The sequence below is a fragment of the Macadamia integrifolia genome, chromosome 13, assembly GCF_013358625.1.
Source record: "Macadamia integrifolia cultivar HAES 741 chromosome 13, SCU_Mint_v3, whole genome shotgun sequence".
NCBI classification, from domain to species: Eukaryota; Viridiplantae; Streptophyta; class Magnoliopsida; order Proteales; family Proteaceae; genus Macadamia; species Macadamia integrifolia.
In genome coordinates this window covers 26,550,821-26,669,063 of record NC_056569.1, presented here as the reverse complement: position 1 = coordinate 26,669,063, position 118,243 = coordinate 26,550,821, and the positions used below count along the sequence as shown (strand labels likewise).

At 38.5% G+C, this 118,243-nt stretch overlaps 10 protein-coding genes and 1 long non-coding RNA gene across 15 annotated transcripts; 7 read left to right on the top strand and 4 right to left on the bottom strand.

Annotated features, from left to right (window-relative positions):
- The first annotated feature begins 2,041 nt into the window (after window positions 1-2,041).
- On the top strand, window positions 2,042-6,414 carry LOC122059142 (disease resistance protein RUN1-like). The gene is made up of 4 exons (XM_042621830.1): window positions 2,042-2,541; window positions 3,452-4,500; window positions 4,864-5,153; window positions 5,248-6,414. The coding sequence occupies exons 1-4, from the start codon at window positions 2,042-2,044 to the stop codon at window positions 6,406-6,408; spliced, it is 3,000 nt and encodes a 999-aa protein (XP_042477764.1). The 3' UTR covers window positions 6,409-6,414.
- Window positions 6,415-33,006: 26,592 nt separating this feature from the next.
- On the top strand, window positions 33,007-35,106 carry LOC122058787 (cytochrome b561 and DOMON domain-containing protein At5g47530-like). Its single transcript, XM_042621472.1, has 3 exons — window positions 33,007-34,003; window positions 34,179-34,433; window positions 34,519-35,106. The coding sequence occupies exons 1-3, from the start codon at window positions 33,395-33,397 to the stop codon at window positions 34,831-34,833; spliced, it is 1,179 nt and encodes a 392-aa protein (XP_042477406.1). The 5' UTR covers window positions 33,007-33,394; the 3' UTR covers window positions 34,834-35,106.
- A 3,408-nt stretch (window positions 35,107-38,514) lies between these two features.
- LOC122060147 (putative MO25-like protein At5g47540) lies at window positions 38,515-48,140 on the bottom strand. Its single transcript, XM_042623329.1, has 8 exons — window positions 48,120-48,140; window positions 47,441-47,534; window positions 46,163-46,222; window positions 44,698-44,766; window positions 44,196-44,294; window positions 39,114-39,158; window positions 38,834-38,936; window positions 38,515-38,719 (listed from the first exon to the last, which is right to left on the bottom strand). Exons 2-8 carry the CDS (start codon window positions 47,510-47,512, stop codon window positions 38,643-38,645), a joined length of 525 nt encoding a protein of 174 aa, XP_042479263.1. The 5' UTR covers window positions 47,513-47,534; window positions 48,120-48,140; the 3' UTR covers window positions 38,515-38,642.
- A 6,626-nt stretch (window positions 48,141-54,766) lies between these two features.
- On the top strand, window positions 54,767-61,027 carry LOC122060166 (F-box/LRR-repeat protein 15-like). The gene is made up of 7 exons (XM_042623360.1): window positions 54,767-55,131; window positions 55,426-55,586; window positions 55,670-55,868; window positions 59,166-59,632; window positions 59,744-59,807; window positions 60,487-60,573; window positions 60,664-61,027. Exons 1-7 carry the CDS (start codon window positions 55,045-55,047, stop codon window positions 60,742-60,744), a joined length of 1,146 nt encoding a protein of 381 aa, XP_042479294.1. The 5' UTR covers window positions 54,767-55,044; the 3' UTR covers window positions 60,745-61,027.
- A 2,879-nt stretch (window positions 61,028-63,906) lies between these two features.
- LOC122059199 (auxin-binding protein ABP19a-like) lies at window positions 63,907-64,852 on the top strand. Its single transcript, XM_042621884.1, has one exon. The coding sequence runs from the start codon at window positions 63,974-63,976 to the stop codon at window positions 64,607-64,609; it is 636 nt and encodes a 211-aa protein (XP_042477818.1). The 5' UTR covers window positions 63,907-63,973; the 3' UTR covers window positions 64,610-64,852.
- A 789-nt stretch (window positions 64,853-65,641) lies between these two features.
- LOC122059141 (auxin-binding protein ABP19a-like) lies at window positions 65,642-66,937 on the top strand. Its single transcript, XM_042621829.1, has 2 exons — window positions 65,642-65,668; window positions 65,951-66,937. The coding sequence occupies exons 1-2, from the start codon at window positions 65,642-65,644 to the stop codon at window positions 66,701-66,703; spliced, it is 780 nt and encodes a 259-aa protein (XP_042477763.1). The 3' UTR covers window positions 66,704-66,937.
- A 3,339-nt stretch (window positions 66,938-70,276) lies between these two features.
- Window positions 70,277-77,864, bottom strand: LOC122059886 (protein WEAK CHLOROPLAST MOVEMENT UNDER BLUE LIGHT 1-like). Of its 2 annotated transcripts, none has more exons than XM_042622934.1 (5): window positions 77,604-77,864; window positions 75,982-76,034; window positions 73,869-74,362; window positions 73,361-73,767; window positions 70,277-72,541 (listed from the first exon to the last, which is right to left on the bottom strand). In XM_042622934.1, exons 3-5 carry the CDS (start codon window positions 74,326-74,328, stop codon window positions 70,661-70,663), a joined length of 2,748 nt encoding a protein of 915 aa, XP_042478868.1. In that variant the 5' UTR covers window positions 74,329-74,362; window positions 75,982-76,034; window positions 77,604-77,864; the 3' UTR covers window positions 70,277-70,660. The 2 variants fall into 2 exon arrangements, with proteins under 2 accessions (XP_042478868.1, XP_042478867.1); XM_042622933.1 differs by having other exon boundaries at window positions 77,540-77,862.
- Window positions 77,865-79,909: 2,045 nt separating this feature from the next.
- LOC122058878 (MOB kinase activator-like 1A) lies at window positions 79,910-87,418 on the top strand. The gene is made up of 7 exons (XM_042621577.1): window positions 79,910-80,282; window positions 82,017-82,065; window positions 82,319-82,427; window positions 82,823-82,916; window positions 83,577-83,710; window positions 83,795-83,958; window positions 87,167-87,418. The coding sequence occupies exons 1-7, from the start codon at window positions 80,257-80,259 to the stop codon at window positions 87,236-87,238; spliced, it is 648 nt and encodes a 215-aa protein (XP_042477511.1). The 5' UTR covers window positions 79,910-80,256; the 3' UTR covers window positions 87,239-87,418.
- Window positions 87,419-90,026: 2,608 nt separating this feature from the next.
- LOC122059744 (O-fucosyltransferase 35-like) lies at window positions 90,027-98,683 on the bottom strand. 4 transcript variants are annotated; one of them, XM_042622771.1, is made up of 11 exons: window positions 98,580-98,594; window positions 98,394-98,501; window positions 97,717-98,306; window positions 95,179-95,307; window positions 95,011-95,083; window positions 94,836-94,906; window positions 94,653-94,741; window positions 93,949-94,081; window positions 93,330-93,562; window positions 91,667-92,143; window positions 90,027-90,716 (listed from the first exon to the last, which is right to left on the bottom strand). In XM_042622771.1, exons 3-11 carry the CDS (start codon window positions 98,197-98,199, stop codon window positions 90,506-90,508), a joined length of 1,899 nt encoding a protein of 632 aa, XP_042478705.1. In that variant the 5' UTR covers window positions 98,200-98,306; window positions 98,394-98,501; window positions 98,580-98,594; the 3' UTR covers window positions 90,027-90,505. The 4 variants fall into 4 exon arrangements, with proteins under 4 accessions (XP_042478705.1, XP_042478704.1, XP_042478702.1 ...); XM_042622770.1 differs by having other exon boundaries at window positions 98,394-98,683; XM_042622768.1 differs by having other exon boundaries at window positions 97,717-98,501.
- Window positions 98,684-110,083: 11,400 nt separating this feature from the next.
- Window positions 110,084-111,096, bottom strand: LOC122058782. The gene is made up of 2 exons (XR_006133928.1): window positions 110,779-111,096; window positions 110,084-110,587 (listed from the first exon to the last, which is right to left on the bottom strand). It is a non-coding gene; the product is annotated as an uncharacterized LOC122058782 (long non-coding RNA).
- Window positions 111,097-113,583: 2,487 nt separating this feature from the next.
- LOC122058743 lies at window positions 113,584-118,177 on the top strand. The gene is made up of 2 exons (XM_042621409.1): window positions 113,584-113,764; window positions 117,438-118,177. The coding sequence occupies exons 1-2, from the start codon at window positions 113,692-113,694 to the stop codon at window positions 118,022-118,024; spliced, it is 660 nt and encodes a 219-aa protein (XP_042477343.1). The 5' UTR covers window positions 113,584-113,691; the 3' UTR covers window positions 118,025-118,177.
- Window positions 118,178-118,243: the final 66 nt, after the last annotated feature.

Here is a 118,243-nt window from a genome sequence, read left to right as displayed (position 1 = left end):
GATCAAAAGACATTTGTGGGGTTGAGGACTTGAGATGGCAGAAAAAAAGCTTGTTCTGTCTGCATATATTTATAATTACTGATAGATAATACTTACCAAGAAAAAGAAGGGAGGGATAGAAAGGGAGGGGGGTGATTAAAAAACAGAAAATTTTGGGTGGGGATGTGATGATGTTCATGAAAGAATGCCCAATTAATCCTGTGCGCACAACTTAACCCAACAAGTATCTTCCTCTTCAGTGGTGGATTCAAACTGAAACAAAGAAGGAGAACAACAGTGCCCTGCTCGGATTCATCGAATCTCCAGAATGTACAGTTCAATTGAAGAACATCATCAACATGAAAAGTTATTACAAGCAGGAAGCAACTCTTTTTATGTTTTCTTTATAAGCACTGCAAGTATATTGAATTAATACAAAAAGGGATAGCGTATTCAACCTTCTCTGTAGTTTCAAAACTGTCTTTTGTTGCTGAAGTTATATGGAACACCCCAAGGGGTAGTGGAGTTAACAAGAGACCTTCGCCACAAGAAGCGTGTGGTTTTGAGTTTGACTCCTCTTACCTCCTTAGGGCCATTCATACGGGGGCATTTAGTGTTCTTCACTGCTTTTGGTGAAAGTTGAATAGTTCTCATTCAACCCTGGTATGATCGGGTCTATGCAATTGTGGGGTTAGTATGGGCCTGCGGGATTAATCAGGCCAAAGAATATGTAGTAGTGGCAGTATTTCTCATGTTCATACTGTTTCCTTCTCTTTTCTGCAGTTAATCTGTTTCACCATCACTACGCAATCCTCATGTGCATAAGATTCCATGATTCCTTCCACTATATAAAGCTATCCAAACCATTTCAAACTTACTTTGGAAAAGTGGAAGAAAAATTTTCAATATTCCTTTAAAAAAGGAAAGAAGAAACATTATCAATGGTATTGGTAACCGTAATTCAAAAAACACAGCTGGCAAGATACTTTCCTCTTGGAATGAGTTCGGACACCCAGAGAGCTCTTCCATTAGTCTACTGGGTAAGCACATTTAAGCAGGATATATAAGAAGAAAAGCTTCATAGTGGAATTGGCCATGGCATCCTCCTCTGCCTCTTCAATCTGGTTCTTTCAATTTTGATGTGTTTCTTAACTTTAGGGGTGAAGACACTCGCAATAACTTCACTGGTTTCCTACACCAATCTCTGAAAAACAGTGGAATCAATGACTTTATTGATAGTGAAAAATTGTGGGTCGGAGAAGCGTTTCCGTCTCTGGTGCCATTAGATTAAGTTTTATTAGGGGTTGAGCGTTTCCCTACCTATAAGACCAATACAAGTGGATTTTTCTTTTTGGTTTTTTCTGTAAGTTTTTAAAGCTTCAGAAGAATCAAACTCAGAACCATACGCTTCCTAAGGCGAAGGTCCCTTGCTAACTTTGCAACCCGTTGGAGTTATTAAGGCTCTTTTTCATTTCCTTTATGATGTTGAGTTTTCTATACTCCAAACAGATGAATCCTTCCCAGTCCAGCACTCACAACTTCAATTTTTAAAAGAGCAAATCACCTACCAAATAAACTAAACAATCCTTCCCAGTCCAGCACTCACGACTTCAATTTTTAAAAGAGCAAATCACCTACCAAATAAAATAAACAATCTTAAAAAGAAAAAACTGCCACAAAATTCTTCCTTGCTTACGGGTCTTTAGTGTGAAGAGGAAGATTCCATTCCACATCAAATGTTTCAAAAGCAACTTCTCACCAATTTAAAAAAGATTTCAACCTTTGAACAAAAGTGTTATGATATCAATTATCAAAAGGTTAGTTGGTTGATAGTTGTATTACCCATTGTCCTACCCTGGGTGGTAACCAGATAATGATTGACCATTTCCATGGTGGAACCCACTTGCTTTGACAATCTCTACTTCTTGGGAGCAGTTTCTGATTATTTCCAATTGAAATCAATTTGGAAACCAAGAGAAGAGAGCTCCTCCAGTCTAGTGGCTTAGCACATTCAAGCAGGATACAAAAGAAAGTTTTTTCTAACCATTGCAACTGCAGCTTCATGGCTGAACTGAATGAGGCGTCCTCCTCTGCCTCTGCATCTGTATCTTCCAATTTTGATGTGTTCCTTAATTTCAGAGGTGAAGACACTCGCAAAAACTTCACTGGGTTCCTTCACAAAGCTTTGAAAAACAGTGGAATCAATGTCTTTTTTGACAGTGAAAAATTGTGGGTTGGAGAAGCCATTGGCCCAGCCCTCCTCAGAGCCATAGAGGGATCCAAAATCTCAATCCCTGTCTTCTCCAAAGGTTATGCCTCTAGCAAATGGTGCCTACTGGAACTTTCTCAGATACACCATTTCCACACAACCAATGGTCAAATGGTCCTTCCCATATTCTTTGATGTTGAGCCATCCCATGTTCGAAATCAGACTGGAAGTTTTGAAGGACCCGTTCAAGAACATGAAAAGAATTTTAAACCCCATATTGTAGAGAGTTGGAGGGAAGCTTTAAGAATGGTAGGGAATCTCAAGGGATGGGTTCTCAAGGAAGACGCAAATGGGTGAGTCTCAATCCCACAACTCTGTTCTGAAAGCCAATCTTATTATCATATCTTAAAATTTTTATGAAAAAAAGAATGCTTCATTACTAGCCCATTCCACTTCCATTCTATGCCACTTTCCCTTCGCTTCCACCCCCAAAAAAAAAAAAAATTTATAGATGATTCTTAAGTTCTCTTACCTTATCAAAGATCAAATATTGTCAAAATATATAGTTTGTTTATATCCATAAAAGGTATAAACATTAGGTTTTTTTTTTGTATAATTTCCTATTGTAATATCAACTATTTACAAGAACAAACTCTGGAGTGTAAAGAACAAATAATTGCAAGAAAGAAATATGACTACTTGTTGGGAAGGTATGGAAAATTTGGTGGAGCATTGGATTATGGGTATCCTGTTGACCAACCATTGGTCAACATATTCATAGTTTGGCATATTGTTTTAAACCCTTCCTCTTTATCTCAAGTGGTTTAAGATTTTTCAAGAAATACGACATTTCAAACCCATTTGACATGCTATATAGGATCTAAATCAATTTTCCTAAAGTGGTTAGGTTAAATAAGAGAGATTCAATTTTCCTCTTATTAAGTAGAATATTTGATAGTTCTAAATCATTGATTATCAAGAATATACTAGTAACGTAGATTGTCCTGATGCTTTGCCATTTACTCCAACGATATTTGTGTTTATATTAAAGGGGCAAACACCTATAACATAAATTGAAAGCCATGACACCCATACTTTGTATGCAAGGCTGAATGTTTTCAATATTTTACTGTACTAAATTCTCAATAGTGTTTAATTTTGTCTCTTTCCCATTGTATACAAAACTATAATTTTTTTTTTTTTTAACTAGGTATTTTCATCTCATTAATTGTTGCTATGATTTTACTTATGGAATGCATACAGAGATCAAGCAGATCTAGTTGAATTAGTTGTCAAAAGAGTTTGGGGTGCATTGATCAGCAGCACCTTTTTGGCTGAATGTAAATACCCTATTGGAATAGATTCATGTGTGAATGAACTGTTACCTTTATTAAATATTGGTTCCAATGATGTTCAGTCCTTGGGAATCTGTGGTTTCGGTGGAATTGGAAAGACAACTATTGCCAAAGCTCTCTACAATCGCATCCATCCAAACTTCAATAGACATAGTTTTCTTTCAGATGTTAGAGAGCAAGCAACGCAACGCAGGGGTTTAGCAACTTTGCAGAAGCGTCTTCTTAAAGATATCTTCAAAGTAGACATTGACATAGCCGATTATCACAGAGGAAAAACAATGATAAAAGAAAGACTTTGTAAAGAAAATGTTCTTCTTGTTCTTGATGATGTGGACAACCAAGAACAGTTAAGTGCTTTGGCTAGTGAATTGAATTGGTCTGGTCAAGAAAGCAGGGTCATAATAACAACCAGGGACGAACATATTCTGAATATGGCTAAAGTTGATGGTGATAAATTATATTGGCCTCAAGTTCTGGATCATAATCAATCTCTTCAACTATTTAGTTTTCATGCCTTTTCAAGGGGCCAACCTCCTGAAGATTACATGCAACTTTCACAAGATGTAGTCTGCTATTCGGGAGGGTTGCCTTTAACTCTAGAGGTGTTGGGGTCTTACCTATCAGAAATAAGCAACAAAGATATTTGGGAAAGTACATTGCAAAAATTGAAAGATATTCCTCATGAAAAAGTCCAGAGAAGGTTGAAGATAAGCTATGATAATCTAGAAGATGATTATCAGAAAGCCATATTTCTTGATGTTGCATGCTTTTTCATTGGATGGGAGAAACAAACAGTAATTTTTATATGGGAAGCTTGTGGCTATCATCCTAAATCATCAATATACATACTATTTAAAAGGTCCCTTCTAAAATTTCAAGGCAATTTCTTAAGAATGCATGATCAAATTCGAGATATGGGAAGGAAAATTGTATTGGAAGAAAGCCTTATGGAGCCAGGTAAACGTAGTAGGTTGTGGTCTCATGACACAATCTTGGAAGTATTAGAAGGATACAAGGTAAGTCCTAAACCTCTCTCTCTCTCTCTCTCTCTCTCTCTGTGTGTGTGTGTATGTGTGTGTGTTTTAACTTAGAGACTATACAAAAATTACAAGGGTTTCAAGCATGCATTGCATAACGCTCTACGTTTTAAATTTCTTTTGGAAAGTGAATAGGATGAATTCCACTTCCTTTGCTATGACACTCTAAATGGCATGGATGCGTCCTTGTCACTTCCTATTCTTTTTTCTTCTCTCTCTCTCTCTCATTTTTTTTTCTAGTGCCAACTGCTTTCCATTTACTTGTGTTATTTTCTATTGTAAGGAACTGATATGATAAAAGGCATAATGCTTCCCTATGCATTTGTGCCTATTAATTTAGATAGTGAACAATTTGAGATGATGCACAATCTACGATATCTCGACATTAGTCTAGCAAACTTCACGGGAGACTTTTCACTCCTTCCTTCTGGGTTGATATGGTTCAAGTGGATTGGTCGCCATTGGGGTACTATTCTACCAACCAATTTTTATCACAGGAGACTAGTTAATCTCGACCTATCAGATAGCATGATTAAACAAGCCTGGAATATGGAGCCTCAAGATGAAAATAAGGTATATCATTTGTTTTTTATTCTCTCATTTGAATAGTAAATTTTATGGATAGCATTGTAAATATTTACATATGTGTTTTCTCTTTGTTTGACAGCGGTTCCAAAAGTTGAAACTTCTCAATCTTAGGCGATGTCGTTATCTATCTAAGTCCCCAAAATTTTCATGGTTTCCTTACTTGGAGAGATTAGATCTTGAGTGTTGCGATTCCTTGGATAAGTTAGATGAGTCCATTGGGCAATTGACTCAGCTTAAAAGTCTTATTCTATGCATGTGCCAACAAATAAAGGAGTTGCCTAAGTCTATTGGTAATCTAAAATCTCTAGTCAAGCTTGACTTGTCATGGATAGAGAAAATGGAAGAACTCCCACATAGCATTTCCCGACTGAGTTCTCTCAAAGAGCTTAATCTCCAATCATGCGTTTCACTCAAGAAGTTGCCCGAGAAAATTGGTGATCTAAAATCTCTAGTCAAGCTTGATTTGAGCAGGACAAAAAAAATTGAAGAACTCCCAGACAACATTTCTTGGCTGAGTTCTCTCAAAGAGCTCAATATGCAATCTTGTGTCTCACTCAATAAGTTGCCCGAATCCATTGGTGATCTAAAATCTCTAGTCATGCTTGACTTGTCATGGATAGAAAAAATTGAAGAACTCCCACATAACATTTCTAGGTTGAGTTCTCTCAAAGAGCTTAATCTACAATCTTGTGTCTCACTCAATAAGCTGCCCGAGTCCATTGGTGATCTAAGATCTCTAGCCAAGCTTGACTTGTTGTGGACAGAAGCAATGAAAGAACTCCTAGACAACATTTCCAGATTGAGCTCTCTCAAAGAGCTTAATCTCCGATCGTGCCTCTCACTTAAGAAGTTGCCCGAGTCTCTGGGTGATCTAAAATCTCTAGTGAAGCTTGACTTGTTTTCAACAAAGATTGAAGAACTCCCAAACAATATTTCTATGCTGAGTTCTCTCAAGGATCTTGATCTCGAAAGCTGCGACTCACTCAAGAAATTGCCCAATGGTGTTGGTCTATTAGAAAAGCTTGAGGTATTAAATGCTATGGATTTCGGGAAACTAGTGCAACTACCGAGATCAATGGGGAGAATGAAGTGTTTGCGTAGCATTGACCTGAGGGGAACCCAAATTTCCAAATTACCTGATGATATTTCATTGCTGTCAAGTTTAGAGGTGTTGACAGGGAACGCGAGGCTCAAAACCCTCCCAATAGATCTATTAGCAACCTTCAAAAACTTGGAGTAAGTGAATGCAAAATGTTTGAATACCTCCTAGACACATATAATCATCAAGTCACCATTTCAAAGGCCTTTACTGGTTTTGGGATTCCGTTAAAAGGAAAAGATGCTATTGAAGATTTGTATATGCATGTCGCCTTGTGGAGATTACTATCCATTTAGATTCTATTCTATAGACAAATTGTGGGAGGTCAGGGAACATTTGATTGCCATGATGGTGGTGTACCTTCTCTTAGCCTGAGCTTAACATCATTTTTAGAAGAGGAGGGGGAAGAGGGGGTGTTGATGAGGCCTAGTAACTACGACGGACATAGTCTTGATGTTGGGGGAGAGGAAGAGATGCTAAAGCCGAGGATGAGAACTCATCTGCATGACAACAATGTTGAGGCATCAGCTGCTTCTCCTGACATTCAACTGTAGATAGTGCCCTTTTTTCTTTTGGGTGGGAGGGGGTGGGGGTGGGGGTGGTGAATATATAATTCCACATTCCCTTCTGTTGCTGATGCTTCCAGGGAGCTCCCTATTCTCCCAGTTTAAAAAAGGGGCGTATGGGGTGGGCGTAGAGGTGGGGGTGGGGGAGGGGAGAACTTTTAAACTTGTAAAGCAATTGGCTTCCTTTGTGCAGAAAATTCATTAGATTTTCACTGCTAGAACTTAGGACCAAAGGTTGCACTTGGGCTGGGTTAAGGTATGACGAGTACTGGTCGGGGACCTAGTGAGCAAAGCCTATAAGCCCCTTGGCAACTTAATGGAGAGTGGAGATAGAACTGAAGCAGTAAGATGAGACTGCAAATGAGAAACCTGGGACTGTAGAAGATAGTGGTATATATATATATATATATATATTCCCAAAGTTTTGGCCCCAAAAGAACTGGGCTTCCCTCCTTGTGTTCCAGGAAACTAGAGATAAAGTCCTTTTTGGACTAATTTTTTAGCCTATAAAAGGCCTAGAAAATTGAGGTGCAGCAATTGAAGGCCATCCTATCAATCGGCCAACCTTTGCTTGCTTCTGCTAATCATATAGAAATGAAAGTCACAGGCAAAACGCTGTTAGAGAGAGCGTGACCCTTATAAAGCACGGACCAATGAGAACATATAAAAAAACATCAATGGAAATAATATTTACAGCTTTCAGGGTGCAAAGTAATCATTTCGCCCGCTCTGTGTCTGGATGTAGAAGTCATACTACTCATAGGGCTCTAGTGGAATTTGCAGCTCTAATTGTAGGGTTTATGGCGGCCAAGGAACATGGTATCCAGAAATTATCGATTGAATACGATTCATTGGCGGTGATTCCTTTTGTTAATGGCTGCAAGATTCCTTGGTTTGTGATGCAAAGATGGATGTTTCTCCAGCATTTCTATTTTAGGGAGGTTAATTCATTAGCGGATTAGCAAAATGGGCGACTTCTTCTTCAGTGATCACCCGACCTTCACATGTGTAAGAGGAGTTTAGCGTCGACTCTCAACGTAGGCCTAGGTTCCGGTTTGACAAGTCCTGAAATTTGATGATTCTGTGTTGGTTGGGTAGGCTTCCCTGTTGATGGCAATGCCGAAGGTGGGTGGATGCTTCTCAATCATTGTTGGTGTTTCCGATTCAATCAACTTGTATATATTCTTTATTTATTTATTTTTAATATAAATGATCTTTTAGTGAATAAAAAAATGAAACATTAACTAAATCATAAACTGCAAAATGGGATGAAAGGATCAAAGAAGAAGAAGAAAGAGTGGGTAGAAAGGGAGATGGGTGATCAGGAAACAGAAATATTTAGGTGGGGATGTGATTATATTCTTCAAAGACTCGTTCAAGAAAACCCAAAACTCTGCATTAGAGGTTAGAAGTCAATGAAGACTTAGTAAGTACAGAACCAAGTTCTAATGCTCAATAAATTCAGTTTTAAGGATCTTGAATTAAGTAAAGGGAGATAGTTTGGGAGATTACATTTCTGCATCTTCAAGTCTCCAAGTCAATTTGCATTATCATTCACGCAAGATTATTAGAAGAGGAAGAAAAACAAATGCCTTCCACACGTCTAGGCCAGAAGGGTTCTGTTTCTTTCCAAAGGACATGAGAGAAGTGGTCATTAACTCCTCATGTGAGCTTTACAATAACACAATCTATTATCTTTGTCTCGAATTTTTTACCCATTTTGAAATGACCCGCTCTGATATATTCTGGTGGCAATCTAAATGGGATTTCTTCTTCTGAGATCTATAACGATAACAGTGGGTTTGGGCCCAATGGATTGACACGTGACTTGGAGGAGTATATAATGCACTATAGTCTTGTTGAGCAAGAATTGTAATTTAAGGGGTTATTCGTGTTAGGGTTTCTGGGTGAGTTTTCCTGTCTCTGTTGGGTGTTCTTGAGCGATCTCCCTTGTAACCTCTTGTTACTGCCAAAAATCCGTATGAGCTGACTCTGCACAAGCACAGAAGGCAGAGGCTCGGAGGTATCTCCAGGATTAGTCCTCTGATGCCCAAGTTAGTCATCTGCAGAACAGTGTTTTTACAGGAGTAATGGTGGGTGTCGGCGTACCTCTTCTAGGTTCCTTTTCGGTTCCCTCTTATGGGGTTTCTCGGCCTAGGGTTTCGGGAACCCCGCCTTGGGAATCTTCTCCTCACGTGGTTAGAAGCCTTGCTGCCTCTATCGGATGTGAGACACGTGTCCCTCCCTCGGATGCCACGTGTCCTCGCTTTATTGGGTGACAAATTCTGTCATATTAGCAGCCCCTTTACTTCCACTACGAGGCTCCTTAGTGGGAGTAACTACCTATTTCTCTTTCGAGTGCCCCTTCAACCTTTGGCTTCGACGTTCATCTTGAAAACACGACCTCCGATTAGTTATGCTAGGTCCTGTCCTGAGACACCAACCGAGGTTTTGACTTCAATCAGGTTCACTCGGCCTTTTCCTGAGTCCCCTACCGAGGTTGTGACCTTCCGTCAGGTTCACTCGACCTTTGACTGAGTGCCCTACTGAGGTCGTGACCTTCGGTCAGGTCCACTTGGCCTTTGCCTGAGCCCCTTACCGAGGTTGTGACCTTCAGACAGGTCCACTCGAATTTTGCCTAAGTTCCCTATTGAGATTGTGACCTTCAGTCAGGTCCACTCGACCTTGGCCTGAGTCCCCTATAGAGGTTGTGACCTTCAGTCAGGTCCACTCGGCCTTGGAGTGAGTCCCCTACCAAGATTGTGACATTCGATCAGGTTTGTCCGGCCTTTGCCTGATCCCCCTACCGAGATTGTGACCTTTGGTAAGGTCCACTCGACTTTGGCCTGAGTCCCCTACCGAGATTGTGACCTTCGGTCAGGTCTGCCCAGCCTTTGCTTGAGCCCCCTACCGAGGTTGTGACCTTCGGTTAAGTCCACTCGACTTTGGTCTGAGTCCCCTACTAAGATTGTGACCTTCGATCAGGTCTTCCCGGCCTTTGCCTGAGCCCCCTACCGAGGTTGTGACCTTTGGTTAGGTTCACTCGGCCATGGCCTAAGTCCCCTACCGAGGTTGTGACCTTCGGTTAGGTTTGCTCAGCCTTGGCCTGAGTTCCCTACCTAGGTTGTGATCTTCGGTCAGGTCTGCTCGAATCCATGTGCGGTGATACGCTTGTGCGCTTTGCTTGAGTGTACTTAGGGAACCCTGCGTAGATGACGTGTACTGCATTTAATAAGGCTGGGGAGTCATATCGACGCACTATTGCCTACAAATAGTGTCACTTTCACTCATTTTGTCATCTTCTACTCAATTCTCTGACCCTTGGTCCTTCGTCCTTAACTTTCCTCTGATCTTCGGTTTGGCCAGTCATTCAGAAGTAAGTTATGTGTAGCTCTTTACGTAGTGGCCCCTCGTCATCCGAAGGCACGGTTTCTAGGCGTCGGAGTCCGGTCAGGTTCGAGGGATGTCCCCGGACTCGTCCTCTCCATCCACATCTTCGGATGTCTCCTCGTCCTCTACCGCCAGTGACATGAGTGGTGGAGGTGTTAGGGAGGGGCTTCTCAACTCCAGGGCCCAGGCAAACGAGTCCCTGGAGGTCAAAGCCAGGAATATAGTTTCGACCATGACCTAGGAGGAGCTAATGGAGCTCCGCACGTCATGTAGTATCCCGAATGAGTTTGTCCTTTGGATACCGAGGCCCAAAGATAGAGCAAGCTACCGAAATCCTGAAGAGCTTTGCTTCTATCAGGATGCCTTCAAGGCCGGGCTTTGGCTTCCCCTTCACCTGTTCTTCAACCAGGTGTTTCGATACTATAGCATCTCTCCAGCCCAGCTGACCCCGAACGGGTGGTGACAAGTCCTCAGTTTCATCATCTTCTTCTCTCGGATGGGGAGACCTCTTTCCCTTCCTCTCTTCCTCAACTATATGTCTCTCATTTTCAGTAAGGGTCAGGGTGGTAGTATTTCTGCCCTAGGAAAAACCATTGATTCCTGAATCGATACCCAACCTCGATACACGGTTGGAAGTTGAAGTTCTTTTTTGTGAGGGTGTCAGAAGGGTTACCCTTCGGTAATACTTGAGACATCCTAGACTTGAAGGACGTGAACTCTGCGCCTACTCTCTTCGGGACAGATGCAGAGTCACTGTCGATGGCTAAGGACAAGACCCTCTGTCGGCCTATCGAGTCCAGTAGCCTCCAGTCGGATGCCTTCCTATTCCTGTTCGGGCTTAGCCCAGGTGAGTCCTAGGTTTGCACATGTTTTTGCTTCAGATTTAGTATTCTCATACTGATCTTGACCCTCTTTGTCGTAGTACAAATTTCAAGAGCAGAAGCCAGAGCTGTCGCAGCTGAGAGACAGGCCTAGCTAAAAGAGGCTAGGGCTCAAGACGCCCAGCAGAGGTAGCTAAAGAAAGGTAAGAAAAGAAGGGCTTTGACTTCCAACACCCTCCCAAAGAAGAAGCCTAGACCCGAAGACCCTACCGTCGAGGCCATTCAGGCGCTGGAGGCCCCAAGCCACGACGCATCCCCTCCGAGAGCCTTCTCCCCTAGTGTTGACTTTCGAAACCTGAGAGGCAGTCATTCTTGGGCCAAAGTCGGGTTCGTTCCTCGGTGGTCCATCAAGGAGGGCAAGACACTTTCCAATTGGCGGGTTGTCCGAGAGCTCGTCTAGAAGGGGAGCCTGCCAGGAGACGCGGCCAAGGCCTAAAGCCAAGGGACCAAGGCCATGATTACAAGCACTTGCATGTTTATGGCAGTGGTAATCTTCGGCCTTCGGCCTTTAGTAATTTTTTCCTTTTTTTTCATTTTTTTCTAACTGTTGATCTCTTTCAGGCTCAGAACCAAGTCGGCCAACTGACTATCTAGGCCGAAGCCCTGGCTAGGGACCTCGAGGTGTTCGAGCTTGAAAAGTCGACACTCGACAAGGAACGTACAGTCCTCCTTGAGAAAGTGGAACATCTAGAGGCCAACCTCCTCTGCACGCAGCAGGAGAGCGATCGGAAGCTCAGAGAACTGGAGGCGCAGATGGTTGCGAAGCTGAGGGGGCTAAAGCCTGAGCCGTCGAGAGATACAAGTCCTCTGAGGACTTTCGAGAGGTGGTAAAGCAAGTGATTGCCCCCAGATTCATCATAGGTGCCACCGATGTTCGAAATTGGGTCCTCAAACATCATCCCGAGGTATCCTTCGAGGGGAGTGGCCTCATCTTCGAGGAGAACGCCGATGCAGCTCCTACCGCCACCGAGGTCGTAGATGGCGAGGATAGGGACAGTGAGGGAGAGGGGGTCCAGGTTTCTCGTGAGGTCCCTCTTACTCCTGTGAGAGGAGACTCCGATATAGACACTACTAACTGTGCCAGGGATGAGGCCATCCCTCCCGCAGACGCTCCATAAGGCTTCTCTTTGTAACTTAGCCTTTTTTTTTGTAATTTTGGCCTTCGAGCATCTTCATGTAATTTTGGCCTTTGGACATCTCTATGAATGAAATGCTTTTTGTTCAGATTTGTCTTACCATTTCGCCTTTTGCCCTTTTTTTTTTTTTACAATCCCAAAGACCAATTCTGAATCCAAAGGTATTTTCCAGATCTTCGGCCTACAGGTGGGGTATGAAGGCCGAAGCTCTCATTCAAGTGGTGGGAGCCCTTTAGCACAAGGTTCAGTCCAGTTGAGTCATTGGTTTGACGGTGGGAGAATAAAGGCCGAGGCTCTCTCACACCTCAGGGTGTCTTCATTTAGCCCCCACCGCAGGTGCTTCCTTCCTAACCCCTACCTGTTGTCGGCTCTCAACTAAGGTCCTATCTAAGGTTCTTGGTCAGGTCTGCTCTGCATTGGTCTGAGCTCCCAACCAAGGCTATTCTTTCGATCATGTTTTCTCGGCTTTAGCCCCAGCGCCCGACCGAAGGAAGTGCCTTATATTAGAAACTATCATGAAGCGACTGCCGTAAGCCAACTCATATATTTATGAAATGAAAATCCTTCGGAATGTTTGGGATGGAGAGCTACATCTTGGAAGTGCTTAGGAAAAAAAATTACGAAATGTAAATGTAGGTGTGCATGCTACTTCTATTGGTAGAATTTCCTCAAGTTCTTCGAGTTCCATGATTAGAGTACCTTTTCTCCCCCCGTAGTCTCTAGGAGATAGGGCCCTGGTTCTATTATCCTCGAGACTCTGTAAGGACCTTCCCAATTTGGAGCTAACTTTCCTTGATGCCTCGGGTCTGATATCTTTGCCCTTCTGAGGATGAGGTCACCCATTCTGAACTCGTTTCTTCGAACTTTGGAGTTGTAATGCCTCACAATATTTTCCTGGTAGGTGGCAATCCTTTCTTGCGAGGTGCCTCTGACTTCAGTCAAGAGGTCTAAATTAGCTCGGAGTCCTTTATCATTTTCTTCTTCGTTGTAATACTAGATCCGATGGGTTATGGCTCCTACCTCCATCGGGAGTACATCTTCGATGCCATAGGTTAAAATGAAGGGTGTTTCTCCGGTGGCTGATCTCTCAGTCGTGCGGTAAGCCCAAAGGATATTGTATTACTCTTCTGACCATAATCCTTTGGCATCATCCAGTCTCTTATTTATTCCTTGGAGCAGGGTACGATTGGTTACCTCTGTCAATCCATTGGCCGACAGGTAACTGACAGATGTTTTCCTGTGGTCAAAACCAAGGGCATCACAAAACAAGTTAAAAGTTGGGTTGGCGAACTGAGTTCCATTGTCCATTACCACCACCCGAGGGATTCCGAATCGATAGACTATGGTCCTCTCGAAGAAGTCCCTTACATTCTTTTCGAATATCGTAGCCAATGCTTTAACTTTTGTTCACTTCGTGAAGTAGTCTACCGCCACCACTACAAACTTTTTTTGCCTCGTGGCTAGGGGGAATGGGCCCAGGATGTCCATTCCCCACATGACAAATGGTATTGGGCTTGACAAGGAGGAAAGCTCAGTAGAGTGCTGTTGTGGGACGGGGGTGAACATTTGATACTTAACACACTTCTTGACGAACGACGTCGCGTCCTTCCTCATGGTCGGCCAGAACAGGCCCTACCTCAGTACTTTATGGGCCAAGGCCCGAGCTCCCAGGTGTTGGCTGCATATCCCTTCATGTACTTCTCGGAGTGCATACTCACCATTGGCAGGGTTCAGGCACTTGAGGTACGGTGTGGTGAACCCTATTTTGTATAGCGTCTCGTCCTTCAATGGGAAGCATACTGACCGCATTCGTACCTTCCTTACCTTGTCCCTGTCCTTGGGAAATGTTCCTTCATTTAGGTATTCAATTATGGCATCCATCCAGCTAGGGCCGTACTCATCAACGGGTAATACCTCCCAGGGTTCTTTGGTGCTTGGTTGGGGTAATACTTCAAAATACACCGATCATTCAAGGTCTGTGAAGTCAGAGTTGGTCAATTGTGACAACGCGGCTACACTAGCATTCTCTGCCCGCAGCACCTGCCTTACCTCGAGCTGCTTGAAGGTTGTTACTTTCTCTCGTACCATCTTCTAGTACTCGGTCATTCTTTGTTCCTTAGCTTCATAGTCTCTATTCACCTGTCGCATCACGAGCTGTGAGTCACTGTGAACTACTAACTCCTATACCATTAAGGCCCGTGCCAGATTTATTCTGGCTATTAGGGCTTCGTACTCAGCTTCATTATTGGAGGCGTCGAAGTCGAACCATATTGCATACTCGATTTTGAATCGTTCAGGGTTAACAAGTATGATCTCAGCACTGCTTCCTGCACTGTTGGATGCACCATCCACATACAGTGTCCAAGTCCTTTCTGCCCGAGACTCAACAGACTCCTGAAGTTCATCTATTAGCGTTGTCTCGGCTATGAAGTCCGCTAGAGCCTGTGTTTTTATTGCAGTTCTCGGCTTGTACTAGATGTCGAATTCTCCCAATTCTATGGCCTAGTTTACTAGGCGACCGGACATATCCGGCCTCTGTAGTATCTTCTTCAGAGGTTGGTCTGTGAGCACACACACAGTATGCGACTGGAAATGGGGCCTCAGCTTTCTTTCCGCTATAACCAGGGCGTATGTTACTTTATCTACCTTTCTGTATCTCGTTTCTATGTCCAAAAGGGTTCGGCCAACGTAATATATTGGTCGTTGTTGTCTTTCGTCTTCCTTTGTCAGTACCGTGCTCACTGCCACTGCTGATATAGCTAGGTATAACTATAAGGTATCCCCCGTATTTGGCTTCATCAGTAGTCGGGGCGTCACTAGGTACTCTTTTAATAGTTCAAAGGACTTTTCGCACTCTTCTGTCTACTCAAAATTTTTTGACCCTTTCAAGGTTTTGAAGAAAGGAAGGCACTTATTAGATGACCGAGACATGAATCGTCCTAGGGCGGCGACTCTACCTGTGAGCTCCTGGACTTGCTTCACATTCTATGGTGACCTCATATCTTGAATGGCTTGTATCTTCACCAGATTGGCTTTGATTCTCCTCTCCGAAATGATGAAGCCGAGAAACTTTCCTGATGCTACTCCGAACGTGCACTTTGTTGGATTCAGCTTCATGTCGTATTGTCTTAATACTTGGAATGCCTTTTCTAGGTCTCAAATATGGTGTTCCGCCTTCAAGCTTTTCACTAGCATGTCATCCACGTACACCTCCGTAGTCTTTCTGATCATCCCCTTGAAGATCTTGTTTACTAACCTTTGATAAGTGGCCCCCAAATTTTTTAGTCCGAAGGGCATTACTTCGTAGTAGTAAAGTCCTCCCTCGGTCACAAAGGATGTCTTTGGGACATCTTCCTTACACATCTTGATCTGATTGTATCCTAAGTACGCGTCCATGAAGCTCAGCGCCTTATGTCCCGAAGTGGTGTCGATGAGAAGGTCTATCTTTGATAAGGGGTAGCTGCCTTTTGGGTAGGCCTTGTTTAAATCCATGAAGTCGATGCAGATCCACCAATTCCCGTTTGCCTTTGGGACCGAAACCACGTTGGATATCCATTTGGGGTATTGGATTTCGTGGATGAACTTTGCTTCTAGTAACTTCTCTATCTCCTCATCTATCTTCTGCTGCCTCTCGGGGGCGAAGGTCCTCTTCTTCTGTTGTACCGGCTTTTTAGTCAGGCCAATGCTCAGACGATGCTCTATTACTTCTCGGTCTATCCCAGGCATTTCTGAGGCCGACCAGGCGAAGACGTCAGAATTGCTTCGAAGGAATGAGATGAGTTTTTCTCATTGTTGTCTTGGCATTGTAGCCCCAACTTGGAATTGGCGAGTACTATCCCCTTCTTCGGCTTCAACTTATATCAGCTCCTCAGTCGGTTCTCCTCTCTGATAATTTGTATCATCGCGTAGATCTTCTATCGGGAGTGCTTCGCCCGCCTTTCCCTTTACCCAAAGGTGGTGGCGTAGCACTTCCGAGACGCCTCCTAATCGCCTCGACACTCCCCAACCCCATTCTTAGTTGGGAACTTCATCTTGAGGTGTGGCATGGAGACGACAACATTTAATAAGTTTAAGCCAACTCTCCCTAGTATGGCGTTGTATGATGAAGTGATGTCTACTACTAGGAAGTTGATCATAACTATTACCTGGCGGTCTCTGGTGCTTGCCCTTATCGGCAGCTCAACCGACCCTTCTACTTTGACTGGGGCACCCGAGAACTCTTGCAACGAGTGTTCGACCTTCTTCAGCTTTCCTTTATCTAGACCCATTTTCTTGAAGGCTTCGAGGAATAGGATATCAACTGAGTTGCCATTATTCACCAAGATCCTTTTTACTCTGCAATCAGCTACGATCATGGTGATTACCAGGGCATTGTCATGTGGCGTCTGCACCCCTTCCAGGTCGTCATTTTAGAAGGAGATAATCGTCCCCATCCTTGCCTTCTTGTTTGACCATTCGGCCACATGCACGCTTCTCGTATAGGCTTTTGCTTTTCTGGCCGAGATGGAACTATCTACAGTGGTTAGGCCTCCACTGATAGTTGCTATAACCCTAGTTAGGCTTTTATGGTCGTCACGGGGGCAATGGTTAGCTTCTTCGGGCTTCCGGTCCCTTTGTCGTTCCTGATTGCCCCTGCGGGCTGGCCCCCTTCTTTCACGGTGACCTCTACCCTCTCTTTGGCGGTTGTCCCTGCGGTTATTACGTCTTGGGCATCTTCCTTTTCGTGGTCTACGAACTGACCTAGGTATCCTCTTCGGATCATTCCTTCGATCTCTCCTTTCAGGTGCCAACAATCTTCGGTGTCATGGCTGTGGTCTCTATGGAAGTGGCAATACTTGTCCATGTTGCATCTCTTAGGATGTCGTCCCATCTTCCCAGGCCACTTTATGACTCTGGCATATGCGGTTTCTTTTATTTGCATTAGCACGTCCGTCCATCTCCGATTTAGTAGTGCATATCTCTCGAACTTCTTCGGTAGACTGGGCGCCCGATCAAGTTCAGACTTTCGTCTCTTGCCCTCGGAAGGTTTGTCATCATCTCTTGAGGCCCTTTTACTCCCCGTCTTCGCATCAGCTTCCTCATCATCTTGGAGGGTTTCTTCCATCTGAATATATTTATCACATCGAGCCCTCAACTCAGCTAGGTTCTTCGGTGTATGTTTCGCCAAAGACCTTTTTAGCTCTTTATCTTTGACGCCTCCCAACAAAGCAGTGAACTTTTCTTTTAGGTCCAAACCTCTAATCGTGATCTTCTCCTGCTAGAAGCGCTTCATGTTGCTTTGCAGTGACTCTCCTTCATGTTGTTTGACGTTGGTCAGGTTTAATGTGGTCTTCTAAAGGGGTTGGCTACTGGAGAATCCCCTCACGAAGAAGTAACTCAAATCGTTGAAGCTGTGAATCAATTTCGTTGTACCATAACCTTGCCGCTCCTCTGAATGTTAAAGGCAAGACACGACACATGATGTTTTTCGAGACTCGGTAAAACTGTATCGCAACCTTGAAGCCTTCCAGATGATCGACGGGGTCTCCAGACCCGTCGTAGGTGTCATATTTGGGTAGATGAAAACCGACCGGGAGGGGGTCCCTCATGACCTCATCGGCTAGAGCCGTGTCATTAGTGAGGTCCAGCTCGCGAGCTCCCGTATGGTTTTCTGCGACCTTCTGGATCTCATCTTTCAGGTCTAGGATCATCTGCTTCAACCTCGAGTCCTCACATCTCTGTCCATCTCCTTGGCGTGGTCCCTCATGCCTGGCCCTGGTGGCCCACCGCGTCCTTTCTTTGGGTGCGGGACTTTCCCCCATGGCTTGGTTTCGAGGATTTCGACTAGACCTTATCATCCTGAACTACTCTGGTCCTCGTCTTGGGCTCGCTCTGGCTGGACATGGGAGCCTCGCGGTGCTCCGCCAGTCCTCTGAGAGATAGTCTTGGAGACCTCCTTCATTGTCTCGACCATTCGGTCATACTTCTCCTGAAGGGCATCGAACTGCTCCATTGTCATATATTCCTACGCCCTAGGAGGGGGTGGAAGATTACAATCTCCGTGTACCGAATATCTGGCCGAGCGTTGGTCCCTCGCGGAACCTTCCCGATCATTGTTTCCCCGTTCTTCGCCAATTTTCGTCGAGGGGGGGAGCCCTCCTGAAGCTTCCCCTTCATCCATGTTTATACTCGGCGCTACTCTGGTTTTCTTACGATTGTAGGTTTTTTCCACCATTACTGTCGTTCCCATAGGCGGCACCAATCTGTTACTGCTGAAAATCCATATAAGCCGACCCTGCACAAGCACAGAAGGCAGAGGCCCGGAGGTATCTCCGGGATTATTCCTCCGATGCCCAAGTTAGTGACCGGCAGAATAGTTTTTTTACAGGAGTAATGGTGGGTGTTGGCATACCTCCTCTAGGTTTCTTTTCGGTTCCCTCTTATAGGGTTTCTCGGCCTAGGGTTTCGGGAACCCCTCCTTGGGAATCTTCTCCTCACGTGGTTCGAAGCCTTGTGGCCTCTATCAGATGGATGACACATGTCCCTCCCTTGGATGTCACGTGTCCTCGCTTTATTAGGTGATAAATTCTATCGTATCACCTCTCTTCTATCTTCTTCACCCAAGGACATAGCACACCACATCGGTGTGTGAACCTCATTAAATATCTGGATTATATGAATCTATTCTCATTTTTCTTCTTACTTGTTGGTGTTTACTCTAACACAATCTAATAGACTGATGACACCCTTTTACAAAGATCATAAACACAGATCTCCCCAATAAAATCTGGAATTTGATCAATATTATAAAACCTTCCCTCTGCTTTAAGTATTCTAAACACATTGTCAATTTTGAGTATCTTATTGAGCAAATCTTTGACTTACTGGCTTGAGATACAGTAACAGATCTATATCACATAGAATGCATCATTCTAATGGAAACCCTGATCACACCTAGGAGAATTAGGTATTTACCTTCACAATAAACCATATATTTTGATCTGTCATCTTCTTCCTTTCATTTTCATGATTTCATATAGTTAGAAGACAAGTCAGGATGTAATGCTGATATCATCCAATTGGGTATATTTAAACCTAAAATATCTTCAACACAGTTAAACTACCAGGGCGAATCAGATGTTGAGTCAACCAATTTCCATCAACCAGAGCAGACCATAAGGCTAAGATCATGACATGATCTGATATACTTAAAAGATGAGTTTTCAGGCAGGCTTCTTGTTGCATAGGAGCCATGTACGAACCTTGAAATATAATAGAAATTTTTAAGCTACTTCAATAATGTATTTTGACAAAAGTGGTTGAATTATAGGAATGGATTGACTAAAGTTGTTGGAATTAGTGTGGGATTTGTTGAATTTGGGTTGAAGCCACCTATATATATATATATATATATATATATATATAGAGAGAGAGAGAGAGAGAGAGAGAGAGAGAGAGAGAGAGAGAGAGAGAGAGAGAGAGAGAGAGAGAGAGAGAAAGAGAGAGAGAGAACTTAGGAGCCGTATGTCTTTTGTCTTCTTACTCCCCGTTCCCACCTTGGCTTGTCTCCCTTCTACTTCATATTTTTAGACCTTTTCTTATTTCTTTATTTGTAGTTTTATAGGTGTTGGATCTTGGAATGCAAAAGCCTTCTTAAACAAATACCCATCTAATGGAGTTGTCTCTAATTAAATCTCCATAACCTTTTGTATTATATTTGCAACTTTCTTCTTTCTTAATTTGATTCTAGTATTTTAGAGGATAGGATTCTCCAAAACAGTAATATGGAAGGAATCTCTCATGCCATATCAATGGTGGCGCTCATCAAGATAGTAAGGAGAAAATAATAATAATAATAATAATAAAATATTTTTATGGGTTTTCTCCACTTTGGTGCTGTTGTTTGTGCTCATTTGCGTCATTCCATTTTTAGTGACAAAAGTTTATACTTTATAAATGCGAAATTAACGGAAAATATTTATCCGTATGTGGTGTATATATATATATATATATTCTTTGTGCATGACACTTTATAGGTGCGGAATTACTGGAAAATATAAAAACTTGTCCATTTGTGTTTGTGCGTGTGCTTTTTTTTGGTATTTAACCTTAGATTTTCTTGTGCTAATGTTCAATGCACAAGCATAATGTTTCAACTACAATGCAATTCTTTGTTTTGCCTAGTCTCTTTGTCTTTTTCTAATCCCATAGAGGGGCATAATAGAAGCGAAAATACTTCTAGGGGTAAATAATCAAACTATTTCAGAAAAGCATTGTATAGAATATATACATATTATTTGTTTTATTTATGTGGGAAGATAGGGCTCAACAGCCAATCTTTTTAGGGTCTTGAAGAAAAATGAAATAATATGTGAATAAATAGAAAGGAAGATGGTTGAAAATCCAAATCTAAAATTTGACATGTGACTAATTTAGATCATTTTTTAAAAATTCATACAATCAAGATTGACATGTCTCCTTTTAAAACTTGATGTCGAATTACAAACACTTTGTCAGAAAAATATTTCCTTATAGTAAATATTGATGCCTAGCCAAGGTTGACAAACCCAAAGATATTGCATCGTTGACCTCCAATTACAATTATAGAATAACATTCCCATTAATATTGCCAAAACTCGCAAGAAGTGATAAAATATATTTGCGTAGAATTATTGTTTTCATTCCAATTGGTTGAATTATTGCTTTCATTCCAAATGGCTCAGCCAATAAAACATGGTCCAATTGTTAAAGACTTGGGGAATAAGTAAAATCAAAATGTCAAAGAGATACAATAGGGCTTATTCATATCAAAAATCAATTGACTTTAAGATGGAACTAAGCTAGGATAGTTATTGGTGTAATAGATGCATGTGATGTTTTCAGAAGTCACATAATAGATCCGAATTGCCCATTTTTTTGGTATGTCAATATATGAGAATATTTGATTAAATTAGACTATAACATTTGTCGCAGGGATGATCTAGATAAGGGTGTGAATTTTGAACCAAAATCGATAAGCCAACTATTAATCAGTTCTATTTTGGATTAATAATTGAAACAAAATAGTTATCTGTTCAATTTAGTATGAATTGTTTAAATAGTTGATTCTAAATTGTTTACAACTGATGAACCCTGTTACTTACTACCTTTGAGAGAGTTTGAGGATTTTTCTCAGACAAAAGAGAGAGGGAAGGAGCCTGGAAGGTGGAGGATCCTGTCGCCACAATAATTAAGGCCGACTTTGCTATCAGCACCAATGCATTTAGGGCTCCGTTTGATTTTGTTTTTAGAAACATGTTTTTCGTTTTTTTGTGCTCAGAAATGGAAAAACACCCCAAAAACCCTTTGATTTATCTATCTCGTTTCACTTGTTTTTCGAAATAGAAATAGAAATTTATGCCTCTTTCTGTGTTTAGAAATAGAAATAGAGAAACAAGTTAGACTTATTTTTCTGTTTCTAGAAACAAGTGGGAGAGACAAAAAATATGAAATCCCTGATACTTCACTCAACCTACACAACCCCAACCCATTGTTGTAATTTCTCGCTATCCAGAAGCGGTGACTCCAACCTAGGTATGCAAAGCTCATAGTTCCGGACTGCCTTCATCCATCTGAAGTTCATCTCCACGATGCATATCTATAATTCCAACTCTGCGCCTTCACTCGTGAATTTCATACTTGTAACGTCATGTCTTCACTCTTGTCTTGAGTCCAGCTACACTATTGAAAACGTTTCGAAAACAAAAAAATCAAATATCTTTTTGTTGTTGAAGCAAAAAGAACAAGAAACAAAATTAAACGGCCCTTAGTGTCCCCAATGCCTCTGATTGCCGAGGCCATTCCATTTTCTCTTTTACCCATTACTCTCTCTCTCTCTCTCTCTCTCTCTCTCTCTCAAAATATTGTCACAAGAAGTGGTACATGAGGCTTTGACAAAGTAAAGGAAACTGATTCGTAATCAATTTGGTTTTGATTCAAGTCCATTACTTCTGAAATTGAATTGAAGCCAATAAATTAATTAACACCCTTAATTCTAGGCTATGTCCTCACTGTCACTATCAGACTCTATCCAATAGACGGAACTAGATACATCATCCATCCACCTACACGATTGAATATAGATATTGATGATGTCTGAAAAATTATGAGGCAACTTCTGATAATAATATTTCGCCAACTCTATAAAATTAAAATCTAAAATTTTATTAGAAGAGATTGATGCAAGGATGATGTTTTAACTACGTCATACATATCCATGCTTGGTGGGGTTATGAGTAATCTTGGATTTGGTTAGAGCTTTGAGCACTTCATTTGGAACCTTCCTGTTGCTCAACGCGTCAACCGTTGTTGATAAGGGCTTGGATCAGGTTTGTCACTAAGATTGTGAAGTGAAAAAAAAAAAAAGTATTAAAAAAAGGTTTAAAGTTCCCATGATGTCACGTTGGTATTGGTTTTGTCATTCAAAACACTGACTCTGAATTTGTTGCTCATATGGTCACCTGAACATATATGTGAGTAGGGGTGTCAATTCCTAAACCGAACCGGTAAAACCGGCCGGACCGAACCGATAACAACCCGGACCGAACCGAACCGAAGCCTTATTGGTTCGGTTCGGTTTCAAGTATTGTAACCCCAAAACCAAACCGAACCGCACCGAAAACCAGATGAACCCGAAACCAAACCGAAATCGGCTCAAAACCCGGACCGAAACCGAAACCAAACCGGTAAGAAACCGAAACACTCCAAAATTCATTAAAAAAATTAAAATTTGAATAGTTTTGTATACATTTGTATGGAAAATCGAATTCAAACTAGACCAAAAATCAAAACCAACCCGGTTACAAATCGATTTAAGAAATCGAAGTTCAACAATTCATCATTTGGTTGTTTCCTAATGGCTTCATACCGGTTTAAAAAACCGATCCAAACCGAAATGAACCTAATAAATCAAACCGGTACCAACCCGAACCCAAACCGCACCGAAACCGACACCGGACCGAAACCGATAAATCCTTATTGGGTCGGTTTCGGTCACTTCCAAACTCACACCGAAACCGGTGGAACCGGACCGAAACCGCACCGACCCGGACCGTTGACACCCCTATATGTGAGTATTTAATAGATAGAGTATATTTGGAAGGAAAAAGGGATAGACTGTACCTGTTTTGAAGATTGACCTGCTCCGACATATTTTGATGGCAATTCAAATGAGAAGTTTTTCTGAGATCTATGATAGAAATAGAAGGGTTTGAGCCCAACACTGATCTCGTATGGAGGTGCGGGGGAATAGCCATCGCGATATGATTCGACCACGACCCGATGGGTCGACCTGCAACTTAGAGTATATAATGTACTATCGTCTTGTTGAGCAAGTCATTGTAATTTAAGGGTTTTTTTGAGCTAGGGTTTCAGGGCGAGTTTTCTCGCCACTGCTTGGATGTATTCTCTCTTCTGCATAGTGAAACATCTTTTTCTTCACCTGAGGACATAACACACCACATCGATGTGTGAACCTCGTTAAATCTCTGTGTTATTTAGATCTGTTTTGATTTATTTTTCGTATTTCTTGCTATTTGCTCAAACATGTTGGATGCTCACAAGCAGCAGATTGAAATTCCTCAAAACATTGTAGTACCCCCTTAAGATGTCCTACATTACCCTTTATATAATGGGTTTCTTTTAATATCCCTTCACCGCCCAAATTTTCCTCATGAAAAAAAAAAAAGGAATAAGTTTCCCACAATGCTAGTATGTATGAGTTGAAGTATCAATGTCGACCACAGACCAATACAAGCATCTATATCTGTATTATCGAAGGCCGATATTTTCTTTGACATTAATACCTATATCTACAACTTTGTTAGCGTGAAAAGGATCTTTCATGCCGCACCAATAATGTTATGGAAAATGATATCATCTATATGGGGTTACATGGTCAGGGACTCTGAATATGTGAGAGGGCAATTATAGTAAACTAGCATAATTGGAAATTCGGAAATTTTTTAACATTCAAAAATTGGGAGAGAAAACTGAGCCAGTCCAACGTGAGTATCAACGGCAGGGACTGCTGGGCCCAATCCCCACCGTTATGCTTTTGGTTTAGGGCTCTCCCCAAAAAACTTTTCTTGTTTATCATTATTAATTTTTGTCTCAAATAAAGTCCTATGATTAATTACAATGACTAGGTGGGATTATTCGGGATTGTTAACGTAGCGATCAACACATAAAAATGTGAAAGTCGGAGGGAAGTTCCGGCTTGGAGACTCTGATGCCTAAGTTAATTTTGAGATGAAAAAAAAAAAAAAAAAAAAGAGTAGAGCAGTGAGAGTTTTAAATCCATGGCACATGGTAAATAATGATTAGAGTATTTTTGATCCATCATTCTTGATGCTAGAGTTATTCTTAAGAAGTTGTTACACTTTGCTGAAGTATATAAAGGAACTCATATTAAACCGTTAGTCCTTCGATGCATGATTTGGGTTTCTTAGAATCTTCCTCCAGATAATTACATCAAAGATAATGTCGATGATTCATGTATTGGTAATCCAAGTCCCACTAGAATTAGAGGGGGTTTTCATGATTCTCAGGACAAAAATTTCTTTCATATTTTGCTAACTTTGTTAGTATCTTGTCGTTGAGTCGTTTGCAATCAAACAAGCTCTCTATATTGTTGTTTCAAGAGGATATAATAAGTTGATTGTTGAAAGTGATTACCTTGGAGTCATTTTTATGTTGAATGTTTCTCCGGAGAATCCACCTTGATGCATTACTTCAATTCTTGAAGATTGCAAGCTTCTTGCTTCCTCTATGGTAGAAGTAACGTTTATTCACATTTTTAGGCGAATCAATCAAGTTGTTGAAGCTCTTGCCTCTTTCGGAGCATCTAACTGACTTTTTATACGTCCTTTGGGATTATCTCCCACCACCAATTATCTCTAATCTTTCATTTATTCGCTCGGTTAATATTTCTTCTATTAGATAAATAAAATGTGCATGAACACTGATGAAGTGCTTACGAGTAAATGAATCTATTTAATTGAATTAAACTATAAAATATGAGACATAGAATCGAGGGACACGTAAATGAATTATTTTAAATTATGTTGACAATATCATCTATTCACATGACAAAATAGATGCCGTGTGATGTTGGGAAAGTAACGTATGGTTATATAACTTATAACAATCATATTTCTCAACAAAAACTAGAAAGTTGAAATTTATTAGAAAGTTGAAATTTGTTAGAAAGATATCTGACGCAACAATGAGGCATTGATTACGTCATAAACGCTAGGTGGGGCTGCTGGGCTCCATGATCTTGGATTTTGTTGACCTTGGACCCCCAACATTTAAACCTCTCGGTTTCTCAACGCGTCTATTTGGGTGGGGCCGGGCCTTGAACCTGTGTGGATGGTATAGAGTCCGGACTTTGGGACCATACCATAGATTGGTAGTGTTTGTTTTTTAGCCAGATCTTCTCCAGCTCTCCAGTGTGCCTAATGCATATCCAACTGTTGGGAGTATGTGTTCAGACACTGCTAATCGTCTGGTACATACTGAATGTCTTGGAGAGATTCTAAATTCAATTTTCTTTATCATATTTCATTCATTTTGTACTTTTATAGCTCAATACACAATCAAGGTTTTAAAATCCGGAACTCGGATCTTAACTGATTTTGGAATCAGACAAAATTTAGGTGGAAATTGACCAAAAACCACTTAAATCTTAGTTTTTTTACAAGATTAATTCAATTCAGATTGATAGAAATTGAGATTGATCATGACTGATTCCAATTTGGATCTATCTGAATCAAACAATCTGATCTGATTTTTCAAACCCAATATAATATAAAAATTTTTGAAAAACATTTTACCTATAAAAATGAATGGTGTTTAATTTCTATCCAAAAGTGTCGCCTCACTTATAGAAATGCAATTTTAAATCGATGTAGAATAGTAATGAAAAAATAAGAACAAATAATCACACAGTGTAAACAGATTTACGAGATTTGATAAGATTGTCTATTTGCTTATTGAGATGAGATCCTACTTCCTTATCAGTGGAAAATAGGATTACAATGTTTACCTTTACACTTCTCTCTCTCTCTCAGTTTTTTTTTTTTTCCTAATTAAAGAAAAAGGATATTCATTAAGATTGGGGGAGAAAGATGTGACAGGGCTCCTATTATAGGCCATACTTTCGGCAGAAAACATTTTCTTAAAAATAAAATAAATAAAGTTCCACACACGCCCAAAGAAGCTCGCACCACTCCGTCCTCCCCGCATGAAGTATCCTTGAAATGAATACAATATGAGACCTCCTATTCAGAAGATCCAAGTCCACGCCACCACGTGTTTTTTGGGCAAGTTAAATTATAAAGTCCTGGCGCATTTTTTCCACATTGGTCCCACCTACTAGTTGCTAATGGACTCAAAAAGTTAAATTATAATGTGAATGCATCGACGAGAACTGCGGGTAAAGGGACACGGAACTCCCGTGAAGCCGAGAGCGGACCAGATTTCCAGAATCTAAGGGTCGTCATCAAATATTATTATTATAGAAATTTGTAATTTTATTTCAATTGCTTTCTCTCCTATTATAATAGCTATAATAATTAGATGAGAATGAGATTATTAGGAGAGATACATCACTCATAGCGTGAAATAGGGGAAACCGTAGAACATAAGTACCTCAAACAGAAGTGAGAAGTGGGCATTGCAGCGAAGACCCACTTGAAAGATCAACGATACAAACCCCCCCAAGGTAAAAGATTGTTTCAAAATTCTATTATTGTTTTTTTACCCTTTACCCGTATCAGTGGATTGATTTCAACCAAAATCGATTTGATTTAGATAACTTTTATATTTGATCCAAGTTTTAAAACCATGATCTTCATGGATCTCGAATTTTAGAATCCTTCAAGGTGGATTCTAGGGTTTTTCAGATCAATTTCAATCTGACCCAAATCAGAATAAGCAGAGGAGCAGTCCGGGTCTGTGAATAATTTCTAGGATTAGTGCAGAATTTTGTTAATTCCAGCCTAACCGATCGACCCATCCCTCGATTCCATGTTATGGATCGGACACGTAAACAAAACTAATAGAGCCTGAATCGGTGGACCCCAGCAGAGAGATCAGTGGAGTAGTGGACCCACCCAACAACCTAGACCGCGTCTATCAAATGGAGGATCCTACGTGGTACGTACCCAGTCCTGTGACCGACTTATCAATGTAAGTGCAGACGAAAGACTCACATCCCACTGCTTCATCGTCGACGTCTCAACCTGGTTTGGAAAAGACCCAGTTGGTCATACCTGTTCAACGTTAGCGATATCCGAAACCCCCCTCTCCGCCGCCCTTTTCTCAATCCAAATAATTTGTTTTTTTTTTTTTTAAATGTGCTCCATGATCATAGCCCTGTACGGGAAGTGCTGCTTCCACAACCAATCGACTTGAGCAATGATGAATTGAGGGTATTTTCACTATTAGGCTACCAACCTCATTGATTTCCCAACTCTTACGTGAGACCGTGGTAGTGTCTTTTCCTGTTTGAATTTTGAACGCTTTTCAAATAATGGCCAACCAAGGTTTTTAAATTGGAAATCGAATCGGGATAGATTCCGACAGATTCTGATAGTTTGAGGATCAATTAAGCCGGATCAGGCTGATTCTATTCTGATGCAAACCCGGTCTTTTAAACCTTGTGACCAAAGCCATGACTGCAATCCGAAAAAAATTATCAGCATATTTCTACCCGATTCGCATTGGAATCAATTGAGGTTGGTCTCGATTTTGCAATCCTCTTTTGAATCGCTCATTATTCATATTTGATCATCATATTCATGTTTCTTTAGAGAAATAATTAAAATAAAAAAGATCATCATTTATGATTTTTTACAAAAAAAAAAAAAAAAAAAAATTTGATGATATATATATATTTAATGAATAAGTAAAGGGAAAAGTATCTTTGAACATAAGGCATAACCGTGGAAGAAATGTCCATTTCACATTTGATTTTTTTTTTTTTAACTCTTTCTCTTTTGAAAAATAAAAATTTAAAAACTCATGTGTGTAGGTGTTACCTACACCTCATGCTTAGAAAACCTTTTCTATAACTAAATTTATTAAACTATAAAGGAAAAAATATTACAAGACAAAGATACCATTAAGCAGCATTATGTTTCAAACAAACAAAGAAAAAATCAATTAGAACAAAACATAAACCCAAGGAATGTTGGATACAAAACAGGATCACTCCCAAAACAGAGCAATAACAGGTCACATTGTGATGTCCCAATTTTATTGAATAAAGAACTCTTGTATGCCATCGTAAATTTACAGCCAATCCACCCCAGCACCTTAATTGCCATGTAGAGTTATAGACTACCATCTCATCTATGTGAAAAGTATCTTTGTGCTGCCGGGTAGATGTCTTATGCTTAATTATAGATATTTTTGTTTTAAATGATTTGATTATTTTTTCTGATGAGGATTACACTTGGATCCTAAGAAAAAAAAGAAAATATAATAAGATAAAACAATGATTAATGTGTCTATCTCTCATTTAAAAAAAATAAATAAATCATCTCTTTTTTTTTATGTTATTTTTTTTTTCTTTTCTTAACATCTAACCACAACCCAATTTACGATGGTGTCCCTTGGCTTGGTACTTATTATAGCATACTATTCATGTCTCACTTTGATCTCACACCCCCATTCTTGTTTGAATTTTGGAGCTCGACCTTCGTTGCTTGAGTATGCTTGCAAGTCTGAGACTTACCTCGATAAGTCATTAGTCAAAAAGTTCCGAAAGGAGAACAAATTTGAAATTCACCACGCTATATCTCAAAGGCTACAAGCCTTCAACTTAAAGTTTGCTCCAGAACATAGACTGAAACAACAAAAATAAAGCATCAGTCTTGAAAAAGACTGGACAGAACAACAAACCATTAAAACATGAGGGTGATTGCTTGCCTACCATGAGTTTGTCTTGTGTTCTAAGACGATTTTGTCATGGCAAAGCTCGCTCCATACACTCGAGCTTCTTTGGAGTGAGTTGGACCCATCTATTTCGAAATGGTGTCTGCGAGGAACTTTGCCTCACATCTATTTCCAATTTGGAACCTTTGACCACAAAGTAGAGTACATCATCAACATGCCATTGAGGCTACGAAGAGACTTGTGCCCCACATCTATTTATGGCATATCAATCTACAAAAAAGTGATGAGGACTACATACCTCTTGCATACATCACGTCAGTTTGTTAAGCTCATTAAAAACTTGGTTAATACAAATCCACAATTTAAGTAGTAGGACAAAGGGGTCGTTTGATAATGTTTCTGCTGTTTCCGTTTCAAGAAATGATAAAAACATAAATTTCTGTTTCTAGAAATAGAAACGGAATTAAAGGTATTTAATAAGTCATGTTTCTGGAAGTCGATAGTAACCAGCGAAAGAATGACCACAAGTCGTTTCCAAAAACGGAGAAACAAGTTCTACTTGTTTCGCTTGGGTCGTTTCTTAAACCATAAATATGTAGAAATTTCTATTTCTATTTTTGAAAACAAGTGAAACGAAACAGTATTATCAAACATTTTTTGTTCCGTTTCTACTGTTTCTAGACACAGAACGACAAAAAAGCATTTCTTGAAATGTTATCAAATGGGCCCTAATTTTCCTTAAGCCACGTTCCTCCATCAGTCATCATTGGGTTCGAATGGGTGTAAGGGAATAAGGGCGGGCATTTTGAACGTCCAACATAAGAAGAGAAGTAACAATGACTTTAGATTCAGGGAGACCCTTCACTGAGGTGAATTAAAAATTTCTGCTATCTTTCATATGAAACATATTTTCAGGCATAGTGATCACCCAATAGATGTTAGTCATTCAGTCGTTTTGATCTAGATTTTATCAAGTTCCTCTTCGAGACTTATTATCAATCTGATATTGGCTTGGTGACTTTGTGTATAATTATTTTAAAAATAATATTAGGAAGAAAGAATGTTCTTTGCTAGTGCAAATACACGCCTAGACATATGGGTCTGAAGTGAAGATGCTTGTGCCAACTCTCCCATTGAACAGATAGCGTCACTAGCCCATAATAATAGTAGCATCTTTTACTTCTTTCAGTTTTTTACTGGTTTGGTTCTAGACTTCTAGGTTCGATTTGATTTTTGATTTTGGTTGGGCCATTCATTAGTCCATCCAATTCGTTTTTAGGTCTCCAAAACCCCTAATCCGAAACCACTTAATAAAGGTTTGGTTTTTGTTCAAATTGGTTATATTGGTCCGACTAGTTCGGATTGAATTATATATGCTGTTTAAAATTATATCGAATTGAGCCGAAGTCGATGTGGGATGGTACGGTTTTGGTATCTAAAAAAGAACCTTCTTAAGTACCCTACGCTTTCCCATTTGGTGTGAATCGAATTAAAAAAAAAAATTGTAGCCGTGTAAATTGAACAATAATACTAATACATATTCTTAAACCAAATAAGAATATACATGTATAATAATTATATATTATGTATCTCTGTATTTAGATTTATGTGATTATTTTAATAAGCAATAGGAGAGATAATTGTGTTGATGTTAATTTAATAAAATTAAGGGGAATTGTTTCATATGGGAGAGTGTGGTTTCCACAAGCACACAAGGGCCAATGAGCACTAAGAGAAAAACATCCACAAAGACTTCCTTTTCAATTTCATAACCGGCTGGCTGGCCTTTTCGCTTCTCATGTGTCTGGACCACTGTTAGCAAAAAAACGTTTAAAACTCTGTTTTAAACATGTTCTTGTTTTTTTATCGTTTAAAACACATTTTTCTGTATGCTTCCCAAAGATATGGGAAAAAAACTGCAAACGGCAAGTATTCCTATTCTAAACATATTTAAAACGTGTTTAAACATGTTCCCCTTTTTTTGCGTTTTTTAAGATCTAACTTGTTGAACATAGTGTCTACTTAATTGATCATATCTCTCTCTCCAAACTCTTATCGACCTGATTCTTCTGCCGACTTGAAGCTAACTCAATGGCCTATATTTCTAATGTATCACCTTTAACTCAATATCAATGTATGGACCAGATACAAACTAATGAGTTTGCTGAAAAATGTTTATAAAGTGATGACTCCCAACTCAAACTGAACATATATTACTCCAAGAGTGTGTTGACTATGTTGATAAAAATGAACAACATCATAGCCAAACCACATTTGTCAATAAAACTTAGACATGTGTGGTGTATGAATTTAGAATTGGTGTTGAATAATATTCAATTATATGTCATAAAACTTATAGTGAGACATGAAATATATATATATATATATATCTATGCATTAGTGTTGGATATTATAGTTGTTTTGAACACTAGATACAGGTATTCATGTAATAATTCCTAAATTTATATGAGTATACTACCAATTTTTTTTTGTCCCATTTTATTTGAAATATATACGTTTAAAACTCGTACCATCCGTTTTTCATTTTCCGTTTTTTGTTGTTTATTTGATCGTATCGTTCGAAAAATTTTACCTTTTAATACATGTACTGTCCATTTCTATTTTTTTGTTGTTCCTGTCTTTGCTAACTATGGATTGGATGCAAACGTGACACTCCCCCCACAGAAAATGACCAATATGACCATGGCCGATGAATACCAATACCTAGAACCCGATGAATGTTCACTTACGTGAACTGGGACTCCCAGTTCATTGACACTATATGCTTGACACGTGTTGATATACATAAGTGAACAGGAGTCCAGTTCATGTAAGTGAACAGGAGTCCCAGTTCATGTAAGTGAACATTCACCGGGCTCCAATACCTATAACCCTGACCCCCATCCTACGCAATTCTATAGTGAGTATAAAAATGCATTAAGATGGTGTAAGAATGAGTTAACGATACTAACCCATCTTAGGGTCTAGACATAATACATTAAACTTTTTTCGTTTTGGGTAGAAGACATAAGAGTAAATTAAGGACTAGAGGAGTAAGGAGCACTCCTAAGTCTTCCCCACTCTGAAGTTTTCTAACTTATGGAAAAAAAAAACAGAGCCGTTGAAAATCTAGCTTCCACTGCTGGTTTCTAACTTCTGCTTGCCCAAGTTTAAGGGCCCGTTTGGTATCGTTCTAAAAAAACGTTTCTGAAGTTTTTTCGTTCTATTGGAACGAAAAAACGGAATCTTCTGTTTGGTGCACTTATGATCCGTTTCTGTTTTTTTGGAACAAAAAGTGAAAAAAAAACTGAAAAAACGAGATTGGACGAAACTCCAAAATGGAGTTCCGTCTTCCCAGTTTCGTTCCATTTTACAAAAAAAAAAAAAAAAAAAATTCCCGATAAAAATCTGAAATTTTGAAACACCATTTTTTCGTTTAAAAACTGCGTTTTGACACAGAAACTGAAATCTTCGTTTTTGACACGAAATGACGTTTCTGAAACAGAAACGATATCAAACGGCCCTAATACTTTTAGCTTTCCAAGTGAGTACAGGTGGAAAAGGAAGAAAGGGTTGTTGGGCCATTGGCCGTCTGAGAAGGAAAATGGAGGAACTAACCCTGAAACTACAACACTCCAAATCAATATATAAATTGATGGGTTACCCACTTTTTAAGTAGAAGAATTTTTTGACTAATCAAAATCCCAAAAGTAAAGCACAGGAGAAGAGAGGAACTGGGATCTGGCGACTTGGAAAGGGAGTCTTTCTTCTCTGTTACTGTTTATCTACTCCAGAACTTACAAATTCCTGTATTTCTCTCTCTGCTTTCTACTCTCTACAGTAACAATAAAATATAGAACCTTCCGTGCCAGACTAGTCAACAACCCCCCTCCAACTCTCTTCTTAAATACCCGTTCTCCTTCAACACGCTTCTTCACATCTAACCTCTCCCCTTCTTACATCTTCTTAGGAATTTGAGTTTCTTCTCTTTCATATAAACAGTTTCAGGAGGGAAAAGGGCTTGAAATCGGTTCCGTCATCCTTGCAAGATTTCAGAATCATTTTCAGCCCTTCTTCTCATCTGGGTTCCCTCAGTTCCCCTGGTTCAGGCTTCACACTTAACTAAAATTTGGTTCTTGGTGTTTCTGAGCTCATACCCACCTACCCAGAAACAGAAATCAAACGATCAGCCCATAAGTTTTAGATTCTCCTGCTAATTCCAAGAGTATTCACCATGGCTACAACTTTCAAACCTGTTCTCTTGCTTTTTGTTCTTATATCCCTCTTTCTTTCTTCCTCTGCTCAGACCTGCTCGAGCTATACCTTCTCCAGTGGCAAATCCTTCAGCAAGTGCAGCGATCTCCCCGTCCTCAACTCTTACCTCTACTGGACTTACTACCCTTCAACCGGAACCGCTGATATTGCCTATAGACATACCGGAGTCTCCTCGTCCAGATGGGTTGCTTGGGCAATCAATCCTGGATCTAAGGCGCAGATGGTTGGGGCACAAGCTCTCGTAGCTTACAAACACAGCAATGGATCCATTCTTGCTTACACATCCTCCATAAGTAGTTACGAAACAACATTGCAGCAGAGCAGCCTAAGTTTTTCTGTCTCCAATATCTCAGCAGAGCTTGTAAGTAACGTAATGATCATCTATGCAACTGTGAAGCTCCCTAGTACCACTGTGAATCATCTCTGGCAAGATGGTCCGGTTTCGGGGAACTCTCCTACGAGTCATCAAACTTCAGGAAATAACCTTGCATCTGCAGGGAGTATGAATTTCTTGTCTGGAGCCACCACCGCCACTTCAGGAGGAACCTCTAGAACCAAAAGAAAGAACGTGAGTCCTTAATTTAAAGATCTGAACAAGATGGAATGAAACAGTTCTGATTGATTTCTGTGAAATGCCCAAGTTCCTTTTCTTTTTACCTTTTTTTTTTTTTTTTTTTTTTTATTAATTAGTTAATTAGGTTCTCAAATCCCATCTCTGATTTCATTGTTTTGGCTTTCTTCAGGTTCATGGAGTATTGAATGCAGTGAGCTGGGGTATCCTATTGCCTATTGGTGCCATGATAGCTAGGTACTTGAAGGTTTTCAAGGCAGCAGATCCAGCCTGGTTTTATCTCCACCTTACTTGTCAAACCTCCGCATACGTAATTGGAGTTGCTGGATGGGCAACAGGTCTCAAACTTGGTAGTGAATCTTCTGGAGTTCAATATGACGCTCACAGAAACATTGGGATAACCCTCTTTGTTCTTGGAACTCTTCAGGTACAAACACATGATCTCCTCTGTAATTTGAACATCTGCAACCAAGTGAGTAGATTTATAAGAGAGAAATTTGGGTTTTTTGTAGGTGTTTGCCTTGCTTTTGAGGCCAAAGAAAGAGCATAAGTTCCGTCTTTACTGGAACATATATCATCACTCGGTTGGATACTGTGTCATCATCCTCAGCATCGTCAACATCTACAAGGGCTTTGATATTTTGGACCCTGAGAAGAAGTGGAAGAAAGCTTACACTGGTATTATTGTCATATTGGGCATCATTGCATTGATCCTGGAGGTCATTACTTGGGTTATTGTTCTCAAGAGGAAGAGGTCAAGGAGCACAGAAAAATCTCACCATGGTGTGAATGGTGTGAATGGATATGGTGCTACACCAGGAGTGTAGATTAGAGAGAGAGACTGATCTGTCCACAGACAGTTTTGTTTTTACACTTGCCATGTATTATTATTGAGGGATCTCCTTAGATTAGAGGCTATTCTTTCTTATAGTGTAGAGTGGTATTTGGGAGGTTGTTGTTATGTCCTTTGGGATGCTTGTATTTATCTTTTTCTTTACTTCTTTTCTAGTTCACCGTTTTCTATACATTTGCTGTATCATAAATATTTGAATCTTTGATGTTTTATACAGAGGTTCTCTGGTACTTGGATATTACCTTAAGCTAGGGCTTCATTTGGATTCGCTATTCTGATTTGATGACTATTGCATCAAGGACTGTTGAACTCGTGAGGTGTCAAGTCTTTGCCAATTGAGGGACCTTTCTGGGTCAAAACGATTTGAGAGGCATCTAGAATGTGAGTCTACATTTTCCTTTCACCCAATTATTATTATTGAGATGCAATAGTCAAATGACGCGTCGTTGTAATCTAGGTTAGATATGTTAGGTAACAGGGTTATCAGATCACATTGATCATATGAGAAACAAGAACACCACTGTGCTATTTTCAAATATTCAAACCATTCGTTTTCTTTTGGCACACTAGTGGACAACAATAGTAGATACAAACGAAAGGATGGGCCTTGGCGCAACGGGAAGGTTGCTATCTTACATCCTGATGGCCATGGTTTCAAATAAAAAAATAACCTCCTTGAAGCGAGGGTAAGACCGCGTAAATTTGTTTCTCTCAGACCTTGTAGTAACAAGAGTCTCATGCACTAGATACATCCTTTTCTTGATAGATATAAAAAATTTGTTTCTCTCAGACCTTGTAGTAACAAGAGTCTCATGCACTAGATACATCCTTTTCTTGAGAGATATAAAAAGAGAGAATTTTGAACATCTTAGTTTTATTTTTCTAATGATTTTGAACATGTTAATTTGAAAAATAGGTATATGCATTAGTGAATTTTGAGTAGTAGGTGTAACTTTCACATGGTTACATTAGCCACTACCACACACACAACCCCCTCATCCACCTCACAATAACAACAACAATGTCCAATGAAAAATCCAACAGCCCATATGTACACTACATGTACTTTATATCTTATGATCTGTATGTGTGTTGTCAATAATAGGAAGCATAACTCAAATCTCTTCTGGATTTTTTATAACTCAAATCTCTTCTGAATTTATCTCAACCAATCACAACATGGAGCTTAACAGGTCTGGATCTGTCACCTTGGTAGCTAAAATATTTCAACAAAGAATGGATCTGAAACTAAGCAGGGCCAGAAAAAGGTAAAAATGTAAACCTAGACCACATTTATAGATTTTTCCTTCAGGGTTTAGAGAGTTGTAGAGCTGATGAACTAACTTGAACAGTTGGAATATTGGATCAAGAGGGTGATAGACCACATTTATGGGAGACGCATTAGTCACCCTTACTTGATCAAATCTCATGACTATGACTTGAGTGCCTCCCTTGTAGTTTTCGTTATTGAAGGGGACCATGTTCAGTGGAAGAAAATTGCATATATATCGTACCACCAAGAAGTGGAGGCTTTGATCTATGATGCTACTAGTACACCTTATGTGACAATAACACATGAGCCTATGAAGGGAAAAATCATCTATAAAAATATTATTGTAAATACAAGTCAATGAACATGTTAGATAAGGAACCCAAAAATAGATTAGAAGTGAAAAACGAAAAATATTTTAATCTATACTGTGGATAAAGAGGAGCTGTATCCTGCACCCACACCCTTGTTTTATTAATTTTTTTTTTTTTTAAATAAACACCTAACCAAATTTGTTCACCAGTATTTTTCAAGTGATTGGAGAATTTTTTTTTTTTGGTCTATCCTACCTAATTGCCGATGGGAACTTTAATTACAACTACAAAGAGCAGGAGAGGGAAGGGGAAAGAGGATGCCTCGTAGCACAAGGTGCACACCAAAGAGTCAAATCCATGACTTCCTGGAAGCCTACACTCTGCTGGCAAGACACCAACTATCAAGGTAGTAATTATTTTTACTAGAGAAGATTCATGGTCATTGGAGGATAAAGACCATTTTAAAATAGTATAGAATCGTAGATCATTTGATAGAGACTTTTTTTTTTTTCTTTATATACATATATAATAATTCAGCTAGAACACCGAAGAAAAGCAATACCACAAACATCTAACTAGAAAAAAGAAGATAAAAAGCCAGGAAAAGGGAGAAGCCCAAAAACTTTGGCTCTGTGAGGAAACTCCAAGAGATGCTAAGAAATCTGCTACAAAATTTCCTTCTCGTAGAATATATTCAAAGGAGATTTGATCGAATTGTGCAGTTAAAAGCCAACAATCATCAGTGATGTGTTTGATTCACCATGGAATGGAGTGAAAGTTTCAATTGAGAATGATTATGATAATGAGATTATCTCCTTCAATCCAAATTGATTTGTAACCTAATCTTTCGCCAACCTCAGAGCATGAAAGACAGCCAAGGCTAGCAACTCACGCATCTGCAAAACCGATTCCAAAAGAGAACCGATGGAGAAAGAAACCGTTATCTCTAAAAACACCTCCTGGATTGCCATTGGAAGCACCATTATCTTTATATGATTCGGGTTTGGAGGAGACCAACTGACATTAGTAGTCCTTCATTGAGATAGACCAATAAGTATGGCTCTCTCTCTCTCTCTCTCACAAAGGAACATTTGATAGGTAGACTTTTTTCTTTTCTTGGAAAAGATCCCTAAGCTCTGTGCGTCTCACAAGGATTTTTTATTTATTCTCTCTCCTAACTAATATTGAGCCCCTACTAACAATACCATTCCGCATGAGATAAAAATCATTTTATCTTGGGAGAGGGGAATCGGGAATCTGAAACTTCATCTTTGTTCCCACTTCAAAGCAATGAGCCTTAAAGCCCCCAAACCCTACCAACCTACCTAAACTCTGTAATCGTAACTGTTAAGACTAGATAAAATAATAAACTCACAAACACTACCACATCCCAGAAACTCTTTCAGCCTCGTCCATATATGCCAAATCGTATCATACTTCCACACAATCACGGTTTTTTTAGTATGCCTAAATAAGTTTCCCTAGATGCACCCAGTGCACAATTCCCATGACTGCGGGGTCTGGAAATGATCATAATGTACGCAATGGAACAATCTTACCACCCGACTTAAACTCATAACCACTAAATCGCAATGGAACAATCTTACCCTTGTGCCATGGTCCAACCACATCTAAGCAAGCTTCCCTAGACAAACCTTCATCTGTTGCATGAAAATTAATTCACAATTGTTGTATATGTGTGAAATGATCTACATAAGAGAGACCAAATTTTGGTTTCAAATTAAATCAGATGACCTGCCATGTATTGACATGCAACCTCCCAATAGCGCAAGCACACTATTGTATGCATAGGGATTTACGTTCCTGTCCACAATTTCAAAACCCAACCGCACACCACACGACACAACCACTGCGTGGTCTATAAATTATACCAAGCAACAATCCACTTCCACCACTTCATTGGTGTATAACTGCTATGGATCTAGCAAATAGTCATCTGTAGATGGGACTTCAGACGGCTTTGCATGTATTTACTTTAGATTCTACTACTATGCAGTAAATTTATTTTCAAGATTTAATTCAAGGGAAAAGGACGAAAGAAGACTATATATAAGTCAAGACTAAATATAAGTCAATCCACTAAAGTTGAAAACAGAGTAACTGGTAAGGATAGAATTCACAAACAATTTCAAAATTTACAATTAAATAAAACGGAATTACACAATAGTCCACAGCTGCTTACTGCCGATCTAAATGTCCAAGGGCGACAATTTCCTTCACAACTTGAGCTTTGTCTGCCTCAAATTGTTCATCCTCTGCAATAGAAGTAAACTCAATTTGAATTGTAATAATTGAATATGTACCAGGAAGGCAAGAACCCAATTAAATCTGAAATGCAAAAGACTAAATGAGATATGGGATTTCCCAACCTTTATCCATCTTAAAGTCGCTAAAAAACCGTAGCAGCTTGTTTCTATTTGCCAATAGTATGCTGATGATCTCAGGAGGCTTGTTTTGATTGGCAGCAAAAAGCTGTCAACACCGTAGGAAAACGGGTTTTACATAACAAGAAAATATATTAAGAAAAAAAATAACAGCAAGGAAGACTAATTAATACTTCGAATAAATTAAGTCCATGTCGACACAAAAGAGTGATTACTTCGATCACCAATACATTGGAGGAGAGGGTGAGAAAAGAGTGACAAATACCTTGAAGACATGAAATGCTTCTAGCTGGATATTTTTACTTGACTCCTGCAAAAAAATAGCTTATCAATTTCAATCCTTCAGAGAGAACCGTATGAACTTATCATGCATTTAGTAGTTAAAGTTATCAAGCTGTAGTAACATTAATATATACCAATCTCACAAAATTGTTGTAGTTCAAAAAATCCTCGGATATGGTATTGCAAAACTATTTGGAGAAGGAACTCCATGATAAGCTATCACTTGAGCTATATATTCCAGAAACAAATGCTAAAGAGACCACCTCATCTCTTAACCACCCATAAAGCATATAGAATCACAGCAGTCCTAGGCGGTTGAAAGGAGGTCCAGTGATGGAGGGCCGATGGGGGTAGGAAAGAATCCCTGAGGTGAACTCAAAGTTGTAGGGAGAAGAGAAAATAGCACAAAAGAGGGGGGAGGGGGAGGGGGAGGGGAGGGGGGAGGGGGAGGGAGGGGGAGGGGGGTGGGGTGGGGGGGAAGGGGTCACACGTTTGCACCATGCCCAGGACTAAAACCTTCAATTCAATTCATTTTAAAAAATCTGTCCACTAAATTGGGTTACATGCCTTTATATAATAAACTGAAATTAAAACTTGCCTAATTAAAATCTAACACTGAAATTAGCTAATTACTTCCTAAATTCTAACTAACAAAATAAACTCAAATTGATGACTTCCTAATTGACTAAGAACTACCCAAAAATAAAAGATTACATATCTTCTCAAATTAAATAACTCAATATTTCCTAAATAAAGTAACTCCTAAAACATCCTACTGATTTCAAGAATCTAATCGGACCCAGCTCAGTTCAGCCTCGATTCTGCATCAACTCCCCCTGATGTTGAGAAAAACTCATCCACGAGTTTTAGAGAATGACAACAATAAAAACTCACGAATAGGGGTGAATTGCTCGTCATTTGCATCACGAACAAAATCCATGCGGTGAAGCTTTGGAGGTGCAGTTAAGTCCGGAAAATCATGGAGAAGAACGAATTCATGATAGTGAACCACTGGCACTGCATTGATGGCCGTCATTACCTGATTCATGATTTTCTCACTTTCCATTGTCATCTCCTGTTCCACAATAGGACAGTCGTCCACTTGTGTTAATACCTCCGGTTCAACTTGTGGCTGTATTGGGGGTATCACTTTCTTTGACGCAACCAATCCATGAAGATGACATTTTTTATGCATGTGGTAAGCCTAGAGGGTGCACACATTGTTGTCACGATCAAGAATACCGTCCCGTTGTTCCAACCAACCTCGACCCAATTTAATGATGCATTGAGGAGAGTCAAACACTTCACAAAAAGCACCATCATAATAAAGAGGAACAAAAAATTCAACAAATACTATCCCCTGACTCAAAAATAATCTGACTGGTCTTTGACAACATATCCACCAAAGATCTGGAGACAAAATTGTCATTTAGTCATTCATCAATTAACAATTTAGTAGACTTTCCATTGGGCAACCACACTCCAAATTTGAACACAAAGGTATCCATGGCAGTGATAGAAGGCTCAAATAAGAGTGGCAAATTGATAAATAACTGAAGTTTTTTATGATGGAATGGCAATAATGTAATTTGAAGACTTCAAATATATCCCTCAGTATGGAGCATGTATGGAACAGGGGTATACTTCGAACCAAGTTAAAATAGGAGTAAATCACAATAAGGCGTCAAGGAGGGGTAGATATAGAAAGAAAAAGGTAATTAATGAAAAATGAGACAAAAGGGATATCATGGGGTTGGGTTTTACCGATAGAAGGGGTTACTCCTTCCTAGAGACGGAACCAACAAACCAGGGAGTTCATTGATGAAGAAGCAGTGAGATTCTAGCGAAGGTGAGACTCCAGGAGCGATGGCGGATGACCAGGAGATGGTGGAATGAAATGGACAAGGATGCCGTCGACTTGCAGCCAATATTTCGAACTAGGTATGAACTCCTTGGTTCTTTCTCTCTCTCTCTTATCGTCTCTTCTTCCTTTTCTCGTCTCTCTTCTCTTTTTTCTTTTTTTTTTTTGTTTGCTTCTCTGCGTCTTCTCTTCTTCGACCTCTCTCTTTTCTTTTCTTTTCTTTTTCTTGCTTCTTGTTAGAACTCTTCTATAGGAGGGGGTTTGACTGAAATAAAAAAAGGGGCGGTGGGGAAAGAAAGAAGAAAGATGGGTATTTCACTGGAAGAGGAAGGGGTTGGGGTTCAGGTGCGGCCCACCGACCTGCGGAAATAGGGGTTCCCAGTCCTACTTGATAATGAATAACGCTAAGAAGGGGGCGAATAAGCGAATGGAACCACAGGCCAGGTTCACTCCTTTCTTGAGTGGTTGGAAGATCTGGCCAAAACGCACACCTAGCTTTGGAAACCCTTCAAGAGGCTTAGGTTGGAAACCCAGTACAGTTGGCTATTTCTCTCTCGGTGTACAAGGGTGCTTCCAACCAGGGCAACCTTCTCGCAACCAATCTTTCTCCCACGTGAACTAGCTATTGGCCACAGAAACATGGTTTCGCTGAATCACCATTTCATCCAACCCTCTTTAGTAATCGCCTATTCTTAAGAAGCCCACCGCAACCGGGGATGGTCAAGGCCACCGATCAGCCCATTCCTCATGACCAAAAGAGAGTGAAGGAGGTTAGTTTCGGTAGCCATTCCAGGAGGAGTTAGTAGCTTGCGAAAAGTAGTAAGCCCGGCTGTTCTTGATCTTTCTATCAAATAGGCTCCACTTGAAGTTGTGATAAGTGACTACGATATTCCAGGGTCCTTTATTGGCAGCAAAGACAGTAAAAGCGGACACTGGCTCTGTCATGGAGATGTCGAGTCTTTGCGAAGGTGATGGCGGAAGTCTTTGCGAAGTACGCCCTTTCGTAAAGAGGACTCAGCGTGCAAAGTCGCTGCCTTTAGACTGGGGCCAAAAGGTATATGTCTATTGGAAGCAATCGACGAAACGAAGGACTCTATACGTTGGGGTGCGCCTTATCTAACTGCTACCATTAGGGACTGATTGGGATAGAATGAAGAAAGACGTGCCACAGTACAGTAAGTTCACTGGGAGAAATGCAGGAAGTTAGGCAAGCACATCTTTAGCGGTTCGATAACGAGAATAACTACGTCATTCCGGTCTGACGTCTGCAAACATCTATTGGATGCCCTATTCTTTCGGGAACCTAATGACTCTAAGCATGAAGTTGATTGGAATGGACTTGCTGGATGAGAAAGGATATCGGTGATCTTGTTTACGGAAGCATGTAGTTTTGCTCATGTGGTCTTGCTTTCGTGCGGGTGGAGATATACATGTTCTTTTAAACTTCAAAATAGAGTACACGCTATATACGGATAGTTTTGATGATTGACTTAGGGTGCTTCCTCTCGTGGTTAAAAGATAGCCCATTCACTGCGTACCTCACTGTGAGTAGCTTATGCCCTCGAAACCAATGTTCTATGTCTCCATGCTAGTAAGATCTCTTTCTCGGGTAAGCCAACCTAGTCTTGTCCCGTTGGTATGCGGAAGGGACGAACGGGCCTAAGTGGAAAGCATCAAAGGTCAATTGGATATGACAGTTCAAGTCACTCAGTCACACCCCCAAGATAGAGTCGAATGGAATCAGTTCGGATGGCATTCTTGAAAAAGGTACAGGCCCATGTGGTCCAGAACGAAGGAGATGGATCCTTCGGCTCTGATACCACTTGATGGAGGGCCGATGGGGGTAGGAAAAAATCCCTGAGGTGAACTCAAAGTTGTAGGGAGAAGAGAAGAATATAGCACAAAAGAGGGGGGTAGGGGTCACACGATTGCACCATGCCCGGCACTAAAACCTTCAATTCAATTCATTTTCAAAAATCTGTCCATTAAATTGGGTAACACGCCTTTATATAATAAACTGAAATTAAAACTTGCCTAATTAAAATCTAACACTGAAATTAGTAACTTCTAATTACTTCTTAAATTCTAACTAACAAAATAAACTCAAATTGGTAACTCCCTAATTGACTAGGAACTACCCAAAAATAAAAGATTACATATCTTCCCAAATTAAATAACTTAATATTTCCTAAATAAAGTAACGCCTAAAATATCCTATTGATTTCAAAAATCTAATCGGACCAGGCTCGTCTCGGTCGAGATTGCCCGACGGGTCAGCCCAATTCAGCCTCAATTCTGCATCATCAAGGAATGAAAGGCCATGTCCCTAGTATTGCTCATCTAAGATTGAATAATGCAATTATGGTGCAACATTAGGGTCAGTTCTGATAGTACTTGGTTATGGGATTTTGTTACAAGTGTTTATATTTGTAATGAGCTCCATTATAAGACCCGAATTTAGTTTCTTAGGAGGTACACGAATTTAGTCTTTTAATTTAGTACCTAGCATGTAAGGCCTTTTTGAGTCTTGGGAGTTAAGTAGTTTTAGTCTTGTAGTTTATCTACAGTTAATCTCATTAATGCCAATTAGTATAGTTTTTGATGCCATTAGGTTACTTATTAGTTGTTTCATTTGCTTAAACTATATCTAGGAATTAAAAATGTCTAATAATGAAACCTCCTCTCAAATTAGACAGTCAAATAAGAGTTTAATTGCGAAAGTGTGTGAGCTCTCTCTCTTTCACAGGGTAATTTTCACAATACCGGAATAGCCCCCATCTCCCTTTTTTTTTTTTTTTTTTTCCCCTATTACAGGCTACTGAAATCAACAGACAGCAAGCCTTTGCAACTAGTAATTCAAAAATTGGAATCGGATTGGTTGAATCGTCCATGACCTATCCCAATTCTAGAATTTAGGGCCAGATCGCTGGGTATTCAGATATGACGGGCCGATATTAGGGTTTTGGGGGTTGATCCTCATCCGATCCAGATTGGAATTGGCAGTCTGACCGATTTGACTCGATCCTGAGTTTACAATCCTTGTACGCAACCCTGATTTAAAAGGAAACTATTTTAGATTTAGGCTCGTGGAGCAGCCGATTAGACCTATGATTCCTAATTTGGAATCCAGGTTGGCTGGCTGCATCAGAGAGAGAGAGAGAGAGAGAGAGAGAGAGAGAGAGATGAAACTGAAGCAATACATACCCTCAGAAGATTCATTAGAATCCTTAAGTTGTCTTTTGAGCTCACATATCGCGTCATAACAGCAGAATTGGAACGATCAAGCAGCATGTCTCCAAGCAACTGAAACACATCAGTACAAGCAGTAAGCGAAAAACACATTTGCAAGAATAAGCTTTGAGACCAACTCCACAAGTTTAGGTTAAGTTTAATAGACTAATTGTTAGTCTTTTGAGCTCACATTTGCAGTTGTTGTAACGTAATATTCCGAGTTGATTATAACAACTGCAATGACAGTTACAAGTCTACAACTAGCATTTTCATATTATTTTGGTCAGTATTCTCTGTTTCCTGAATATGTACAATCATTTGTGATGCTCACATGATTCCCATACTTAAAGATAGTATATCTTGAAAATAGCAAGAAACTAATTGTTATTTTAACCATATAAACTTCTATATACTAGAAATATTAATCATCCATTAAAAAGGTCAAAAAAATAAAACAAAGGTAAGTCTTGAGTACCTTGACAGCTTGACGTCTGGTGATGTAATTGGTAGACTCCAAAAGTTTTAAATTATACTCTGCGAAAAACTAAAACCAGAAAATTGTGATTAAGGTTCTACCCAAAAAACATGTGATCAAGGAAGCATCATGAACTATAATCAGTCAACATCCAAACAACGAAAATCCAGCCTGAAGACGAGAAGAAAATATCGAAAACATAAACTCATGTAAATACAACATTAGTACACATCACATGCAGAAATTCTTTTATCAGACCACTTGGACCATAATTGATGAAACATAACGTAGAAGTAGGACTTTCAGAAACCAGGGGTAGGCTTGTGTTGAGGCCACAGGAGAACAAGCTCTATCCTGAGCCCAAAAATGTTAAGGCATATTCCTCATGCTATGTGAGTCACAGTCCAAAGAAAAACTACATAGGTTAGAGGTCAGAGCATTAAATAGTGTGAAAGATGTAATGTGTAAGTGAAATAACAAGACAACTACATGGATTAGTAGTCAGAGCACTAAATCATGTAAAAGATTGTTCATCTAACACTTCCCCTAATCCCGCCCAACCTACCCTACCCAACCCCACCTCAATTGATTGCACAAATTCTGCCAAGAATACATTACTAGTTTCTAATCCATTATGATATGCTTGATCAAGCCTAACCCAACCTAACACAGCCCACCCAAATTCATGTCAAGTAGATTGGAGTCAGGATCAGTTCAGTTTTTGGAGTTGGTACTAGGCTGTGCCAGCCAATGTAGGTTCCTATGTAGTTTATTTTCTAGGTTGATACAGAGAATCATGACCTCTGTGAAAGGGGAGATGAGAAAATGGATCTGGTAAACAAGTCTGTCTCTTCAGTTGAGAAGAAGACAAAATGATAATGAATGAGAAAAATTAAACGTAAGTGATATACCACACCAAGCTAACAGACCAAGCTAAAATTGGTAACAGTAAAGCCAATAAAGGAAGGGTGCACATACCCTTGTGTCCTCATAATTTAGACAAATCCCATAGAATCATTTTCACACCCCATCTACTATTAAGTAAATCAAAACCACACTGAGGGTGTAGGATGTACATATAACCTCTACTATTAAAAACATTCAATAACAGTATACCACTCTTAAGGGGATGAAACATATGCCCCTCGGGCCAAAGTTGAATTTCAAGAGCCAAGTGAAAGTGCGGTCTTTGAACATAATATGAAACTGATGAATGGTACTCTAATTGAAGGAGCTTTCAAAGCAATCTAAATGATCCCTAGGTGATGCCAACAAAATTTAGTAAAATAAGGGGATATGAAGATCTGCCAGACCCAAGCATTAACACGGTGAAAGTTCCAATAACATAAGAGTACCATTACTCATTTGATGATACATTTTTCATAGCAAACCAAGTCACAAACCACACAAGAAGCACCGACATAAACAATTAAGCATATAAGATAAAATCTAATTTCATACTTACCCACTCGTAATTCTTAGTGAGAAATTCAGCCACAGTAGATTTGTGCCTTGTCAAAAGCTCCTGCAATAAAGCACAAAACTAGCATTAGCATTATTCCATTTGTTTTGTTCTGGCAATCTCAGGTATGATGAGAGTACATAGATTGTTACAAGCACGAGAATTCAGAAACCAAATCTTCCAATAATAGTTGTCCGAGTTTGTAGACTCATGGCTTAAAGGCCCTTCTCGGAACTGATATTGGTCTACTAAAAGGAGACCTTTTAACAGGAAAAAAGCGGTAAAACATATACTATGGTGACTCTTAGATGCACTTTTGGCACCACCCATAATAGAGCCAGGGAAGATCAAATTAGGTTTGGCAGCAACTCCCCTGCTTCATGTGGACCCTTCAGAACACACTTTCAGGAAGCATTGAAATGTAAAAAGACCTCAAATTTTCAAACTCACAAGTACGGCACGGTTCTACACCTGACTAGCCAATCTGAAATTCCTAACCCAACTTTAGTTTGACTGAGAAATATTTGTGTCTCATGTGCAAAATGAATGCAACTGCTCCAGCAAATTGGGAGGGGTGAAACCAGTATATTCTCACAAAGCCATAAATATGCGATGAAAAGATCACAATTTAGAACAAAGGTAATGAAGGGTCGACCACACAAACTCAATGAAATTGGGAGGAACCAAAAAGAGATAATGTGGTAGGATTTCTAGGACAAGTCTGGACAAAACCATGTTCAAGAATACAGCAAGGGGATTCCATTCTTAAGCCATCACACTGCACAGTGTTGTTGAGTCAGTAAACTCATAAACCATGACATTCTAATAAACAATCATTCCACAAAATTTCGAAAATGATTTTTGAAGTCCATATCTAGGTTAGTCCATGGGATGGAAGGACGGTAGTGACTTTCTAAAGCCAATACAACTGAGCCAACCCAGGTGAAAGATTTATTGAAAAGCAGAATCCATGTTTAACTATAAGAATAATTAGCATTACAAACTAGCAGGTCTAACATCTAAGCCATTTTAATTTTCTTGAGCTCAAGTGCTCAAATACCTATGCTAAACAAATGATGGATTTAGCTCAAAAATAACTATTTTAAACAAACATATGCACAATGTTTTAAGATTAAATGAGCAACTTCCAGTCCCAAAAACACTAATTATGAAAGGAAAAACTATCAAATATGAGCAATGTGTAACAGATTCACAGTTGTGTGGTGTAAGAGAGAAAAGTCCCTATTCTAAGTTAATGGAGAAGTCCCCAACATACTAAACCTTAAAAGTTGCTGAAGCATCAGACGCTATGTCAAAATTAGGAAGTTGTATGTAATCAAAGAACTTCTTCATGTGATCCGAGTCCAATACATACCTGTGAAAAATCAGTAAAATAACTTCAACATTTATCCTAAACAAGGTGCTAGAAGCAAGTATATCAGGCATAGAAGACCATCTTGTCCAGAACAAAACAGCTACCTAGTTGTCCCAATTCTACAAGCTAATTAGCAAGGATAAAATTAGGTAGCATAAAATCAAATTTATGTTATTACTCAACATAACAAGGAATAAATGCATCTTACGAAACCTTAAAAGATATTTGCATGCACATCCATAACTAGAAATAGTGATGCGGAACCGGGTTTCAGAAATCAAAATCGGTTCGCTTAAGGACCCATTCAATAGTGAAACAGCCAAATATCAAGAATAATGGCAGTTCCGTAAATAACTTGAAGTTTCTAATAAAGGGTGGCAATCTGGTAAATAGATGATAACTTGAACATAAGAGGAAATCTCAAAGGGAAAAGCAACGTACAAGATGGGGAGAGGAAGACTTGGAACTAAGAAATAAAATAGGACAATTGAGACTAAGAGAAGGAGAGAAGGGTATTGATGGAAATTAAGATAAATGAAAATAAAACCCTCTTTAAGAGGTTGTCTTCAACCTCAAGATACAAACCAGAACAGTAGCGGAAGACCTAGCAAACATCAAAGAGAGAACTTCTCCAAAACTCATGGGTTGAGTCTATAATTCCAAGCGAAGGGTCGCATCATCCAGCTCTTTCAAACCCAGCAACGCTAGTCACAGACTTCAAGGGCACAAGAAGCATTGACCTTTGCAAATCAGATCTGGCACAAAGTACAGAAACAGGTCTGAACCTGGGTTTGATTCTCTCAGTAAGAAGACCTGTTGGGGTTAAGATTCTAGGGTTAAGGTCACCGAATGAGGGGAAGCCTTCGATCAAAACTTCAGCCCAAACAGATCAAGCACTAAGGAGATCTGAGAGGGTGATTAGGCTGCAAATATTGCCAGAAACCGGAGATTTCCAACAATGAGAGATCAGTCAGAAAATAGACCAGAAAAGAAGGAGATAAGAGAGGTAATAGGAGAAGATGATCAGGGGAAGGGGAGATAATCGCAGCTCATTGCAACCATGGTTTCAAACCTGGAAACAACCATTCAATTCTCAAAACTGAAATCTCCATTGTGTTCATGAGTACTTAAAGGAAAATAACATCAATTAATGGAAACTAACTTAAAATGGAAAGTAAACTAAATTAGCAACTGAAATCTGAAATTGAATCTCCCTACTAACTTGACCACTCCCTACACAAACAATAAAGGAAACAAATCAAAATACCAAATTAATCCCAATTCTACCCACGCCCAACTGCATCAAATAGGTGTGGGAATTCTTCACCCCACCCAACAATCTATCAAACTAACCTCCCCCCCCCCCCCCCCAAAAAAAAAGGGGGGGGGGGGGTGTGCTACAGGGGAGTGATTTGCTTTCATTTACAGTAGCAAACCTCAACGAAGGACGGTGGTGTCAAATTGAAACCCAGCAGAAAATTTTATCCAAATGCTTTGTATGAATCCTCGCTACAATATTTACATAATAAACATATGATATAATAAAATTTTTAATTGATGAAGTTTGTATATATAAATTCGATGGGTAGAAAAATAAGGACACGCAACTTCACACATGTAATGATAGCATATACTTCAATACTTCAGCAACTCAGTGTACCATGTAGGAGCAAAATTGTATATTCCGCTTATGGGTAGTGGATACTACATGTATACTCCTTGAATACAACTTTGAGCTCCTCTGATGTAGGCCAAGCCTTCAAAAAAGGGTCAATGTGGTTCAATGTTGGCCCCAAAATTTGGGCCAAACTTCCAGCCTATCAAGCAGCAGGATCTAGGCAGTTTTTCCAGCTTGCGTGGACCTTTCTTCTGTCTCGAGCAGCAAGGCTGTTGACTGAGATTTGTTTCCATTCTTCCTACCTTGGTCAGAAACCTCTAGAAGGTCTCTTGGACAGCTGTAGGGGCCTTGAAGGAGCCCCATCTATTTCAGCTTTGGCTTCCTTTTTGTCTCTTATCTCTTCCTTGGTCAATAAGTAATAATGGGCAAGCAAAGGTTCGATTGGAATAATTAGAAGTTGGTATTTGTTTCCATTTTCTTGTTTTACTTATTGTCAACAATTAAGTTTCAATTGGGAACGTTTTAAATAGGAATAGTTTCCTTTTAATGTTAATTTCTTTTTTGTAATTGCTTCCAAGCCTATTTAAGAGAATCAATCCCAGATTTTTGGGAAGGATGCAGTTACCTTAGCCTGGCTGGACCGGAACCCTCTTTGGAGACCCAAAGGCCCCAAACCAGCAACCAGTCCTAAACCGGTTTTCTGGTCTGGCAAGGGTTGGCAGGCCAGGTAGGAGATTATTTATGGGGGATTTTATTTCTTTATTATTCTTATTTTATTCTCTTTATTTTTAGGAAATTGGGTAGATACGTAGGGGATTATTTCGTTTATATTTCAATGTGTTTCCATTAATACGTTTTGATTTTTCCTCTAAATTGGATATGTCATAGGGTAGAGTTTTCAGAATTGAGATTTGAAAAGAATGAAGGTTTGAGTTTTGGTTGAAGCCTGCGAGGCTGGTTGTGTGCATATGTGATCTTCATTCCCCTTTCTGTTCTCTTACGATCTTCTCAAGTTGGCCCCTCCTCTTCTCATTTTTCATTCTATTGTATGTATTGTGCCCATCCATCCTGTTCTGCAACTGGTGGTACTATCAGCCCTAAAGAGTTGATTTAACTCTCCACTGATGAATCAATTTGACTGAAAACTTTTAGGCTTGGGTTATCACCTCTATTAGACCCAAACCTGGGAGTATTACTTCCAGAACCTTTCCCTGCCGTGAGAATCAAACCAACTTTCAGATCTGGTTCTTGCCTACCACCTGGAGAAATTTCAGAGCTTCAATACTTGATCAAAGTTTTCTGTTTGACGCCCTTGAGGCTTGGATTCACTAAGGCTTGAGAAGGTGATTATGTTCACTTCTCTTGAGAATTGAGCCTTGGTTAGGTGGCTGGATTGATTTCAAAGTTTCAGGTTTCCCCTAGGTACAGGATTCGGAGGTTTAAGACAACCTTCACCCCCACTCTCAGGATTTGCATTTGTTTCTTATTTTATCCTTAATTTCCAGTATTGCCCCTTCCTTTCTTTTTTTATTCCAGTTTGTCCTTTCTTTTCACTTCCAAGTTTGCCCCTCCCACTAATATGTTGCATTCCATTCACTTGATTTCCATTAATTACTAGTCTTAACACTTTTTTGACTTTCCATCTATTTACAGAATTTCCACCTTGTAAAGATTGACATATTTACATATTTATCACTATCCGTTGTTCTTAACATATTTTGTGTTTGGGTGGGTCCATAAGCGAACCAAATAGGGTTTTTCAAACCCAGGTTTAGCATCAGGGAGAGAATTGAGTTAATGAAATTGAAGTTTGTCTTCATGGCTGAGAGGGTGAGATGCCTAAAACTTTGAAAGGGTCAGAGGCCTAATCCATCTATCTTCTTCTTCCCCTTTCTCATATTTCCACCGATTATTTTCCCCTTTTATTTCTGTTATTTCTGTGCCTACCTGAGGCCAATCGAAATTCATCGAAGTCCCAAGTTGAATGCTGATTCAGCTTCTGCTTTTAAGATACGATACAAGGCCTGTGATTCTGGTTTGCTCCCAGAAATCGATACTACTTCCATACTCCGAGTCCTGAGATCTCAGCATTCAACCAGCAGTTGGGGATGATCTTTAAAGGAGTTATTCAGGCCACCAGAAGCAGCCTTCGATCTGAGTTTGGATCCCCGCTGAAGTTTCATTCTCAAGTCCTTGAAAAATTCCTAGAAGTTTCATATTTCATGTCCTCAAGCAAGAACCTGCATATCTCCGTATTCGGCCGTCCAATCTGGCCCTAAGTTTGAGGGTTATTCAAGGGTCCTACAAGGGACACACAACCAGATTTTGGGCCAGTTTCTTGGTCTGGTTTGTGAGTAATAGATTTTCTCCTTTTTGCCCTAAAATTTCCAGATTTCAGGTTTATTCAATCTGTCCCTGTTTCAGCCTATTCTAGGGCTTGATCCAAGGTTATTAGGGCTTGATCCTGGGTATTATGTCAGTTCTAAATTCTAATTGTTGCATATATATTTGGGATATATTGTACCTGGTTGCTTTTTGTTTAGACTCTTACTGTCCTAGCCGATAGGCTTTTAGTCTATGTAGTGTTTCTGATTTGGAGCTCTTAGTGTATCAGTCCCAGTACTTGTGCTGGAGTTATTAGATCCCATCTGGGGTTGGTTACATCTGTAATTAGCTTTACATTATCCTCATTCCCCTTAAACCCTAATACCATCATTCTTTCTTCAATTTTTCCCCCTTATTCTTTGATCTTGAATGATGATTTATTGTTAAAAAAGAAAAAAGGGATCCATGATAGAACAGATAAAATGAAATAAAACCACATTGTAGCATAATTAAATAAGATTAGTGACTCCACTTCTCCAGTCAACCTTGGCCAGCAGAAAAAATAAGATATCAAATTTGGTAAATGCAACAATTTAAGAACTTGAGAAACCAGAACCAAAGAAGAAGAAAGTATAGAAGAGAGATGAGAGAAAACCAGAGGTAAAACAAGCTGTAGGATAGATGAGTTGAGTCTACAGCCACTAACAACTATCCTAAACACAAAAGGAAACTGCACCTAATTACACACTAATAAGGAAACAATAAAGGAAAGTAAACCTAGACTCAACTTAGTCCACAATGGGGACACACTACCCCCTATCGCGATGTTAAGTAAACAAAGAAATTGACTCTTCAACATAATGCATGTCTCCACAAGCCAGCACCACCACCTCCTCCATATATAACTACCCCCTAACAACAGCTATATCACCTTCGATAGCAAATTTTTAAATGCCAAGAGAATATGTAGCTCTATGACCCATGAGAAGAAAGAGGACCTCAAGTCTAGAGGGATCACCTACCCTTGCAGGGCACGAAAAGGCAAACGTCACTGTCATGAAGCCATCAACAAATACTTCAATATATTATGAACCCAGATAACCAATGGAGCACCCATTAGCATTGAAAGCATTGCATAATTAAGTTCAAGAAGACACCAAAAATAAAAAATCATCAAAGATTAGTGACTGGTTCTAACTACAAAACCAATTCCTCAAATCGTATGCAAATAAATGTTCCTTAAAAGTAGGTAGCAACCAGGGAAAAAATTCTTCGTTTTCCCATTCTTTTGCCCTAGCAGCCTTTTTTCTTGAACTCTTCTATTTTCTAGTGAATAAAGTTGACTACTGCCCATTATAAAAGTGATGCGGAACCCAGGTCATCGAAATAACCCAATTGGATTCGCTTATGGGCCCATCCAGACAATAAAACCCTAATATAAACAAGCAGGACAGTATTGTACATGGTTTAAAGTATCGGTATGTATCGTACCGTATCGGCCGATACGTATCTGTATCGGCCCTTACCGATTCGATACATGGAATTTTTTAAATCCTTTTGTATCGATATGTATCTTACGATACATACCGATACTCTATGAAAAATTAAAAATCGAGGTGAAATGTACATTTCGGTATGTATCGACTGATACGGTACGATACGTACTGATAAAGTGCGCTACGGTCATATAATGGCCAAAATAGGTCATTTTTCAGAAGAAAAAAAAAGGATTTTTTGAGGGGTTTTTGTTCCAAAGTTGCTGCCCGCCATTTTTTCCTCTCTAACTAAAGTGAAAATCATTGTTGGGAACAAGGGTTTTACATTTACGAGACAACTACAAACCTTGGATTTTTGGTGAGATACTTTCAATTTAGTGTTTATGCATAATTCATGTTATATATAGCTTTTTTTAACTACTTTTTTATGCAAAAGTGTATAAAAAAGTGTTTCCAATCCATTTATGTGTGTATCTTTAACGTATCTAGTGTATCTCCAATACGTATCTTAATTTTGGCCGACCAATACGATGACCGATACTGATACTTTAATCCTTGGTATTGTAGTTAGTGGAAGTTTGAACCACAAAAGACTAGAACAAATAAAGGAAAGGTAAGAGTATGAATGAAAGGGGTAGTTTTGGAATGGTGAGTTGTTATGTGACAACTTAAGCATTCCCCATTGTATCGATTTGCTAAGTGTTTGGATATAAGAAGAAGTATTGCCATGGTGGAGTGTTCCTAGATATGGTGATAGTTATGTAACTTAACAGCAATGGTTACGTGAAAGTTGTATGAACGTGGCTAGGGGTTGTAATACGTGGAGGAAAGGAGTTAAATTCAGTTTGGTAACCTGTTAAGCCTATTTAATAGGCATAGGTTGGATAGGAGAGAGGACTTGAAGAATCCAAAATCAAATGTTCAGTTGTTGAGTAGAGGCCCTAGTTATCGAATTATTCGGCCGAACCGAATTTTTCCGAATTTAATCAAAAATTCTGACCGAATCCGAATTAAAAATAAAATTCAGTAAAATTCGCGATTTTTTCAAAAGTGAATATAAAACGCGAATAATTCGGACCGAACCGGATTAAACCGAATTATTCGGTCCACTTAAACAGTATTTTAAAAAAAAAAAAACCGAAAAAAAAAACCCAATAAGCTTTTTTGACCGAATCCTTAAATTAATCAATCAAATTATTCCGAATAATTCTCCGCCCGAATAATTCCCGAATCCGAATTTGCTAACTATGGTTGGGACAAGGCTTAGTTCAGTTGAGGTGAGGTTATGAGATAAACTTGAAGGAAAATAAAGCCAAGTTACTTATCCCCTCGCACCACACCCCCCAGCCCCCCCTCCAAAAAAAAAAAAAAAAAAAAAAAAAAAAATCCAAGTTAGACAGAATTAATACACAACCATGTAGACCTTTGTTAATCTTAGCATGCTTGGGTCTGCCTGGGTACAATGGAATGAACAGTGCCATTACATGTCTTGAGACAGTTATTTTCAGAAAAATGACGAGGCAATAAAGAAATAAGTAAAACAACATAGAAATTCGTATGTAGTGGGAATTACCACCACCATATTAGTGGCTTTATTAATTCTGTCATCAGGCAGAAGTGAAGGCCTTGAACAGTATTTCCGAAGTAGTATCCTGCAACACTTACTTTCAGTTATTGGTCAGAGGTAAATTTCTGAGGAAGGGAGGGGGGCGGGGGTTGCAGTTCGGAAATTGATGAAGGTGGATAAAATTTTGAAACATAATATGTTGGTGTTATTTTAAAATATAATTTTGTTGGAAAAACTATATAAATAAAAGTTAGATGCTAAATACATGCATGGTTCATTTGTTTCTTTATATTTTGGAGCCCTATGCTCGTAATCTGGTGAGAAATCTAAATAATATGCTGTATGATCAAGTTATTTGATTGCCTTTTGGACGCCATTTTAAGCATGTTGATTTTTTCTATCCTTCTTTAAGTGAAAGCGCCTATTTCAATTTTACAGAGTCTGACAGCAGTGGAATTCAATAGTTCTTCCTTAGTCAGTCTTTCCCTTGTTGGTTGCCGTGCCATGACTACTTTGGAACTCACATGCCCTCATCTTGATCAAGTCTTTCTGGATAATTGTGATCATCTTGAGAGAGCATCATTTTGTCCTGTAAGTGGAAGCACTTTTTTTTTTTTGGGGGGGGTGGGTGTTGATAGGATATGCTTTTATAAACTCAAAGGTGGTTATTGCTGATGAGTCTGTCAGTATAGTAAGCCAGTCCGCACTAGTTACATGGAATTTAGCTTGTAAAATTCTGGATCGACTGCTTTATCTATAAATCTTCTAATTCCTTGAACATGTAGCACCATGGGGTTAATATTTACATGCTTATGTGTATGATATGTGCTACTGTGCTAGTCGAAATTATTGATAAACATAAACCTGAAAGAATGTTTGCTGCAGGTTGGACTTCGGTCCCTTAATCTTGGTATATGCCCCAAATTGAATGTACTTCAAATTGAAGCCCCACATATGATTGTTCTGGAGTTGAAGGGATGTGGTGTTTTATCTGAAGCATCCATCAACTGCCCTTGCCTAATTTCTCTGGATGCTTCCTTCTGCAGGTGTTCACATGCTCTTTGTCATGTAATTTTATCTTCAAATTTCTTTCTTTAATTGCTTATGCTGATATATTTTCCCTACGCAGCCAACTTAAGGATGATTGCTTATGTGCAACGACTGCTTCATGTCCTCTCATTGAGTCGTTAGTACTGATGTCATGCCCATCCATTGGTCCAGATGGGCTCTCTTCTTTGCGCCTGCTTTCTTGTTTAACCTTGCTGGATTTATCATACACTTTCCTGGTGAACTTACAACCAGTTTTTGAGTCCTGTTTGCAGTTGAAGGTAATACTAATAGGAAATATATATATAATATAATTGTGTAGTTTATGAATGCTTCCTTCCCTTCTCTTTTAGGTAAGTTGCAGAGCTATTGTTTTGCCTTATGGACCTTTTTTTTTTTGGGGTGTGCGTGTGTGTGTGTGTGTGTGTGTGTGTGTGTAACCCCAAGGGATTAGCGCAGTTGGCTGGAGGGGACACGGTACTCCGCTCTCAGCAACTAGCGAGGTCCCGTGATCAAAACCATTTTGCCGCTGCACCTAACTTCTTGGGGCCACCGCACGAGAGTTTCCGTCTCGGACTGACCTGGTCCTGTGTAAGCGGTATCACAATGACCCTAGGGATTAGTCGGGTCAAAGATCTGGACACCCTGGGTATCAAAAAAAAAAAAAGGGTGTGTGTGTGTGTGTGTGGAGATGCACACTGTTAGCAGAGAAGATTCCAAACTTGAACATAAAAAATAAATCTTAATGACTTACTTACATGCTCATTTAAACATGTATGCAATTGTGTTTCCCTTGTCTGTTTTTAGAGAGGAGATAGAATTGTATTTTCATAAGAGTAATTTAGCCGGTCAAAACTCTAGTAAAGGAAAATTTTACCTATCCCAACTCCCAGAGCCCCAGTTATGAGTTATTTGAGTTCCATTTATTAGTCCAAGGATGGTGGAGGCAGAATGGCTGTTGTATGTTGTGGCAGGTGCAGCATAACTGGCAGTTATGGTTGCCAGATGAAAGTGATGGTTTTTAGAAGCCTAAAGGTTTGGGATCAGAAACATTGACTAGATAAGGACCAGAATTCAAGTTAGTGATAAACAGTAATATATACCTCAGATTTGACAAATCAAATTTCGATGGTTTACTCTCTTCAGATATAGGAGCAGAATATCAAAGTTGAACTTGATCCAAAGGTCTGATCTCAACTTTCAGAAGAATCCTACCTAAGATATGACTTCTGAAACCTAAATTGATACCAGTAATTGGATGATATCTGATCAGCAGATACACTCGCTCAAATTAAGTAACAGCAGTTGTACAATTCAGAATAGAAACTGAATAGTAATTTGAGATATGATGGAAAACAGAATCTACTAATTGAAACTGGAAATCAGAAAACAAACCTAAGATAAACAGCAATCCTAGTAACAGTAGGAATCTGATGACCTGAGATCCGTTAAAAAATTGAAACTGTAGATACATATGATGGTTAGATTAGTAGTTATAGTAGTGTCCTACTTGAGGTAGGATACCCAAAATCCTGTAGGTCGATTGAAGAGCTTAAAAATAATGTTGTAGGACTTATAACAAATCAGATTTGAAGTTTATTATCAGTAATAATCAATAAACAGATCTACTAATCTGTTTATTCGTACCAAATCTCCTACCGTCCCCTGGCACAATGTAGTATGGTTCAAAAGCCACATCCCCCGCCACAGCTTCACCGCCTGGCGTGCCCGAACCTATTGCCTCCCCACCCAATCTTTTCTCATCCATAGACACATTCAGGTCTCTCCTTCCTGCTGCCTCTGTTGGAACAATCCCGAAGATGTTAACCACCTCTTCTTTTCTTGCCCCTTCTCCGCCTCAATCTGGAAGAAGGCCCTCAAATCTATTTGGCCCAACCTGAGACCCACTTTGTCCTTCACGAGGGAATGGATATGGATTGATATGACTTTTGGCGGCACTACCTTGTGTGACATTATAGGGAAGCTCATATTTGCAGCAACTATCAACCACATTTGGATGGAGCGAAACCTCAGAAGATGGACTTCCAACTCTCGTTCCTTTGAAAGGATTTGGAAAGCCATCTACTTTGAGGTAAGTTCCAAATTTGGCACTCTCAGGCGCAGACTTGTCAGGGACACCCCAAGGAACAGGCATATTGTTGTCTCCTAGAGTCTTCCACCCTCCACTCTCTTTACATCTACCCCCCTCCCCATTGATTGTCTCCCAGTAGTTGGGTTTTCTGGCCCTTGATGTATTTTGTTGTTCCCACTTCAGTATTTGCCCCCCCTTTTTCCCTTTTGTTTTCCTTCTTCCCTTGTACATTCTTTCTCTTGGTAATGAATTATTTATTCATCCAAAAAAAAAAACAGATCTACTAATAAATCTGAGCAACTAATATGTGACCATACTAGGAGTTTAATGGATTCAATAGGGACAGAAATAATTGGGAATAGTTCCAAATTTATGGAACTCTTACCATTGACCTCTGATTCAAGAACTGAAACCGTGTGCAGGTTTAGAATGTCATGCGGTTGATGGTTCTGACTTCAAAATTGGAATCTCAGTTGTATTGGAATGAGACTAAGAGGATATGAACTTGGCTTCCCACTGAGCACTTGCTGGAATCCCACCAACAGTATTAGAGTCTCAGTGCTCACTAATGGAGTAGTTGAATCTCACAACCAGTTTCTGAGTCACACAGAGGAACTGCCGAAAGACATGCTTTATTGATATAATAAAATCAGTAATGCCTTAATGGCTGGTTACTAAAGTATGAAAAGCTGGCTACTTAATTGACCAATAAAAGACTTAAAAAATCCTAAACTGACTCAAGAACCTCCAGCTGTGTTTGGAATCCTAAACCAAGTAGGACTTGACATAATGATAGAAAATCAACTCATAACAGGACTAACTTATAGATTTCTATTCCACCCTGAACAAGGACACATAAACATAATCAAAATAGGAAAAGAAACTGAAAACAGAACTCTACTTAAAATTGAGCAACATAGTAGGGAAACTAGGTATTCTGAAATTCCTGATAACACAGGTTCTTCTTCTTCTTCCTTTGTTACTTTTTAGAGTACCTGTCTAGCTGATCTGCATTAGGAAGGCTTGGGTGACACCCAAATTTGGTGTACAGTTGGGTAGGCCTTTTCCTCTGTCTGCCTGTCAAGTTTCATGGTGAATGTAGTTTTCCACATGGCAAAACAGAGGTTCAAAAAATGGTTGAAAATTCAACATTGGACATTGGACAAGGTGGCTTAGTGGCTGAAATTATAGGACAAGAAGTTTGACATTTTCTGTTCTAGGGGGCACCCTAGCCATTCAATGGTTTAGATTGTTCATATCCTCCCTTGTGGCTCAAAATCAGGTGCCCATTTTGCTGGGCCCAGCTTAATAGCTGCTTTGCCACATTTTCCTTGACATTTTGGTACATATAGGAGCCTGATGGATAGGATACATCTAAGGTTTAGAAGATTTTCAGCACGCACTTTTTTTACGCTTCATTTCTTTTGTGGTTTGAACCTGTATGTAATGGTTGATACTTGATAATCTTGTTTTTCATTTTTGACAGGTATTGAAATTGCAAGCATGCAAGTATTTGACTGACTCTTCTTTGGAGGCTCTTTATAAAGAAGGTGCTCTCCCAGCCCTTCGTGAGCTGGACTTGTCTTATGGGAGCCTTTGCCAGTCTGCAATAGAGGAGCTTCTTGCTTGCTGTACACATCTTACCCATGTGAGCCTAAATGGGTGTGTCAATATGCATGACCTTAACTGGAGTTATAGTGGTGGCCAGCTTTCTGAGATGTCTAGCATCAATGGTTCATCTGCAGTTTGTTCTCCAGAGATCATCCAGGAGCCAATTATGCATCCTGACCGTTTACTGCAGAATCTGAACTGCGTTGGCTGTTCAAACATTAAGAAAGTTGTCATTCCTCCGAGGGCCCGTTGTTTCCATCTGTCATCATTAAACCTTTCTTTGTCTGCAAATCTGAAGGAAGTAGATGTTACTTGTTTCAATCTGAGCTTTCTTAATTTGAGGTGCTTTTCTCATTTCCTCCTTGACAAGCTTATCTTTTGGTAACTTCTGCTCATATTCTTGTCATTGTTTTCATCTGCTAAATCTTTTCACCATTGTTTTAACCTTCTCAGCAATTGCTACTCCTTGGAAATTTTGAAGCTTGATTGTCCAAGGTTGACTAGCCTCTTCCTTCAGGTATGCATTCTTCAAAACTCGGCCATAATCATTGGTGAGAACCTGGTTCTTATTTTTCTATAAAATATGTAATCATGAAAAAGTCCTTTCATTGCTTGATTTTCTTGAGTTCTGGGCATAACTGATGTCCAATGACATACCATACGAAGATGCTTGGCAATTGATATGCATGCTATGGGTAAGCCTTTTCATGGCCAAAAAATTATAAATAACTGGATGCTCCATTCTCATCCAATTTGTTTCTTTCATTCGGATGCCGGTGAGATGTCTCCTAATGGTCCACAAGCTGCATATTCCAATCTTTTAGAGTTCTACTTGCATTGAATTTGCTAATGGTTGCTCCTGAATGTCAACTTCATGTCTTCAATGCTTCTTGTCTTTTAACTTTTGTCCAACCTGTATTTTAGCTTTGCCATCAGGATGTGCTATTAGGCTGGAAAAGCACATCTCAAGTTTTACCTGGCCAATGTCCTGAAAAAGAAAGTTTTACTTTTACCTAGTCAATTGTTTCTGCAAATTGCCTTCAAAACCTTTCATGACTGGTTTTGCACATTCATCTTTCCATAGGGTTTATACCCACTTCTTTTTTAGGTTATATATGCTTACTTCCGACCACCTGCCCTGCTTTTTGTTCTGATATCTAATTCTTTCTTTGCTGATAACATCGGGTGTTTGATAGTCGTGTAGCGTTGCTGAAGAGGTGGTGGAAGCTGCTATATCACATTGTAACATGCTGGAAACTCTTGATGTCCGCTTTTGTCCAAAGGTAAACTTACTAGATCACTTTGCCAGGTCTGTTTCTCGTGTAATAAATCTGTTTCCTCTGTTCTATTGTTTTATTTTTTCTGATGAACAGATCTACTCAGTATACATGGGAAGGTTACGTGTGGTTTGTCCCAGTCTAAAACGTATCTTCAGCAGCCTCTGTGCTTCGTAATGGGATCAATAGACAACCGTCACTTGTAGTTGAAACTGTATTACATTATTAATGCCCAGTGTATGTTTGCAGTCCTGGCGAGCCCCGGTTAGCTTAGTAATTTATCATCATATGCTTGTCTGTTGTAAATAACCAATTTTCCTTTGTTCTGTATGTTTTTTTTTTTCGGTGGGGGAGGGGAGAGACTGTTGGTGTTTGCTGAGATAGATCTACCCTGGCCATTTGTAAACGATGAAATAAATTATGTTTTAATAGATATATGAATACCTATTGTTGTTTTGGATGGCTGAATTTGTTTTGCACCATTTTCATTAAAATGTGTCAACATAGTTGTCATGGCGATAAAACGACCCAAGGTGGTGGCGAGCCAACCTAGGCATGCACAGTGCATATTATGTAAGTATGCTCCATTCGTATAAAAAAGGGTGTCAAAAGAGAGAAGAAGACAATTAAAAGAAGGGAAAAAATGCAGCAGAACTCGGGAGGAAGAAAGAAAGATGAAAATAAGCTGAAGACTAGAAGAAAAGAAGCTACACTGCAGAAGATTTGAAGTTTTAAAAAATCAAAAGAAGAATAAGAAGGGAGGAAGTAGAACAAGAGGAAAAAGAAAAGAAAAAAAGAAAAATAATTGGAATTCTAGTAGAAAGGAAGAAAGGAGAAGTAGTACTTCGATCGGTTGCTGTTGCAGATCTTGGGGCAAGCAGCCAAGCCCAGGCATCAGTCTAGCTACAGTCTTGTTTCATCAGAACTACTTCCGGATCCTCTCTTCCCACCTCTTTTTTCTCTCTGTAAATTTTACATTATTTTATATGCACCAGTCAAATAGTTAGAAAAATCATCAATGTTATATTAAAAAAGAAAAAATTTAATCAAAAAGTCTTCCTCCCATGTCCAGAGTCTGGCCAAGGTGTACTAAGCGATGCGAGCAGTGAGCACAGCTTACCTCTGAAAAAACGGTTTGTTGTCTAGAGCAAAAAAGGGGCTAGTTACTATTGGGAATTTGGGATGGAATCTCTATGCAGTTGTAAACTACATGAAACCATGGTTTCAAGTATTGGGATTTGATTGGGCAACTTGGCAACATCAATTCGGGATTGGAGGATCCTGATCTCTCCAAAAAGTCCAAAAAGTCGGCTGACCAGGTCTATTTACTTCCATTTACACGCAGACTTGGCAGGATCCAACAAGCTTGGCTGCTGATGATAATGGTGTCACCAGGCTTCATCTCTACACTTCTTTTCCTTCTTAATTGGCTTTTCATCTCTACAGGATAGAGTTACTAGATCTTGGGTATGTACATTGCGTTCCCCCTCCCCCTCCTAATTGGCTTTGCATCTTTACGGGATAGAGTTACTAGATATGTACATTGGCTTCTTATCCATGTCCGGCGATACTTGATCATTTGATCACCACCCGACGAATTCTGCCAAGTTGAGATAGCTGTACCCACTTCTAGCCTGTCTTACCATAAGGTAATGAGCACACTGTGTCCGTGACCATATCTAACTGACACTTTTTCCAGAGGGTCTGGAAACTGCATAGTTCATGAGTTACTACACTGGGATGTTGTATGTAGCAAAGCTGTACAGACAAATAACTACTAGGGAAGTTTTGAAATGAGTAGGGGTGAAGTAGATCCATGCCTTGCCAGCCATAGAACTTGTAGCATTGAACCTAAACAGTTGTTTGTTCTGCATCCATTCTTCTGTGTATTGATATCTAACTTCTACTACCACACATCTACCATTTTATCATGATATAGCCTTCTTTAGTTGAAATGAAATCTCAAAGGCCCCATAGATGTTGAACTTCAACCAACCATTTTGAAAGAATTGCAGACTTTGCTAGCATTTTCTGCATTGTCATTGGATTCTAGAAAAGCTGTTATTTAACAAAGAATCGTCTACCTTTAATTTCCAAGTTTTTATGAAAGTGAAAGTTCTATCCATGCCTACTTTCAAGTTTCACCCTATTGGGAAACAATTTCCAGTAGACTTGGGATGGGTGTGCCAAGTGTTAGCCATTTGGAAAACAAGTTCTCTCCGTAGATTCTAATCGCTGGGGCGGTTTATAGAGTTCATATAACTGTTTTACGCTTTTTCCCACATAATGGCAATCTTGACTCTGCCCAGAAAGCATTCCGTGAGTTCCGCCGGGTTTGGTTGTACCAGAAGAAGCTGCCCTGCCTAGAATAAGGTTAATATTCCTTTTTCATGTATTTGTTTGTATCATGCAAGTAAAGTCAGCATGAAAAACAAGACAGTTGAGCTGTAGACATGGATTACATCAATAGTTTTGTCATAATAATATGAGATATGCTGATCCAACACCGTACAAGATTCTTTGTTGGTACAGGTAAAACAATTGTTATTTTGTTTCCATACTCCTAAAGGGACCCAAAAACAGGTTAATTCCTATGATCCACAAGAATTTGTGTGGTCATCTTTTAAAGTGACGGCGAGAAGAAGACCTAGCAGAGGCACCTTTAGCTGTAATATGTCTTCTTATGGACTTCTAGCTCACTCTTCTTCAGTCTTTTCATGTGCCCATGGACCACAAAAGTAAAATTTTGGATTACTTAGGAACCAATTCACCTAAACTGGGTTGACTCTTAGTTAATTGATTTCACCAAATAATGCCAATTCAGTTTTACAAATCTGAAACAAGCTTCACTAATTGAGTAAAATATGAACATGCTAGTTGTTCATGAATTGAATTGGGATTGTTTTAATAGCTTGAAGTCAGGAGGAGCTTCATAGTTCATACTTCATACACTTAAAACAAGTTAATTGCCAACAAGAATGTTATATGGCAGTATGGCACTGATTGTGGTGATGACCATGGTTTTTGTCTCATCATATCTTCCCTTTTACATGTTCATATATATCATTCAATTAAGGGTTGTTGCTGTTAAAACTAGAAGGCAGGTAATGTTCTTTCCCATTTGTGGTGGTTTTTTTTTCCCACTTAGAATAGTAATATTATTCTGGGACAAAAAGAGAGTTCTTGTTTTATCTGAAGAGAAAATCCTCTGCCTCCAATTGTCACATGCTTCACAGCTCAGCTTCCATCGTTTCTCTATGACTCTTACTCTCCTTCACTTTAACCAATTCAGAATTTCTATGGTAGGTTACAAGCTCTCTATTCTAGTCTCTATATAAGGGAACCTGACCCCTACAAGACTGAGTACTACAACCTCAAACAAACACACAAGCAAGTCTAGTGAAAAATGTTTCACTTCTTCCTCCTTGCTCTCTTCTTCATCTCCTCCTCTTCCCCTTCTCATGGTGCTGTCCAAGATTTCTGTGTAGCTGACTACAAGGCCCCAGAAGGCCCTGCAGGTTACTCCTGCAAGACACCTTCAAAAGTCACTGTTGATGACTTCGTGTTTAACCTCGGCACGCCTGGTAACACCTCCAATATCATCAAGGCTGCAGTGACTCCAGCTTTTGCAGCACAATTCCCTGGGGTGAATGGGCTTGGGATTTCCATTGCTCGTTTAGACATTGCACCTGGTGGTGTCATTCCATTGCACACTCATCCAGGTGGATCAGAGGTGCTAGTGGTGATTCAGGGCTCCATCCTTGCTGGATTTATCTCTTCTTCTGCTAATGTTGTTTACCTGAAGACACTCAATAAGGGTGATATCATGGTCTTCCCAAAAGGGTTGCTTCATTTCCAGGTGAATGCAGGTGGGGTTACGGCCATTGCTTATGTTAGCTTCAGTAGCCCAAGCCCTGGTCTCCAGATACTAGATTTTGCATTGTTTGCCAATGACTTGCCATCTGCTCTTGTCGAGAAGACAACATTCCTTGATGATGCTCAGGTGAAGAAGCTCAAGGCTGTCCTTGGTGGTACTGGCTAGTTAATCTCTCTCTGGAGAATGCAGATCTTTCCTTCTCCCCCTCCTTTTCTTTCTTTTTTCTTCTTCTTTTCCTCTAGCTAGTTTCCTTTCTTTCTTCTAAAGCTAAGCTACTAAGGATCCTTGCTATTGATATTGTAAGTGCTGAGCACTGATCTTCTACTCCATTGTAACAGTAGACTCAGTCTTTCCTTTGCCTCTCTAATTGAGAAAATCAATTAAGCTTATGGTTCATTGTTCTTTAAATCTCTAATTGATCAGAGACTAGAATTGTCCACTTAAGAACTATCCTCCACCCTCCTGGTGGTGGAAAGCTATGGATTCTTGTTACTGAGGTCAAAGAGCCAATGATTCTTCTAATCTATTTTCAATGATTGGACAAAGAAAAAATGGAATATCACAACAGATAACGTTATCAATTCGTTTATGGTCTATGGCTTTCTACACTTAAAAAAAATAATCCACTTGGCATTTAACAATTGGTTTTCTAAATTTTGTCTGTCCCCTACATGGGTTAGAATTGGGATCACAGGGGGCATATGTGGCAAACAAATGGGGAGATGAATGGATATACTTGTAAGATTCCATAACAAAGGAGTTCCTCATACATATTTAATCAAGAGCCTCCTTAGAAATGTCTATTAAGATGACATTATCTGATGTAGATCATATAAGACATGGGTAATTACTCTCAGGGAATTGATTCACCAAATAATGCAAAATTAATTTCGATCTAATCCAAAAGAATTGATTAAGCCCTCTCTAGCAAAAACTTAACTAATCCTCCGCGCAAATCTCCAACTTCTTTTTTTTTTTTTTAAATAATGTTGAATCTTAATCTAATCCAATCCAAGTACTTGGATTCACTAAGTAAGTTACTCTAATCCACCCCCCCACCAAAAAAAAAAAAAAAAAAAAAAAAAAAAAAAGAAAAATGAAAAAAAGAAAGCAGGAGCTTCATAGTTCTTACACTTAATTGTCCATTACAATAGTTAAGATTTTGAAATCAAGTTAATTGCCACACAAGAATGTTAGATGGCACTGATTGTGGTGATGACCATGGTTGTTGTGCATGCGTATCTTCCCTTTTCACATCTCCATACATGCATATCATTCAATTAATGCTTATGCTGTGGTAATGCTCATTCCCATTTGTCGTTTTTCAAATACTAGTATTCATTCTCTTGGACAAAAAGAGAGTACTTGGTTTTATATGAAGAGAAAGATCCTTTGCTCCTAGTTGTCACATGCTTCACAGCTCAGTTTCCTTCGTTTCTCTTTCACTCCAACTCACTCTCCTTGATTGCCTCACATCAAAATTGAACTAGACATTAACTAATTGAGAATATCTATGGTGGGTTCCAAGCTGATGGTCTCATCCTCATCTATATTAGAGAAACCAGACTCCAACGAGTCTTAAGTACTACAACCCCAAACAAAGCTTCACAAGCCTCACTGAAACATGCTCCATATATTCCTCTTGCTCTCTTCTTCTTCTCTTCCTCTTCCCCTTCTCATGGCGCCGTCCAAGATTTCTGTGTAGCAGACTTCAAGGCCCCAGAAGGCCCTGCAGGCTACTCCTGCAAGATGCCCGCGAATGTCACTGTTGATGACTTTGTGTTCAGCCTTGTAAAGGCTGGTAACACCTCTAACATCATCAAGGCTGCTGTGAGTCCAGCTTTTGCAGCTCAATTCCCAGGGGTAAATGGGCTTGGGATTTCCATTGCACGTTTAGATCTTGCACCTGGTGGTGTCATCCCAATGCATACTCATCCTGGTGCATCAGAGGTGCTAGTGGTGGTTCAAGGCTCCATTGTTGCTGGATTCATCTCTTCTACTGCTAATACTGTTTATTTGAAGACACTCAAGAAGGGTGATATCATGGTTTTCCCACAAGGGTTGCTTCATTTCCAGGTGAATGCCCGTGGGATTCCAGTCATTGCTTTTGTTGGCTTAAGTAGCCCAAGCCCTGGTCTCCAAATACTGGATTTTGCATTGTTTGCCAATGACTTGCCTTCTGCACTTGTGGAGAAGACAACATTCCTTGATCATACTCAGGTGAAGAAGCTCAAGGCTATCCTTGGTGGTACTGGCTAATTAATCTCTCTCTGGAGAATGCAGATCCCTCCTCCCCTTCCTCCTTTTCTTCTTTCCTTCTTTCTGCTAAAGCTAAGCTACTAAAGATTGTTTTAGTGTGTTGTGGTTGGTTGGGTAGTTATTAAATTCAGATTCGGGAATTATTCGGATTAATGCATTTCATTAATTCAATGATTCGATCAAAATATTGGTCAAAAAAGCGGAGATAATAAAATTCGAGTTTGGATTTGTGAATTATTCGTTTACAAAAATAAAAAGTGGACAATAAATTCGGATGTTATTTTTAATATTTGCAATACCTGTTTCATATTATCTATCAATTATCATATGTACATAACATACAAATGATATAAAAATTAAAATTTTAAATTTTAAAGATAAAAATATTATATTTAGCTCTTTTTTTTTTCCTAAACTCAGTTCCTATTACTCAAATAATTGAATAAGAGAAAGAGAGTCTAAGAGGGGGGACTGAGTACAAATTCAACTAGACCCACGTCACCCACCATGTATGTTCACCTTAAAGAATAGAAAGAGAGTAATGACTGTAAGACTTTAATCAAACCAAAATGGGGTGAGAGATTTTTTTTTTTTTTTTTTTTTTTTTGTTGTAGAAGTGTAAGAGATTACTTCAGGAAAAATAAGCTTTGTCGGTTTCTATTAAAAAAAAAAGAAAAATAACATTAGGATAATAAATGCATAATAACTACACTATTTTTTAAAGGCTTATTGACTTATTCAAGATAAAGTTTTTTTTTTTTAATGGGATAAAATTAAGTTATAATTCGGATAAAATTCGGTTCGGCCGAATTATTCATGAATTTTAAAAAAATCTATAAATTTCGAGAATTTTTTATTTGATTCAAATTCTGACAGAATTATTTGTAAAATTCGGTAAAATTATGTTCGACAAAATTAGTTGCGAATAATTCAGAGAATTTAATAACTAGGGTTCTCCCACCTCTTTGGCAGCCCCTGCCTCGCCCTCTGTATCTTCTGTGCCTTGTTTGGTCGTACCATAGGGTTCATGAATTATTGAAAAGCAAACGTATTGGAAACGTGAACCTCTCTCTCTCTCTCTCTCTAAACCCATTTGCATATGAAGTATGATTGAAACTAAGGGTGGTCCAGGAATATTAATTGGGTTGAATTTCAGGACGACATTGAAGAATAGTTGAGGAGACATTGATTTAGATCTTTCATGTCTATGAACAGTAGAATTTTCAATTGGACCAATTCTCCAACTTTTCCAACCCTTGAAAGGATTAAATAGTCCACCAAAAAATTGTGAGAATTTGTTCTCCCCTCTCTCTTTCCTTTGGTATTGAATTATTTTTTTCATCCAATAAAAAAAGTTACTAAGAGTTATTGTTATTTATATTGTTAAGTGCTAAGCACTGATCTTCTGCTCAATTTTAGATATAGATTTGTGTCCTTCCTTTGGTTCTCTAATTCAGAAAATCAATTAAGTTTATAGTTCATTAGTCTTTTATTATAGGCTGTGTTTGGTATGCATTTTCGGGTTAGAATCTGACGTCTAGAATGCATTTTGATGGCTAATTCTTCTCTGTTTTCTCACTCCATAATGCATTTTAGACCCAAAATCTATCCCTATAACGCTTGCCAAATATACTCTAAATCTTGAATTAATCATAGACTAGAATTGTCCACTTAAAAAGGTATCTTCCCGGTGGTAGAGAGCTATGGATTATTGTTGTTGAGGTAAGAAATCTAATGATTCTTCTCATCAATTTCAATGAATGGACATAGAAAAAAAATATATATATATATATATATTCTAATAACAGATAATTTTTATTTTTAATGAAAAATAGTAACAGATAATGTTATCAATTCGTTTATGGTCCATTCCTTTCTACAGTTCAAAAAAAAAAAAAAAAAAAAAAAAAACCGCTCGGCATTGAACAGTTGGTTCTCTAAATTTTGTCTGACCCCTACATGGGTTTAGAATATAGATCACAGAGGCATATATGTCAAATAAATGGAGAGGCGAATGGACATAAATGCCCTCCGTGATCCCCATCTAACCCTTGTAAGAGTCCTAGTCGACATATATTTTTGAATCAAGAGCTAGTAATAATGGTCATGTTACATTGAGATGGTAAAAGAATTATGAAGTCCAATGAATTTTTATGGTACAAGAATTTTTGTATAACCGTTTATGTTATCTACGGGACAAAGAAGAGCATCCCCTATTGTACGAAGAAGAAGTTTGTTATGATGACAAGTTCAATGTAACCAACTATGAAGCCAAAATAAGAAGAGTCCCCACAACTATAAGGACCAAATAGTGTGAATGGCTTTTGGGGTTCTCGACCGTCATGTATGTATTCATGCAATGGTTAAGATGGTTGTCACTCATGAATCATGATGTGGCCCTTATTGCACCAATAGTGGCACTGAGTGATTGAAGATTGATTGAAACCACTGGGACACTCTTAGATGAGAGTCGTAAGTAACTTAGCACTTCAATGACAAGAGTCACGTCCCTAAGGTTAAGGCATAGGTCATTGGTTCAATTCTGAGAGGGCTTCTTCTTCCCCCTTAGTATGCCACTTTGTGAGCAAGGAGCGAATGAACATCAATCTTCATATGTTGAGATTTGTTTGAATATTCCACAATGTTTTCATTGAAAAAGAACTATATATAAAAAAAAGAAAAGACCATCTAGTTGTGCCATGTGGACGAATAATGTGGTAATTTCAATCATTGAATATCTAGGAAATTGTGTCTATTAGTCATTTCCCAGATTCATAGTTAAATTAAATTATATCACCCTTCCATGTATGCCATTATGTTCATGTAAGTCTCCATAGTTGTAAAATTTTCAATGCTTTATTTTCCCACATGGCTTTACTGAAATTTGACATGTGAACAAGGAACCTTAACATATATCTTCAAACTTTCAATCTCATTTGAAATGCGGTGTAGAAGTAAGTCGGTATTGTCCTTTTCTTTCCCTAGCTCATCTGATCACAAGTCACAATACCCATTCTCATTTTCTCTTTTCCTTCTTCTTTGAAAGTGTTGAACCATTCTACTAGGCATTGGTAATATCCATAGTTTTTAATGCATTGTCGTTGGCTCTAAACCAATCAGCTGATATTAACTAAAATACCCTGGTACTGTGAAATGATACCATTTTAATTGAATTTTAACATTTCTCTCTGCAATCTAACCTTGTTAGTTTATGATTGCCACCATGGAATACAGCCATATAGTTTCTCAAAGGGTCATAAACTGTTCTTCAAGGTTAAGCTGGTCCTATGATGACAAAGAAGAAGAAGAAGATGATGATGATTATGACACTTAATGTTGCACTTAATGTTGTGTTTGATATGCATTCTTGGGATAGATTTTGGGTTTAGAACACATCTAAAGTTAAAAAATAGAGAATAATTGGGTTTCAAAATGCGTTAAAGACCCAGAATCTATTGGTGTATATATCATTTTTTTTTTTAATGTAATTAGTGCATAAATCATTATGTGAACTCTAATAGAAAGAAAGTACAATCGACATTGATACAAGATAAGCAATGGGGAGAGAAGAGGTTTAAGGTGAGAATTAAGAACCCAGGTTATTATTTGATAAGACATAACAGAGAATCCAGTACAGTCATCCATTTTCCTTTCAGCAAACTTATTCTTACTACATTACAGTACAAGCTCGAAGACCCCTTCCTAACAAAAAACAAGAGTAAGAAGTTGCACAACTTATTGTCTCCATCCCAATCATCAACCATAAAACCCATGTGAAGCAAATCTCTGAACAGATCAACTTATCATACAAGATTCTCACCAGCCTACACTATACAATAAATCCATTGGATCAACTCCAGCAGTTTGGGTTCCATTTTGGGCTCAAAACCCCTAAAACAGAAAAGTATAGCCACAACAACAATAACGACAACAACAACATGAAGTGGCATGAGGAGGTTATGACTTCGATGATTGTTGCTTCCTCCTGGAAAGAAACATGACGATCCGTGGAAACAGTGATCTCTTCTTCTTCTTTACGATCTTTACTTCTCGAGTAGAATCAGTGTCCAAGCCATTTCCGGGTACAAAGGCCTTTGGGATTGGTACATGATGCAAAGGTGCAGCAACCTCTGGTTCTCTGATGAAGTTCTTCTGTTCTCTCAAATCCTCAAAGCTCCTCCTTGGACTTCTTGTGGGGTTGAAGACCCCTTGACCAGTGTCACCAGCTTTACGCAGCTGTTCATGATCAGCTCTCCACTTCCTCAACTCTTGCTCTACTCCCAGCTTTCCTTCCTTGGCCTTCTCAGCCTTCTCTGTTGCATTTCTCAATCCTTCCTTCCTCACTGCCATCTCCTTATTCACTTCTTCCAATTTTTCCCAGCTCCTAAACTCAGACTCCTTGGCCACTTCTATGTGGGCAATGGCCGCTGCTACCCTCATGTTGGCCTGCTCCTCGGCCTCATGCGCTTTTTTGCTAAGGTCATAATAGTCCTCTAAAGAAAGTGTCACTCCAGCACTGACATCCTCACCATCATTACTTCTAGTTGATTCACTCTCCTGCAATGCTTTGACTGCTGCAAGTGCCAACCTCTCTGATGCCCTGGCAGCTTCAATCTCCTTCCGTGCTGCATTCAATCTGATCTCTGTGGTAGTTATGCCAGCCTTTGCTAGTTCAGCTTCCTCCTTGGCCTTTCTCAGTTCTGCAAGGGCAGATTGAGCGAGAGATTTGGCCTGATCTGCTTCTTGAGCTGCTAGCTGTAGCTGTTTGGGCAGCTCCACCATCTTCTCCCTTGCTTCCTTCTCCTTCATTTGAACAAGAGCCAATTCAGATCGAGTTCTATTAACCTCTGCTTCAAAAGAGGCAACAGCAATTGACGCCATTCCTTCTCTCTGCTTAATGGTGGCAAGAGCTGACTTTTCCCTTTCAAGTTCTGACTTGAGAGACAGTGCTGCAATCCTCAAATAATTTACTTCAGTTGTTGCTTTTTCAATGTTGATCTTCACATCCTCAAGCTCTTTCTTTGCTGAAGCTACTGCTGATTCTGCATCTGAATGAGTTGTCTTCATTGAGTCTCCCAACTCACCTGGCGAATTTTCTATTTCCTCACAAGCTTCCTGGTTCAATTTGGCTTCCATATAAGCTGCTAATTCAGCTTTTAGATTGAGCAGCAAGGTTGCTTCAGCATCCAGTTTTGATTTGAGATCCTTTGCTGACAGAATTTTCTGGTTCAGTCTCTGTAGCTCCTGTTCTGCCTCTTTCTGTTCCTTCTCCCAACTGAGATAATCTTGCTCTGTGGACATGGTGGCTCCAATTCTGTGCTCCTCTGCCTCTAAATGTGCAGCATGTGCAGATTCTAAAGCTTCTTTTGCAGCAATCAGATCTAGAGTCAGATCCTCCACCGTCTTCTCAACTTCCTTGGAGGCAGAAACAGCTTCCTCAGCTCTCTTTACAGCCATGTCCTTCTCAGTAACTAAAGAAGCATACTCCCCCTTCAATGCTTCCAACTCATCTTTCACAGATTTCAGCTCTGCAACCGCAGTTGCATACCTTTCTTTGGCAACCTCGAGTTGTGCTTTGGCTGCGACACTCACGTCTTCAGCAATTCCTTGCTCCATTTCTTCCAATCTGAGCCTGGCAAGTTCAGAGTCCTGTTTTGCTTGGTGCTCTTCAGTTTGTGCCCTTTCCAGGTTGAGCTTCAGTTGTTCTATGAGCCTCTTCATGTCATCGAGCTCCTTTAGTACTTGGGCTTTTGCATCTTCAGCAGCCTCAGACTGTTTCCTGTATTTAGGAATCTCTTCTTTTGCACTCTCAAGTTCTTGTTCTACATGCTTGTGCCTCTGCAAAGCCAAAGATAAAATTTACGATTCTCTCTATTAAATGGAGAAAGTGGAATCCACCGGAAATGTGGGCATTGGTTTGGAAACCATTGTTCGATAATTTGCGCAAAAAATTCTAACTAAAAGGAAAGAGTTCAACTCTCCTTGGGGCTAACTATAAAAATAGAAATACATATATTAAGAAAAAAAAAAAGGCAAGTGACCACGCAAAGTCCAAAGTACCCCTCATATGATTGTTATGGTAACACATCAGTCTTCTCATTGAAAAAGTACCCCCATTATAAAAAACGGGGAGTTTTTCATATCAATGCCCTGAAGATATCATAAACGGGTGAAAGCATAGTCTAATATGATGAATGCTATCCTACCAAAAAAAAAAAAAAATGATGTATGCCAATATTAAGTAGCTACAGGATAGGAAATTAAATCCCTACTCTGATTGTCTGGATTTGAATCTGCAAAACATGACTTAAGAGTCTTATGCAAACGGTGCTCGGTACAATTAGGGTCCATAAGAGGAAAGAGTAGGCGACAGTTATCCATTTTTTTTTAAGGGGCAGTTTTTGTGCACGATCGCTGATTCATCAAAACCTTTTGCCTTTTTTTATTTATTATTATTTTTTTATACGAAAGTGAAATGTCTAATATTATTTCCATCACTTAACAAATTTAAAACCCATTAATGAATCATAAAACCATTGGGATCACCTTATATGGTTTGCTTTCTTAGAGACCAATCTAAATTAATGGAGAAAAAAATTAAAATGTATTAGGTATCCAGAAAGAAGAAAGCATTCTCATCCAAGAGAAACCTTATACCTCAACAGTCTCGATTTTATGGGCTTTCCAATCAACAATCCCTCCAAATTTTGAAACAGCTTGTTTGACAGATTCAAAAGGTGCTGCAGTATCAATAAGGCCTTCGTGTACATCAACTTCTTTTACATGCGGAGAAGCATCAAGATGCTCTGGTTCTTTATTACCAATATTTGCATCCTCTGCCAACGGCCGACTGAGCTCATGAGATGGCCCAATATCATGATCATTTTGAGAGTCCTTTCTTTCACCGGAGGCAATATAAGGTATTGATACATTGCTATCCTGATCGGCAGCGCTAACAGAACTGCAGTCTTCAGGTTTCTGTGAAGCATCACTAGGTTGTGCTTCTGAGGGTCCAGGTACCATCTCATCTTCTTCTTTGGATTCTATCGTTTCAGGACCTGTTGCTGAAAAATCAGAAGAATTTTGCAAAAATCCCATGTCAGAATATTCTTTCACAGAGAGCCGGTGGCCATACTATGCTTCCAAGCAATTACTGTTTGCTTACCTTTTGAGTCTGCTGCTTGTGGATTCTCTTTTGGACTAAGTGAAACCTGGGAAGGTACTGGGTGAACAGAAGCATCCGGCACCATTGCTACTTCAGAATCTTTTGTCCCAGTGCTCTGATGGTTAGGTTCTGCTTTGGGGGTATCTGACGAAGAACAAAATGGAATAGCTTCTGAGGTCATCACTGCCGTGTTCTCAACTTTAGGCTCTAATGTTCCTAGATTCCCCGCTGGAAGAAGTGCATCTAGGGTCACAGCTCGAGAATCAGATCCATCTTGTATAACTGCTATCTCAGGATCTTTAACCACATTGCTCAGATGATCAGGCTCTACTTCATTAGCAACTGGGGTTATCGAGACTTTCAGTTTACTGCTTTCACCGTCTTGCAAAGCTAACGATTTTGATGTAGAAGATTCAGGAGGAAAAATTTCTCCCACATTATTTGTTTCCTCCATAGACATTGGTGCTAAGTAGTCCCCTGTGAGTCCTTGAAATCTACAAAAAGTAAACAAAACTACATTAGTAGATAGTGAGCAAAGGATTTCCCACCCATCTCCCAGAAACAACAGGTTTAAGATTCTAGTGCATTTATTTGAGATGAGAAAAACATCCATTGAAGCATCTGAACCATAATCACATAATGAAACAGAATAGGGCAATAGCTCTCTAATCAGAAGTTAAACAAAAATAAATGGAAAAGAGAAGGGGAAAAAAAAATAATGGAAGCATAGTTAGCTGGAAAGTACTGACATCTATCATATCATTCTGCTCATTGACTTGAAGATAAATTCTTAGGAGATTTCTCATAGTGAAAATTGAAAGAGGCAATTATTTTTTTTTACAGAAAGCATACGGTCAACAGAATGAATTTAGAAAGTTATAACTGCATTTCTTAAAGGACAACTTTTCACATAATATTGAGTGCCTGTCTGTTTTAAGCTTTGGAAATACTTGCTTTCAGAAGACAATTTTTATTTTAAATTAAGGAATTTAGATTCCCTTCATGCATGTCTCCTTCACATAGGAATCCCAATTCTCACTAATCACTAATCCTCACTCCTCCGAACAGCAGTCTTGTCCTATCGTAGAACCTCTCCCATAAGATATCATTAGCCCAAACTTTAGCCAATGGAAAGAAAGGGTTAGAAAGGAGATGCTGGATAGAACCATAAGCAGATAAGCTCTCTAAAGTTTCTTCTCCACTAAAATTGTAAGTAGATTCAAAATAAAAATCCATATATAATTCAAAACACGGAAAAGAGAAACATCAACTCATAGTTTTAAGAAGTACTGAGCTACATGTAATGTGTTTTCATTTTTCACTTAATCATCATTCACTGAAAGTTTTCTAACTCAACGTCATGGTTCCGGTAGGTAAGTCATTTCAGAGACCAAAACCTAACTGAGGTAGACAATGAAACCGAATACTGAGTTTTTCTCCCCCCAAATTGGTGATCTAGTCCTCTCTTTGTTTAGCAACACATTGTGGTAAATCCTTAACATAATTTCTACATGGTGGATTAAATCAAACTTATCAATATATAAATGTTCGCACATTGAGAAGTAAACTCTTAATTCTAATTATGCTTAATGGCTGCAGATTAACAACAATATCATGGAATCTCTAGAAACATTTGGAAGCCGTAGTAACCTATTGAGATGTGAAGATTAGATTTCTTTTCCGATTATTCCAAAACACCATCTAACCAGAACTAAAAATCCTCCTCAACCGATATCTTCAATTAATTTAAAAATTTTGTGATATGCAGTAATCTTTTAACAGCCCATACAAAAAAACAACAACAATGACATCCTCTTCCCATAAATCGTGGGTCTTTGAAATCTCAATCTCAAGTCCACAGTATTAAAATCGTAAATTTGAATCACAGATTAATGAAAAAAGAAAATTATCAACTCAAAACTCAACCAAGTCTTCTCCCAACAAAATGTGTTCACCTACTTGAATCCTGTTAGACCATTCAGCTCTATTTAAAGGAATTAAATATATTCAGCTAGCCTAAAGATTATCAATAGCATGTCTCAAAGATTTTTTCTTCTTTAGCAACTTTAAAAAAAATAAGAAATACAAAAATAAAAAATGATCAAGAACTTACCAGGATTTGCTGGAGAAATGATAGGCAATTGAATCCAATAGCCGTTGTTATTCCTGAAAATTCACAAAGATAACAAAAACCTCAAGATCTGTCCCAAAAAAAAGGAGAAATGTGATTTTAAAAAAATGGCAACCAAGAAATTTTATTGTATATTCATTTTATTCCTTTCAATATTAAATCATTACATGTTTCTACTTATTGCTACTTTCTGAAAAAGGAACTGTCTACATGTGTGAGTTTTGATGTGATTGAATAGAATGAGAAATTGAGAATCCATGGTTGACCCAAGCAAAAATACATGGTTTGTGTTACTCTTGAAGATTGATAAGATAACCCAGCTAAAAGAACAGAGCTAAATTAGGGAGGAAAATTGGATTTAGTTTTTAGCATTAGTGTCTTTGAATCTTTTCAGGTTCACTTCTATTTAAGGTAAGTTTTCTCTTAGGGACAACTAAGAAAGCCCTTGGTTCACCAAAGGATTGAGTTCAACAGGCTTGGTGGTTAGATTATCTCATTGTTTCCCAGATACAATAAGGACTGCAAGGATCCTGATGCATTTACCACCAATATTTGGTTTTCCCTTTTGGATCTCAGAAACAGTATCAGGATTCTAAGAAGCTCAGTGGCAAGATTCCATCAGATAGAAGTACTAAATAAATTCTATTTTGACATATAATGGAGCAAAATCAAAATCTCATACAGCAAGACTCAAAGTTGAAACACTCAGACCAGAAACTCACAAATTTTCTCAATGCTAGATAAAAATCATAAAATTGCTGAGTGAATAAAAGAAAATCCTGAACTAGGATGCCGGATTGGATAAACATAAAGTTCTAGCAATTTTTACTTGACGCTGATCTCAAAACACTGTTATTTCCTCCAACCATAACAGTCTATATACAGAATGCCATATAATGCCCAAAAATGTTACTGAAATTCAAACAAGCTAAGCTCATGATGCAACAACAAAATCCTCTATCAATAGACAAGGGGAATTGAAATACACCACATTTGGCCTTCCGTCAGATGGACAAATGAATTTTTACAATCCCCATCAGAATTTTCTTCATCCATAGAACAATTTTACCAGAAAGACTATAACAACAGCAACAGTCCGGATCTGAACCCAGTCCAGTCGATCCTGATATTTTTTTGTTTTTCCAAAACTCAGACTACATGCATTGGAGCTAGCAAACTAAAAATATTTTGGAAGAAAATTGAAGAGAATGCAAATACAGAATCAAGCAAACCATAATAAAACAGCAGAAATCAAAGCACATAGAAAACCAACAAAAACAAATCGATGCACCCACCAAAAATCAACACAAAGAGAATCATATATTTCATAAAAATCACATGCAGTGGGATGCTAATAGAATTCTCAAAGGAATCATAGATACAGAAGCGAATGTCCACAGATACGCATATTCCACAAAGACGAAGCATCAGAATCCCCAATCCCAATACATAAACCATGAAAACGAAGAGGAAAACGATAACCATGAGCTTTATAAGAAGAAAAGAGAAAAGTATTCAGAATCTAATGAAGACAACAGACCTTTGCAGGTTGAGCTCCGAGGTGGAAACACCAGATTTCAACGTAGATAGCGATCGGAACTCACCTGAGCAAAGACAACGGCGTACTCTCCGGCGTGGAATTAGAATCCGGCAAAGTTACCGATCCAAAATTCACCGGAGAAAGTGGTGGCCAACGTGGAAAATGGAAGGAGAGAACGTTCTCTCAGTCTCTGAGAGGGAAAGAGGGAATGAACGAGAGAGGTTTGAGCTAAGAACGATAAATTGAAAATTGAAAAAAAAAAAAAAAACCAAAATAATTTTAGAAATCCAATTAGAACAGCTGGGATTGGGTGTATGGATTTTTTTAGTTTTGTTTTTATTTTTCTAAAAAAAGAAAGACAAACGGTTTGAGAGGTTTGACTTTAGAGTCCGTTGAGGAGAGAGGAAGAGTCTAGTGAGTCTACAGGGTTATGGGTCTACTCTTACCTTCTTCCTTGTTAAGTGGGTGTGGATCATTGAACCCAAGCCCACGAGGACCAGGTGAATTTGATGGGCTCAACCTGATCCACGTGTGTAGACTTTGCAAACTACGCTCCTCCTATATTTTCTCCGTCTTGTCCAAAAAAATATGCCCTGGCTGAGGTCTGGTTTTGTCTACGCCAATTTGTGGGCCCTTTTCGCTTCGGATGGAAGGTAATGTGGTCTTTTTCTTATCCATTTGTGTCAGAGTGTAGGCAACATTAGATCGATAGGATTCTTTCTTCTAAATTAAAATGGTTAAGAAGAAGCAAAAATTTCTATAGAACACCATTTTTTTGAAAGTTGTTACAATAGATAAAATTTATCGATTTTTTTTTTATTTGAAAATGGGTGATTCAATTCGCTTTAACGGTTTTATTCGAATCAAGAAAAGATTCTACCCTTAGTTGTGGTAGAGTACATTACACCTCTATGTTTGCCTCTTCTCCTCACATATAAGATGACCTCACTGCCCTTTAATTGGTATGTTCTCCTATGCCGTTTACTCAGAGAACCCTTTCCTTTATATTATAGTTAGGCGAAGGTTCCTTTAGACTATTAGTCTTTGTAGACAGCCCATTTTCAGAATTTAGTCTATTGATTAAACATTAAATTAGTCGTACTATTAATAAATTTGTCATAATCCAAATTTCAGACTAATATTTAATAAAGGAAAGAGAAACCACCAACTAGGAATTTAGGATGAAGAGAGAAATAAATATGGTCAATGTAGGTCCAATGGATAATCATTACATGTAACTGAAGGTATTTAAATTCCTTTCACCCCATAGTCGTGGGGATATTTATCTTTTTAATCACATTCTTTTCGTAATAAGTTAACCTCATCGCCAGTTCCATATATATATATATATATATATATATGCCAATGTGTCTTAGTGGTCCATGTATATCTTGAACAAAAGCTTGACTTGCAGGCAAGGTTTTAATATGTGCCTTAATGGGCTAACTACGATGCCATTGAAGGTTACCAAGTACAAGTTGTAAACAATGCCAATAGTGACGATAAGATTACAACTCATTGTTCTATCGTTCAATACCTTTTTATGGCGGGGCTATGGCTCCTTAGTGGTGTAATAGAGAGGTGGCAACACATGTTTGACGGCCTAGAATATCCGAGCACGAAACCTAATACATGACAAAATGTCTTGAGGTGCTTCAAATCGTCGAATGTGCATTGCCACCTCTGTTGTGCCACTGAAAAACCCCACCCCGATAGTAGAAGACTATTCAAAGGTCTTCTATTACTAGAAGGCTTTGCAGTCGTGCTTCCTTGATAATCTTTGATTGCCTGTCGAAAGAAAAGAAGTGTGTACAACATTAAGCATCCTACCTCTTCAAAGGTCCTGTGAGTTTAACTGATCTTTTCCGATACTAATCTAGATTGGCTTGTATTGTTTGGGATCAAGTGATTTTGCCTCTATATTTCTATAAAAATTAATTTTGGACGTTTTTTTCTCTTAATCCGTATGTGACACTGGTACCGAATAAAAATGTACTGTGATGGATTGAATTTCTCTGTGGTGCAATAAGGTATCTGATGCACATCCAACGGTCAGAAACACTTAGGCACAAAACCCAAGGTGATCACACGCAACCCAAGACATTTTTGGGTGTTAGATGCACGCTAGATGCCCTGTTGCGTCACAGAGGATCCAAGTCCTACTGGGATCGGTGGGTGTTAATACCAATTTGGATCGGTCAATACAGTCAACACCGATACACATCGGATGTGGATACAATATTGATATCTTAAATCCATGCGTTGTAGCCAAGGTGTATCCACCCATTACTTTGGTCCGTCTATTAAATTTAATGGAAAATATTGCCCCTTCCTTTGGAAATTTTGCTGGCTATCATAGAGAGAAGACCTGGCTCTGGTCTGGCACTCTGGCCTGGGTTGGGTCTTCCTCTTTCTTCCCAGGACTATTCTCTTTCTCTCTCTTATCTCTCTTCTCTCTCTCTTCTCTCTCTCTCTCTCTCTCTCTCTCATGCCAGCCTGGCTTTTTCCCTCCAACGTCCCACCACCACCTGTATGATTTATACGTTTCTTCGTTTGTCCTCCCTTGTACGTTGTAGTCTTCTTCTAGAGAGAGAGAGAGAGAGAGAGAGAGGACGAAGGAGGAGGACGAGGAGTTCCAGCAGTAATAGCAGAAGCCTACGACCCCACAACCTGGGAAGCAACAGCAGAAAGCATTCTATTCGACTCTCCGAGTAAACATGAGCTTATTCGGCCTCGGCAGCAGGTACCACATCTCTCTCTCTTAGTGCTTTTTTGATTGGATTATTCCGTCTAGCTTGCTTGTTTGATCGGGTTATTATTCAATTTTCAACTTTATAGTTTTTTGAAAATTTTCCTCCCCGTGATGATGATTATTGGGAAGTTTTTCTTTTTAATGGATGCCTCCGGATTGAATATGTTTGATTCACGTTGATCCCGAAACTTTATTTCCTCATGAGGATCTGGAACTCCAATTTTCATTTTCTTTGTTGCTTTCCATGTTTTCTTGAATTTGGTGAGACCTTGTAAGTGAATATACCAATCGGTGATGACATAATAATAAAAGAAGACGCAGCTTTAATTGATTTGGTTGAAGATTTTCAAGATCATACATGTTTCTGCCAAAATATTTTGATTGATATGTTTATATACATTTATCATTCTGAATTCCAATTGGTTAATTTGTATGAAAAAAATGCCAATTCACTATTTTTATCTTCTTCACGCCTTCTATGTTGAAGTGAGGTCTGGAATTTTTCGTTTGCATTTGTGCTCCTGTGATCGAGATCAATTCTCTGTGGAGTATGGCACTCCGCTCCTCCACTTCTTGTTTTCCTGTTTGAAATGAAGGTATTGGTTTCCTTATCACCATGGTGATAATGGATACAAATTTCAGGGTTTGGCTGTCAGCTTGAGGTACTTAGCCATGTAGTGAGTAGATAGTAGGATTTGAATTGAAAAAGGTGATTTTAGGAAACCCTTGGCAAAGGCTGTTGTGGCCTCTTAGGAGAAGTGATTATCCTTCTTGATATTTTTTTGTAAAAGTGCATGGCCTAATTAGGGACTGGCAAGGAATTCTGGCTGGTGTTGTGAGGAAACTAAACCTGTCTGCTCTTCTTTTAAAGAGTCCAAATCTTGGTTTGCTTTGGCAAGTCTAGCCTTTGTAACACTTCGGTTTTGGGATGAACATGCCTTTTAAATGTTTTGGTTCTATTGAGATCAAATCTTTGGACAAAGAGGTAGAAGCCGCAGTTAACGTTTCTGAAATGGCTTTATTGGAGGAGGTTGGCAGGGAATTGTCCTGTCAGACATAGGTATCTAAATTTGTAAAGTCAATCTCCATGGATGTGGATATCTGGTTCTGAAAGGGAAAACAGCATTTTTGACTTGTAAACGCATATGCTTTTTGCCAGCTTAGTTCTTACAATTGATTTGGTTCAATTAACTTTGTGACTTTACTTTCTGGATTGGTGTTTTAAACCAAAATGGAATGAATGTTACTTTGTGCTTCTGTTAGTTGGCTTAATTGACTTAGTAAACATTGAAATGAACAAAAAAAAAAAGGGGGGGGGGGGGTTCCCAAAATTTTGAGATTGTATATTAAGGCAAGTGGATTTCAACAATCAGATTCCTTGCCTTGATGGATGACCGATTATCAGAGTTAAATTTTGAGGCCAAAGCTAGAATCTTTAAGCTTGAAATATGGGCATGGTGATGACTAAAGTGGACTGAACATTTCTTTTTATTGCCAGTATTGAAACTGTAGTTTTGAAATTACCAGGATTGATAGGTAATGAGATGGTGTTGATTTTGATAATACTCACTTGTTTTCCCCATTGATGAAGTGATGTATTATGTGGAGATGAGAAATCCCCATCCCCTGTTGGGAATATGGAGGGTTTAGTTTTTCATTGCTGTTACGTTCATCCCAATGCATAATTTCTTGCAATTTTTTTTACGTTTCAATCAAATGAAACAGGAATCAGAAGACATTTCGTCCCAAAAAGAGTACTCCATCGGGAAGTAAGGTTGGCCATTCTTCTTACTGATTTTCTGTTTAGTGCATATGTATCCCTCTCTCCAAGTGAGTACAAAATGAACAAATTACAAAATTCCGCTAGATTTGCCATAAAAATGGAATTTTTTGTATGCGAAACTTTGGAACAAATTTTGAGCCACTTTCTCTTCTCATTTGGTGCTGCAACTTGATTGTTGAGATGGTTGTGGCATCCTCTATTTCATTACCATATTTTGTTCACTACTTTGATGCAATTTATGCAGGGTGCACAGCTCCAAAGACACATTGATGCTACCTTGGGTAGTGGTAACTTGAGGGAAGCGGTACGACTACCTCCTGGAGAAGATCCTAATGAGTGGCTGGCTGTAAACAGTATGATCCCAACCTTATTATTTGTTAACTGAAGTGCATTTGTGCTGCTGATTAATAAAATCTGGTGACAATGGCCATGGTGCTGTCATAGCTGTTGACAGTTACAACAGTACCATGTTTGAAGAACAACTCTAGTCAATTGTTTTACAGCTTTCCAGCATAATTTATACTGCCACTATTATGTATACATTTTCTCCTTACTTTTGATGCTTTCATGAAACAACTGTTTTTATGTGTCGTTTCATCTGTCAGTGTCATTATATAACGTAAGTGGCATGTTAGTTTCTCTGGTCTTCTACATTCGCAACGTCTGGCCCTTTGTTTCCATGAGTGGCATGCAAATTTATTTATTATGGCAGTGATTTTTTGATGTCTTTTTTATTTCTCTTTTACAGCTGTAGACTTCTTCAATCAGGTGAACCTTCTGTTTGGCACTCTTACTGAATTCTGCACACCATCAAACTGTCCAACAATGACTGCAGGACCAAAGTATCTTTCTCTCAGTCCCTGGCCTAAATTCTCTTTCTGATTATAATGATATATAATCAGGTGCAGGTTGTTGTTCTACAACAAAGATTTAGTACTTGATTAGACATTTTTATAGGATAAATGCTAAGGAGATCTCTTCATCTCTTGCCTGCCCTTGAGCTTGCTTATGTATAGAGTCGGGCCAAACCTAGGGCAACTCTAGGGGTCTTCAAATGTTGCCCTGATTGTGAATTTAGGGTTTGACAAAAGATGGTCCAGGAATGAGAGGGTGTGTCCCTAGCACTGCTACTTTTGTAAGATAACTTGTAGTCAGTTAAGTGTTCATCTTTTTCCACTCACCCCCAACATGCCATCATAAACCTAGAGGCTTTAACCTCTAGGTAAATGTGGTTCAGTCAGCTAGCCCTAGGATCACTCTATGGTTCTCTGAGCCTCATGGAGATTACTGGTTGATTAGGGCCCAAAAAGAGGGTCATAAGGTGGGGGAGGGGTAAGGTGTAGGGTCGTAAGGAGAATAAGGAAAGATATCCAAAGGGTTTTTTGCAAAGGTGGTTGATTTGATTTTGATTGGAATAAGTAAATGGAAATTATGTTCTTTTACAGCCACCCAAAAAAAAAAAAAAGACGGAAGTATTCTAATGCAAGTGAAAATCCTTGTAGGTATGAGTACAGATGGGCTGATGGAGTTCAAATAAAGAAACCCATAGAGGTTTCTGCACCAAAATATGTTGAGTATTTGATGGACTGGATAGAATTACAGCTTGATGATGAATCACTATTTCCTCAGAAGTTAGGTATGTTCACTTGATTTATGTTTTCAAGATTGTTTTCAATAAAACAAAAAGAATTTCAGTCCTAATTTCTTTGCTTTACAACAGGGACACCCTTTCCTCCCAATTTCCGGGAGGTTGTTAAAACTATATTCAAACGTTTGTTCCGGGTATATGCCCACATCTATCATTCACATTTTCAGAAGATTGTGAGTCTCAAGGAAGAAGCTCATTTGAATACTTGCTTCAAGCACTTTGTTTTATTCACTTGGGTAAGATCTTATCTTTTTCAAGTTATAAGTTTTATAAACGATACTTTTACTATTTCTTTCATTCAATAGCTAAAATAAAATGGTGGTAGCGATGGTAGCGACTCATCTGTTTCTTTTTCTGTTATAACTTATGATGGTATACACAAGCACATTGATTGCACTGAGACACGTCTTTTGTGAGGCTGCTTCCTTATAAAATAAAAAGGGGCGTACCCAGTGCATGAGGATCCTGCTACTGTAGGGTCTGGGGAGGGGCATATGTATGCAGCCTTACCCCCACTTTTTGTGGAGAGGCTGTTTCCTTGTTCAAACCCACAACCACCAGGTGCAATAGAGCAACCTTACCATTGTGCCGAGGTTGTTTCCTTGTACTATTTAATTCCAAATTGTATGAAAATTTGCTTGTAGCTTCAATTGTAGGACCTTCGAGAGATTGTTCATTTAGCCACCAACCATTTTTCCATATCTATTAATTAGCTCAGAACTGCTGAACAAGATATCTTTCACAGATGTCACACCCTGACAAAGTCTTGGCAGCAATTTCTCCTTTCCCCCCCCCCACTTTGATATGAGCAATTTTTTTATCACAAATTTTGGGGACCAATGTGATCAATATCAGTCCTTAGCTTAGGTATTAAATCAGTGAATGTCGATTGGTAGACCTAAGTTTGTGATCCTCTTTACTTGCAGGTAACTTCAGTGTTGTTCAGAATTAAATTAAAAAAAAAGGCATTGTTCATGGTTTTACATGGCAGCCTATGCAAATCAGTGAAACAAAATAATTATTTTCTTTTTTATTTTTAATTCAAGAATTATAGCTTGATGACAGAATTTCCTAGACTGGCTAGAAACACCAACTCCTAGCCCCAGTTGAATACCCCTGATATACGTAGCAATAATATGGTGATTGCTAGACACTCGTGAATGTAGGTTTTATCCGGAAGTAGATTCTCTAAATTTGAGTGACTTCTGCATTTCTGTTTCCTTTTCCTATTCCTTTTGCTCTTTTTTTTTAGAAGGCCATGAATCTACAATGCATTTATATTAGATCTACGGTTTCAATGTCAGATGTGTTAGGTGAAAAAAAGGTAAGAATTCCAATTTACTTATAAGCCAAATTTTGAACTCTTGCATTTTAAATACAACATTAACAACAACAACAAACTCAGCCTTATCCTAACTTAATGGGGTCAGCTACATAGATCCAAACCAAACAAAGTAGGTAAAAATTGAGGTCTAAACAGAAAAGGGGGATGAAAAGATGAGAAAAAAGGGATAAGAAATGAGATGAAAAATAAAAATGGAGAAGACAAAAGAAAGATGAAGAATGCATGATGAAAAAATGAAAGATGAAAGTAACAGGTAAGAGGAAAGCCCAGCAAGACAAGAGAATCTCAGCTATATAGAGTAGGGTACATGGATCCTTGCTCTCCAATAGGATCTATTTGTGGTTATACTTGGTAGAAGACCCAAACTATGGATGTAATTCCTCAACTTCTCCTATAGTAATTTTAGGCCTGCCCTAGCTTGTTTAGCTCATTCAATTAGAATCATATCACTCCTCTTCCTCCTTACCTGGGGCATCCCTAGGCCTCTGTTGAACAATGGCATTACCACCTCAACGACTTTCTCGGAGCTTATCGTTGTTGGTGCAACTCCCAAATCAGTTCTTATATGTTCATTCCATACTTTATCCTTCATAGTTTTTCCACGCATCCATCGTAACATCCTTATCTGGAACACATAGCTTCACAATATGACATTTATTAACAGCTCAACGTTCTGCCTCATACATCATAGCCGGTCGTACAACTATCCTATAGAACTTTCCTTTAAGCTTTAAAGGGATACGTTGGTCAAACAGTACTCCGGTCGCACCTCTATTCTTCATCCATCCCACTTTAATTCTTTGTGAAACATTGTCCTCTATTCACCTTCTTTACTTATAATTGATCCCAGGAACCTAAAAGAGTCACTTTGCAATATATCTCTTTCCTCAATTTCCACCATGTCATTATCTATCATAGTGTGACTAAAATTACTTATGCATTTCCAATATGTTGTGGATATATTAGCAAATAGGAACTATTGTAATAAGGAGGTATAAGACTATCCTCCATGTGGATATGAACCATTTTAATTTTATTTGAGTTGATTTATGTCAACTCAATGATTGGTACGCAAATAAAAACATTCATTTTTTGTCATAAATTTCTGATACATGTTTGTCTGTCAATTTGTTGCATGATATTTTGAATTTTTGTTTTCATTTTCCATCAATGGCTTGGTCCCTCAGGAGGAGAAAATATCACCTTTAGCAATAATATATATCAAAATTTCACATAGTTCTGACATTTAGTGGTTGCCAAAGAATGGAAATCGGTGTTGTAAAAAATGGAGTGGACGTCCAGCCCAGTGTTAGGCAGTCTCAGTGTTCCACTCATCTTATCTACAGTGTCCAACCTGAAAGCTTTGGGGGTTAAAAAAAAAAGGACCATTAATTATTTGATGGCTAAAGATTCAATCATGATCCATCTTCCTTGTCCAGTGGCGCTCGTAAAAAACACGCCAATATGCTCCATTTTCTTTATAAATGACAAGCTCCATCATTTTAGGATATTGCACACATTTTAGAAACTGGAGATAACACAAAAGTTTGTATGTTCTCTGTATGGGCTTCTAAATATGCTTGTTCATCCTGCCCATCTTTTAGCTATGTGTGATTTTGATCGGGAGTGTGACTTTGTGTGGTTGGATTCTTATCCTCCCTTGAAGGATATCGATACTTTCTAGTTTTCTTTTCTCGTAGTTTGATATTTTGTTCTACTCGATAAAAAGTTTGATATTTAGATATAGCCAAGGTTATGTAGTCTCACTTTATGAAACATGTATGCCTTCTAATTTCTTATTCGTTTTGTGGAATGGTTATGCCTTCTAATTTCTGATACGTTTTGTGGAATGGTTATGCTTCAAATAATGGTAGCTTATGTTCTATAAAAACCCTGAGTCCCATGGATCTAATCATAAAATAGCTTGTAGCAATCTTATTGGCCCTTGAGTCTGTGATTTGCTGCACTTCCCACTTTGGTCAAAAAGTTTCAAGCTTCCTGCCCCCTCCCTCTTCTTTCCCTTTTGCTTTATTTTTGGCTGAAACAACATTTAAAATTTTAATGCTTCAAGCTTTGAATGTTTTTCTATTGTGATACAGGAATTTCGTTTGATCGACAAGGGAGAGCTTGCACCTCTATATGATCTGATTGAGTCGATCCTTTCATTTTGAGAGATTCTTATTGATAGAAATCATGATGGCTGAACTTGATGTTGTGAATAATGTCTGGGCAGTGTTTGATGTGTCAGTTGATTGTATTGATATATTTTGTTGTTTGGGGTACAAATCTTTTGAGAACATCTTGTTTGGTCATTTGATTGGTAATAAATCTCTCTAGTTAGATGAGAATAATTGTACTGTGCTCATTCCTATCCAAATGCTTTGTGAGGATTCCTTCAATGAGAGCATCCCCGCCAGCGACAGCTCCTGAACCGCAAATATGCATCTGTGCATGCAAGGATTATTTTTGTGATGCCTACCCGCCTGGGTACAAATGTGATATAGGAGTAATAATTAAATGTGCACCTGAGCCTCTGTCTCTCCCTCCTGCGCCATCTCTCTTCTCTCAATCTTCTATTATTAAGATTTCTCTTCCCTAACTGTAGTTTTCTTCTCTCTTTTGTTTTGCAATGTGAGTACTAGTGTTGTAAACTAGAGTGACTGAGAGACGATCTTCAGACATGTTATTTGTGCAAGAGTTGCATTCGTGATTCATCATGTTTATTGGCTTGAGTTGCTAGATTGGGGAATGACTAAGTTCCTTTAAGGCTTAGTTTGATTGTCAAGAAATGAATATAAAAGACCAGAAGGAAAAAAAAAAAAAAAAATTTGAATTTGAGGAGACATAAAATCCAATCATTTATCATGGTGAAAAAAATGTCATCATAATGCAACGATTAATTTATGTCTCTCCTCAAATTCTCCTTTTTTTTTTTTTTTTTTTTTTTCATTTTTATCCATTTCTTGACAACCAAACTAAGCCTTAAAGGCACTTTTTTTTTTATTGCTTGTGCTGTTTAAGGCAAACTGTTTCCTCTTTGATGGATTTTTTCCCCTTGTAATGGAAAAAGGAAAAGCAAATATATTAAAAGTTAGTTAAAGAGTTTTACAAATGTTCAGGGTTCACTGTCAAGGATTTCCTATTCATTTCTTTTAGAGCTATATACTTCAGCATAAGGCTGATATTGTTGTTATCCATTATACATAGATTAGGTCTTGATAAAAAATTATCAATTGTCACCAAAAGAGGGATTGGAGTCCATGGCCATTGATTGATGTCATTAGTTCCCAAAAAATTACTTAATTCCCCTATGTCACTCCAAATCTCATTCACCTCTCATCCATCTTCCTTTACTTTCATCAACTTGAATAGGAGACTCCTTGCCGTTACTTCTGCACCATTTCCTGTCAACATATAGTTAGCATGGGGTAAGAGGCAATTCCCATTTGATAATAGGGTTGTTGCCCAACCTGATATATTTCTTTTAAAATCAGTTATCCCAGTACATAGCAAAATAGTATTTAGGGTATCAGGAAGATTTGTCGTTTGATGAGCTTTCTGGGGTAGACTTTTCACCTTTGTTCATCAGTAGTGATACAAAGAGAGGTTTAGAAATCTACCTGTTTAAGAATGTAGTATGGGTTGGGTTTCTTGTTTTCATCTCCAATGACTTGGTTCCTATGTCGCTAAATATGATAACACATTGTAATAAGCATTGAAGAAGTGAATACAATTAATTTTCGGCATAACATTAGAATTGAAGAAATACATAAAAGGTGAAGTAAAAAAGTATTGAGAAGATCGATTTTGAGACCTAGAGGTCCAGCAACCTAGATTCTTCTAGAAAACTTGCATGTGAGAAACAAATGACATGTGTTCTTGCTTTTGTTGTGGCACAAACCACAGATGGAGTCCATGTCTACCCATTTTCGTTGGATATCCTTTGTAGGAATACCACCATAGGCAATTCTCCAAAAAAAGAGCTTAAATTTGGGGTGGATTTTCAGTTTCTAAAAAAAGTGCCACCTTTGTGAGCAAGGCGACAAGCAAATACACCTGTTTTGAACACCCACTACTGTTAGTAAATAAATCATTTCTGAGAAAAGTGGTGGCTTTCTGAGTAGATATTAGAATTGAAGAAATACATAAATATTGAAGCGAAAGAAGTGTTAAGGAGATCAATTTTGAGACCCAGAAAGAAAGAATGAATGAAAAAGAGCTTCAATTTAGGGTGGATTTTCAGTTTCCAAAAAAAAAAAAAACACCACCTTTGTGAGCAAGGTGACAATCAAACACGCCTATTTTGAACATCCACTATTGTTAGTAAATAAATCATTTCTAAGAAAAGTGATACCTTTCTTAGTAGATTGAGTGCCATCCTTAGAGAGGTGACACCACCATCTATTAGGATCATTGGAGATAGGGATCTGTAAGATTTTGTGATGGATTTTTGTTATACCCTATAGGTCTATACCCACATGAGACTTGATCCTTGATCTGTAGTATTACAAAGAAAAAAACAAAAAAAAAAAAAAGGGGAAAAGAAGCATGAAAGGTAGTGTGGCTCCAATGCCTAGACATAGGGGAGGGTGCAATGACCACCCTGCCCCCATAAAAGTCCAAATCCCACCGCCTTTGATGCTTCTGCGTGTGTTTACATGTTCCTGACTTATAGCCCCGTGCTGGCACAAGAGACATTACCTTTTACGAACCCTCTCCTTAAAAAAAAAATTAGGGAAGAGGTTAGGTATGCCGCCAGGTTTCCTTATGCTAACGGCTCAAGTAATGAGAGGGCTGGAATGGAAGGGGCATAGGGGACTTCTCCAAGACAGGAGGAGAGAGGTAGACATATATCTGGGTATACCGGCGGCTTACCCAGCCTTTCCCAAAATAATTAAGATAACTAAATTTTTTTCCACTGTGTTCTCAATCAAAGCTGAAGAATCTAAAAGCACTTCATTTGTACGGCAGCACAAGAATGATCATTTCCATTTTATTTCTTCTCATTACATGAAGAGAATGACACACAGCCAATCAGTTTGTGCATCCTTTGTATCCCCAGTCAAATTATCCAAGCTACATTAACAAGATTATACATTGCACAAAACCTACTCCACGTGATTGCTGTATGTCCTGCAGTTTCTGGAGCTTCAGCTTTAGTGTATGTATTCTGTTCATCCTTTTGAAAATAATCAACACAGCCATCTCTTGCTTCCTCTTTAGTTTAGCTGTATGAAATATAATAATCTTCTCGAGTTGGTTCCATTCAGCTTCCTTTTAGATGGTTTTGCAGACACGGCGATATTTTCTTCTAGATGGCCTTTTCTGAGCTCACCACTGTTTGAAAAAACATATTCACAACCATGCCAGGAACCTTTCCGGCTTTGCTTGGCTTTGATGTGGTTCACGCCGTGAAAGAAGAATGTATTCCATAATCATTAACTCTTACTTCTTGTTAGGTGATTTTCACATATGCATCCTGGAAGAGGGTTTGCATAGAAGCTCTCCTCCAGCTTAGGAAACTCTCCAGGCTCCCTGAGATATGGACCTCCAATTCGATCTTTGTGAAGCTTCTTCACTTTTGAACTGAATTTCTTCCAAGAGATCTTTCCTTCATCAAGTTCATCAACAAGTTTCACAAAATTATGCCTGCACTGGTTACAGAAGTTAGCAATGCACAAAAGACTACCATACAATAAGTAAAATGAGAAAGTGACAAAAGAAACCAAACAGTACCTGTCTGAAAATAAACGATAATTTGTGAATACAAATAATTTAGTTTCAACTATGCTCTCATTCTTGAATAGCATCTTAACATTACCGCAGATTTAATTATATCATCTCCAAAATGGCAACCACCCATTAAGTGGTAATTTTCATCTATGGATTCCCTTCTTCTCTCCCCTGCAACTCTGAATTCTCTCGGGGATTTCTTCCTTTCCCCTACCAGCCCTCCATCAATCCTTGTAAGTGGTATGTTGCAGATCACAACCCTAAATTGAAAATCTCAATTATTACAAAAAAATGTCTCCGCCTACTTCATTGCATCTTTGCATTTAACCTTGAAACTCATCTTTCCTTGACAAACCAAATGTTGCTAACTAAAATTCCCTTCTTCCTCTCAGCCTCATGCATGTGAGCATGCATGTCTATGAGTTAAATAATTATTTCTCAGCAGGACCTTCCCACCAGTTTACAAAGGGAAATTTCACTGCAACTCGGCAAACAATCATAGATGAGCTTAAGCCACTCTTTTTGACAAAATAAATTCTTTTTTGGTAAATATTGACAAAATAACTATTTCCAAATCAACCATCTGGTTATAAATATGCTGAACCATTTTCAATCATAGTTGTCACAGCATCTAGGAGACCTATGGTGTTGAAGGGGGCCTGAACACAAGGTGCTACCAACAACCAAGGCTTCCAAGGCACCTGGATGCCTAGGCGATGCCTTAACAACTATTGTTTCAATATATACAAATCATAATTATCCTGCAGCTCTAACATCATAGATGAATGCTATCACACTATTATATACTTATTCAATTCAAGAAAAATGTGACTGGAATAAAGGGGAAAGGCTGACAAGAACTATACCTCTCTGGGCTGATGGTTTTCCTGAAGCCCTCAAAGCGTCTATGACCTTGCACAGCTTTTGCCATATTCCCATCGTAGGTGTAAATAAAAACATCACTCTGAAGAGCAACAACATAGTCCAAACCTGCGAGCATGTTCTGGTGATCTCTGAAAGGATTCAACTCTTCTTCCGTAGAAAGAGTAGAATGAGAGAAGATGTTTGGGAAATCATTCGTAAGATATTCCATGCTTCCATCCCCATAAGCTTCCCCAGCCACCAAATAAATCCTGGTATTCGATGAGAAACCCAAACCTCTGAGCAGAAGGGAAGTCTCTCTTGGAGTCAATGGGCAACCCCCCAGCTTCCTTCTCTCAGACCCATCAATCTCCTTCTCCTTCCAATGATGAACTTCATAACGCATTCTCCGGAGCTCCTCATCTTCCTCTGCTGTCAAATTATGACTACAGCCAGTAAATGCCAGCATATCCTTCTCATACCTGAAATAAAACAAGCAAAGAGGTCAGATATGAGAAGGAGATCTTCTCCATCTTACAAGATGATAGTTTTTGGTCATATTCAAGCAAGTATGATCTGATTTAAGTCCAAATGGGAGAAAAACAAGTAAATAGTGGATATGATAAACAACATATGCAGAGACGCATGGAATGTAAGGAGCTACTTCTATGTTCTTCCCAAAAAGTTACGATCTTCACAACATTTTCATAAATTTATATGTTTTTTCCCATGTACTTCATCAATTTCTTGCCTTGGGGAACTACATCAGTCACTAGGCCAATCTTACACTTGGATTGTTTATCCAAATATTTAAGAGTTCCCTAAATGAAAAACCAACCTGGGCTCATATGTGACATGCAACTGTGATGCAACTTACCCTTCAAAACACTTCACTGGGTCTGTTAATCTTATCTAACTAATTCTGCAAATATCAAATAGTTCTAAACAAAAAATTTGCAAAAGGAAAGAGAAAAAGAAAAGAAAAGAAGAGGAGAAAACCCTATGACTTTTGACATCACAACCAAACGCCTACTTAGTAGCAATTCAAATACATTTGATTGTATTAACTGAGACAATCAACTAAACATCGGACCAGGTCTGAGGCTCAGCCTGAGGTCCTAAATCCAAGACACAACCAGATTAATTTAAGAACAATGAATGCTAAATGTAACCCACGAACAATGCTATATCTTAGCAGTAAACCATTGCAACCTACTAGCATGTCAGAAATACAGGACTCAACACCCAACGGCAAAGGTACATAATGATCCTCAACTGCCTTAGCATTCCACTTCAATTGATGCTAACCCAACTCCAGTTGGATGAAGTTGCCCCAGATTGGGCAGGCTAGTTTAGGTTAGAGCTGTCGAGCCTGGTCAATGAACTTGCAAAGCAACATCTTAACCGCTGGCTCAACAGCTTCAATTCTTTACATTATTCAACAGGAAAACGAATGCTAATAGGTAATACACATACAATCAGGTTAACGCTAGGTCAGGTTGCCCAACTGAACAAGTAAACATGCAAAACTGAAATAAATAAAACGCCTGCTTGGATCAGTCCTGCTCAGGTTTGAGGCAGGCCCTACTGGCCGAGTGACTAATAAATTATGCATGTAAACATGTATTGTAACCTCAAAGGGCTCAGGGAAGGGGAGCAATAACTCACCTTAAATGGAGAGCTACGTAAGGGCTTCCACTCTCTTGCATCCTTGAAACCAAGGTGTTCCCAATTTCTTCAATTGGGTCTGAATATTTCAATGCTCTATAGTCCACATGGCACCTCAGCTTTTGTATGGAATTCGGAAGTCCATTATTGGCAAGTCGGGAATCAGTATGTGTGAAGTACAGAACTTTGTGCTGCTTCAGAAGTGGGAGGATCTCCGATTTATAATAACTGGCCTGAACAAAAGCAACTCACCTAATTATTTTGCCTCTCAGAGAACATAACAAGAAGATGAAAATACAGGATGGAGGGGTGGCACCGAATGCAATGGAGGTCTACATCAAATGTTTCATCAGTGTATCGAGGTTGTCTGATGGATTGTTAGAATTGCATCAATCAGACAGTCAACAATCTGATTCCAGAATATTGTACATACTTTCATTGGGTATCCAACAGAATTCCCCTCCCCCACCCCAAAGAAAATTACAGGATTGGCATTTAAGAAATTTCAGGGAAGCCCTTCTAAGTGCTGATATGTTGATTAGTTGCATCGATTGATTAGACAGACAGGAGAAGAAAATCTCAAAGATAATAAACATAAATCCCAATAAATGGTGTTTACCTTGGACCAGGATATTGGGGTCTTTGTGAAGGGTTCAATTCCAGCACAGTCAGGTGGTAATTTCTCAACAATGTGGACATCATCTTTCAGTGTCTCTATGAAATGCTTCCAGTCAAAAAGGTCTTTGAAGCCACTGTAAATAAAAGGATGAAAAATCTATTAGATTCTGACTGCTTGCCATTTAGAGGTCCAATTGGCTCAGCATAAACACAAGATAAGACACATGAACCTGTAAAACTTCCACTTTAAGTGAAGTTGTGTATCAATAACAACTATAGGAGGGGACAGACATACAAATATAGTTTTCTTTAATACGAAAACATATCCCAGAAAAATAAATCCATCTCACTAAAATATCAACGTTACTAAATAAACCAAATAAAAGAGCAACCCAGTGCACAAGGCTCCCACTACTGCAGGGTCTGGGAGGGGCAACCCTGCAAAAATCAACCCTGACAATATGCAAAACAGAACCACATAAGTCATTAAAACTTGATTTTACTTGCACATAACAAGGATTGGATGTCCAAAAATTTGTGATGCTCTAGATTTTCCTAAATGAGTTTATTAGCTTTAGCAAAATTTTACATTAACTGAGAGAAAATATTGGCTGAAATAATTTGATTAAAAGAAAAAAGGAAAAAAATTCTTTACATAATTAGATTTAATGACTTAATTAAACCCAACAGAAGTCAAAAAGGAACCTTTCATCAGCCCAGAAGGAGGTGTGATCAAGTGAAGGTATGACAAGTGTCGCCTTGATCATCTTAGCAACAGCAACCATATCGCATATCTGCACTTTAAAAATATTTATCGATCAGTAAATAGTTGCTATTAAAATGGTTAGACTATCCTATCTAAACCATCAGAATAAAGAATAAACAGACCCCAAATCTCATCTGATTCAAGCCTCCATTTGCATTTACAAGAAGGTAACCATTTGTCTTATCATCCAGCTCTGCAAAAAAGAAAAGGGAGAAAAGGACAAATGAAGAGAAACTTAGAATCTTATTGAAATGGACGTGTATAGGGTTAATAAAGACCTAATTTATGGTTGCTTACTTTTGTCACCCTTTGGCTGGTCGATACACTGAGTGAAATTCTCACTGACGGGCTTGGACCAAATATCTGAGTACTGAAAAAAAGAAGGAACTTATTAAGCAAAATATGTACTTTCCACGTGACCAGTGAAACAATGAATGTGTCGTAAAACTTAGATCTAAGACCTACTTCAAGTATTCTGTTTTGGTTGTCAACTACGCTTGATGCTACCATCATTAGGGGCCGTTCAATACCACTTTCACCCTCCCTATGTACATGTTGATGAGTTTGATCAATGATGCGGGTGTCAGACAAATCCTGAACATAAATCTTAAAGATTAGGTAAACAAAACATGAAGATAATTGTCCCACTCCCCCTCCCCAAGAAAAAAAAAACCTGAAACAGAACATGAAGATAAGAAGAACGCAAGGAAAGGATAAGAGGTAGACATGGTGAATACTTAATTGAACAGATCAAAGTAGAAACATGCTTCTTTCTGATAAAGATAGAGGCAGAGGCATTGTTTGGAAACTGCTTTCCTGAACTGACTCATGGGGACCAACATGCTTTACTCAACTCATCGTCGGTACACCCTTGGTCACTGGATTTTGACAATACAACCAAATCATTGGAAAATTAATTATCAAGCCCAATGTTTTTGAGTATCAATCCAACTAGACATAGCAACAAATAAAACAAAACTATCCCAATAAATAATAACAATAAGCATATCAAAATATACACAAACAGCAGAATACAAGAAAAAAGTAGATCTCATAAGAAGTAAACTAATCCCATGTCCCAGGAATAACTATTAGAAACAACCTCAAAAATCCTGTTCTGACATTCCACTATATAGGGCTTTGTCTTCTTTCAAAAAGTAAGCTATCAGGTCCTCCCTCAAAATGCCAATCTCTGTTCTTCGTTTTCTGTCCTTTAAGACTACAACGCAGCCACTGAGCTTAGTGCCACATGAGCAAACCAGATTCTAGTATGTATCTGGGCCTGGACTTGTAAGGCATTCAGTTTGAAGCTTGAATATATACTCTTTTTGCAATGGAACCAAAAATGCAACACTGGCCCATTATGATAGACAGCTCGTCAGAAAGAATTGAGGATTAGAACTCTTGAAGCACAACTGAATCTTTGCACTCAACTGTTCCAGTTTTTCAGTATCTACCAATTATACCCCAAGGGAACAAATAAAATAGTCCCTATTTTAATCCACTCATCTCCAATCCATAGTTGCAGGAAGGTTTCAACAATGTGTTCCAAATAAAGTTCAGAAACTTCTATTAAATGAAAGAATGTAAGCCCCAACTATTGCATATTATTCTATGTAGGAACCACAAGAAAGCACTCATTTTCCCATAGCTCCCAAGCTCCAGAGAGCTTTTATAAGTAGCAGACAAAGGGCAATGGACAAAATAATGCCTCTCCTACTGAACTAGTTCAACATAATCGATCTAACGCATGACATATTTTTCATAGAACCTCTACCTACCCATACCACCTCCCAACCTCAATTTCAGGGAATAAAAGAACCATCAACCTTCTTCTGAGGCTTAAAAGGGAAAAACGAAAATGAAATCATTTTTCATTGAAGGAGAAAGAAAGTACCCAGAGCAACAATGATTGAGAGCTAAGCATTAAAGACTTGAAATTAGAAATTGCAAGTAAGAAAACATGCCCATCCAATATTATCAGGTTGGCTGATTCTCATCATCGAGCATAACATGTTAGTATTAATTCCCATGTTGATGACTTCAGTTCCAGCAGTTCATTACACCATTCCAAGATGGGTCGATCCAACCTCATTTGTGAAGTTTAATTTTGATGCTGCAGTGCACAATGGTAGTAGAGGAATTGGGATTGTGATGGTCATGTTCTTCATTCATTCTAGAACCAGGCTACTTCAAACCCCCTTCCTGTAACTTTAGAGGTCCTGTGACTTCAAGAATCAATTTATTTGGGTTGGAAATTCCATTCAATATGCCTTGTTCAAGGATGATGCTTAAGAGGTGATTAGGTGCCTTTCCAGCTATCATTCACCTCATTGGAAAAAAAATTCATCTCATTGAAAACTGCAATCAGCTTCTTCAAGGTTTTGAGCCCTCAGATGTTTTGTATGCTCCTTGATCCAAAAATGAGCCTGCTCATCAGATAATTGGCCATATTGGCCTCTTATGATCAATTCTGACTATTCATTAATGATATTTCTCATTAAAAATAAAAAAATAAAAAAAATTAACCCAACTCCCCATTATACAAGTCCGACGACCATGCAGATAGACCTATCAATGAGATTTTATTTACAAGTTCCAGCCTTCCAGGAGGAATATGTTTCTGTATTTCAAAACTTTTGGTAAACAATCACCATGAACAATCTAGTCTTGGACAGGGGAAAGGGGAAAGGGGAAAGGGGAAAGGGGGGATGTTTAAACTGCTTCCACCTAAAAAATTCAATTTTGCCAGTAAGATTAAATTCATTTCTTCTTTCTTTCTTTCTTTTTTTGATAGGTAAACCTCAAGGAGAGTTGAACCCTTGACCTCAGTAGGATCATAAAATCAGTAGCAATCAATCCAATAGCTTATCAATTAATGGTAAAGTAAACCATCCAAAAATAATAAGAATGGTGAAGTAATAGAAGCAAACCAATGGCTTCTGGGAAGGGGAAGAAGAAGAAATAAGCAGAAAGTAGACCGTTGATTGTCGAGGGACTAACCACATACGGCCCTGCTGGTTCAACAGAAGATCCAAACCACCCATTCGCGCATATCTTCAAAACACCCAAGAACAAAGAGAAGCCGCAGAATAGAAAGAACATCCATCGTCTCAGACGCCTCCTCTGCCGCAATACCAGATCAACAATAATAGATCCAACTGGCTTCTTTAGAAGATTACAATTCTTTCCGAAGAGAGGAGCAACACCGGCAAGAACTCGCTGGTTCTGATTGTGGGTCTGCTTCCTTCCAGGCGGTGAGACCAACCCATCATGCAAAGCAGGATTATTTGGGTTTTCAGATCTTGGGGAGTTGATCTGGACATCTATCTCGTGTTGGGTACAATGGCTGTTACTGCCGCTGCTATTGTTGCTATTCTTTCGCTTGAAGGAGTGAGCTCTTCGTGTCACGGATCCCGCAAATCTTGGGCTATTGATTCTCTGAGAAACCCCATCACTGTTAGAGTGTTGTTGGTGGAATTCCATACCCTGAGAAGGTCAGATCGAGTGCTAATGGCGGACGATGTGATTTCTTGAGATCACAAGAACAAAACCAATTCCAATCCTTTGACCTTTTATATTGTTCTGAACAACTTTGAAAGAACGAAGAAAAACCACCCAAAACTACCAACTTCTCTAGAGATTCAGAAAAGTTTAAAAATGACCCAGATCGAAAATACCTCTCCGCGTAAACCCAAATCCAATTTGCAAATTTTGATTGGTTGTCTGAATCCGACACGGCTCCTGTCTTCATCTGATGCTTTGATCAAGTGGTGCCCTATTGTTAGCTGCAAATAGTGAAAAACAGTAGATTAATGCTTGCACAAGCACAAGTCTTCCGTAAATTATGATATACGGAGAGCCACCGTTTTCTATTCTACGTCGCAGGTGCCTAAGCTTAAAAGAGTCAAACCATGCCACCATCTTTCCAGATTGGAAAAGGTTCGGTAATCCCAGGACTTCATTATCGAGCCACGTCTGACCATGATCTGGTAAAAGGCTTTTGTTTACTTTTCTTCCCATTTGAAAGCGAGAAGAGAACGCGTGTTGTTTGTGAACTCTCTCTCACACACACACACACTGTCTGGCCAGTGGCCACCAATATTGACTCACAAGTCACAATTCACAAAAGGAGAATCGTTTTGTTTAATCTTTTGGGGAATCTAAAGAATTGCGGTACAGACCAGCAATCCCAATCTTTTCCTTCCTCGGATGATTGATCGATCGTTCGTTAGTCAAGTATGGCTCAAGGTAAGATTTAATTACGATAATTTAACAACTTCTTTTGTTCTTTTCAAGCACAGATACCTCTAAAAATGGATACCCGAAATCCCATATTAATCCGCATCCATATCTGTGTATGGGTATTCGCACCTTGGCGTGAAATAGGATTGGATTGGATCAGATTTCTTAAAATCCTAACTCAATCTTAGGTCTTCAAAATTCAACCCAGGCCCAAACCAATCCTATTGGATTTATGATCAGGCCTAATATTGCGGAGTTCATACCAACCCAATTTGGCCCTAATTGACCCTGTCAGGACTTAGGGCCAGGTTGGGTCGGGCTAGGCTAGATTGGGTTGACCTTCACCCATTAACCTTAATTGACCTGTTTTTGTCATTCATATCTTATATATTAAAAAATTATAGAAAAATAACTACCAATGGGCGTCCTAAATTCTAATTTAAAATTTCAAGGTTAAATTTCGTGCTGGTTGGGTTGGGTTGGGCTGGCTGAGGCCTCAACTCAAACCCAGACCCCTGGTTGGGGTTTTTCAACCCTAACCCACATTCAAGGTCAAAAAACTTGGCCCCAAGCCCTATTTGGGCTCAGGGCGGGTTCGGGTTCTCAAGGCCAAACTATCACCCCTATTCGTATCCAATCAAAGGGCATTTGGATTCAAATTCAAAGTATTCGATCTAATTAAATAATCAATTAATGATTCTGAGGGTTCTTAAAGTTGATACAGGTTTTACAGAATGAGGAAAAGAGCCAAGACTACTTAGAAAGATGGATTAATAACAAATTTTATTCATTAGGGTAATGAAAGTCCGGATTATATAAGTCAAAGAATAAACGGATAGGTGAAAATTCAAATTTGATCCGCATCCATTTAGGGGTATCCAAATCCGATCCATTTACACCCCTACTTTAAAGCATGTTATTGGATAGGCTGATCATGATTGGAATTGGTAGAGGTTGATCCTGATTCTAGTTGATTTGGATCAAGCTGATCCTACACGGAAGTCAATGTTGAGGGTGTAGGGTTGTGAAAAGTTGGCCTACACTAATAGGTCCGATTAATTATTAAACATGTTGGGTTCAATCATTGATTGATTAATAATCGAGCAGTCTCAATGCAAAGTAGTGGCCCGATGGTCACTCAATCGGAAATTACTGATAATCACATGGTAATAAGCCCATTTAACATGATTATAACCACCATGTCTTAATTATATTTTGATTAATCTAATTATCTTATGCCCATGGACTTTGATTATTTAGACCGATCAAAAATTCTATCAAAACCTTAAATTAGTGAGAATCAATTAAACTCGACTTAAACCTACTGGGCAACCGACTGACATCTCCACCGATTCTAAATTTATCTATCGAATCAGAAACAGCCTAGACCGATCCGGGTCCCGAATCCCGAATCCCGAATCCCGACTCCTAGTATTTTTTTTTTTTTTTAAGTTCATTCCTAAACCGACCGACAAGGTTTCATCATTCATGTGATCACATGATCATCCTTTTTGGTTTCCGCTTGGCATTTTTTTATTTTTTAAAATTCCCCTTAAAAGGCTCAAGAGCACATGGAAAATGCGGCGCCGGGGCTCATGCCACATGGATAGGGTGGGTAGGAAATGCCTTACAGCTAAGCTGTAATATATATATATATATATATCTTGCCGATCCATATGTATATATCATCTGTGGATATGTAGAGTCCCCCACTCACCAACTTTCACTCCGGTGACCCGTCCAATGTTAACTAAATTAGTGATCCGATTCAACTAATTTTGATTTTGATTTAGTCAGGATCGATTATAGTTGGTAGGGAATCGGTCATAATTTTCCCATACCTTAGAAACTCAATGGAGTGGCACTTTTACAGGATCATGTAGATTCAAACCCACAACCAACCAACCTAATTAATGATAAGATCAAGGGCTTTCTTCCACTAGGTTATCAATACTAGTGGCAATTAACAAGATAAACAATTTGCTTAAAAAAAAAAAACATAAACAGAAATTAGTCAAAAATAAGGAATCATAGACATCTAAAATTGAAATGGAACTCCAAGGCCACGATCGGGTGCTAGTACTGACAACCAGGTTATGCAAGTCTATTGAGTCGCTCTAGATTTCAGAAATCTTCAGTCTTGGCTGTTTTTGCTTGCTTCAACCTTATAGAGAATGCCTCTTGAATCTGTTTCAATACCTTTTCCTAACATCATGCAATATGTGTTAATCAAATTTATATTCCCTTTAAAAATTATTCCACATGCATATCTTGCAACATTTTCTCCAACGATAGCGACACTGGAACAAACCAAAATGGGGTAGTTCAAAGTTGGAAAATTAATAGTAATGCTATTGCCTCTAGAAATTCCATGGGGGACGATGTTTAGCAGAATCTTTGGTTGAAGAGTGCCTAAGGTTTGAGGTCTAAAATCCATCTGTTGATAATAGAAATAACAATCATGGGGTTTGGCTTTACCTCGGATTTTGAGACCTGATTTATGTGAATCCAATCAAAGTAGCAAATGACTAGAAAAATGCAAAAGAACCAATTTTTTTGTCATGTTTAGTGATAAGGTAGGAATTAAACAAATACACAGTAAGATTGGGGAAAGAACTACTGGTGAGATTCTCAGGTCTCAAACCTGGAGGACATAAAAAGTTGATGATGTTTGTTGCTCAACATGACAGAGTTTGGCCAAGTTATTCTTGTCAAGTTATGGTGATTATGTAATTTTTTTAATTATCAGTAGCCTAAGACAAATTTAATGCATGATACATGAACCATTTTTTCTTTTTAGGTTATTTTCTTGGAGAAAGTTTTCCTTCACCTACAATGAAGATTCGCCACTTCGGTCATGAATATAAGGTCATCATTGCTCCCTCTATAATTTGAAGGTCTGAAACTCATTCAACAATGATAGGAGGGGTTGCTTTACCACAAAGATGGTAGCTTCTTCCTCTCAAAATGAGTCATAGAATGGTAAGTAGGTAGGTAGGTAGTCATTGACTAATCCTTTTTATGAGTATGGTCTTTTCTTAGTGATGACTTTCCCATGTGGGATCCCTCTGTCTATGGAGTATCAGTTCATGAAGTATCATATCATTAGTCGATGATGCATTAAATGTTCCGACTAGTGATTTGGATATCCCTTTTATGTGGAGAGGTAACTCCCCTCTCCCTCACGTGGGAAGCTAATCTCGACTCCAATTCAGTTAATTCCGCTCCTATAACCATTTTGGCACTACCATTATTACATTCATTTATCCATTCATTGCACAACATTAACACAGTAGTTCCACCAAGAGGCAAATATATGTTATTCCACGGCCTTCCTACGCAATTACGTCTAGCGTTAGAAATCTGGAATCATGATTCAGATTGTTCAAGGTCGATTCTAATCCGAATCAGATTTGAATTATTCCAAATCCAATGGAAATTGGCTAAAAAAATCAGTAACCCTAATTTCAATGTAGGGTCAATTTTTCAAATCTTGGGTTAAAAATAACACTAACCCTAGTTTCTTACGTCCGACTATTCTGTGGTGGAAGGTGGTCTCAACTCTTAACTATGTTTTACGTTAGTTGCAGCAATTGGTGGTGGTGGTGATGGTGGTGGTCATAGGTGGCGATGAAAGAGTGGTGGAACCTCCACTAGTTTGGCTTTATTGTTGATGATGTTGATGATGTTGATGTGTTGGATATCCAGACAACCTAGCTTTATATTAATATATTGTTTAACGAACTGATGGCTGCGTAGTGATTCATTTTTACAAGGAAGCGATTTAAGTGCCTTCCCTTTCAAATTCCTAGTCAGACTAGTATAGACCACTAGAATTCTGGGATTTTATAATGAGGAAGAAAGATCGCTATTTCTTGGCATTTACCTTTGTCAAGATACAATGAGGATATGAAAAGGCCGAGCTTTCTTGCGCTGAAGGTACTCACATGCACCCTTTCATCAATCATTTTTGTTGACGGTGTATCTATACCAAGAGGTAGCTATATCTTGCCCATATAATAATATCATTAAGGAGAAGATTTCTCACAAAGCTTGATTACTAATGTGGGTGTATGGGAGCCCCCCATTGTGAGTCGTCAAATGGGATGGAGTTTATGGAAGAGAAAGAGTGTGGACCCTAATTAATGTGAAAGGTGTGTCAAGGAATCTATGATGATCTTTTCTCTGAATAATAATAATAATAATAATAATAATAATAATAATAATAAAACTTGGCACCATTTGATAATGTTTTTGCCGTTTAAAAACGGTAAAAACATAAATTTCTGTGGTTTTGTAGATATTTGATAAATCTTGTTTATGGTAACATTTTTCTAAATGCAAGTTATGTTCCACCGGCGATATGGTGTCGTTTGAGTGTGAGAGAGAGAGAGAGAGAGGTAGATTTCACCGGTGATATGGCATCGTTCGAGCAAGAGAGAGGCATATTTCACCCGCGATATGAGAGAGAAGGGCACATTTCACAATGAATTCCCTTTCTCTTGTTCAAAGAAAAAAAAAAAAAAAAAAAAGAATAATCAAGTCCTTCAAATCTCAAAGACTACAACGCAAGTGTTGCCCATTAATAGGCCAAGATCCAAACTAAAAGATCAGATTCTCTCCCGTCTATTGCTTATTTCCTTTCATAATATTGTTAGTTTTTCCTACCAAAGAAAAAAAATACTATTGCCAGTTTCGTTAACGAAAAAACTCCAAAAGTTTTCAATTTTTAGTTACATCTCTCTCTCTCAAATTTCCTTCTCCTACTCCTACTCCTACTCCTCTCCCTTTCTTTTCCTCGCTCTCCCTCTTTCTCCTTCTCCTCTCTCTTTGTCTCCAACACCACGACAGTGGTGTTCATCTTTTGAGGGGGAAGGGGGAAGGGGGAAGGGGGAAGGGGGAAGGGGGAAGAGGTTTGTAATCTCTTGGTTTCCGGTCTTACTTTCTCTTTGGTCATAGGGTTTACAACCTGAAACATTGCGACAATTAGGGGTGTCAATCCTGAGCTAAGGGTGTCAAATTGGAATCAAAACCAAAAATCGAATCCAATTCCAGACTGAATACCCGGAACCAAATCCAACCCATTATAATATAGTTAAATCATGGATCTGAAATAAGTATTTATAATTCGGTTCGGTCTGGATCTGGATTTATGCCAAGAACCGACGGTTCTAATCGAAACAGAACCGAATAACTTAATGTCATTTTTTTCTCTTCAACTAAAAACTTGATGTAACTTATATGGAGACTCGACATAATCAATCACCTAAATGATAAATCATCTAATAGAGTTTCAATTATAGTCCAATTCTAAAACCCCTTGTCTGTCAATTATCATTTAGGTAATTAATTGCTTAGGATCATTAACAATATTTAGTTTCAATCACCTAAATGATAAATCATCTAATAGAGTTTCAAGTAGTGAAATTAACGATATTAGAAGTTCAATAGATGATCAATTGCTCAGGATCATTAGTGGACGCTAACGACATGGAAACATGTCCATTGATAGCTCATGATTTTTTGTTCATTCTTTTTTTAGGGAAGACGAATAATCTAGTGAATGAGCATTTATATTTTGTCTTATGAATAGCAGTTGCATAACAAAATCGAATTTGAAATTGGATACTGGAACCAAATAAAAACCGAATATAAAACTCGAATAGGAACCAGAACCGAACCAAACTGGATAGGTCGGGTACAAGGACCAATTTTCAGAACCGAGACGAGACTTGGTCCGGTTCTGGATCACACTAACACTCCTTGGAACCGAAATCGGAACCGGACCAAATGCTTGGTTCTGGACCGATTGACACCCTTATCTTGAGCCCACACGGTAGGCCTGACTCGCTTAAGGCCCGACCTGAACCTGCTTGTTTAATAAAAGTGTTGGGCTTAGGCCCTATACGTTTATTAAACCGATGTTTACGGTGCAGGCTACTAGCTCGTTAGGGGCCTGACCAGTCCAAATGGTTTAAGAAGCCCACTTGAACCAAGCCATTTAACTTGATATACCTGACTTGACCCCAATAAAACTGCCTAAATACCTATTTTGCTACTACTAATACAAAATAATAGTAAAGATTTTGTAATAAAAAAATCTATGATAGATGATGTTGGACACGATATTACATCCAACTTTGTAGTAATATAAAATAGGGTTTGTACTCTCTTGGTTTCCAGTCTTATTTTCTCTTTGGTCATAGGGTTTACAACCTGAAACACTGTGACAATTAGGGGTGTCAATCCTGAGCCTGCACAGTAGGCCCGATCGAGCCCGACTTGCTTAAGGTCTGACCTGAACCGGTCTGTTTAATAAAAGTGTTGGGCTGAGGCCCTACACGTTTATTAAATCGGTGTTTACGGTGCAGGCAACTAGCTCGTCGGGAGCTCGACTGGTCCGACTCGTTTAAGAAGCTCACTTGAACAGATCCTTAGCTCGATTGACCTGACCCGACCATTTTAAAATTGCCTAAATACCTATTTTACCTCTACTAATACAAAATAATAATACAAACTTCGTAATAAAAAAAACTATGATAGATGATGTTGAACACAGTATTTGTTAGGATTTAAAATGTAACCGCAAGTGTACGGATCAGTGTAGCTACTAGTCGAACACAGGGAGAGCAGCCACTTTATTTTTGGCTTCTTTTAATAACGCGAAAGCGAACCGATTAATGGTTGTGATCTAATTCTAACTACCGTCGTAAACATATGTATCTAAAATAACGTCCTAACCATTCATCATCTAAGAATTTAAATACGCAAGCCACACAATTAAAATTAAATAAATAAATAACTAAAAATAAACAATCCACACAATTAAAAAGCAATGAAGGAAAAAAAATGCTAAAATAAAAATAAAGTAAAAGAAAGGGGATAAAACTAGAGAGAGGCTCATAAGTAGGTTTCTCTATTTAGCCTGAGGGATGCATCATAATATGAGCTTCCCTACGTGACCAGAGAGTCACTCTTACAAGGATTACTCTACTTGGCTTTAAGGAAAGGGAGGCAATTAAAATAAAAATAATAAAATAATAGTTCTATGGTTAGGAGGGGCAAAGCCAACATATACACTAGCCATGAACTTTAGGGGAAAGGGAAAGCAATAATGTAACGACTAAAATTAAAATCCTAAATTAAGAAAGAAAGGCTAGTCAGAAAAGAGAATGAGAGGAGAAAGAGAATACTATTGAAGAAACCTACCTACCTGAATCAATGCATGAACTTGAAAGCTTGGGTGATTTGAGATACTGCCAACCCTAAAAACCAGATCTGGGATTAACTAAATTTGAAATTTTTAGGCCTGGAGAAAACAAATATTTAAAAAAAATTGAACTTGAAAAAGAGGTGCTCCACGGCTTATGATTTTGTCACCTAGATCTAAGCCTAGAACTATAACTTGAAAAAGAGATGCTCCACGGATATTTAATCCACTTAAAAAAGGATTTTAGGGAGAACCCGTTTAGACTTAAGTAGGTCTGTAGCCCGTTTAAGCCCGACACCGACTGGCCCGATTACAAACCGTACCATGCCCCACAAACCTAGGCCCGCTTAAGTAAACGGATGTTCACGGTGCAAGGGTTTCACACCGCCAGGCCCGGTTAGGCCCGACCGATTGACACCCCTAGCAGCAATACACATGCAATTTATGTTCTTTTTCTTATTTAAATATAATTCCTTTATTAAAATTTTTTTCTTTTTATTGATATTTGATGGTTTGGTGTTGTAGGTTGAGAATTTGAAGAAGATCTTGATTCTTCATGGTACCAAGACCAGAAAAGAGTTGAATGATTGATATTTATCATCTTAAGAAGGACAATGCTATAAAATACTCCCGGAAGAATGAGAACATTAGGCTCAGTGAAGTTTCAAAACATGTTTAATTGTTCTGTCATCCGTTAAGTTCAATGACTTACAAATATATGCTTTAAATGATATTTCAGTAACTACAAAGAGCACATAACGGATGAAGCAAAACACTGTTTTTGGTAAATTTTCCACTTTCAGAAAACAAGATAGGGAATCAAGTGAGAATAAATAGAAATGGATCCTGACTTATTGGTCTCCTATGAAAGTATATGAATGAACTTATCATGAACTTGAACTGTGGGAGTGTTCATTAGCATGATTGTTTGCTTAGAGATGTACACAATTAGTTCTTGAGTCATAAAGGACTACAAGGGAACTCGGATGGTGCTGGAGGAAGTCAATGGTATTTTGTTAATTGGTTGTTGTTAATTAGAAAGGGATCTCATTATTCGAATATATGCCACCCAAGGAATTATCATCGAATAATATCTAATTTTGCTTGTGTTGTTAGGTCTAATATATGTCCAAAGTAGCTTAAAATCCAATGCACTGGCTTGTATCTATTGACCAATATGTAGTACAAACATGGTGGAACTTGAGTATTAAGCTGAAGGCTATCTTCTTTTTCTTCTTTTTTAATTCTCTCATTAACTTAGGTTCCCTATTTATATATAGCTGACACAGATTGAATAACTGAGTAATGATCAAATTGAATTTTCAAAGTTGAATGTTCTGTGAGAACTGGTTTTGTTTTTCCCTCTTGCTTGGGTTAGTATATTTTGTATACACAATTTAGATGAAAAAAAAAATTTGTAACGACCAATAAAATTTTCAAGATGTGCTTATTAATGTGCTATTTCATTGGCCGATTTCGCTGATTTTTACTTGAAGAGAAAAAATTGTTGGAATACAAATGCCCACTTTTTATCTAACTATAGTGCAAATGTTTTGATCTTCACATGCATTGCAGTGCATGTGCAATTTCCTTGCAACCTTTCTAACAGTAGGGATGGCCATCAGCAATTTTTTTTTTTGGTTCAACTTAGGTATTTTGAGGTCCAACTCCTTTTTTTTATGAATGACATATGTATTGGAAAGAGGGGGAAAATTGCTGCAATACAAATGGTTGTTTTTAATGTAACTATAAATATTAATGTCCTGATCTTCACACGCAGTGCATGCAAATTTGCGTCACAACCATGGTGAAGGGTTAGAATGGCCGTGTTTGTTTGTTTTTTTTTTTTTCGGGGGTGAGAGGGGGGGTGGGAGGTTGATAAGAAGTAGAGCACCAGTGCGTGAAATGGTTTTCATAGGACATAGTGCATAAATTACTACTTTGATAATATGGCATAGATTTTCACCAACATCAATTTGATATTTTATTCAGAGATAGCTCCTTCTGCAATCACCAAAAAAAAAAAAAGAAAAAAAAAAATTCTTGAGGTACCATCTCTTTCACTTTCTCCTTCTCTCACTTTTGAATCGAAACTACAAAAGGCATTGGGTTTATTAGCTATGAAATATTTTTTTTAAGTTTGGTTGTCTTCCTCTTGCTTTGATCACAACTTTTATAATTTAAATGTGGGTCTTTAGCTCAATTGGTAGAGTTCTTGTGATGTGTGAAATAGTTCCATATCTTAAGAGGATGGTAGTTCAAATCCATCAAGTCCCTTATTTTTGTTATGGGAATTTATTGATTTTTAGATAGGAAAAACATAATAATTTTTTAATGAATTCTGTAAAAAGAGAATTGGTTATAACTTTTTGCAATTTACTAAAGAGATTTGTAAAGCAGTAGTGATTGTGACTTTTGAGACTCCCTGTCAACATTTCAGTTAGTCATGACTCAATGATTTCCATTGTCTGGTATTGAATTTTATTATGTCTTTTTATCCTACATGCTTTTGGTGGTTTTATTTCTAATTGTGTTGAATAATTGGTGGATGCAATAATTCTTACATAACTGCAGGTCATAGATATGTTAGTGCTCCATTTTATACAATCAACATCTCTTCCTTATAGTGAAATATTTATTATTTGATTGGGTTATCAAATGCTAACATGCATAGTCGAGGTGTGCGTAAGCTGGCTCGGATACCTTTGGTTAACAAAAAAAGTGCTTACATGCATATTACATTTATTATGCTATGCACCACTATATAGATGCAAGCTTCTATGTTTATAAGTTGTAAAAGATTTGAGGTTTCAACTTTGATTGTTTTGTTTTTTAGTTGTTTTGATTAATTTAGTAACCTGATATCACTAAACTTACTTTTCATTTAATGTGTAGTTTCAATGTCGCTCCTCTATTCCTAGTTGACTAAATATAGTTCGTTGATCTCTATTATTTCTATGGGAGAAAGAATGCTATTAGCACCATCGACCAATGGGAATGCACGCACAAGCATCCAACTAGGGGGTAGGGGCCACTTTTTACATCACCCTATGTCTAGGCATAGAGGTCGCAACCGGATAGTATTTTTTCCCCATATCTATTGTCAATGATCATATTGCAGCTATTCCTGAATTGCGTGTGCTCTCTCCCTTTTATTTCTTATTCTCTTCGCCATTGTTGCAAAGTATGTTCCTCTTTTATTTTTGGTTTTTTTTTCTATTGATTTTATGCTTGATTTCAATCCATATTACGTGACACTTTACTCAATCTTTGCTTCACACTAGCAAGGGAAAAATTCATGGAAGTGCGATTGATACACTAGACATCTCTCTCTCTCTCTCTCTTGGCCACATGTGCATTTGTACATGCACTTTTACTAGTGTATATATATATATATATATAAGGGAAAAGGTTGGGTATACCGCCGATATCAAGTATGCTAGCACCCATTGTGTCTATCTCTCTCTTCCCTTTTTTTGAAATGACCCCCATATCCTTCCATAATGGTACTCCATCATGTGTTCCTATTGGTGTTTTCCGCTAGCATACTTGATATCGACGACATACCTATCCCTCTCCCTCTCCCATATATATATATATATATATATATGTTGCAATTTGTATGTCTCTTCCATTACAGGGGCTAATCAAGGGGAAATTATTCTCAGTTCTCTAGTTACATATCATTATGCGACTCTTAAAAGTTGTCATTGTCATCCAAGTACACATGTAAAATGACATTATTACCGTATTTATAAAAAATATGATGCTATACTAAAAGGGCAAAAAAGTAAGATTACAAATTATTTGACACCTTGAGGGTTGCCAATAAGATAATAAAATCCCTTCTTTAAATCCTTGCTTTTGGTTTTCTTTTTGATTTTCTGAAATTGTCTATCTTTAGTACTTTTTTAATTTTAGTCAGTTTAGAGAATGAGTTTGGAGGAAATCAGAGGGAACCATTCACCTATGATATTGGGTTTTGGAAGTACTGGTGTAATTGTTCGCCATTACCTTTGTATTAAATTTATAACTAAGAAACAAAAAACAAAAAAGAGGAATTATCACTCTCCTCCCCTAAATAATAAGTTAAATATCATGTTCCCCACGTTTTTGCAAATATTTCACTCTCTTTCCTTCAAATAAAAAGATTCTATCTACCGTGCCTACACGTTTAATATAGTTGTTAAGTTTGTCACCAGATTATATAACTCTTATCTACATATGAAACGCATGGAAGATAAAAAGTAAAGTTGCAGTTTTGAAGGTGGTCAAGTTCAAAATCTAATTTTGCAGGGTGGACACATTGGTTCCTTGCGTAATACAAAACCCACCATTTCCATGTCGTCCAATTATTATTTCCAGTGACAGGGACTTACCTCTTTAGATACTTATCCAAAAAGCAGGCAGCGTTAGCGTCTGCAAGAAGAAGAAACGAAGCCAACCGTAAGAGATTGAAATTGGGTTGTTTGCTGATGCGGATTCACGCACACTTGGAATAACTATAGTGTATTGAATTGGAAAACAAGATTGGAAGAAATGGAGAAAGTCCCCAAGATAGGTACCAAGAAGAGAGAGAGAGAGAGAGAGAGAGAGAGAGAGAGACGTACATTTTGGGGTAGCGAAGCAGAGCCATCGGTGGAGGTAAACGATATCGATGGAGACAGCTCGTTTGCTTTGTTGGTCATTTGGTGGGAAGGGGTACCAAGCGCACGTCGTCGCTCAAGGTTTGGGCACGAGAATGCCAAGAAGAGAAGGTTGCGAAGTAGAATAAAATGGGTAGCCCCTAATGCGTGCGTTGATTCGTGTGGTGGCCATTCCTACACTAAATTTCTCATGGGCTAGCCAGAATTCTGATCTACCCTGTCCTCCTGATGCTCACTCCAGAGTTCATAGTTCACAGAAACACAGAGAGAGAGAGAGAGATTAGTATTGATCTTACCATCTCGTATAAGAGAATGTCTTGGCAAAATGGGAGAGTGGTCGGTGGATTGATTAATTGATTGGTTGTGATATCCATTTCAATGAGCTGTTGAGTGGGAGAATTGTCATAATCTCTCTAGGGTTTAAAGACAAATCCATAAATTTTATTCATGAAAGCAATTGGAAGAAGAAACATCAGACACTGCTCGTCTCAAAGTCCTGTGAAATTGACCACATAACTACTAAAATTGAGATGAGACCCAGCTCTTGTACAAGTCCTTAATTAGCCTCCTAAGTCCTAACTAGGGAGAATCTTTAAATTCCATTTCCTTTCTTTCCCTGCAAGGCTAAAAGAGACAGGTTAGGTAGGTACCTCCTTTCATTCATCAAGAAAAGTTCTAATAAACCCATCGAGTACACTTCATCTATCATCCTAAAGTTTACAAACTCTTATAAGATTTCAATATCTTCTCGGAGTAGCATTTTGATATCTCACATGCATCTTAAGCCCAATGACGAATGAAAATTCATTCACATTCTTATTCACCATAGACACAGGAAAACTCGATCCTTATTACGATATATGTTGAATAATCACACATTTGGTAGGTCTGGGTTCTTTTTATTGGGTTAAATATGGGACCTTGAATGTCTATATATACCTAATTCAAACTTTTAAGTTTAAATGGTAAGAGAGTTTCGTATTCTTTTCATGCATATGATAGTTATGTGTATACATTGCTCCTTCTCTCCTGCATCTTTTGAAGTGTATGGTGTGTTATTCTATCTATGTATAAAAGGAATATTAAGAATATTTTCAAGTTGATTAAGAACTTGATTGTCTTCACATACCAACTATACTTTCCACCTATAATTCAAGTTTTTATACAAGAATATAGTATTATGATCTTGTCGCATTTTATAAATCTAGAATGACTTGATATAACTTGCCTTGTGCACTAATTTTTGATGCGGTCCCCTACTTATTTGACTTATTTGGGGTTTAAAAAAAAAAAAGAAGACAAAACAAAACAAAATTTGATCACTAAAGAACGGTGTGAAATATGGGCTGTATACGTGTGTGTTCACCCTATGAGTAGATTTTAATAAGTCCATTATGTAAAATATTATTAGAAATAATTTTATTGAAGGGGAAAAAAATCATACAAGCCTTTAGTTTGGAGGATGTGTAATTGGGGCAAATTATCCACATTATTCACATATACGTGAATATTCATGGAAGGGTTCACTATTTTGTGTGCTACATTATCACTAATCCATAGAGGAGTGTATCTAGTGCATGGACAAGGCTCCTATCACTACGAGGTCCAAGGAGGGGTCATTATGTACATAGCCTTACCCTTGTTTTGTAGAGTACTTATTTACCAATTCAAACCCGTAACCAGTAGGTTACAATGGATCAATCTTACATTCCATATAACTTTAAGAAAAGGAATGTGTGAAACCAAAGTGCCTGTAGCTCAGACTAAAGGAAACCCAAGGGTGTAGCATAGTTGGTGGGCAACGAACTTGGTATGAGCCATAAACTCGGACGCCCTAAGTTCGACTCCCACTAAGCACACCTTGGGCCACTCACACAGGGGTGTTTAGTGCTTTTCACTGCTTTCAGTAAAAGTTGAATGGTTCTAATTCAACCCCTGTATGACTCGGTTTATGTAGTTGTGGGGTCAATATAGGCCCGCAGGACTGGTCAGGCCGAAAGCTTGGATACCCGTCGTTAGAAAAAAAAAAGAGAAATGTATAAAGGAAAAACATTCATAATCCAAATATGTTTCCATTGAAAAAAAACATTCATAATCCAAACATGTTTCCATTGAAAAATAAATAAATAATTGAAACGCTTCATAATCAAAAGTCCAAACATGAATGGTAAAAACATTGCCTTTTGTATAAAAGGATCCTTGTAGGCTTCATATAACCGGTGAGTGTCGATTCATTATTTGCCACTTGTTAACAAATTGGGGGTTGGGGGTTGGGGGTTGGGGAGATGGGAGTGGGGTTAGTCTATCTGTCCATGTGATACAAAACTACAATTCCATCGTGGTGGTCAAGTTTTAACCCAAAATATATAAGAAGAGTGACTCAACCTTCGTTCAAAGTTCAAAAACTACAAGAATACTAATATATAAGAATAAATATAAAATACAAAATGACAACTTTCATAATATATATACTTCCTCTACTCAATTAAATCCCAAATTGTGCCAATGAGATGTTTGCCTTTTTTTCCCTCACAAGGACTTACCACATACACGTACGGTATGGTAAATAATGAACCTTTATACTTCAACAGCCATACTGACATCTAGATTTTCCTTTAATTACAAAAAACAAAATTTACTTAAAAAATATTTTTAATTAAAAAACATTTTATTCAACAATAAAAGGTGTTGAAATTTTCAGGTGCATTTATGTAATTTTAAAAGAAAATAAGTCATTTCCGCAAGGCTTCAACTTACAATAAAACGATGATAAATAGATGGAGAAGGCAGGAACAGTTTCCGAAGCCGACTCCTCCGGCGTCTTATCAGCTTCCCAGAGCCACTGATCTCTCTCGTTGAGACAAACCAGAGGCGGCAATGTCGGCCTGTCCATGGATTCTCGTTGTCTTCTTCTCATTACTGTTCGTTTCTGCTCACGCCGATAGTAAAAGTAAGTAGTCCACTCTTTGCTCTTTACTTCCGTAGTCTTTGTGTCCGGAAGATGAACATAGATCTTTTACATTAATGGTGGTTTTCTGCTATTTCTGTTAGTAGATCTTATAAAAAAACACTACAAATTAAGGTTCTGAATGGATTTCTTCTTTCATTACTTCCAAATGTGGCCGTTGATGACGTTTTTTTTTTTTTTTTTTTTGCTCTTTCCTTCTATAGATCTTCTCAACGATACTACATCTTTCATTACTTCCGAATGCGGCCATTGAAGGTGTAATACTTAATAGATCTTCAACATTGTTCTTTTAATCGGTCGTTTTTGAGGATAAAAACTTCCAAATGTGGCCGTTAATGGCGGTTTTATACTACGTATTTCATTACTTCCGAATGTGGCCATTGATGGTGTAGTTAATATTTCATGGATCTTTAATTTTGGATCCTACATTGTCCTTTTAATCGATCGTTTCTGCTTTCTGAGGATCTTGTTCTAGTGTAGTGCCTGTCTGAGATTGTAGTTGTTATTTTTTCCCCTTATCTGCTTTAGCTATACTCAGACTCCGATTTTTCTAAGTTACTCTATCTAAACTGTGCATCTTAGGAAGTATTCAAATCAAGAGATCTGTAGTGGGAACTAGCAATGCCATGTGTATGGGATCCGTAGTTCTTTGTGAGAGCGAGAACGAGTGAATTCTCTGTTGGCCCCCATGTTATGATCTGTTTTAAGCCAGAAATCAAAGCATGTTGGAGTAACTTAAAACTTCGGAGAATATAAATTATGGGATTAACAAACTGTTATGTACCTAACTTCCCAATTACACTAGTAACTTAAAACTTCGGAGAATGTAAATTATGGGATTAACAAACTGTTATGTACCTAACTGCCCAATTACACTAAGGCAATCCGATTGTATTCCTTCTCTCCTATTTTCCCTACTTTATCTCCAGTATTTTTTCTATTTCTCATATTTTATCTCCCTCTCTCTTCTGTATGCATACTCTGGTATCGGAGTCAGGTTCTATATGGATAAATTTTTCAACAAGATTTGAGATTCTCAATTGAGAAGTCTGGACTTGTTGGAAGCAATCTTGAAAAAGATTGAGTTGTTGCCGGTGGCCACCATACCCGTGTATGCAGAGCAGCCAACAAGGGAGAAGAAAAAGAAGAAGGAAAAAAAAGAACAGGAAGAAGATGATGAAGAAAAAGAAGAAGCAAAAGAAGATGAAGAAAAAGAAGATGAGGAAAAAGGAGAGGGAAAACGTGGACAAAGAACTAGGTACATGAGTTAGAAGAGGGAGACGAAGAGAAAGATACCATTCACCACTTCTTTCAAGCAGATACCATTCGCTATTAGGAGAGCGCCAAACCGTGAAATGATTATGGTTTCGGCGATTGGGATTTTTTCGTATTAAAAATTTAAGATATGAGATCTAGGTGGACAATTATCTTCCTTTACTTCATTGTCCTTGAGGACAAGGACAGTTCGAGGGGGGAGGATTGTTGCGTACCTAACTTATTATTATTATTATTATTATTATTATTATTAAGTGGAGTGTATTATTATTATATTATCATAAGTGGAGTTGTTAGTTATTAGGCTAAGTTAGTACAAGTGGGTTAAGGGGGAAGTTGTAGGAGTTATATGGTGGAGTAGTGGAGAGAGGTTATAAGGAAAACGTGGAGAGGGTGGATTGTAAGTTGTAACTGTTATCCTATCCTATATAATAGGAATTACTATGTAATAGAAAGTAGACAAGTAAATTAAATCTCCTATTTTCTCTCTTGAGGTGAGGTTAGTCGACCTCCTAATACGCCCAACTCCCTAATTTCTCTCTTTCTTATTTCCTTCCTTTTACTTTATTTGTGTTCATAGCACAACCACTGGAACAAAATTAGGGACAGAGAGTCCAAAGGCCTCAATTTTTTTCTTTCTTTTCTATATAGACTCCTTATGTTTTTATAGTTTTCATTCTGATTTGATTTGACATGATATCGAAAGCAGGACCTCTTTATTTTCTTTTTCTCCATTTTTCTTTCCTGTAGTAAGGGCTGTGTTCGGGATCTTATTTATTCTTTCTATTATTTCATTCATACCAAAGAATTTTCAAGTCCGTAAACAATAGGTTTCCAACCAGACTTTATTGTTTTGTTTCCTCGTCAATAAATGACCTTAGAAAAGAGAAGCTTATTGTTTCGTCCTCTTTCATTTTATGCCCCGTTCAGCTAGGCTACAATGAGGAAAACCTTAATAGGCAAAGACATAGCAAAGGGCTACTAATGTCCTAACAGTGCCTCAGAGGTGGAAGGGGTACATCTTCTAGAGAGATAACCCTCTTTCTTCCCTTGGATAAGTAAATGTAATATCTAAGCTCAGAGAGTTTGGAATCCTAATTCAGTTTATCTTTTATTTTTCCACATCTTTTGATCTTCTACATATGCAACTAACTTATGCTAAGATCGATGCCGTTACTTTTACCTATATCATGAATACAAAAAGGTTTTGATCTCTATTAGTCTATTACCATATATCGCTATTGTGCTAAGAAATTATGTCCTTGAATGGCTGCTAGAAGCATGGTCCAGGCAATGAAGGGTTCTGGAGGAGTTAAGTTTGATGGACTGTGAAATGATTTAGCATTTTCTTGTAAAAAGTCAAGGTTATAGATGCTCTGATGTCTCTGTTGATGATTAAAGTGGATTTCCATGTGCCATGTCCTATATCATTTTCTATGCTGCAATTTGTTTTCGGTAACTTCTTTTTTGGGTTTTTCAGTAACTTTCTATTTAGAACATAATAAATTTGTTTTTTATACTGGCTTGCTAATTTCTTACTTGTTGGAGTTGTGTTCAATATATGCTCAAGATGTTGGGAAACAGAGCCAGGAAATGATCAAATATTACTTGCAGCTCCAATCTTCTTCTTCTTCCTTTTTTTTTTTTTTTTTTTTGTTGTGTGTGGGTGTGGGGGGGGGGGGGAGGGGAGGTTGGAGGGTATGGTGGAGTGTTGTTTCGAGAGGTTTTTCAGATGGTGGATAGATACATGAAGGATTGCAATTTGGGTCTAAGTTATCATGTTTTGCACATATGCGGTTTTAGTATTGAGTTGGTACTGTGTAGATGGTCCATGTATAATGTGAAACTAAGCATAGACTTGGTTACCCACAAGGTTCAAGATTTCAGTTTTAGACTCTAGCTGAAGTGACTCCGAAGTGTACCACCAAAATGGCACCAAAATATGCTCCATTTTGGTGAGAAAAATGAAACATTGAAGATCTCTCAATTCACATGTGATTTTGTTTTGACCAGGTTCGAAACCAAAATATGCAGTCGAAATTTTGACATTTCGAACCATGGTTACCAGGGAGCTCAGTTGCCTTAGGATATTTCTTAACTGATAACTGAAACCACACGGACTTCCTCATCCATATGCATATTATAATGGCTAAGATTCTTCATGATACTGGAAATTGTTAGTTATTTCTTGGGAGGTGGGACACCCTCCATAGAGAGAGTGCTCCTTAGTCACATGCCTTATTCCATCCTAGAGTTTTCATATCCACGTTGTGTGCATGTCAAGCTCTGGAATTTGAGTTGAGGGTTCAATCCTTCTTCGCCTCTTTGTGGTTTAACTCTGACAGAATCCCACCTTTATTGTCTTTAAAATGAAAAACAGATAACCCAGCAGACGAACTTGTGGCAGTGCTTAACAGCAACAGAACCGCACATAAATCCTCTTCACTTGCTGACAATCCAGGCCTAGGCTGCATTGCATTGCAGTATATCAAAGCATATGAGGGCGATTGCGATGAAGTGGGAGGAAACAATGCCAAAAAGCCTGCTGATGCCGAATTTGCACAGACATTTGCACCCAATTGTGGAGTTGAAGTTTCAACCCTTAGCCTTATCACAGGCCGTATACTTGGTTGTCAGTCCAAATATGTGAGTCCTTCTGAAGCATTCTCAAACGTTCTGATGCGCGACAACAAGAGTTTGGAAATACTGTACAGTAAAAATCACACAGAAGTGGGGGCTGGCGTAAGTGGCTCTGATGGTGGAGCTCCATATTTCTGGTGCGTGCTCTTCAGTAATGGCAAAGGCAATAGCAGCTTTGTTTTGCAGGATGGGGTGGCGAAGACACAGCGGCCTGGTTGCTTTAGTGGCAACAATGATGACTGCAGTGGGGCTAATGTACGGCATAGCTCTCCCATATCACTTGCCATTGGAGTATTGATTGCACTATTTTACGCATTGGGATTATGATCACTTGATCTTTGGATTGGGTTGCCCAGGCTTGATTGCTAGCTGCATTACCTGTTTTGTATCATTTGATTTTTTTAGGTAATTCTTTTGTGTCGAGTGTGACTACCTGAATTGTATCTGTACCACTTTCTTCTTTTAAGGTGCCCTTCCTCATATTTTTTTCTTTTTGGGAACTCCTCAGCTCCCTGTCTCTGGCTTGGATTAAGACTGGTACTTCAC

Coding starts and splice junctions, on each gene's coding strand:
- LOC122058743 (XM_042621409.1), top strand. CDS start 113,692: ATGTCGGCCTGTCCATGGATTCTCGTTGTCTTCTTCTCATTACTGTTC. Junction 113,765..117,437: donor TGCTCACGCCGATAGTAAAA/GTAAGTAGTCCA, acceptor AATGAAAAACAG/ATAACCCAGCAGACGAACTT.
- LOC122058878 (XM_042621577.1), top strand. CDS start 80,257: ATGAGCTTATTCGGCCTCGGCAGCAG. Junction 82,066..82,318: donor GTACTCCATCGGGAAGTAAG/GTTGGCCATTCT, acceptor CAATTTATGCAG/GGTGCACAGCTCCAAAGACA. Junction 82,428..82,822: donor TGAGTGGCTGGCTGTAAACA/GTATGATCCCAA, acceptor TCTCTTTTACAG/CTGTAGACTTCTTCAATCAG.
- LOC122059141 (XM_042621829.1), top strand. CDS start 65,642: ATGGCACTGATTGTGGTGATGACCATG. Junction 65,669..65,950: donor TGATTGTGGTGATGACCATG/GTTGTTGTGCAT, acceptor TAACTAATTGAG/AATATCTATGGTGGGTTCCA.
- LOC122058787 (XM_042621472.1), top strand. CDS start 33,395: ATGGCTACAACTTTCAAACCTGTTCTCTTGCTTTTTGTTCTTATATCC. Junction 34,004..34,178: donor CTAGAACCAAAAGAAAGAAC/GTGAGTCCTTAA, acceptor GGCTTTCTTCAG/GTTCATGGAGTATTGAATGC. Junction 34,434..34,518: donor TTGTTCTTGGAACTCTTCAG/GTACAAACACAT, acceptor GGTTTTTTGTAG/GTGTTTGCCTTGCTTTTGAG.
- LOC122059744 (XM_042622767.1), bottom strand. CDS start 98,199: ATGGAATTCCACCAACAACACTCTAACAGTGATGGGGTTTCTCAGAGA. Junction 95,308..97,716: donor AACCAGCAGGGCCGTATGTG/GTTAGTCCCTCG, acceptor ATTTATGTTCAG/GATTTGTCTGACACCCGCAT. Junction 95,084..95,178: donor ACCAAAACAGAATACTTGAA/GTAGGTCTTAGA, acceptor TCTTTTTTTCAG/TACTCAGATATTTGGTCCAA.
- LOC122060166 (XM_042623360.1), top strand. CDS start 55,045: ATGACTACTTTGGAACTCACATGCCCTCATCTTGATCAAGTCTTTCTG. Junction 59,633..59,743: donor CTGAGCTTTCTTAATTTGAG/GTGCTTTTCTCA, acceptor TAACCTTCTCAG/CAATTGCTACTCCTTGGAAA. Junction 60,574..60,663: donor ATGTCCGCTTTTGTCCAAAG/GTAAACTTACTA, acceptor TCTGATGAACAG/ATCTACTCAGTATACATGGG.
- LOC122060147 (XM_042623329.1), bottom strand. CDS start 47,512: ATGAAGAAGTTCTTTGATTACATACAACTTCCTAATTTTGACATAGCG. Junction 44,767..46,162: donor TCACTAAGAATTACGAGTGG/GTAAGTATGAAA, acceptor TTCTGGTTTTAG/TTTTTCGCAGAGTATAATTT. Junction 44,295..44,697: donor CCAGACGTCAAGCTGTCAAG/GTACTCAAGACT, acceptor GATGTGTTTCAG/TTGCTTGGAGACATGCTGCT.
- LOC122059142 (XM_042621830.1), top strand. CDS start 2,042: ATGGCTGAACTGAATGAGGCGTCCTCCTCTGCCTCTGCATCTGTATCT. Junction 2,542..3,451: donor CTCAAGGAAGACGCAAATGG/GTGAGTCTCAAT, acceptor GAATGCATACAG/AGATCAAGCAGATCTAGTTG. Junction 5,154..5,247: donor AGCCTCAAGATGAAAATAAG/GTATATCATTTG, acceptor TTTGTTTGACAG/CGGTTCCAAAAGTTGAAACT.
- LOC122059886 (XM_042622934.1), bottom strand. CDS start 74,328: ATGTCTATGGAGGAAACAAATAATGTGGGAGAAATTTTTCCTCCTGAA. Junction 73,768..73,868: donor ACAAGCAGCAGACTCAAAAG/GTAAGCAAACAG, acceptor CTGATTTTTCAG/CAACAGGTCCTGAAACGATA. Junction 72,542..73,360: donor ATAAAATCGAGACTGTTGAG/GTATAAGGTTTC, acceptor TTGGCTTTGCAG/AGGCACAAGCATGTAGAACA.
- LOC122059199 (XM_042621884.1), top strand. CDS start 63,974: ATGTTTCACTTCTTCCTCCTTGCTCTCTTCTTCATCTCCTCCTCTTCC.